At 39.6% G+C, this 144,179-nt stretch overlaps 2 protein-coding genes across 3 annotated transcripts in view; both read right to left on the bottom strand.

Moving 5' to 3' along the window:
* Nucleotides 1-30,381, bottom strand: part of ccbe1 (collagen and calcium binding EGF domains 1) — a 42,859-nt gene extending 12,478 nt beyond the window's left edge. Inside the window, exons 1-4 of one of the 2 annotated variants that reach the window (XM_080476407.1) lie at nt 29,968-30,381; nt 29,811-29,891; nt 1,273-1,325; nt 924-1,058 (exon numbers count right to left, since the gene is read on the bottom strand). In XM_080476407.1, the coding sequence (XP_080332533.1) occupies nt 924-1,058; nt 1,273-1,325; nt 29,811-29,891; nt 29,968-30,071 (373 nt within the window). In that variant the 5' untranslated portion in view covers nt 30,072-30,381. The remainder of the gene's footprint in view (nt 1-923; nt 1,059-1,272; nt 1,326-29,810; nt 29,892-29,967) is intronic. The other variant, XM_080476408.1, reaches the window with a different exon arrangement.
* A 39,346-nt stretch (nt 30,382-69,727) lies between these two features.
* Nucleotides 69,728-139,817, bottom strand: hcn1 (hyperpolarization activated cyclic nucleotide-gated potassium channel 1; the record flags this gene model as incomplete). Its single annotated transcript, XM_080477423.1, has 8 exons — nt 139,189-139,817; nt 133,152-133,575; nt 109,404-109,565; nt 97,017-97,235; nt 90,152-90,298; nt 86,225-86,465; nt 79,551-79,715; nt 69,728-70,842 (listed from the first exon to the last, which is right to left on the bottom strand). Exons 1-8 carry the CDS (start codon nt 139,542-139,544, stop codon nt 69,728-69,730), a joined length of 2,829 nt encoding a protein of 942 aa, XP_080333549.1. The 5' UTR covers nt 139,545-139,817.
* Nucleotides 139,818-144,179: the final 4,362 nt, after the last annotated feature.

Raw genomic sequence — 144,179 nt, 5'->3', positions numbered from 1 at the left:
ATTAATTTCACTTTTATATCTAGAGTAATTTATCAAAACTTTGATTTTTTTCAAATACAGAAATGCTTCAAAAGCTAAAATTCAACTCTCTATCCATAGATTCATTGTTTGAGCCCATTTTGACAAGAGCTTACCAGCTCACCACTGTTTAATTATTATGTTCATGTTCATGCACATGTTTTTCAGTATTTTTTCTTTGTTGTTGCCAACAAATTGAGATCAGATTCTCTCATTTTTTCCTACTGTCAAATGGCCGATGACTTAACCTCCACTCGTGGCCATCCACTGACTCTTCATATCAGTCGTATCTTGAATAAGTCCCCTCTAATTCTGAGTGTTTTAAGTACACATACTTTTATACGCGCACACACACTTACGCACACACGCAGGCTCACCGGTTTAACTAAGCATGAGTACCAGGCACAGGAAATGCAGGCAAACTCAGCTCAGATTCCAACCAGGTATTTTCTCGCTGCAAGACAACAGTGATTGTATATCTGCACCACCTTGCTTCCCATTATATTTGTAATCACTCAAATTTAGTCTTGATACTACTGAACTCCTATGGCATTATGAACAAATAAACAAAAGGAAGTTGAGTTTTGCATTTCTCTACATTCCTCTGCAGATTATTTTGAACCCAGCAGTATTTTGAAAGGCGTTTTGCCAGACTCTGTTTTGGAGACGGACCAAGCCAATCTGGGGATTGTGTAAAACATTTTGACATTCTGTACTGAAGAGGTGCTGAAAGATGCTGGAAGATTTATTTTTTTTCTTGATGACAAAAAAAGGTTTTGATTATGTAACTACACGTGTGAGTCTCACTAAGACGGTAAAGGTTTGAATTACAAATCCAGGAATATTCAAGCACGTAGTCATTTTAAAATGTTAATCATATGGATGTGGTGTTGCACAAGTCTTACCCAGACAGTACGGCTGCTCTCGATTTCTATGGCGCTCTCGGTCATAACGGTAACCGGGGTAACAGGTGCACACCACTCGGCCAAAATGGTCAGTACACTGCTGCTCACAGGGGGCGCCAGTGCACACATCATAGTCTTCAGAGAGAAATCAAAAACTTGCATGAATGTAATCAAAACAAAACAAATAAGAATAATCTCCATATTTAACTGCACTCCAATTCAAAACAGGCATAAGCAGAAAGTAAAGTTTTATTTTCTATAATAGGACTAAAGATCCAGTAGGACAATAAACACCAGATTCCCAAAACAATCACAGAAATACAAAGGGGCTTCCAAACAGTTGTCCTACCTTCAGGAATGCACTGGCCCAACACAAACTTGAAGCCCTTGCAACATTTCTTTCTGTTAAATATCAAGCAGACAAGACAGAGCCAAAATATTTTAACATTCACATAACAAGTCACATGATTCAATATAATGGACACGACGTTCGATCCCGAACATCAACAAGTGTGTCAGGTTTTTACTATAGGGTCAAAGAGAAATAAATGGCTCCACCACACACATACATGCACAGACACAGAGTTCTGTTACCATGCCTTCTGAGGACATTACATTGGCTTACATTTAATTCATGCAGACATTCTCTCCCTTCACTTCTGAGGGTGTACCCCGCCTTCGCCCATAGTCAGATGTGATCGACTTGAGTACCCCGTGACCCTGAACTCTAAATTTCTGCAAACCCTTGTGTGCAAATTGCAATGACTTTCCTGTGGCGACCCTTGTAAAATGGAGCAGCCAGACACTTACTACAATTTTCATAAAGTACATAAAGAGTGCATAAAGTGACAATAAACAGACAATGATTAAGTAACTGCTACTTGCTTGACTCTAACTTTGACTTTACCCTAATATTAGTCTAAAGTCAAATCGTTCAGTTACATTTTTGTGGCTCTCCCTTGAAGTCCGCACAGTGATCTGAATGCCCACGAGTCAATCACATTCTTGTCCCACTAGAAGAACAAGACTACACATGGTCACAGCAGATCAAACTGCTGTGTCTAGTTTGTCCTTGTTCATTTTTGAAGTTCCAGTTGAAATTCTTGCCTGAGCAGAAACTGCTGACGATGCTGCACTTTTCCATTTCCATTCAAATTGGTCTCTCCAAGTCTCTCATTTCAAACTAATATCCCGGGTCATCTTCTATTTTGCAGTCATAACCTTTCCTCTTCACTTGTGTGGTTTCATTTCAGCTTCAACTTGGATAAAATAAATGAAAAACACCTTGCATGTCTCGGTGTATGTAGGTGAAAGGTACCAACTGCACAAGACAAAAAGAAGCAGCAAGGTTTTCCAGTTGCACATTCTCCGTTTTATCATCCCCACCCTCATCTATGTTGAGTTTTAATAACACCATCGCCATGATAACATGCAGTGTAATATTTTATCACCATGAGTCATGTCATTATGAGGTATTATTCATTCCTTTCACGTACTCAACTCCAAGGAAAAGTGGTACCAGGTGTTACGTTCAAACAGCTAAATGATTAAAAAAAAAAGAAAAAGAAAAAAAAATCCAATTACACCATGAAGTCATGGTAATACAGGGCTGTCACACTCTCTTTGATAAGAGACATCCAAACACGATTACACTGTAATGCTTTACAGATTTTATTCAGAAGCAGTTATGATGGTTATAATATTCCAAGGCACTCCAAGCTCTCGCAACCAACCAATGGTGGTTTATATCACATTAATAACTCAACCAGGGTTATAACTCATTTTGACACACGACTAAGAGCAAAGATGCTTTAAATGTTAACATTTCCCCAAAGTCTAATTCCTACCATGTTTACAACCAACTAAATTATTTGCCAAATACAAAAATCCAGGTTTGTAGGTTTGTATTTCAGCTGCTACCACTCTCTTCTTTAATTAACTTATTTGCTTTAAACATTTTGAAAATGTTAGTTATAGTAAAGCACAGCACCAATATATGTTTTGTATACTTTTACAATGGAAATGTCATTTAGCCATTTTGAAGGAAAGTTGATTCTAATCGCTGAATCATTGGAAATCCCTAAATGTTAACCATCTGGTTGTCTAAAGAAAGAGCTGTCAGGGTGTGAAGTGAAACTGAGGCAATAGTAGAAAATTATTTGCCAATAATCGAGTGAGTTGAATTAATGACGTGGAAAAGTAAGAAAGTTAAAATATGTCATGTGTAGATACTTAAACTGAGACGCCGCAGACTGATTTCTGAGCTCTCTCACTTTAATGGTCCATCAGAGATTTGGAGCACAATATGTAGACAGTACTGCTGAAACGAAGGATGCCTACATTTCAAGCAGGATTTTCCAATTGTTCGCTCCAATCTTATTCATAAATCGAATGAGCCATTGAAAAGGGTCAGAAGCTTTTGCATGGCAGAAATAGGATCCCAGTAAAACAAAGTAAATCATCAACTGTGTGTCCATGCAATCCCATCGGGTCTACCATTTACAGTCGACCGCTTTCACAGTCATTTTAATGTGGACGGGATTTACAGAAACCAAGTGCTTATTCACTCACATGACTGAATATTTACTGCCTAAAGAGGCTCCATAAGGACTTTCCACTGAGCTCTTGAGGCTCCCTCCTGAAGGATATTAACCCTCAACAACCACGATCGAAGGCTTTGCTGACACTCAACACCGCTGCTCCTGCAGGTGTGGTTATTAGAGGAACAATCACCCCTTGGGAGTCCCCTCAGTGAGCTGAGAGCTGGCCACTTGTGGTGCATGTAAATACACTGTGTGCGCGCCTTGTATTGTATGGTTTTCTTTGAGTGTGTGCTTTGCAACTGTACAACTGTACACATAAAGACGGGTCTAACACAAAGGCACCTCATTTAAAAGCTATTCAGATATTACAATTGCTGAAGTTTGCCAGCAGCCATTGCGTCACATAATAAGCAAAATACTGGGCAAGGTACAGAAAAATAGATGCAATCTGGATTTAGTAGTTTTTAGGCTACATAATGTGTCTGCTGGTGTTTTATGCAAGTCTTTAAATATCCTTGAAATACTGCAAAGTAAATAAATGCTTTGACGACGGGCGTCAAACATGCTGCCACATATCAAAACCGGCCTGCAAGGAAGTTATATTTGTCCCATGGGATGCAAAGTGTAAAAAAAACAAAGGCGGCATTAACTGCAGCTTTTCAATAGAAGCAACTGCTATTCCTAGTTTGTCCACTCAGGATCAGACATAACCCAATACTGAGATCGAAAACTGAACAAAAGATGGCTGCAATGCTTGCAGGCAAAACGTCAGTCGCTGCAGGTACATGGACCAGAAGTAATCTGATTGAATGCTGATCTGATTAAAATTGCATCATGTAAACATTTTAACCTGATTACATTGCCCCTATCTGATTGAAATTATGATGTGATCAAATAAGGGGTGTGTGACTTTGTTTATTAACCTACCAAAGTCTATTTACATTTCATATTGGATTCCTTCCCACTGGCTTCGTGCACATGCTTGTTACATAATGTCACCACTTGATGCTTTAACATGCGGTGTCCTAGAAGACAACACTGCTCTTCAACCTATTATCTTCTCTCCGTGATCATATTCTGATCAATATTAATGATTTGTGAGTAAAATAAACAACATGCTTGATTAGTCCAGCTAAAAAAAAAATCCATCTTCAATATTGGATGTGGGATCATGTGTGCACGTTACAAACAGCCAACATCGCAGTGCAAAGCATTATGGGATTGAGCCACTAAATCGGTAAGAATTCAATCAGACTGACCAACAAGAGTCCATGTAAACACAGCCAGTGATTGAGCACTGAACGCTGAAAGTATCTCGTCTTCTGAGAAGTGGTAGGCTTTCGTCCACATTAGCCTAAAGACAAACGCTGTGGCAGATCGGATTTCACCGTTTGTGTGAAAAAAGATTTCCAAGAAATGTGGACTTTTAAATTTGGAAAAATTCTGACAAATTGGTATTCAGTTTATTTTTCCATAGTTTTTAGGATCTGGGCCAAATGACGTTTACGTTTGGCTGTATGAAGACGATTCACTAAGAATGGAGGCATGTGTATGTTGTTTTTCTACAGAAATGTTTTTGACAAACAATGTCTCATCGAATATTTTAGTATTCTGCATTTTGTGCTGGTTGTGGATGGGATAGACTACAAGTAATTTGGACACCCTGAGAGAATTCATTTCAGGATGGCTTCCTGTGTGAACCAATGTCTCTTGTCTCAATAACATCCTCATGAGGACATAAGGCACTTATAGCAAATAACCAGCTTGAAAAAATAACCAGGGATGGTTGAACAATCACGAGAAAACAAACATCTTTGTCAGTCTCCAAAAGATCATGAAAGAGGCAGCAGCATCCCATGGAAAGTGGAACCAAGCCTGCGTTTACATTCAATTTTTTTTGCTGGACTGTATCTTGATTGAATTAACATTCAGGAAAATGCTCATTAACTTTGTAATATTCAACCTTGTTATACAATCTGTCTTCATATCATTACATAAACAACTTCAAAATGTGATGGGATTTGGTTACTTTGCAGGTTAAAGCACTTTCAAAAATGCAACAACAGTAAAATCTTGTATTTTCCTTTTTTGGTATATTCACTTAATTTTAAATAGGGGACGATTTATGTTGTCCTTTTCTTAACCTCCCATATTTTGACACATATGGACATGAAATCGGTCACACTGAGTGAGAAATTGAATTGTAAGTGTATGACCTACGTACACATTAAAACAACAAGCACAGTAAGGACACAGAGTGATGGTTACTTGAGTGAAGGTCAGTGCTCTAAGGCAATAAAATCACCTCAAACTACTTATGTGATTTATTTCCAGGAGGAAAACCTATCAGGGCTATTACAGATGAACCACTGACACATGAAAATAACATCTCATCACATCATTAATGTAAAGTACAGTATGACATATGGAGCTTTGAGGATATCACAGCACTGATAGATGAAACAATTAATCAAAGCTTATATGCTGTTGCACAGTTAAAGAAACATTTAAACTACCATGCTGCACTTATAACATTGTGGAGATAGTTAAAACTGCAGTTGCAGTCTACACATACCTGTGGAGAACTGAAACTGTTAAAACTCACTTAGGATGATATAGTGGCTAAGTTCCAATGTGCACGCTGTGCTAATATGTAGTAATAGTAGTATAGAGTATGCAAACAACAGTGAAATCTACAGTTTGTCAAATATTCTTGCAAAGCGCTGCAGCAAGCCTTTTGCATTTTCATTCATTCATTCTTCTTTTTTGAAATTTCCCTTGCATGTAGATGTGTGGAGCCTGGGTTTGTATCCAGGCTGCAGCACAAAGGGCCTCTTGTACACATCGTTGACTTGTATGGACTATAGATTAAGTTTTGCTCCTCTATTATTCATCTGCTGCACCCTCTTTATCCAACAGAAGTCTCATTTATGTTCTATGTACAAGCAACAACATGCATCAACTTCATACGTTGTGTACATCACTGCCTTTATGTTTCCATGCTTCCAATGCATTGGAATGAGCATATAGCATTCAATCCACCAGAGGGTGCCACCCTAAATGAAAATACTGGCCAAAGACCAAGTAGAAAAGTAGGATTCTTAGTAAAAAAATACATAGAAAGAAGTCACTAATAACTACTTTGGGGACAGCAGGAGGTAGAACTGATGTTAATATTGAGAAGGAGGCACTGTGAGAAATATCTCAAGGCGTCACGCAGCCGCTCTTCAAACACTTCAGCCATTTGTCATTCTCTTCTAATTTCAGCACTGCCCCCATGTTGCTGGTGGTATTGCTTTGTTGGTCTGCATTCTTACAGAGAGAAATGGAAAAACAGACGAAATGAACGCACCAGTATGGATGAAGACTTTGTGGGAAAACAAAGACAACAGAAAATCACCTACACTCACATTCACAACTACAATGTAATACTCAACGTAACAATGGATTGTGGCAGTTAGGTGGAGGTAACGCAGGAAAAACGCATATCCCAAATGCAAAAACGTATTCCCAAATGATACGATCAAAAGCCGTGCATACGTGCTATGTTTTGAGTCTTAGAGACTGCAGAAGCAGTGAAAACCAGCTATTTATTTACCGCATGTGTTTGGTTGTAATGTGTTCTACCATTATGAGGTCCAAGCAGCTCCTTTGACGAAAGCGTTGAATGCAAGACATATGAAAGATCTACAGCTTCTGTGTACAACCAATACAAGACAGTTGTCCACCTTTAAACAGCAGTCCACATCAATAACATTGACTCTCCAAAGGCTATTTACCAATCTATCTCAACTCCTCACACTATCTGAACTGCAGAGTGCTTAGATCCACAGTGAGACACACGGAGACGGTAAAAGATCCCGATATGTTTCATTAAGAATAACTACACAGAAAGATCACACTTGGACAATTAGAGATGAAACACTCCAAGCATACAAAACAAGGTCATACTGTGTGATGACGCACGCAGCTTGTGGCACCGTTCATAACAACAGCTAAGAATACAATCTTCTACAAGCTTGTTGTTTGCTCATGCACTTCATGCAAATCAGCAAACAAATTCAAAACACATGTGGATTTCATTCATATTCATGACCCAGAGAACAAGGCGGACAGATTTCCCAAATGCCTTCATGACACTTTTGTGAAAGAATAATAATGAGCAGAGTCACACGCGCACAAATGCACGCACACAAACAGACACACACATACACACACACACACACACACAACACCGCCATGTTGTGACTGACATTTGATTTCAGAAACACCGGTCTGCGGGCGCTGCACTTGCTTAGAGTGATCAGGACATCACTCGGTCTGTTTTGCCACCTGCCACCTCCATCACCTAAAGGTTATTTCATTTAGCCAGTGATGCATATCAGTTTACAGGGGCCCCTTGAAATCTAGACATAGACTAGTCTGACCTCAGTTATCCACGGTGAGCCACAAGCTCACTCTAATTACCTTATAAACAGAGGCCCACCCCTGAATCACCGTGGCAAGGCAGCTTTTTCTTGTAATGAAACATGCTCATTTACACTGGCACACACGTATAACAGGAAGGTAAAAACACTGAAGACGACACTGATGCCCCTTCACAACAGCTCATTACTGTGAGGAAAAACTTATTGGTATATCTCAAACACAGAAACACACAAAGCTGTGAGACAACACTTCTAGTCAGCTCCGTGGAGGCTTATTTGTCTTGCTTTGCAGCCAGTGATATACAATAACATGTCTGGCATTCCACACAGGAGGAAATGCTTGTTGAGAGGAAACATCTTCATCCGTCAGATACCCCAATCAAAAGACACCATATTCAAATATTCTTTTGAATTAAATCGAATTTTATTTTCATTATATTAGAGGGAAATAAGGCTTTCTCTATATGAAAACAAAAATTCCACAATGAAAATACAAAAACCTAAACATTGTACCATCAGAGCAGCAGTTATGTGAATTATAAATAAACAAAAAATAAAAAAAACAAAAAACAAATAATGAAAGATTTAAAGTGTGGAGTTAACGATCAAACACAGAATATGCATCAAAGCACAACAATCATTATGATCATCTACCCGATAGTACTGGTGTGATGTTTTGTGATACATTGTTCTTGAGTTTTTGTGATTGCCAAATGTTTGGTTGTTTTCTTTAATTGGTGCCATAATAAGTTAATACTTTTCTACAAGTTCATCATGAGAAAACAAAAAGAAATGTTGATGATGATCTCATTCAAAGTTAGTTACAGTTATTGCTTGTGTCATTGCAGCTATAAATAGAATGGATGAGGTTATATAGCAAACTGCAACATCTAAAGATTTAACTGAAGATGCAAACTAAGAGTATCTGCATGTATGCACAAAACAAATAAAGTTGTATGTCTCATTGTCTATTAAGACTTTCGTCCGTCATTTATACCCACCCATCGTGAAAGAGGTGAAAGCCACAGAGTCATACGATCGCACACATCATCTGTGCCATACAACCGATTTGTAATCACCAATTAACTCAGCAAGCTAGATTTGGCACACAACATGTCGATTCTGACATCTTTCTCTCTCTTGTCTGTATACGTATATCTAAAAATAGATCTCACAGTAAGTAACCCCGATCTTGGGCTTCCTTTCAGTCGTTGTTCAAACATAACAGGATAATGTGCAGTTCTACAAATGCTGAGCTGATGCTTTGTTGCTGATAGACCAGCCAGTGTGGTGAGCCAGCTTCCCATGTGTGGTGTGTTTTTGACTTGGACCTTTCGAATGCCAAAACGTAATGAAATCACTTCATCTTTGAATATGAAGGACACACGTAAATTAAATTTAGCTAAAATGTATTTTGCAGTGAGGAGATAATGAGAATGATGGACAACCTGGAAACAACATGCGGACAAAGCAAAGGGAAACCAACGTGGAAATGAACTGCTTTATAAAGAGTGACTGCTCATTGTTGTGGCTACAAAGATCTGACTCCATATAAGTAATCAGCCTCCGATTTGCTGTACACGTTGAACCACACTCTCCATGGAAAACATGCTGATCCTTTTTTGTTGTCATTTAACATTGCTGTTTGGCCTTGGTGCCACAGTGACATTGAACTTTTCTTTTTCTTTCCGCTTTGTTTTATTGCCCATCATTGTTCTGTTTATCCAACAGCCACCTCACAATCAGCATGAGCAGGCTTTTCCATGAATAACCTCCAACAGATCCCACAGTAGTAAATATGACAGTGGTTCCAGCTTACTTTGCCAAGAATCTGGTAAGAGTGTTCAAGTAAACTGATTTGTTGTACAAAACTTGCAATGCACAACCTATCCACAATGTTTGCACAAAACCATCTGTTAAATCAGACGTTTCCTCATCAACAGTATCCCTGCCCAAATCGGGTTTTTTTGAAAGCTCTTGTCTGGCCTGCTGCAGCTCCCTGCTCACCAGCCTCTTGATACAGTCTCCCCTCTGTATTCGCTCTGTTAGTTTAATTTAAAATGCTGATATTAACGTCCAGTGCTTTTATTTTTGCACAATAAAACTGTTCTACAACTGTCGCTGCAGCTCATGCATCACATTACAGTGCTACAAAACCAGCAACCCTCTCCAACTTAATAAAAAGTCAAAGCCAAGAATAATTTCAGTTATTAATTATCTTAATTCAGTGATGAAGTCCTAAAAGTGATTCACAGACCGTCATAATGACAAACGTGTGCAACTGGCACTGATATGACGTTCACACGTTTATTTATCCTGAAGAAAACTAGAGTTGAGACTGAGCGCTTCTTGAGCTATAAAGAGAGAAATAATTCTGGCAGATTATGCAAAGTACTGAGAATATTGATGCTGACAGTTACTAAAGAGTCATGACCTCACCAGAATTGCCTCGTGTGCCTTTGTGTTCAGATTGATGGCACCGCTTGCAACGGTCTCTAATCGACTAAAATAGATAATCACTTTGCAGCCGTCAGCAAATTCCTCAACGTTAATGGTTGTTCGGTTCAGCTCAGGGAAGTGAGCGGAAGATGAAAATCTGACACTTGACAGTGCTGTGGAAAATAGATTTATCTTCTTCTCTTCCAACTATAAACATTCACGGTGTACTTTAAAGTTTACTTTTGGGCTTCAATTCCGAGGCAAAGTCACCGTTTCAGGGCATCAGGGCAGGAGTGGAACTTGAAAGGAGGTAATGTGAAGAGGCGGCCACGTATGGAGCTTCTCTGACTCACACAAGAGTTTATGTGGAAACAGAAGCGCCTACAGCACAATATTGTCAAGTAACGTCCATTTTCAGGCACAAATTAAACTGTACAACAGCACTGCAGATAGTTAAGGGTTGAACAAAGTTTGGAATTAAAAAGGCTGCTCTGTGGTGTGGCCCTCCTTGGAATGATAATAGCAAAATGTTTCACATCACTTTATGTAAACAGATGAGATAACCCCACCCACTGAAAAGTCTTTATCATTACACAAATGGAATGAAACTCGAAGAACTCAAGTGAAAAAGTGCCTCCGTTCTGTGGTAGTGGTTAACTTAACATGCAAACAATTAGCTGTTTGGGCTTTATAATATAGAGCTCCAACAAAGCAGTGCATTTCAGGGTATATGAGCGCATACATCTGTAAAGTCCAGGTATCAGAGTGCTGCTCAGACAAAAGCACAGCATGTACCAGCAGAGTAGCATTTAAGCTGGCTGTCACTTTCAAACGTAACATTTGTGTGACCAGTTTGAATTTGGTGCAGGAGAACAGGAGCACGTTTGTTTTCTGAGTTTGTTACACCACATATTGGAGTGCTTCAAAAACTTACAATTGCAAAAAATAAACTAGGCTCAAAATCATGAAAAAATAACAAGTAGATTCAGTAGATTACTGAACACACTACTTACTTTTAGATATTATTTAGTATTTCATCTGATTCCATTGACCATTTCATTTTCCCATTCCTTTTTACAAAATTTCTTGGATTTATTTCATATCTTATATTTGTGTTTTAAATACCGCTGAACAGGTTTTTACAACCTGTTTGACACTGCCAGTGTGTGTGTGTGTGTGTCTGTGTGTGTGTTTTAAAAAATCTGATGTGTAACATTAAATACGTTTTTAATTTTAACACTTTTTTATTGGCATTCCCCCTCTCTAGAAACTAAGATGTCCAAAATAATAACTATTAAATAACTGAAGATATTAACCGAAGCTATTACTCCAGTTTCTTGGAGCGCCTTCAGAGGATGACAAAATGAATACATATCAGTCTCATGAAAACTAATCATTTTAAACACTGATCAGTACTTAGCAAAATTATGAGATCAGCAGTATTTAAAGGTTAAAGATTTGAAGTCCTTCATGAAAAAAATAATGTGTAGAGTGCACTTCATCGCTACACTGCTCTTTTTATTTACTGTTCTGCCTTATTATTTCGTCTGATCACTATTGTAATTGAATTCCTCTTCATTAAAAAGCCTAAAAGTATAGTTTCATTGATTTGTTTTTTTTAAAGTTTTTAGAAATAAAAAATTGCATAATTCATCTTATTCATTTTTTAATCAATTGTTCTTTAGTTTCCAGAGATATGAGATACATTGGAGTTCATATGAGTAATTCAATAATCCTAGTTTGCCCACTTTGTGAGGCTGTGACATACTTTGTTGTGCTTTGTTATGTCTAGTGTTTGGGATTGTTGTGTGTCCTCAGTAAGTAAAACAGACAAGTGAAACCTGCTCATATCAAACATACCCCCTACGGCAGATTGAAACTGTCATAGCAACTAAATCAGTCCAAATCCAAACCATTTGCTTTGACAATGGGGAAGTAAAACTTCAGATTAAACAAAGAGCGTTGCCTCCCATTCGTATTGTCATGGTCGTTTCTTTCCCCTGTTTGAGTGCTGCACTCAAGAACAAATGCAGACAACCTCAGCCACGCTAACGCAGACACAGATAAAAACCTCAGACTCCCTGCGCAGCCTCAAGGTCACCGTGGTGTAATATAAACAAATGGACTATGGTCGACTGCGGTTTGAAAAGACCCCTGGTTTGGACATTTCTTCTGGTGATTCACATTATGTCATTTGGAAATGATAAAGTCCAGCTTGTCAAAATGTGGCCTACGTCTGTAAAGCACACATAAAAAGTATAATAAGGAATACATTAGCTAGACACAACTATGGAATATTAAGAGGGACAGGTACTCCTGCTGTGGCCGTATCCACAAAGCAATCCCCGAGGAAAATGATTTTATAGGAACACATTTAAAAAAAAAAAGCACAGAGTTCATCCTCTGAACACCAGAATACCCAAAAATTCAGGCGGGGGATAAAACACAAACAGACAAAGTCCTCTTGGAAAGGTCATTTCTTGGACTAAAAATAGTGTGCAGAGAAAATGAAGGAATCACAGTGTTGCAGATTTGATTTTCTCTATTGTTGCAGACTCCCAGTCACAGTTATTGATACACTAAAATCCCTCTGTCACTTCTGATGCTGTTGTTTCAGTCTGCTGCAATACGTCCCATTAAAACCAGTGATTATTATGTAATTACAGATAATGGTGTGGCGATGCCATACAATTTTAATGTGGTTGTAAAATGCTTTTCCCTGAGCTGATGTGAGCTGCATGGTGGAAGCACGCCATTACAGTTTGTAGCAATAGAATTAAATAAATCAGTGAGGAGAGTAAAAGGACATTTTAGAGTGTCCAACAACAACTCAGTTGTTCAAGAGCTTCATATTTGACTACACACACAAAAAATGGACATATCTGATGCTGAGATGATTGGTAAGCAGTAGCTTTGATTATTTTCAACCACAGTCAAAGTTATTTTTATTTCAGGGGCTACATACAGCTCAGTTTGATCACGAGCAGGCCACGCCATCAAAGTGACAGCAAGATCCTCTACAAACAGCCTCAACTCCAAATGGTTCTCGTTTGGTTTAGTGTAACCCAGTTTTTAATTATTCTTTCTAAAAAAACATTAAAATGTGTTGAGGATGATTCCTTTTGCGAATGCTGAGGGAGAAAATAAGCATTTACTTGCAAATGAAAATGCAACAGAAGACTGGTCCTCTCTTTAACTGTCAAAATGCCACTTGTCAAGTCACATGATTTCTGCAGCTTTAAACATGCTTGTGTTTTACAAATCTGCCCCATTATGCCAATGTTACTTAATCTGGCAATAAGAGAGCTGGCTTCAGTGACTGCTACTCTTACCAGGTCAATAAAAGTTTTATTGGCATTTTTTAGACTTTGCAAATTCATCCTGCAGGCCAGTATGAACCCTTAGATGGCCCAGTTTTGCTCTGTGGGCCACATGTTTGACACCCCTGCTCGACACCGTACTTTACTTGCACCTCAGGGCTCCGTCAATAATTTGTCTGTGAGGATTCCCCTAGAAAAGCACAAATTTTAACGTTGTAATCATTCATTTTTGAGGCACTGAGGGAGAAAACAGCTCCAAAACAGAGTACCAGACACACAACTTTGCGTCACATTAGGAAACTGTTCTAGACAGGATGTTGGAAAAAAAAATCTATAACCCCCTATCCAGCAGTCACGCAACACAGGGGAATCCATAAAGCCAAAACTGTGAGCTTGATAAGGTTAAAAGGCTCAATAGAGCTGCACATGCAATACTATTCAGCAGACTTTCTACTGCAAGCAACAGTATTTATGTCACAGGTTAAATTTTGCTAAACACAGACTTGTCAGAGCTTAAAGCGAGAGTTGAATATTCCACTTAATGGATGGCCCAATTCTGCCAAGTGGTTGAGCATCCGAAGGGACAGCATTAAAAACGAAAGAACTTTCAACACCCAGAAATGCTGCTTTTGTACTTTCCATAGACGGCCTAAGAAATAAATCCTACTGGGAATGGTCGTGTTGTAAAAGAAAATACAAAAAGGAAGCCGGAAAATAAGAGGAAATGTCATTTCAGGGTATAACATCACTTCCCCCTCAAAATAAATCTTTTTAGTAGAATTATCAACAAACTCCTGCAATCAAAAACGGACTCGTCCCTGTGAGCTGCATGCTTGTCTGGTCAGATAAATAATGGGACCCCATTTGATGACTAACATGGAACATTAACATAGGCTATTGGTTAATGACTGTTTGAACTCAGTGCTCACGGCCTGTGACAGTCACACTGCAGTGCCCAGCGCTCAGGCCCTCCTTTAAAACAAACAGTCTGCTTAGAGTTGATGCCATTCCACCGCTCAATTTAATGCCTCTAATTTAGCACGCAGCTTTTTATTCCAACCCTTTTATTTTATGTCTCTCTCTTGTGACATAATGGCAATAGAATAGCTTGATTAGTGTGAAAAAAGTAGGAAAGTGTGCTCCCAACTCAAAATGTTACCGATATGTGTATGAACGTATTAGAGAGCATTAGATGAAAAGTGAATCCCAATAGGAGTTACATTTGTTTGCTTCCTGCTTGAGAGTTCAGTGGGAGACATTGATACCAGCTTCATCTGTGAAGATTATATTCATCTTAAGTCTCAGGAAAAAAGCAATAATGGCTTCATGATCTATCACAAATGTCCACGCAACGTGCATTCATGTTTGTCATTTCATCATGACAAATCACAGGAATTAAGAAAAGAAATGACAAAAAGAACCAAGTAAACAAACTGCTGCGTTTTTTTAAATCCTGCCCATGAGAACTACGAATGCATATGTGACATGTAATTAAAAACACTAAAACGAAACCAAACAAACAAACTTGCCATAACTCAACTACATTATCATATATCAAATGGTGAACTAATATTGTGCAGCTCATAAAGTGATCATCTATATGTCTATAGCTCCTGCAGGAAAAAGCAAACTGAAAAAAAACCCCCACCAAATCTAAAATACTGAGCAAGAGCTCTGTGTGTCTTAAAAAATTAGGACGTTTGTTGTGGAGAGGCAACTTTTGCCCCAAGTCTCGGGTTCGAGTCCGATAAGCCTTTCTATGTGGAGTTGCAATGTTGTTCCCGTGCATGTTTTCTCACAGTACTCCAGTTTTCTCGCACAGTCCTGAAACATCCATTTGAGAGAAAGTGGTAATGATAACATTTCTTGGAAGTGCGAATCTGAGTGTGTGTGATTCCTCCTCTTTCTGTGTGCTGTGATGTCCAGAGTGTATCCTGCCTTCATCCATGGCCAGCTGGGATTGGCTTGAGAGCACTGTGACACTGAGTTGGGTAAAGCATTACAAAAGATGGAGGGATGTAGTGGAAAAACCTGCTGCGCTGAAGAGAAGAACACTAGGAAAATCAGATGTTTTACTAATTTATTGGAGGCAACATGAGCTGAGAGAAGTAGTGTGACATGCACAACCTATGAAGGCGCGCCAACTGTAAGGCAGTATTTTGCAAATGCTCTATTGATCAGTTAGTTGTGACTGTTTCTTACCTAAATGTGGCCTATTATCTACAGTTGTTGGGTCTGCCTCACCTCCCTGCAGCCAGAAAGGGCAATAATGTTCTTGGTCAACGGAGAGAAAGAGAGCGAGAGAGAGAGAGAGAGAGAGAGAGAGAGAGAGAGAGAGAGAGAGAGCCCAGTGACCCTGTCAGTGAGGGACACATATCAGTCTGTTTTCAGGCCTCTAATCGGAGAGTAGGAGAATAAAAGTATTTAAACTTGGAATATGCCTTGACAGATTATATATTGCAGTGGAAATAAAATGGCAACTGAACAATGGCTCCTTCTTTCATGACTAAAAATAAAGGCTTCTCTCCATATTTGCTCTGCAGTCTATCTGCTGTCAGTAGCAATACTACTTATGAGGAGCTCTCCTGCTGTGCTGGCATCTGCAACATAATCCAACAAAACTGTTTTTTCAATAGGATTTATGGCAGCAAAGCTCTGAGCTTCACTCGGTAACTAGTAGGCAACAGCAGAAGAAGTGAAAGCCTCTGATGGTCTCCATCTCAAGCAAATCAGAACTGACTGTGATCGCATCTTAGAAAGTATTAAATAAAATATACCTCACTATAATGAAACAAATCGAAGAGGCTCATGTTTTCGTTCATATAGACTCTTGTGGTTGTAAAGCTGAGGACAAGTGCACACTGTGGGAGAAATTTCCAATTCTGACACCTCAGGAAATTGTACAGAGCACAGCTGTCCGTGGCCTGTTACAGTAAACCATCATCTGCACGTGTTTCCAACTAAAGCCAGTCCAGCGGACACAGCCCACATATTACCAATCCCCCTTTCGAACACTGTGGCTCACTGTGAAAACACGCACCTCCATTTAAGAGAAACGCTCAAAGGATCTTCAAGGGATTATTAGTAGTTTCAATCCTTTTGTCATTACTCAGAGATTTAACAGCTCATTACATTAACAGTGTGGAAATATCTGCTGAAAATAAACACTGCCATTCAAATAGCCACACTATGTAAATTATGCAAAAAAAAGGAGAAAGAATAGGATGGAAAATGTGTTTTAAGAAAACTGGTCTCAGAAGAACAGTTGTCCTGAAAGGTGAACTAAAACCAACAGTAGTTTATGACAGATTATTTGCTGTTAAAAGGGAATATCTTTCATCCCGCGGTAGAAAAGTGAGGCTGAGAATACCCAAAAATACCCTGATGTGAAAAGCAGATGTTCCTCACTGCTAAGCAGTGAAAGGCAGCCCACTGAGTCACTAACTCGTCCCGAAGATTTAACAAGAAATATATAGAAATAGGTTGGAAAAATGACTCTAAATTGAAAGAAGAGCTCTCAATCATTCCTTTCATTCATTCAGGCGATACAATGGGGCTTCACGTCGGGGCATGAGGGAGAAATCAATACAGTTCATTTACTGAGGAGCTGCCTTATCAGGAGTCTCACTTGGGAGAAATAAATGAAGTGCTGGAAAGGTGTAGGAGCGGGGACTGATGCTTCGAGGATGAAGAATGGAACTGTGACATTTATGCTTCGGATCCTTTTTGTCACGTGAGTTTAGATTATAAATCTGGACTGAATTCAAATCATCAGCTTTCAACCTTGGTTTTTTTAAACCTTCCTTTCAAGCAGTGATTAGTATTATGTCAGTGTTTGAACTGAAACGTCTTTCACTGGTGTTGCTGCATATCTTTGGACAAATAGAAATTCTGAATCCAACATTTTACCCAAACTTATCCAAAAACGTCTACAGTCCGATTTGTTTCAGATTTCTGGTGTCACATGTTGAACACGACGTCTGCTAAAATCACGATTAAATACAGTGAATATGCTCGTATGTGGCGTTAACCTTTAAGCTGAAAATATACAGAATTGCAGCTTTTCCATTATTTGCTTGTACCTACTCTTACGTTTTATCTTTTCTTTTGTCGTTAGTTCCTCATCTCACCAGGAAATACAAAACCAGTGAGGACGTAAAAAAGTCTTATTAGGTTTAGGGAAAAAGTACAGAAATGTGTGTAGATTGCATATCTCCTTGACACAGGTATTTAGGTTAACCGGTGACTTGAAATTGCCAGTAGGCGTGATGGACTGTGACCTCTCCAGAACGAACCTCGCCTTCACTCATAGTCTGTTGAGATTGGCTGCGGCGCCACGCGATCATTAGCTGGGGAAAGCTCTATCGAAGACTGATGAACTATCACTGTTTCTTGTTCACTCTCAGCCTTGTTGCTCCTGATGCTTTGTGCCACAATTTCCATGTTTAAAAAGTCCCTTTTCACCAGGGTCGAGTCTCACGCTGTCCTCATTTCACAAAATACACACGCATGCAGCATGAAGTCAGTCTTGACTTTGGAAAAGTATTCGATCACGTAAACACATTTATCACGTAAGCAGCTAAATATGTTGCAATGGAAAAAAAGCTGAATCTTAAAGCTAGAAAAGTGAAAAGTCTAGACAAGTAAGGAACAGATGTTCAAAAACTGCAAGTTCTGTACAATCGGTGCAATTTGAGTTATTAGGAGTTATACTTCCCTCTCTGCTCTGTGTATCCCCTCTTCTACTGAACTATTTTTACCTCAGGAGAGCATGAAATTTATCTCCCATTCATAGCTACTTGACTTGGAGACTGCATTTTTTTTTTTTTTAACTCTCACACATTGAGAGTGAAACTAACCCTAGTAACACTAAACTCACTTTGTCTCAGATCATGTTTGGCTGAAAGCTGGACTTCCTGGATATTTATGAAGAAACATATGGTGTTCAAGCCTGCAGGGATAGGTTAAAGAGGATTTCTTGTCCAAAAAAATAAAAATGACAAAGAATAAAGCATGCTGGGAAAACATTAAACCTCTGCAAAGTAATGAATAAATGTATGCAAATGAGGTATATAATAGTCATCATGTAGAAATGTAATGGTGAAGTAAACAGTCTCTTACACTGGTTTCAGCTGTTTCATACATTCTGGTGACATGCAGTGCGGAAGGTAGCTGAGATGTGTGGTATTTGACGTGTGTTACTTCATTGGAGGCTTTGGGGTTTGTTGTGTTATTTTAATGTTGTAGTGAAATTTTATATTCCACCCAGGGACTCTACCGGGGATTAGTCAAAACTGGCGAGTGCACATTCTAATTTGACGCAGCGCTTGTTAATGTGCAAGTTTCCTAACAAATAAAACATACCTTCCTGAATTCAGGGGAGAGGGTGAGGTCAAGAGCAAGACTGGCACCATGTGACAGGAGAACCACGGTAAAATGTGGAAATAACAGGTGGACTCACACACTGACGGTGGTACTGGTGGTGAAATATTGTTAAACTGAATTATAACTGACTCCCGAATATTGAAATTCAGTGGCCAAATTCTCGATGGAAGGAGAAACATCTGTGCAACTGAAAACCACCGAACACAAACCCCCTCATGCTACATGTGTTACCGACATCGAATGCTACAGCTGTTTACAATTTAAAATGGCTGGTGTGGGAATGCGTGTTCGCTGGTGCAGCCGAACACCTCGTCTGGCTCGCTGTTGTCCTTCAGGACTGATAAATTAGAAGCTTATTATTTCCACTAATGGGAGAATAAATTAAAGCTTCAAGTGGCCCAGTGAAGAATAACAATTACCTCTGAATAAAAAAGGACACCCAGTTGAAACACTCACACAATCGCTTTCAATTAGCTGATTAACTTGTCAAGGAGTCCTTGTTTTACTCTAAACGGGTGGACAAATATTGTCTTTATGCAAAGGTCTGTTATCGTAAAAGTATGTTATTCTTGCCGGGTAAATGTAAAATAACATGCTAAATGGATGAGTCCTGGATACACCAAGCAGAGGCACGGAGGCAGAAAAACCACAGCCTGCAGTGCACTTATCACCACATCCCTTAACTATTGCAAAAACCACAGCATGACCGACGCGCGGCCACACCACAGCTCTCCACGGAAAGAAGCAGATGGGTGGATGAGCCTCAGCCAAAAGAAGCAAGAGTGGGCTTTTTAAAACAACCCACTCTCCACCAAAAAGAAGAAAAAAAAAACTTGTTGATGTGTCTTAAAGGAGGAAAAAGAGATTCTCTACAAATCGTTGCTTGGAGTTATTACCATTTAGAGAGTAATTACAGAAATCTGCAACTGGTGGAAAACGGTGCCACTTCTTTTATCCCTGTTATACGTATTGATAAAACAAGGTTATAATCGGGTGTAATCAAGTAGATACCCAGCATGACTTCAGATAGCACATGACTTTAACCCTTTGTCTGGCAAGCCACCATAAAGGATTACCTATACGTCGCTCCACAATAACAACCTGATGACAGCGACAGCATGCCTGACTAAAAACTTTAATAACATTTTTTTATCTGTGTTGGACGTCCATGATTACTTTAATTTGTGATAATTGTGACATTTGTTTTGCAAATGACTGACTGTAACTTACAACAAAAATCCAGTCAAATATTTATACGTTTACAATCATTTTAAAGCTGTCACTGAAAAATGTCTGATTGAACAACATCCAAGTGGTAGAAACATTCCAAGTATTTCATTGAGTGCTGTATGAAGGATTAACAACGTGACAGATGGATGGCGTCTACTTGAAATTGCAGCACATCCTTCATATGCTTTATTTTACTGCCTGACAACCAAGTGTATGTTGTTGACGTGCTTGTACTCTTAGGTGAAGGTCAAAATCATCCAAACAACAGTAAACAACTTAGTCAGGCCATATTTTTAAGCTTTTGAACTCTTAATGTGTTGTTCAATCCAATAAAGACATGACGCCCCCCACTCTTGTTTTTCAGACTTATTTAAATGGGAACAGATGGAAAATATATGAGATGAATCCAATCGAATGCCTCCGTGTGCAATGAGCCCGAATTATTTTATGTAAGTCTGATTGAACATTTGGAAAACAAAAAAGTTTCTAATTATTCAAAGAAAGATGAGAGGCAACTTCAGTGTTTACATGTTTCATATCATGCACAGTTATATTTCCAGTGAAGGACAGTCATTATAAAACAGTATGCACCATCACGAAAAGGGAGAAGCGATGTTTGCTGGTGTCTGTCAGTGAAGAATGTTCCTTAACACAAACACGTCCTCCCCGGTTCTTGACATGAGAACTCTGACTGTATCCACCTCAATGCTGAGCAAGGAGATCGGGACGCACCATTCACACTGAAAGGCAAAACCAGTTGACGTGTTGTCATAAAGAAAAACAACTATTAACATTTTATCAGGAACATGTTGTTTTGTGTTAATAATGCATTTCTTCCTGTTTTGTACTTTGACCTTTAGCTTTGACATATCATCGTTTATTCCCTTCAGTTTGTCTGATGAATGATGAATTTGACTTGTATAAATGATGTGAAAAGACGGCAGATCTTCTTTAATCTCCTGCCTTCTTGATTCTTACACCAACCATCTGAATGTCTCTACATCACATCCTACTATGTCACCGTTCTTTCATTAATATTGACTTTTCAACCCAAAGCCCTGGGTAAATCACATGAAATCTACTGTGGAAAGATCTAAAAACAAGAATAAAATGTCCGGTTGTTTTGTGGTTCAAAAAGGCAAGCTACACCGAGGCTACATAAACTACAGGTTTGATAGGCTATAAAGATAAACGACACGTAACATTATGAACTGTATTATGTTTATCTCAAATGCTGAACATGTTTTGCTGCTCCAGACACATTTTCCTCAGTCAAGGGAGCAAAAATGGGTGTTTTGGTCATGAAGGTTGCAGACCTGTGGTACAGAAATCCAGCAAGAAATATACCTTATTTAAAGGTTTTTGTTAAAGGTACACTTTATAAAAAATGTGTGATTTTGGTCTTTTTTTCCCCCCCCTTAATACAAATACTATTAAATATTAGTGCAACAAAGTGCAGTTTATTTACACACCCTTTAAAGTTTTGAGGTCTTCAATTATCCTCAACACAACAACTGTGGGCCCGAAAACTCAAATTTCACAGAATGGTAATGAGTGTCATCCACCAATCCATCTTCAATACTGTTTTGTTCAATTTAGTGTCACAGTTATGGACTGTGGGTGAAGGGACGAAAGACAGTATGTTTTTGGCTGGCGGTAGAAATCCAGTTAAAACCCACAAATGCACATGGAGAACGTGCAAGTGGATCATAAAAAGGCCTGAAGCCGACAACTCAAACTGAGGACATTCTTGTTATGAGGCGAGTGTGCTACCCACTACACCGCAGTCTAATGATAATTGTACAACAGGTGAAAAAACAAATCAAGCATAATAACATGGTAAGATTTTTGATGCCATCATACGGTTATAACCCAAACATTGTAATAAATGCTGAAACTTAAAAAAAACAGCTTCTTCTTTCCAGAAACATGGAGAACTTCCACCTGTACACTTAAAATGTTAATAATAGACAGGACAAGCCCCGGAGAGATTACTGAAGGCTGTTTGGCTCATCCTCAATGACAATATTATTCAAAAATACAGTGCAAAGTGTGACACCATAAATGTGACACACATTCATGTGCAATGATTTGTAAGCATCAGCATAATAATAACATCTCTTTGAAACAGGAATATAAATTAAAGTGCTAACTGATTGTACGGTCAAAAAAAAGAAGAAGAAGAGAGTTATAAATCAAATTATTCACAAAAATTATACTTCCTCTGTAAACTACCTCAAGGAAGAAACACAGATGTTCTGAAGCTTTATGTGCTTGTTTCTACAGTAAAATTCCTCCGGAGCTACTTCACAACATTTTTTTGTCAGTAAAACATCAGATATTTTCAAGCCAAGATGCATAACTGCCTGTCATCTTTTGATTTCCGCAACTTTGTACATCAACTTCTTGTTTCATTAGTGTATTTATATAGGTTTACTAACAATCACTGAGGTACAGCAAAGCAGCAACAATATAAAAAATTTTTTTCTGGTAAGCATTTTCTGAATCAGGATATATTCAGAGGTCCAGAAGCTTAGAGGTGCACATGCAGGTGCAAACTCAGTCCCACCTGCACTTGAGTGGTTCCTGAAGTGGGACAAGCCCAGGAGCACATGAACAAAAGTTACTGTACGATCAAATGGAACAAAAACACCCTGATTGTTACGATCTTTCCTCACTGGGTTTCAGAGTGTGGGTCGAGCATATTTGGCATTGGAGTTGGTAAAGGCACAATTTAATTATTTCCAAAGGAGAGTTTAAATATTATTGTCAATTAAAACTCTTTAAGGAAAATTATGTTTATACCTTCATGAGGAAATACAGCAATGATTGGGGACAAAGCGGATGCAACTGGCCGACGTGTTATGGTATAGATGGGCACTAAAATACAGCAAATATTGCTTTGAGGTGAACCGACAGCAAAAGGATGGAGCTTTCTTCTTCAATCAGGACCTGGAGGATAGTCATTACTGCTGCTAAGAGTCAACAGAAGAGGCCATTTCATACGAAATGAAACGGCTATTTTCTTGACGTCAGAGTGCCAGATGTATTTGATTGTCCTGGATGAAACTACAGCCGAGAAATTGAACTCGGTGGCGATGTGGTGGGTTTTTATAGGGCTTTCACACATCCTATAATACACAGTGATGATTTCATGAGCCATGAAATTAACAAACCTCAAACGGCCATTTATTTATGTTGTTATCTGCCCAGCTGAAGGGAAAAAAACCCCAAAAAAACAGGTTAGAAAAAAGAAACCATACTTGTTGTTTTAGAGTCTAACTGAATGTAGTTTTTGGCAGGAAGAACACAAATCATAGATAAAATAACCTTAATATGCCAGATCTATCATGTTGGAAAATAATTTTTTAAAAATGTTTCTTTGTTTGAATGAAATGATTAATCATTTTCTTCAGCTGAGGTATTTTCTTTTCTTCTGTTTCTTCACATTGATCTGTTTGCCTGAATTGTCCCCTCAGAGAGTGATAACATTAGAAGGACTCTGCTCCTGGTCAATATCAGCAGTAAAATTGACAACAGGCATGAAACCAACTGCAAAAATGGTGAATAAATTGAACAAAGAAACAAATATTTATTGTTACTATTTCACCAGACAGCTCTATGTCTACTACAACCTGACCCACGGCGGGATTGGGATCAGACAGACGAGGATCATTAGCTTAACATGGCAGCTGACCTCCTCTGGGCCTTCACATCCTTTTAATGTTGGGCTGTGTGGGAGCTGTCACTGAGGAGCAAAACCAAATGTTCATGTCAGCTCCCCCAGTCCTTGAGTTCTCTGTATTACTGCAATCACTTAACAGGCTCCATATCCGCTTTCTAAGTATTGAGAGAAAGCAGATGCTGATGTCCTTTTTTGACAGGACACCGTGCATCATTTCAGGGCCTTTGGTTTATGATTATGGGATATATTTGACCACAGCCATACGCTCATGCTTTTTGCAAAGCAGTTGATTTAAGAGTGGGGCTAATATTAAAACAAATTCACCCCCTTTTTAACCTTTCCTTCTTTTTTTTTTTGGCACCGCGATGCCTGAAAACGGTGCCAGGTACAGAAAATCTTTGCAGCCGTTTTTGATCGGCCTGATTTTCAGCAGCTTTATTTGTCTCACCGTGTGTCTACTGGGGTTAATTCCAGTAAACGCTGTCTCACCTAACGGTCTATTGAGAAACAGCTTGAAGTCATTTTAGTCTCTCCTTACAAAACATATCCCATATGCCATGACTTTGTTTCAGGTATTTTCAAACTTTTTTCAGTTCACGACTAAAATCAAGAAATCCAAATTAAATATACGTTTTACTACTTATGAGTCAAGTTAGAGAAGGGTGCAATTAAGTGTTTAATCCTGTGGCTACAAAAGGAAAACAAACACTGGTTTTACAGTTGCATTGCTCAACGTCTCACACATCACACTGAGGCCGTTTTTCGCTACTGTTTTCTTTAATTATGTTTCAGTTTGGAAAAGAAATTGACTAAAGTCAGATAAATTTTTCTCAACCATCTGTTGACCTAAAGAAAATCAATTCATGGCCTATTTTAGACTCGAACACATAGTTTGGTAACCACTGCGTCATACTGGCACCATTCCTGAAATTCATTTACAATTTTTTAAACAAATATTATTTTTGTGGTTTGTCAATATGCCCATGGGGCAGGTGATAAAACATACGACACCAGCCAGTGTTTCAGTATTACCCTCCACATTTTTTTGGCAAGAGTTGTGGTGGCTTGTTTTTTTCCTTTTAAAGAAGCAGACAAGAGCTGACAAGTATATTGATCAGCCTATTGACTTGTGCTCTGTTGCACATCCAGTCGCAAACACCAGGTATTTGTTAAATGGGTTTGTAAGTAATAAAAAAGATAAAGAGAGCATGTCTGAGCCTGACAGCAATCAGTTCACATAGCCTAATATTATTCTTTGCCCTTTTCAGTTTTTCAATTGGTTTCTTGTTTCAGTTATTCATCAGAAGCGTTTAATGTCTTCACGCTGAATATTGTGCACTTTGACCTGCAACCTGACAAGAAGTGAAAATCAAATAAAATGTAAGTATGCCATCTGTTTAACTGAATCTGACCTATTACATAAGAGGTTTGCTGGAGTGGATGCATGCCCATGCCTGGTCTACTTCCAGCTTGTTGTGTTATATGAGGCTTTCCAAAAAAGATGTTTTACATGTGTAGTCCATAAATCCTGGATCATACAATTATTCAATTCAGGACATTTACAGCAGCATCAGTTAACACAGTCACCCAAAAAAGCACAACATCATCAAAAGGCTGAAGTCTTTATGATGTGCCACAGCATTTTTTTTATGGAGCTACGGAGAGACGACAACATGGCAACAAAAGAAGCCCCGTGTGTGTTTCTTGTGTTGAAAGCTGTTTGAATCTGGATGTGGCACAAGAGTCCAACTGAGAGGATTATTCCAAAGTGCAGAATACATTTAAATGTGATGTGAAAAACAGGTTTGAAAGAAGAGGAAACAAGAGAGACTTCAGGTCCTGTCGCCAAGCTGAATATTAAGAGTGAATTGATCACTTCCCTGGAACCGAGCGGTGCCCCTGCTGCGTTCGAGTCTGACTGGAAATCACAATATAAATCAATTACGAGTTTGCACTCAATGGAAAAATCCAACTGATTCTTTGTGACAAATTTCCTCCCCGACTTGATTCATTAAACATATATGAAAGAGGTAAAATGATACTTAAGGGAAATACTTCGAAGATAAAAAATCTAGAACATACCTGTAGAAATGAAGTGATGGGGATATTGACAAAATGCAAGTAGTTCAGCCAACTGTGTGGGTCATGGCCATCACATCTTTTAAGGACGGTTAGGGAAATAGAATCCTCAGAGTTGGTGTGGCGTAGACCACATTTTCCCCTAAATTCCAGTGTGGTGGAGTCCAACGCAGACAGGAGGGGTGAGGGGGCACAACAAAATGCTTAGTACCACTAGTATAATTTGGGAAAAAAATAACAAAGCAACAATTACACATGCCACACATCAATTATGTGCGGCTGTTTCTGCACAGCGGAAAGACTCCCTCTGCCTGAGCTCTGCTTCTTGTCCAGGACAGCTTTTGCTCTGCCGTGTAGGTAAAGCCAACATCGAGCACATAATAAATCAAGCCAATGTAATCACTGTTATATATACCTTCTTGTCACCTAAGAAAAGTTAGAAACACACATTATTCATCGATGATGGGTTGGACCTGGCTGCGCTCCTGGATTGTCTCTAATCTCAGAAATGCCTACAAAATGTGTCCAGTAAAAATCATATTAACATCAATAAATATAAAGAAAAAGTTGTTTTTTTTTTAAAATACGTTAAAAAAGAATTAGTTGTGGATTCTAGATTTGTACACAAAAGCTCAGAGATTCAGCTATACTCTCGGGTATATTTTCCCCAGGGGGCCTGTGTCACAAAGCGGGATTATCAAGTTAGCTGTAGAAGTGCTTAGTAAGACCTGTGAATGCTCCAAAATCTGCAACAGTGACTCAAATAGGAAGCTCTTCTGGGTTACATTCAGTGCGCTCGTCCAGCAAACTCAGTAATCCTGCTTTTGTGACACGAGCCACAAGAGAGAGAAATGTCTCGGTGCAGAAGGTGATGGGTTTATGTTTTCAGCAGCAGGAGCTGAGGTTTTGGAAAAATACACTACAAGGAAAAAAAAAAAAAGCAAGGCCAGCAAAGCTCAGCATGCAAACTAAAAAAACAGGAAAAGATATCCAACTGAAACAAGAACAAAAATCTTTATAAAGATAAGCCGTAGACTGCAGTACTCATTATAAAATGATCTGGAAAAAAAAATTAAAAAATCCCGACAGAACCAGAACAACCATGACCACTGAGGATCTTGCCAAATTGGGACAAAGTGCTCGCAGCTTATCTTCTCAATCAAACCCTTTTCTTGCCTTTAGCAAAGCATTTATGTTGCAATTGCAGGCATTTATGATTTAAGTTTTTTTTTTCCCATCTAATAAGAGCCAAGCATATGAAAACATAACATGTGCAAAGCAGCAAACATAAGTCAACATTTAGAAAGTGCACAATCCTGCTGCTACATGAGGTCTTTAATGAAAAATTGAGAGGCGATTGTCTGCGCTGACATTGAGACAGATGTAAGCTGTATCGGCTGAGGCCCCGGTGCCTCTCCTGGAGGGTGACATATGCTCTCAGGGTCTCTGGTGTCGACTCTGCCGCTGTTTTCTCAACATGATAAACGCTCCCAGGACAAGTGTTACTCTCAACACAGTAGCATGCCATAGCCGCGAGTGTGCCGTGCACACGGGAAATAACCGCATATTAAAACCTGACAAATGAAGAAACAATTGCATTGATTGCATCAATGTAAAGCGAAGGAATAATTTAGACATACAGTATTTGCTAAGAGCTAATTATTAGCACTACCAGACCTCGCTGGTATGTAGACTGATGCCCATCTAACAACTTTGACGCAAATAGTCGTTAGAAAAGTGTTTGAAAAGTATTTATTGCCACTTTGAAATGTTTGGATAATCCACGGAGTGCTTAATGAATGCCATACGTCTATATTTTATTTGGCTGATCTGAATCCTGCCACTTCAAATCATGCTCGGTTCCTCTTGAACAACATCTCCGTCATGCCAAGACTTAATAGCGCCAGTATGAACGCTGCATATTGGGATAAACGTGCAGCGCGAAAACTTCCTCTCATCAAATATGGCTTCATAATTTTGATATTTTGGAATAAGGATAAAACTTCTTCACTATTTATTCGGGGCTGACGGGGCGTCGTCGGCTCACACTGTGCAGGTGAACTGAGATGCACCCGGGACACATTATCCAGGCTCTTAGCAGAAACAGTTATTCTTCTTTAAATAAACACTGAGGGAAACAACTGTGGCTCCAGCCGATAACCATAAACCAACATCATTATGTTAAGAGTGTGTTTGAGATTTGAACATCAAACAGGATGTCACTGTGTTTGAACCTGGGCCAGCAGTTTGTCAAGTGATGTAAAACCCAAACCTCTCAGCATGTCCATTTGGAAGACTTCTCAGGAGATGTCCCACTATGTTTCCTTTCTTTCCATTCTCAACATTTTTTTCCTACAAGGACTCACGGAAATAGATTGGCTTTAAATCAAGATCTCTGACAAACTGTTTGAAATCAATTCCATAAATATGTTGCCTGGTTTTGTTTCTACAGCTACGGGACATCCACACCATTTACTGAAATCCCAATGTCTCTTGAAATCTGAATATAGAACACACCATAGTTTGGCATCAGGGGGTTTCAGTATTTTTCAGATGTGTGGATCACAATGTAAAAATTTTGAACGTATAACTACAGACTACATGCATTGTCGTCCAGAATGAGCTTGGATGGGACAGCCATTGTGACTGTAACATGTTAATGCAAGTATAGAAAATTGTAGAGTCCTGATGAAGACATATCTTCTAAACTACTAATTCCTACACACTCCAAAATTACCATGCATTCATTTTATGTGGTTGTCAATACATTTCATACACAACAGACACAGAAATACAAAATGTAAAAGATGCAACAACAAGACACAATCTTATGAGATCTGAAGAGGAAAATGTATAATTTAAATGTGATGTCCATAAAGAGTGGCCAGTGAAAGATGGAGCACATTCAGAAATGCATTCCTCATTCATGTGCTTATATACACCAAAGAGAAATGGATATAAAGTTCACCCAACTGTTGTTTGAAGGCTCTTTAGATAAGCGCTCTGCTTCATACACATGTACACCCTCACAAGTCTTAGAGAACAACTATCTGTTCTTCTACGTGTTGAAGTTTGTCTGTAAACAACCAGTCATTTTCATAATCACTTATTAGCAAGATTGACAAAAATACAGTCTGCAGTCTTACACTTGATTCACTAATATGCCAGTAAAGCTGCTCTATAATGAAGACAGATTAGGTGCTAACAACTTAATCTGTAGCCTCTGACAGGAGTTTTTGCTGTGAGGTGGACACACACAGTCCAGTGTCTGTGAACTGTCATAATTAAAGCCAGTATCAGCATGGAGCTGGGAAATATGTGGGCTTGTGGCCATTCAGATTCGCTATGATCCATTTAATTGACAATGAATGATGAAGAAGAAAATCCACTTTGGACTGTTTCCGGACATTTCTCAGTCTCAGACAGACAATTTGTTTTATTAAGTAGAAAGTTGGAATGACTTCCAGTATTTCCAAAAATCAAGAAGTTATTAATCTGAATCCCTATATAGTTGCAAGTACAACTATATTTGATGGCTCTTTGAGTTTTGTTATACTTATTACTACCTGTGGTTAATTTTAGATTTATATGTGCCCTGCCTCCACCATTCAAAATTACTTTCTCATCTCACTGAAAGTTATATTAAAGCTGAAGTTTTGCTGTGAATAATCCATGTGGAGCCCCCCCTTCAGGCACAGACTATACAAATGCCTGTCATTTTCAATCTCAGGACGCTACTAACATTATAACAGCATCTGTGAAGGATGAATCAGGTTTACCTGTAACACGTGGCCACCTCTCCCGTCGACTTCACGCAGGGATACTTCGTGGTGGAAACATTATTTTCGGAGCACTTCTCACTGCAAGAAACCAGTTTTAAAGTGGAGTAAGCACTTTTGTCTCACGTCTGCGCCCAGCTGCCAATGTTAGAATTACCCGTCAGTGGCATCCTCTTCTTGATAGGACCACAGCAAACCCCCCGAGAAGTACATGCAGGTGACGGTGAGCAGAAGAGGACTCCTGGAGTGTTTTAGTCGCATCTCATCACCTGGCTCCTGTCGATATATACTCCACGTTGTAATGATTATCCTCTCACAGCCACAGCTCCAGTGAAGTGGAGGCTCTCACACACACACACACACACACACACAGACCCTCCCACTCATCCGGAGCCTGTGTGACTCTCAGACACGCAGTTTACCTCCAACCTCGTCTGGACTCCTGGCGAGTCGCGTTAATAAACCCTCGGTATTAAATATTCATCTTAACTTTTTTCTCCAAGTCATTAAAATGAAAGTTATTATAGGAGGGGAAACATTTTACCAAACACACACATACACAAAAGAAGTCAGCGTTTCGTGTGAGTGAAATGTTAAATATTAACTGAAGTGAACAAAGTTTACACATTACTTTGGACTCCTAAATGCGCGCGCGTGCGCATTTCTGCGCGACGCGCAAATAGCGTCTCAATCTTTGCTCCCCCCGAGCGACCGTCCGTAAAATAACACCGATAGTCAGGAGGGTCCATTTACTATACTGCAAAGTAGATCTGAATCTCATTGGAACTTGTCCTATTACATGTGATAATATATACTAGAAATATAATCCATATTTTACAGATACATTCATGATTGCACAGGTACAGCAGTGAAATACTGCTGCAACCAACTCAGAAAGTCCATATTCTATACACAATATTATATAAAACATGTAAAGATAGATAGATAGATAGATAGATAGATAGATAGATAGATAGATAGATAGATAGATAGATAGATAGATAGATAGATAGATAGATAGATAGATAGATAGATAGATAGATAGATAGATAGATCATACGTCTGTTTTTGGATTCTTTATCTTAAAATATAAATACCTGTAGTTACTATTCTTAGAAAGGACACACACAAGGTCATGAATTTTGCATGTTCTCCATGTCCATGTTTTCCCTCACAACATGCAAGTGAGATTAACTGATGAGCCCAAAACTGCCCTCAGGAGTGAATGTGAGTGTTTGTGGTTGGATGTCTCTGTCTCTGTCTCTGTGCCCTTTGATGGCCTAACAACCAGTATACCATGCCCTCACATGCAGTCAGCTTGGAGCAACCTGCAACCCTGACCTGGATAAAGCAACATAAGTAAATAATTAGATGGACAGACTATTCTTATCCAATTATAATGTAATTCATCATTATACTTCCTGCTGAGTGGCATACTTCTTCCATGTGTGATTAGTGATGCTAAAACTACTAAATGTTTTCTACACATGCGGGTGCTTAAGTTTGACATTTTAAGGACTGAGAAACAAAGAATACTGTATCAATTCCTTTAAGGAAATTCTCTGTACTTAACCCATCTTATTCATAGTTAACTTTAAACACATACCAGGAGCAGTGGGCTGCTGTATTTCCACACTCAGGGACCTGCTGGGGGTCAAAGGCTTTGCACGGGAAATGGAGTAAATCTGTTAGTTGTGGGATTTGAACCTTTGAACTTTAGCTTGCTTCTCTCTTGGCCGCCAGTGCCCGTTCAAAAACTCAGATCCTACTGAGATCTGAAGTGGGATCATTGAGTCCAGAGTGCCAACAATTGCACCATGACTCTGATGGCTGACCACTAACAGAGTCTGTGTTTGTTGCAGAGATAATTTAAAAAAAAAGAAGAAGGAAGGAATACAACATTTTTACCAGCTATATATAAACGACACACAGACCTTTGTTGACTAAGGTCTTTTTTCGTATTGGATGGGAAAAAGAGATTTGTGGTATCAAATATCACGACCAAAACTGATGGAAATCAACCTTGTGCTATCTCTGATGGGTAAATAACTCTGCTTTTGGTTCAGTTTGTGTGCCTATTTCTTCTTGTTGGCGAATCTGAAGAGCTTCAGGCTGAGTTAGAAAAACCTGCAGTGCAGCTTTCAGCATGTAAAACAAGGCCAAGTAGGAAACCAAGCAGGACTCCAAGGAGGTCACCATGCACGACAGTAAATAAAAGCACATGAAGACCAAACTAATGTTTGAATAAACAGTTACATACATAAGCCACAGTCTTTCTGGGAAAATGTCCTATGGACAGATTATATCCAAAGTAAAGCTCTGGGATTGCAGTGCATTAGTTTGTTCATAAACAACAAAATGATGCCCATACAGCTTACTCACTGTAAAACATGGAGCCTCTGTCATGCTGTGGAGCTGCTTTGCTGCCTTTGCCATTGAAGTAGAAAGTAGAAAGAAACTATAAAATAATATATGAAATTTGAGGATTTTCTTTCCAGCGGAGTACGTTACCTAGTGTCAGAAAGCAGGTTTAAGGCGAAGGTTTTGTTTGTTTCAGCAAGATAACGAACCCCCCCCCCGCCAAAAAACAAAACAAAACACACACAGCATCACAAACAACTGAGGAGGAAAAAGTTGGCTGTTTTAACATTGTTCTTAATGAGGGCTGACCCAATTGAAAACTTCTGAGAGCTGAAAGCTACCACTGCAGAAACTACACACAGAAAAAAGTCTCAATGAGTTTCCAGAGGAAATGTTTCAGACACCAGCAGCAGACCAGCATAGATCAGGTGATCCATGAAAGGTTCAGAGGCCGTCACTGCTACATGACCAGTTCATAATGTACTTTTTTCATTTTAATTCCCCCAAATCATTATAGTGATCACTTGAAGGACTTACTTAATCAGAGTTTATTCATTTACATGCTTTCCCTTAAGATGTTCTAACTTTTGAACAAAAAAAAGAAAAAGAAATGAAGGGTACCAGAAACCCTTTAAATATCAGTTCAGTGCAAAATGCACAACAGGGATTTAAATCAACTAGGTCATCACAAACAGAGCTGTGCAGCATGTTGAAAGGGAAAAGCACAGTTTGTGAATTAACTGAGCATCTCGGAAAAAAGAAGTTATTAAGCATTGCTGGGAACGCATGTTGTATTTATAGCTTGAATCTTAACGGCAAAACAAACGTCCAGACTTAACTAATTACGTGGCCAACTTATGAATAAAAAAACACAGCTCATTAAGAAATGTGTCTCATTTGTGCCTGGCAGAGCAGGCTCACTCATTCTGAGTGCTCATGAATGAATAATCAAAACAACAGTTTTATTTTCACTGACATCCTTAAAGACAATTCATCCCCCTTTACTCAGCTTCCGGCCAGCAGTCCCACAGAACGTTAATTACCTGTGAAAATACACAGCATCCACGAGCAGATCTTGAAGACAGGAGCTCTCATTTATCCCACATGTTCTTATACTGTCCCACAATTAATGTATAAATGCTTTTATAGATCTTTGGCTGTGTGGAAAATCCTTTTCAGCTTTAGTATCTTATGAACTGAATGTGCTATTTTGCCTTTCAACAATATGGAACGATCGTTCTATACTTTACTTAAACGTCAGTGTAAAGATTCATCATTACATGTTGTATATAATTAAATCCTTTACAAAATGCTGTAAAATGGACATTAATAACACATTTCACCATTTTTTATCAGAATGTTTCACAGTCATTCTTATGCCCTTAAAGATGGCCTTACCTTATTTATTACTCTGTCCTACAAAACAATGTGACACTGATTATTACTTCGAACTTTTATAATGTATATCTAGAAATACTCACTGCCACTTCCAGTGGATGTCTCTGTATAGTGCTGATACTGAAGCATCGTTTCTGTTTCATATATTTAAGATAAATTCATAATGCAAATACAGCAAAACTACAATGTTAATACTATTATTGGAGAAGCAATCAACAGACAAATAAAAGCAGCCTGGTCACATCCAACTACAGCTGGACACTATGCAGTATTGCTGCTTTGCTTTTAATTGACTCGGAGACCAATAAAGTTCTATCACTTCTAATAAATAGCTCAGCAATGTCCCCTATATTTCCATTTATTTTCGCAAAAAAGTTTCAGTTATCAGAGATGGTATTTCGCCATTAAAGGGTTAAGCACATTGTCCGAAGGTGTGACAATGATGCTCTGCTAACTCAACCTGACGTCACTTTCTTGCTGTTTTTTGGGGTCAGGTTATTGTAGAGGGCAGAAGAGAAACCATACGCTGCTGACTTCAGCTGTGAATGACCTTGACCTGAGGGTGACCTCTGGCGGAGGGCCGACCCGAGCACAAACAGTTGTTTAATTGCACCTGCGGAGCAGAAAAGGTCTTCAGTTTCTCCGGAATGCAGTGTGGCATTACAAGGAGCTGGATGGCAGAGCCACCGAGGAGTCTGTAAAGGATATCCCAGTGAAACAGGAGCACCGCAGTGTCGCTTACAGCCACTATCAGTGAGGTCAGCCAGGTATGATTTAACTTCATTCAAGCCCTCAGTGACACAACATTAGTCTGCGTTTCTATTCAAGACCAACCTAATAAGAGATACTTCAAGAAAGTCTTTTTTTTCCATTAATAGGAGACTGGGAATTGTACCTCTTTTAGTATCATTTAGCAGAAAACGACACCTTGAACCTACTTGAAAGCGGCTGCTCATGCATGACCATTTCAGCTGAAGGGAAAGCAGTGTTTCACTGGTCTGCTGGCTTCATTACTGAGCCTTTCCTCAATCCACAGTTGCAGTTCACACTCCAACCACTTGATGGCCCTTTCTGCCCAGAGATCTCACCCCCACCCCCCCTCTTTCGCTACTATCGTCATCATTGCCCACAAAATGGATGACAGCTTTTAGAAATACCAGGGTGCGTCACGACTCTGAGGTGCACATGCTGTGCCATTTATGTCCCACCTGTTTTGATGCCTCAGCAGCCCGAGAGGCAGAGAAAGATCATGCCTGCCACAGCACAAGTAGGCAATTAATGTTGCAGGCAGATACTGAATCAAAGCTACAGGGCTAATAACCTCACATCATCTTCCTTAGAGATATGAAATGATTATCTGTGACTCCGAGGCTATGTCATCAATTTCTAGAAAACAGCATAGAACAACAGAGGAAGCATTTTTTTCTTACCTTTTTGCACTGTTCTACATAGTAGTTTCTTTACTCGGAAGTAGTACTTCATTGTTACTCTGAGAGGAAAAAAAAACAACAACTATTTACCATGTGTTAATTCACTGGTAAGAAGTTTCTTTGCATATTCTGTTCGCATAATTGAATGAAGCCCCTCACTGACCCCCTCTCTCTTCTTTGATTTTAGTTGATCCGAGCTGGGTGTTCCCTGATTTGTATCGACTGCTCGATGCTAACAAAACTCCTATCCTATCTTTATTGCCTGGACACAGAAAGAATCTGCAAAATCAAAAGAAGAAATAGCCTCCAAATTAAATCAAGTAGGAAAACAAGCACAAGGAGAAAGGCTGCAGTTGGCAGAGGCTTTTTGTTTGTTTGTTTGTTTGTTTGTTTGTTTGCTTTGGCTGAACAAACAAAAGGCCAATAGAGGAACTGAAGTGTCTGTGAGGGGACTTGGTTGCTTCTCTTGATTAAGGAGCTGTCCTTGAGATCTCTGCGAGACAGCTTGTTTTTACCAAAAAGGAGGGGAAAAGGAGCAGTGATGTGTTGATTTTGTGTTTGGACAAAATGCTCAGGTTGTTTGAAAAGAGGAAACCTAAAAAGAAACATATTCTAACACAGCGACCATGTGGGCATTGAGTTTGTTGACATTAACCCCTTTTCACACCTATTGAATACTTTATTACAAGTTATACACAGATATAGGCTTTTATCCTCTAAATGCTCTCTGACACATGGAACAGAAAGAAGCGTGTTGCAGGGAGCGAGCACCCCACTGTCAAAACTCCTCTCTCTCCGTCTTTCTCTCGCTTCAGAGTGCAGCACTGCAGTGCTTCTCTGCACATGCCCAGACAGACTGGGAGAGAGCCACAGCAAGTTTGAGCACACTAGAAATATTAACAGCCTGCATCACAGACACACTCATGTACTCCTGCGAGCTGGCTTTGCATCAGGGACCAAAATCTTACTTAGGTTGACCGAATGGGCTTTTTCTTCCCCCTCGTCTCTCACAGGGGCTGAAATGCTGATGACGTGGACCTTTCATGGTTGCAAGAATCAAACCTATGACTCGCTCTCTTCAGAGGGCTGTCTGTAGCCTCAAGGTCACTCCGCCTCCCACAAGCTTTTTACACAAACTGCTCAGCACAGAATAAAAAAAAAAAAAAGACACCTTGTCAGTAAAACGTCAATACACATTATCACAGTGCTTCAGTTTGTATTGCAGGCATTACTGCAGTACTTTGGATTTTTCCTGAATCTAACTCTTTCTACATTGTGCCAGAGTATATAAATTATAATTATTCCGACAGAGAGATCTCAGAATGGTTAATTTCTATATGTGTTTTATAGAATAACCAATAATAACAGTAATAGTAGAGTGGAGTTTAAAATTGCAGTTTCCATTTTGAATGTATTTTGAGATATGTTAAGACAGTCGTTAAATTTTCAAACAGTCCTTGCAGCCTATTTACTCTGATGGCCAGGTTCCATTCGGGGAAAGCTTGATGGGATGTAGCTGTTGTGCGTTTCGATTTAACCATGCTGCCCCGACAAAATACCATCATTTGTTTTTCTGTTTTATTTCTACAGACGCTGAAGCAAAAAATAGAGCGGTGATACAATCAAAGAGCACGCAGAGTGTGATTCATAGCTCACCAAAAGACAAAATAATAATGGATGAAAGGGTAAAAATAAAGGGAACACGCTGTTGTGTTGACTGGAAAATCAAAGGCAAGAATAGGCCAGTAGTGTGGTGAAATCATTTATTGGGGAACATGTTCGGATGCTTCGGCTTTATGAGACCGGATGGTGGGTAGGCCAAGAGGAGGATGCTCTTATGTGCATTTCTGTTCTAATGAAGCACTTAGAAAACAGTTGCAAAGTGCTTCACATGCTGAGGAAGGAACTGCAATGAATAGTCGCTGTGAGAGTGTCTGTCTTCAGATAGTGGCAGTGGAGATGTATCTCTTCTGAATGTGTAGTTCAGTGGAAGAAACAGATGGAAAAAAAAGAACAATCAACATTTCAGGCATGTGTGCCAGTGTTATTATCAGTTGTACGCATTAACTGTAAGAAAACAACATTCACTGTCCATATGCATCAACTAAGGTTCATCGTTTGAACCTATTTTAAGGTAAAGGGGATTGAACAAGGCTTTTGTGCAAGTTAATGAAACTTAATTAAACTAAAAACAGCAAATTGAAGGTGACCATTCACTTGAGGTGAATTACACAGTGGTGTAGTTGTTAGCATTACAGAACAAAAATATCTCCAGATTTGGTTATGGGGTGGGTGGGGTGGCATGGGTTTTCTTCAGGCACTGTTTTGTCCAACAACATGCATTTGAGGTTGACTGGTGACTCGTAGAGGTCAGCGTCTCTCTGTAATCACCTTGTGATTGACTGGCCAACTGTGCAGGGTCTACTCTGCCTTCACCCACTCAGCTCCTATAAGCTTGTGCATATATCAAGATGTTGATTCACTTCAGTAAAATATTAATAACTGTTAAGTTGAACTGAAGTTAATCAGTTAGTTGGAGGACGATGCTCTATTATTGGGATGTTCTTGGAAAAACTAAATTGATTGGGCTATGGACACCAGAGATAGTAAAGTGATGAAGAACAAGTCCACTGAAACTTTACTGACTGCAACTGGTTTAATACTTTTATAATAGTATTTAGTTAATAATTCACTACAGGCAAAAGTACTGATCTAATAACTCATAACTGAATAACACATCATTTCCATAATAAAAGAAAATCTTGAGAACTTTGTATAATTAATAGATTTCTGCTTTTGGAACCCGTCATTTGATTTTTATAAAGAGGATCCTATAATAATTATATTGTTATCATCATATGCAGTTACCCAATCCAACACGCACTGTGGAGATGGTGCTACCTTCACTGTTGTACTATTCCCTGTGCTGGCAGCAGGTTAATGTTGAGTTTCCTTCCTGTCATCTCAGTCAGAACAGTTTCCCCCTCCACATGTCACAATGACTCCTGCTATCCCTTTCCTTCTTGTTTCACCTGCACCAGCTGTTCACTGGTGAGTCACATAAGGTGCAACGAGAAGTGCTGCGCAAGGAAGTCTTGCCTTTCAGCTGTTAACATGCCCATCCACACTGGAACAATCTGCCCAAAAATAGAAAAAAGAAAAAAAAAAAAAAAGCATTGCAAAAGGAAAATGATCTTCATCCTTCACCAATGGTGCAGGACTTTAATAACATCTCCAGAATTACTGACCCACAATGGGGGGGGGGGGGGGGGGGGGGGGGGGGGGGTACGACAACAACAACAACATTTTATGTATTTCTATTTGTGAAAGTCTTACAAGTTCAATTTTACAGATTCACGGTGAAACAATCCAAATCTGGACTAAGCCGATTTAACGCACTTCCAAACCGTTGATTACTATACATGAAGCAACAACAGCAAGCATTACAGAGAGATTGGAATTTACCTCTAATACAGTACATGTCACTGCACATGTCCCCTAAATGTAGCTGCAATCAATAAATATAACCTCAGTGCAGTGTCCTTGAATTGGCCACATTTCACTGCCCCTCCCTACCATAATGTCCCCCACCCCCCCCCCCCCCCCCCCCCCCACTGCCCCCGCCTCCGGATCTCCTGGCTCATTTTTACAGCAGCAACAGACACACATGCACAGCCCAGTGAATCCCTCCTTCAGTTAATCCCGTATCTTTATCCTTCTATTAGATCAAGATGCTCTTTGATAAAGAAAAATATTGGTCTTCTTCCGGTGCCCTCTATTTCAAAGTAGTGTGTGTGTGTGTGTGTGTGTGTGTGTGTGTGTGTGTGTGTGTGTGTGTGTGTGTGTGTGTGTGTGTGTGTGTGTGTGTGTGTGTGTGTGTGTGTATTAAGTGTTGAGACGAGAAAGAATAAGTTGAGCGAGAAGTGGCCATTACCGATTTGCTTAACCTTCAGTGAAGTGACTGATGGGATTGTTGTCAGGTCCCAGATCAGATGGATGGTCTAATTTCTTCAGACAAGAAGAGTGTGCTGCATATTTCTTAATCTGGATGCACCGAAAAGTAGAGTCAGTGAGCAGATGGTTCAACAGCGTCAACCCATGCGAGAGCAATTGGAATAAGAATCAGGCCGTTCTTAATGATTCAACATTTAAAGCAATGCAGTTTTGCATCGATGTAAAACTACAGTATATAAAAAGTGAACATTAGATCATGTTTAAGATGAAGTGTCTTCGTGACTTTGACTATATCTCAAAAATGAGTCTCCACTTTGCTTCACTTCATGTATCGTTTGCTTACGGAGTATGAATTAGGCTATATGGCAGTACTCTTGACTGTACTCGGTATCGTCAAGTAGCTATAGGTTAGTACTTGTACTTGTGCTCATTCTTTAAAAAAAAGTGGTATCGATGTGTCCCTAAAAACTTCTCCAGAATGACGGATGTTTAAGGTCTGTGGTGTAGTGGTTAGCCCTTTTACCTCACAGCTAGATTCTCCCACGTGTGAGTCCAGGTTTCGGGGCCTTGACTTTAGTTTGCATGTTCACCCTGAGTGTGTGTGTGAGTATTCTCCTTGAACTACAAATTCCACATTTGAGGTTGATTCATGACTCAGTGTGTGTATCACTCCAATTGGATAAAGCTGTATAATGATGTGCATTAAGCCTGTTCACAATTTGGAACTAATTATTTCCTCATTAAGATAATGTCAATTAATACAGATTGATTGTTTATAACTGTGTATGATTACCTATAGTCCTAACTTTTTTCAGATACAGTAAATTGCAGGTAGAGAGAGAATTTGATCAATGGAAGTCACAAATGAAAATCTCCCAAACTTATTAATTATACAATAAATTGTTCAGGCATGATGAATAACAAATCCATTGATTCCTTAAAGAAATGGGAAAATAAAGAGGTATTAAACTATTTCATTATGTCACATAAGCAAGTGTAATTTAACATTTTGCAGCCTGAGGACTGTGGGAGTGAGACCAAGCACAGGTCGGCTAATGAGGTTCATCATCTCTTAAATTAGTTCTGAAGCATTGGGCCTGGATATCCATGGATTTATGGCCCACTTGTGGGAACATGCATCAGCACACCAAACAGTAAAGCAGCAATTATCAAAGCCATTCGTTTCTTTGTTATTGTCGAGGGATATATGAATGTTAAGTGACGGTGTTAAGGATGGACCGGGGAGCTGTTAAGTTTGTACACCGACTTCACCCACAGGCTGCTGGTATCAGCACCACATAACCACAGAGCACCACAGAGTGAGATTAATGCATAGAAGATGATTGAACATATCATTAAGACTTCTACATCAACAGTTGTGACATGACTAGTGGTACTTTCTTGTGCACACAATATGTGGATTGGTGGATAACCTTAGACTGACCTGTGTGCACAGTTTGCTGCACTGCTACAATAATCATTCTTGGCAAACTGCAAACAAAGAGGATATTGCCTCTGGATGGGTTCCTTCCCTGTCTGTCTGCCATGTCTATTTTATGCCCAGTACCAGAAATAGCCTTAACAGAGAATCATTGCCTCTCCTACTTACTGTAGACTGAGAGTGTGGCTCTTTGTATGTTATATATAGTATTTACATTCAATCATTTACATTTTCACCAGTCGTGAGCGTATACCCCATCTTGTGTGCATTGTTTTTTCTCTGCTAAATTCTCCATGTTTATGTGTGAAAGTGCCCTTTATTGACAACATGATCCATCTCTATTAAAACATAAGCAATGTCCCTGCCAACTAAGACAGTGTGTAGGGTTTTAATTAGCAGTTAGCATTAGCTGGCCTTCTAATCTGTGTAGCGTTTCAGGTGATCTGTCTCCATGTACCCTGATGTTGGAGGCAGTGTGGTATCTCTTTTTTTCCCCCCGCTGGCCCATATACTTCAAACACAAGCTAATGGCTGTATGGATGCGAGCCAACAAATTTGCTGGCTCCAAGTACGAATATAAGAGCTGCTTCACATTACTCTTCTTATTCTAAGTGCTAAACTCAATCTGCATTTAAAATGGTGTGCAGCTTTTTAGGCTCTTCGATGAGGTACCTCGGAAAATAAATAAATAAAACATCCTTCAAAATACGTGTACGTGAAATGTTTTCCCTGTGTGTCATCTTTTTGTTGCAGCATTTCAAAGACGTGTCTATGAAAAGAAATAACCTGGTATGTAAGGGGCTGTAGCTGGTAGAAAACTCAACAACACTTACACACCTCACGTAATATACAAAAATTACTGGCAAAGCTTTTTGACAGTTGGCTCTCTACCACATTGACTGAATCACAACTTTCCTCATCGGGTGTTTTTTTTTTTAAGTTCTTACACGTCTGCAGTCTTCCTCATCTGACTTATACTTCAGCTCATAGAGATTACTGACCGGCTGCCTGACCAATCTGACAGTGGTCATCTGCCCATTGTGCCAGCTAATTGTTTATCATGTGAGATGGCCCACGTTGTCAATCATAGGAGCACAGCCAGCCAAAGCCCCACGCACTTTTTTCTGTTTTGATTGGTTTACGCTCGGGAAATGTCACTGATTGGTTAGTCATGAATTTGAAATGTCAGGACGATGGCAACATTTGGTAGCGAACAGAAAGTCATGCTGACTGTGTAGGTGGTGGACACAACTCTAAAATTGCTTTGGGTCTGAAAATGTGTCCGTCTCTGTCCAGCTGTGCCATCATCTTGAAGGACGAAAGTGCTCTTTGGATTCAGGTGGGGAGCATCGTGAAGTGTTCAACAACCATTTCCAATCAAATACAACAGTATACATGAAATATCAAGTATGTATGTAACTAATTGCCAGCGTTACTGGAAAACGAGTACTTACATACAGGTACTAGTTACTTACTGAGTAGTGGCTTAAAAAATAAAGAAGTTATGTGCAACAGCAAATTGTGTAATGCTGTCTGTTATTCAGGATGTGTTAATAATGGGCACGAAGGTGTATTACTGGAGTGTTGCTGTGACACATGAGCTGAGCTGTCTGCAATGTGTGGGTCAATCTCCTGACTGATCCACTTAACAAGTTCAGCTGAAGTCACATCTAGCGAGCTGAAAATCAAATCAAATAGTGACACACATGTTATTTTCCTCTGTAAACAGTTTTTGATTTTTCTTTTTTTTTAAAGTGCAATAGAAGAAGCAGCAACAAAATAATTGAGTGAAACTACAAACATGCAGAGCGCAGCAGCAAAAATAAAGTGTTGTATTACAAAATAACTTTAACCAAAACAGACTCAGGCTTTGGTTAGTTTACATGCTTAACAAGATTCTTTTATATATATATATATATATATTTAAATATATAAACAATGAAAGTCAACCCTCAAAGATAGTAGTTAAACAAAAACAAAAAAAATTTCTATATTTAAGTCATTGATCAGGGATTTTGTTTTGTTCAGTTTCTCTGCTTTTTCAGAAGTAACACGTCCAAACAAACATAATAATCTTGGAAAGTCAAACTCTGTTAACTGTTTTGGTAGTATTGTCAGTTCCTCTGGAAGGCTGCCAGGAGACAAGCAGTTTTACCTTGAGGAAAATGAGTCGTGCCCTCGACAGCGATGTGCACGGTGAAATCAAAAATAAGAGAAACCAAGAGAAACAGCGTACCGGAGTATCGAAGGTCATTGGCTGCCTTCCCTCTTGCAATGTCAAAGAGGTTCCCTGACTCAGAGCTTCATGCTGTCTTTATAAGTTCAAATCATTTTGTGTAAAACTGTTCTGGAAATTGTTGCAGGAAAAAAGAAAACAACTCCCACCAGCTTTTTCTCTGCCTCTGAAAAAAAAAAAAAGATTATTCAGCAGACTGACCATAGTCATTAAGATATATCACTCGGGAATTATGTATGTTGCTCTAAAATATAACATCCATCAAGTGGATGTTGAGATAGTTCACTGGATGAGTTTAAAAATGACCTTATGGTCATGGGATCAGCAAAGCCATTAGATGGCATTATATATGTATTATGAAAATGTATACGGGGCGGGGGGGGGCAAACAAACATATTTTCCAATCATTTGATTGGACTCTCATTACTCATAAAGCACTCTTGAGGCTTACTTTCATCAGAACAACCTGACTTCAGATTACAAAACAGATTGCACCTGATTATATTTAATTTGTGGACTGAACTTTATGTGCAGAAAAAAACTAAACATCACATGTAAGATGCATTTAAAAAAAAAAAAAAAACGTCACCAGATTCCAACGCACATGAGCAAATGCCATTTATTTAAAAGTCATCTTAAATGCTTATTGTTAAGGCAACTTCTGGTCAGTGAATAGACTCTTTGTACAGATGAATCATTATAACTAAAGGCACTCCTAATGGAGTTAGACCAGAGATAGCCGGATGCAGATTGACCTGAATCCACTGTACGCTGCCAGTGCAGAAGCCCTCTGGTTTGCATACAATTACTGTCCATCCCTCTTTTGCTGTGATGCGCTAAAACTGACATCTCATGCAACACATTTCTATAGTGGTTGTACTCACTCACTGTTCTGCACAAGCCACAGAAGTAATTGTTACCCAGAAGGCAAATTCAAGTTGATTTCAACCATTTGCATTTTCAGTTAATGTGCATCGGAATATTGTTGGATGGCATCGCCTTTCCCAAGAACCCCACAAAGGCTAAGCTAATGTTATCATGAGACTCAGACCATGGAAACAGTACACCCATTCTATACAAACCAAACTAGAAAACATTCTCTGCATGATACATAGTTAACAAACAGACTGCCAGTGTAAGCAATAACATATAGTACTGTAATACCACTACTTGAAACATGGTAGTATCCAATTTCTACTGTAATAGAATTATTGAAGTCCCCATGTAGTCATTACTTGTTACTTTCTTCATACCTGAAAACAGGTGTAGAGCTGCTGTTGTCTCAATGTTTACTATTACACTGAACTTATTTTAATTTGGAAAATGGCCACATTAACCCTTTAAAAACTCAGTCTACTCTACAACAAGAAAGATATTCATTCGTATTTAACAATGGCGTTAGCCTGTCTCTACCACACTGTTCTATAATTAACATTATTTTATGTTGTCTGTATGTTGCTGTTTCGTCTGGTTTTAATCTGTTTCTTTCAGGAATGGGTGTTATACCGAAGTCTGCATAACAACAGAAAAGTGCACCTCTTGCAGGATTGGCTGCGGCTAAAAATACAAACAAAAACCAACTGACTTAAACGTGGCAAAAAACTGTGTTGCACAATTGTTTTTTGAATTGCAACTAATTGATGCGATCATTCGCTGAAACACATCAACACCTACAAATACAGACAAAAAAAAACAGTCGCTATTCCTCCTCTCCACTGATTGCCTAGTCTTAAATGTTAACAAGGCAGTGGATAGTTTGTATTTCCTGAATGCTGCTGAAGCATGAAATATCTTCTCATTGTCTCCTTACTGTTCAGAGCACTTGAAGCCCACAAGCCTTTTTAATAATGCATTAAACAGTAACTTTCAGGTCAATGCTGGGAGGCGGTGACGGTAAATACAGCATCAATATGGATAAGTCTCATGCATCCTGGTCACTGGAGTCTTGGCCGCTTTGCTCTCTCTCTCTTACACTTTGACCAGTCATTCCGCCGCCTTTCTATCCCAAGTTTATCATTTATTAAAGTTTATTTCAGAAGAATGATTTGCTTTTTCTCTGAAAAGGGCAGAAATAATTCAGGTGATGATAAAAAAATAAATAAAAGAAAAAATTGAAATAGGACAAAGTAAACACCAGAGTGGCATTGTATTCCTCCCCTATAGCCCCACTCTCTCTCTTCCTCTCTCCTGCCAAAAAGTCACTGGAGACACAGAATGTGAGAAAACACGTGAATTATGTGGAAAATGTTTCACAAGGTTTGCCTGGACTTTGTGTGCATTGCTTTGAGATACACAACAATTTCCAGGTACAACATCAGATGTTTGACATTTGCCATGTAGAATTCTCGTCCAGAAATGACGTAAACCAGAGCTCATAAAAGATGTGCAGAAGTTGCTGGTTGAGGATTCGAGAAAGGATGACTGATATGACATGTTTTCAAATGGTTCACATCCTATCGCAAGTGAAAAACATTTACAGTGAGTGTGGCCCCATGCTCTTCAGAGGCGCAACAGGGCTCGATCTTGGGCGGCTTTTTAATTTCTAGAAAGTCCGAAAGAGAAAGTCTCATAAAAGTTACACAAATATAATAACTTATGCAGATGATACACAGACGTATATTGTCACTTCTCCCAGTAGTCATCTGTGGCAAGGCACGTTATGGAAATGTTGAGGGATAAATATTGTCGGTCAACTAGAGGACTATTAACTTTTTAAATATATGAATTGATTTGAGTACTTGCACATGTCATCCTGCTAATTTAATCACCAGAGAGGGAGGCTCAAAGACAGAGGACGCTGGTGACAAGCTTGGAATTCAGAACATGACAGAAAGAGGCAAGGAGGGGAGGAACAGAGGGGAGGGGCTTATGCAAAGACAAAGACAAGATGAGAAATCTGTTCCTCTAAATCTCTCACAGCATTTTAAAAATCGCTGGACAAATATTACAGCAAACAAAATTGAACAAGTCCAACAAAAACTAAATTGAGTCATGATTTGCTTCCACACAGCATCTCAGCTGCAGTCTCGCTGCGGCATACTGCACAGAGAGAGAGCGAGAGAGAGAGAAAGAGAGAGAGAGAGAGAGAGGGAGAGATGCAGTAAATCATCTGTTAAAAGAAGAATGCATTGCATGAATGACTTTCATCCAGTCAGCAAAAACATTAGAAACTGACTGATGGCAGGGAGGGCTCGGGATGCAGGACTTTCCTTCACTTTGTTCTGACCTACAGCGCAATGGAAAATGTTCTCACCGTCTGATTTTTATTCTATTTTAAACATTATTCCATGAGATTAATAATCTTGCCATCATTGCTGAACAAAACCATGAAATATTTACATTTTTAAACATGCTTGCAATTTTCCTATGTTAAATGGTTTTCTATGAGAAGCTCCTCGTTTGAGCGACCTTGTGAGAAACATCATGCATCTTTATATTACAGTGACTCGTGACGGCAAGTCAAAGATACATGCAAACTGCCATCAACCTGCGTCAGCTGTGAATCCTGAATGGGATAAGGCGGGACAGAAGATGGAAGGGCCGACAAACTTAAAGAGGAGAACTGAAATGTTTGCAGAATTTAGTTTTGTACTATAAAAGCAAATTATCCCAAATGATGTTTCATTTTTAGGAAATAGTAAAGTAGAAAACTACAAGTTTCTTTTTTAACACCATATTTCACAATTACTTAAAAGTTTTGTATATTTGGTTCAGCAATCGGAGGAAAATATGTTTTCATCAAATATTAGAGGATCTTCACATTTTTCAAGCTCAGCAGATGTTTAAAGTTTCAAGAAAAATGTAGAGGCACACATATTTGCCTATCTAAAAACATTGTCCCCAGCATTATTTTTCTTGGGGCATATAATCAAAAATTTTTTAAAATTTTTTTGGTTCAAACCAACAACAAATATTGTTCACCATGACAGCTTTAGTTTCCATAGACATCTGTCCTTCCTTTGTTAAAGAAAAATGACAAGCATGAGGCGGCTATTGCTCTGCACGCAACGCAAAGGAAGATAATTTGCTGAGTAAGCCAATGTTGCAGATAGAACAGGCGCTGAGTTACGATACATTTCAGTGAAAAATGTAACACAAACAACCTGCTAACCTCAGCATTATAGGAAAGAAAGGATTCAGAAAACTCTCAGGAGTTTCACCTACGATAGAAGTGTTTTTTTTTTCATCCAGGTCACAACATTGCCAATAAACAAAAGAAAATCTAAATACAATCAAAAGACAACCTTTGAATAAGTAGCATATGATATTAGTGATTGTCTCAACTGCCAAAAGATGTTTCACAAAAGTCTTAAGATATTGCAGCTTATGTGTAAGAATCTAACTATGTAGATGATTTAATGTTTTCATTGTATTCATTTTGTTGGAACTGCACTTTTCTTCCCCACCATCTTTCCCCCCAGCAGATCAGAATGACTTAAACAGATTGACATTTCATAACTTGACTTTGATATTTTCTCAGTGCAAGTTGGACTCAGGTCATGTGAGGTTTGGCTGGTGGTGTATGTCAAGTAGCCCGACTGCCCGCCCCCGTCAATAAACCTCCGGGATGCTACATCAGAGGCAGGAGCAAACACCGATCCAGAAATAGCTTCCCTCCTCCAATGTCAGGACGACAAAGAAACTTTCCAAAGCAACATCTGAGCACCGACAGCATGCGGGCACACAACACGCACCTAAAACTGGAGAGAGAAAGAGGTGGGGATGGAAGCTCACCTGGCCTCATTATTATGGAAATTGACTGATTCAATGTGACAAATGTACTGTAAAGGGGAGGGGGGGGGGGGGATACAATGCTTTTTCATCCCCACCCACATTCACCCACAACCACTGGTCTTATCATCCCCAGCAGCTATGAGCAAATACGTGATTAATGGTGTCACGTGCCAGCTACGTAAATCATCAGGGCACGCTTGGTTGCATATGAATGGGCAGGGTGCGAATTATATGGCAACACGCAGAAGTGAGCGCTCACTAAATTTCTATTAAATCAGCTTCAATCTGAAAGAGTGTGGTTACGATTGTGAGGACAAAGGAGGACCATAGCACTGTGTTTCCCGCTTTCTACCTATCTGGAGGTGTGCTTCGTATTGTGGACCAAGTCAAATACCTCGGTCATGTAATCAGGAATGATCTTTGTGGTGATGATGACAGACAAAGACAATATTGCAAGTTATATGCACAAGCTAACATGCTGGCACATAAGTTTAGCACATGCACTGCTAAGGTAAAAATCGCTTTATTTAAAGGCTACTGCATGCCACTTGTGATGTAGTTACAGCAGAGCCAAAGTTCACGAGCTTCAGGTTGCATACCAAGATGCACTGGGTTTATTATTGAAGGTCCCACGGTGGACCAGTGCCAATCAGTTGTTTGTGATAAATAATGTGTCCACTCCTAATGTTGTCAGAAAGTTGATATTTAAATTTATGACAATGAAATTATCAAGGCTTTTGATCAGACCAAAGGAAAGTAGTGTCAGGTACACATCTGCGCTTTGGAGGCACAGCAGATAGTGTTTATATGGGTTTTAATATTCTATTTTATTGTTGTTATCTCCTTGCTGTTTTTTTAATATAGTGTTCACTGTTTTATATGTGTTTCTTTATGTTTTTATAAGGAGTCTGCGATAAAGATTGATTGATTAATTGATTGATTGAAAGAATGACAATTATTGTCAGAAATGTACAACATTTTAAAATCCATTTCAAATATTTTTGAAACATAAACAAAATTGAGTACATGTCTTGTGTGACAGAACAAGTTCTAAATGAAACAGGTTTGATAACCGATCCCGTGGGGAGCAGCAGTGTCTCTAACCAACCACCCAGAAGGTGTTGAGGGGTTTCACTTAAACCACAACGGTAAAACCTCATGGTGGTGTTAGTGTTAAAGTCAGGACATCGCAAACCTCCTTTGGATTCAATATTGGCGCCATGACTCCACAACAATCACGTCATCCAAAGAACAGCTTATCATTTGATAATAGAGGACCCCAAATGAGAGTTTAAAATGGCTGTGCACAGATTGTAAAACTCTGGGACAGTCTAGCCTCTGTATGTGAAGTTTCAATTTAGGCCCTGTGCATGAACAAATATTACAAAAGCTTGTGTTTTCTCTGGTCAGATGGAGATGGGGGCATTTTGAAAACGTTTCCTGGAAGCTGTTTTCAGGGACTCAAAACACAGTCGTGATGTAAATGCAGAGCCAAATCTTAACTCGTAATTAGAACTTTATTGCACATAATGTTATCAGTCCTGCCAAATTCAGAAGATTTTCTGTTCTTACAATCCATTACAGGTACTTTGATATATAAAATATTTGTCTGCTCAAACACATTTACATTTGGTTAGACAAAGCAATTTATTCACACTTGCCACACACTAAAAGATAACGACTGCACACTTGTTCCTATCCACAAACTCGCTCCAAATATTGGCCAGTTCACTTTTGGGTTCACCCCTGTTGTTCCAAACTCCATTAATGACGCAACTTTATTGATGCGGTTTGGACGACTGCATAACAGCCACATGGCCACTCAGTGTGCTCATGGTATTATTACTTTGGGCAGATGATACGTGTCTGGTTGGCTACTTTCACACCACATCTGTACATGTCCATTCATTCTGTGATGTAATACTCACCCTTGAAAAGCCATTTGATTATCACAAAGTCACAGCAGGAAGGGCAGTCCCTGAAACATGAATGTAGATGAAATGGCTCATTTTTTGATGCCTATGTTTTGTCAGTCAAAAGGGTTTTCTTGCTCCACTGAGGTTCTGGCTTCACTTTAAAGTAATTCCACAGATATACAGGCCTTTAAAAATACTTATTTCCCTTGTTGCCCTGAACGGTGTGCCTAATGCTTGCGTGAGAGTTCATCGAGGGTTTTCGCCAGAAAGGAGACAAATCTGCACATCACTACAAAAACACTGAGAATCTGGGGCTTGCATATAAACTAGGCCAAGAGGCTGAGTAAACGGCACAATATGTGAGAGTCACGGAGGAGAAAATGAATCTGGTGACCTAAGAAGTAGAGGAAAGCAGTTTAAGATGCACATGTTATGAAAAAAGAAGAAGACTCGGAGTCACTAAAGGTGACGCATGCTAAATAAAATGTGGTTGATTTCAAAGGTGGCGGACTGATTTCGACATGTCCTGTATTTCTCAGACACTGCAAATGAACAAATAGCTTAGTGACACTGAACTCCGCAGACCACACATCAAGATGCAATGTGTCTGCATGGAGCACCTTTCCCTGTGCATTAGTGCTGCTCTGTACTTCAACCTGGAGTCTGACTTCAGGAAAAAGATTGAACCAGGAGGACTTTTCTTCAATGTTTAACGAAATATTAAATCATTGTGTTGCATACATGTTTAATTCTCCAAAGATCCTGTCATCTTTTTAGCATTTGTGATCAGTTTTCCTCACTAGTAGTCATTGCATCCTTAAAATGTGTCTCTCCACGTTGCACAAATTCTTCGGGACAAGTTGCGATATAACCACACACACATTAGGTATGGTACATCACATTAGAAGTCGCCGATACACAAGTTTCAGAGCAGAAGACCCAGCAGCAGTTGTAGGGGGGCATTATAGAATTACATTAGATCCTGTTCGTATTAGTTTTTCCTTTTTTGCTGAAGGGAAAAAAAATAAAATAAAATGAAAGCTTATGTCGTGTAACAGACGGTTCGGGATTCCACAGCTTAGACTTAACAGGCTGCAGAGGTCATTCAGTTCCCAATCCACAAAATTACAAATACATATTTTGTACATCTGAGCATACTGTATCAGTCAATTTGAGCCTCAGCCTCAGACAGTTTTTTGAAGGATCAATGGGTGAATGCCCCAACTATTGTCTGTGCATAACAGCTGAAACAGTTCTGCAGTCTGCTCTCATTCTTGTTCTGATGAAACATGGAGGAGAAAACGAGGGGGGAATCATAATATTATCATTAATATGGTTATGGAAACTACAACAAAAAGTCAATTCATAAGGGATTTGCTTTAATCTGGTTGGCTTTAACGATGGCAGGATTATTTACTGTTATGCAGGAGGCTTTCGGTGTCACATGTCCATGGAGTCTAGGATTGGGATGGGACTCTACATCGGGGGAAACCTCTGACATCCATTTGCCCTCCAACTGACCAGATTACAGTTTACTTTAGTGATGAATAACTGATACTGAATGACCAGGATTTGAGTCCATCTCCACACAAACAACAAACTCTATAAACTCAATGTCCCTGCAGACCCCGGCGGTTGAGGCACGGCAGCCATGACCAGACCATACATATAGAAGCCTTTACAAAAAGCCTGTCACATCATGCCTCCAAGCAGCACCTTTCATGGCACCACTTTCTGCATGAAAATATGGATCCCTGCATATTTCTGAGGGAGAAAATATTCTTTGTAGATTGATCTTAGAAACAGTAATTTAGAAGACAAATTTTTCTTTTTTTTGCCACTTCGAGGTCAGCAAACAACAGACAAAGGAATATATTACCCAAACAACAAAGAAGGAGGGGAAAAAAGGCCTACATGACAACTCCAGTGGCGAGTAAATCTGACTATTCAACAAAAACACAACCTGGCATTGTCTGAAAAAGAAAACCCATGAATGAACATAATGTATAAACATCCATTAATGCTATACTGTATTAGTGCATTGCGTTGAAATAGGATGCCCTCACATGGAACAGATTGTCAGCTCAGATTCAACTCATTCATGCTCAAACACAATGCAGACGTCATTTTCTCAGATCAAATCTAATCCTACCACATTGTACTGTGGTTATTAATATGTATGCAGGGGTCTCTGATTGAAAAGACTCATTCACAAAGGGCTAAACAACTGGCTGCTCTTCCCTTTGTGAACAGACAACAGTGGCCAAACAATGTCATGATATATGGTGCAATTATGTAATGATGTGGAATTTCCTATCGGTGCAGTAGAGTTCAGTATTCAAGCAATTCTTTTTTTTTTTTTAAATCAGGAAAACACCCTCTGAGCTTGGTATTAGAAGGATATACTGGCATATCTTCCAGGATGTATACACAGATTTAGCATTTATATTTTGCTCTAGTTAAAAGTTCAACAAATGTGCTACTTTTCTGAAGGTGAAGACAAGAAGGCAACCAACATAATATATAATGCATGTACAAACCAGGACATAATTTCACTAGTCAATATTAAGGCATAGAGTTAAATCAATGGCACGATTTATATAAATTAATCATGATTATTGTAAATTTTTATGTTCATGTATTTTAGATTTCACTTTACTTCAAAATACTTTTCTTTGGTGTCCATGTGAACGATATATCTATTTGTATGTTTCAGTTCAGTCTGCAAAGTAATTGTAAAGTAGTAGTAGTCATAGTAGTAGTAGTAGTAGAAAATGCTCCAACAGCTGCAAAATTAAAAGAGTTTAATCAACTTCATTTGAGAAGAAATGTGTTGAAGTCTGCCACACTCTTTGACAACTAACAAACTTCATTTCAACAGCCAACAATGTGTCGCGTGAGATTGAAAACAGCTTTAGAAGCCTGTGTGTCCCTCCATGCCTGTCAGTGGTGAGTGTCTGTATGGGTATGGGTACTTCAGAGGGGCAGAAAGGCCACTCTTCTATGGATGACGCAGAAGCAACTCTGTTTGGTTCACATTTCAACTGAAACACACAGTTGAAATTAATGTTAACACATTAAGTTAATTTGTGATGGACTGCCGATCTGTCCAGGGTGTACCTAGAAAAAAAAGAAAAAAAAAAAAAGAAAGAAAGGAAGGCTCTAATCTGTGCCAAAATAAATACTGAGTTACAACTTTCCACTGTAGAGCATGGCATGAAATACAAGCTATACAGCATTTTAGTTGAGCTACATTCAAATGAATATGTTGGTACCTGTGACAGGATAATACTGAAAGTTGTCTTAAACTTTACCACACTGAACTCCACGTAATATAATCTGTAGTGATAGTCTGATCACTCAAAAATCAATTAATGTACTTTAGCAAAATCACATAATTCCATTGAGCATGTCACCGTGTGTATGATGTTCCTTTAGGGCATTTATACCTCTCCCCTTTGCTTCCTGAATATGACATTTAGTATTGAATTACTCTAATCCAGGCATGCTTTTCAGGAGCTTTGTATTTCAGAATATGTCAGATTACCCCGTAAAATACCATTGCATGCATCCTTTTTTGCATACTTATATCATTATTATTACTGTAAGGTGTTTTTATGCATTCATTAACTGCTTTGTACCACTGCGTGATGTGTAAAGATTTGTTTTATTAGTATTCATATTATTATTACTACTGTAATGTGTTTTAATGCACTTTTTAATGTCTGGTGCAATGTTGTTTTATTTATCATTGGACCCCAGGAAGACGAGCAACCAGTTTGTGGGAGCTACTGGGGATCCTAATAAACAATAAACAATAAACAATACGCATCTTTGTGTATTCAATAATGGATACAAACAGAAAGTCAATGAGCAAAATAATTTCCCTGAATTAAAAAGTGAAGATAATAAACCCATCCGTACGTTTCTGTGCAGGTTTGCATTCACCAGGCAAACACCAGGGAACTCCCGGTTCACCACAGTCACAAAATGCACACAGCCTAAATTGATTAACACTTTGTCCATTTAATCACAATGACCATTCATCTTTTGAATTTGTCAGCAACCTTCTATGTTCGCAACGCTCCATCCTTCTCATGTGAAGTAATTAATTATTACACACACACACTCTCTACAGTTAAGTGGAATCTCATTACACTACAAAATTACAAACTATTGAGAAAATCCTGATGGGGAAAGAAGAGAGTGTTCTGTGTCACATCAGGCAGTATTGAGGACTCAAAGTTAATTGAGGCACATGTCATAATTGGTAGGTTTGCGCATTATGAGAATTGCAATGGGAAATGTGATTCATTACATAATATTTAATAGTCAATCTGTCTGTACAACATATTAATCCTTACAACCACACTTCCGTAACATTTTGAAATATAAATTCATTTTAAAAGGTAAAGTAAGTCAGAAATTTATAATTCCTATTTCATGTGTTTCATAACGCTGGTGAGTCTCTGTAGCCTCGACTCTTCAGCGTTATGGCAGTTCAATTTTAGTTAGTAGTTTAAAACAGGTTCACCCATTTTTATATCTGCAATCCCAATCCAAAAACTATTGGTTGCACTTAATTAAAACACATCTCCTTATTAGATACAAGAAGCAACATTCTATATTAAAGCAATATTTTTTTGTAAACAATAAACTGAAATTTATGCATGAGAGTTATCCAAGTCAACCAAGAAGATGCTTTTCTCATATTATTGAATTTGTTGTACATCAATAACTAAACCAACCAAATCAAATCAGCACACATGTGGGCACTACTTACATTAGCATACATATACAATTCATTTCATTTGATTTCTTTTTTTTTTATTTAAGATTTTTTTTTTTTAACAAAGTAAGTAACACAATATAACTATATAGAGTGGGTCATCTGCCTCCATCTCACCCTATCCACTGCCTCCACTACCAACCCTTTCAGTTTTCGCCTTGATTGCATTGATGAATCTTCTGTGAGGATTTCCTCTTCTAATCCAGCCTGGCAGCTTCATCTCCATCATCCTTGGTCCAATATATCCACTCTCGACCTGGCCTCTCCAGCTTCACTGCTGAACCGTACAACCTCACCTGTCCCTCTGATCTGGTCATTTATAACCCTTTCTATCCAGGCATCTTCATCCCTGCCACCGAGCTTTACAATAAATATTGTTATGGGGTCTGCAATTGACACCAAAGCGAGGGGAAAAACACCACCTGGTCAACTCTCATCTTAGATGTTTTTCTTAGAAGCACTTTTTTGACAACTAAATCGATTTTATTTTCTTTTCTGCCAGATGTGATAAATCCACTTGGTTTAGTGGGGAAAACATGAAGGTGTACCCTGACTTTGAAGAATACCATTTACATCTACTGTGCTTTTGTTCACACTCAAGGTAGAATAACATTTGAGGGCCGTGATAAACAATAAGACATAAGTGGGAAGTTTTTCTGACTCCATGCAACAGTTGTTCGTGCTCAGAGCATGTTTGTCAGCCATATCCGTTGCATACGAGACCTCGACCTTCGCTTTATCAGCTGATCAGGTTTCCCTTTGACTCTGTACTTGTTCCTATTGTATGCTGGCATTTCTGGGAGGGCATTAATCCTGCCTTGTTCAGGCAGATTAATGTTGGAGTGGTAGAGTGGATGTGGTGAAGGGATATTGTACACTGCCCTTGATGCACTGATAAGATAATCTGCTGATCAGGTCCCCTGAAGAAACCTCCTGCTGCATATGTGGGGGATCAAAGGCATGAGCCATGTAGTGTATGAGGGATTCAGATGAGAGACTAAAGATATAAAACTTCTCATGGGATGATGTACTCAACTGCACTTTGGGTATGGTATGCATTTAATATTGTTCTGAGAGGAGCAAAGAAAAGAGATAAAAAGGCATATATTTATGTTGCCCATCCATTTCTTACCAATCAATACCAGTCATCTCGATATTATGAACTTTACCATCTGTAAAAACGTAGTTGTATTAAAACAAACAAGTTGTGCTCACTGATTTTCTGATCATTTCTGTCTTCCAATGGCAAGATAGTGATCTTCATGTGGTGGGGAAATTTAATATTGTTGTAGAATAAACTTAATACAGTTATGTTTTTTAACTCTATTTTATGTTAGTATGTCTGCACTAAAGCCCTATGAAAGTGTTTTTAACAGTACTGCTAACAATACACTATATCTTAATTGTAAAGGCCTCTATGCAAGCGTTCCTTTTACTGGGTATTTGAAGTGTATGTATTTCACCTATTGTACTTATACGACATAATACCTTGTTTGAATGAAAACAGATGATGGTCTGCTTTTGGGGCATTTATGTAAAAACTGCTCATGTGTCATATGTGTGACTTGTGTTACTGCACAACTTCGGCCTAGCATGTGTGACTTGCATATTAATGGAACATTGAGGTTTTTCAAAGTAAAAGCATTCTATGTCCATATAATGACTTAACTAATGATCTCAAATACTTTTTTTTTTCACAAATGTAGGTCTCTTTTAGTGAGGATGAAGTCAGTGATATTTAAAGTGTGGGACAGGCTGTACCTGATGGGTGGCACCACAGATCATTCTCAGAACTGATTTTATTGTAACTGTCACAGATGAATTAAAAGTAATAAATTAGGCTTTAGTATTGAACTATGAACGTAACAGTTATGACAGTTGCAGACTTATGTAAAGACCTACTGTAAAATCGAACTGATGCAAGAAATATTGAGCATTTAGCCATGTATTTGCTATTATAATTAAAACATGATTAAACCAGTTTAATTATGTATTGACACAATCATTTATATCTTTAGTTTTCAGTTTTGCATCCATCCGTCCGTCCATCCATCCATCCATCCATCCATCCATCCATCCATCCATCCATCCATCCATCCATCCATCCATCCATCTTCAGAATATGTCACTATCTGTCTTACATAACACAATTAAAGATGAGCACTTGTAACTTCCAAAACAGTTTTTAAACTAAACTAAAATACTAGAAAAATATGTTTTTCAAGTGAAGTATTTGTGCTGGAGTGTGGAGACAGACAGTCTAGTAGAATGACCTTGTCTGCTGTTGGCAGCAGATTTTGAGGCTAAGAGGAGAAAAAAGATGCAGGAATGGGCTTCGGAGTGGAAGAATTCTGCAGGTGTAATTGCATGAAGGAGATGACAAACACCATCCGCTGACAGTTCATCAATAGGCCATTGAGTGGTGAAGGGAAGTCCGCATCAGCAACATGAAGGGCCGGTAGATAAAGAGCCAAGGTGGCTAATACAATAACGTCACCTTTAATTTTACCTCATATCTGCTTCATGCTGTCCAATTTAGCTTTGATTCCTTTGTTTGAGAAGCGAGTCCCTTTACAAACGGCTTTGGCTGATAATCCCGTCTTTGCTCATGCTGCAGATATGAAGGCATTTGTTCAGGGAGACCGACTCTGTGTGTGTGTGTGTGTGTGTGTGTGTGTGTGTGTGTGTGTGTGTGTGTGTGTGTGTGTGTGTGTGTGTGTGTGTGTGTGTGTGTGTGTGTGTGTGTGTGTGTGTGTGTGTGTGTGTCACATGAGGCCTCTAACCTCTGCCATGAGGTTGATGTAGACGCCCGGCAGTCATATGTGAGGTTAAACGCTACGTGAAAGCAGGGTTCTCGGGAAAGGTCAAAGTGACTCATAGCACATCTGGGTACCACACAGAGGGAAAACAATAAGGAGAAAGAAATGTCTTGTGTCTTCAGTGTTATTTCTGTGTGGGAGGAGTGAGGAAGCTGCATGCACTCTGATTTCTGTAAAGGTTCACATGAAAATGCTGATAATAAAATGTATCGTTCTTTCAAGTGAAATCAAAGCATTCAAGAATAAACTAGTTAAAACTACTTTTTATTGAAAGATTAGTTTTTTTGGTTGTTGTTTTGTTAACCCTGATTTGCTAAAGGAAATGCAAATTAGTTTCAATAACCATCATCACATGTCGAAAACATCATAACTCATTCTGGTTTTAACAGTTTAAAAGCACCTTTAAGGGTCAAACACTTCACTTTAGTATTAAACAAGTGCATATATGAGTTTAAACTTACCTCTGAGTATTTCCGTTGGTCTGAACTTCCTGAAACATTTTCCATTTTCATGTTTAAAGGCTGTTGCTAACCAAAGTAAGAGGTGCATTATGCCTCCTACTGAACTGGAGTATGGAGCAGGAGAACAGCAGAAAAAAACTATTCAGGTTTAGTCCTTTGCATTTGCACAGTAAGCTTCCCCAGTCATGGAGCATGCACATGGCTGAGGATGACCTCTTGAACTCTGCCCACAGGAAGTGCTGGAGCCCAATGCAGCAATGGAAAATAGAGTGTGTATTGAAATATCAATTACCGTAATTTAATGTTGTTTCTATTAGTTCTTCATAGTATATTATTCTTTATCTGACATTGATTTGTTTGTTGTTTGTGTTTCTATTTTGGTTAAATGTTTTTTTGTTACTGTAGGTTCCCCTGAACTAGTCCTTTGTCTACACATATTTTCTCTCTGTTTGGTAAGACATTGTATGTTTTCCACACTCTATTGACCTTCGGTCAAGTTTGCATTTACTTTGGTGTTGTTTTTCATGTTTTTACTTTTTGATTAAAAATAATCAGATTTTCCGCACTTTGTTGGACTGATTAATTCTTTACAATAATAGATGACACAATATTATCAACAATTTTGTATTGTTACACGCACAGATTTATTTTGTGGTTTGTTGTATAGTTGTTTTTTGGGGGGAAAAAGTAACCACTGACCAATCATTTTCCTTTTGTTGGAGATTTATGCTATAAAAGCTCTTCTCAGTAGGTCATGCACACACTGACAGCTCTGCAGCAGTCCCACCTATCTGCAGGTGATGCATTATATGTTCACCACACTGCATCCAGACTGCAAATTAAAGGCATAAATCTGCTGCAGCCTGGACTCACCAGTGTTTTTCCTCAGTTTTTGTCTCTCCAGTGATCGTGTTCCTCTCTCCTACTCCATACATTACAATAGAATGTACATGTACATTATGCGACAATGTTATTTAGCAACCTTCATTAAGAGCCAATGAAATAGCCGTTGGACGATGAGGCTGCACTAGTGAGTGCAAAATGTATGCTGGATTGGGTTATTTGGTGCTTTTTCATTTGGATTTGACTTAATAATGAAATCAGGTCATCTCTTTTAGTCATTTGCCCCCCCCCCCCCCATCCTGTTTTACTTGATTTTGTTAGAACCCACATTTAATCATCCCCTATAATAGGTGTTTACACTCCAACTTCAAGTGCAATTCTTTGATTTAATTCAGCTTGATTTAAATGGCCCCAAATCACTACTGAAGTTATCTCAGGACATGTTGCATTGTGAGCTCAAAGGCTCACAAATGAATAGAAAGAACTTTTCAGAATGATGTGAGCTCGTATCTTGATCATTTTAGGTGAGAATTGACTTTTCATATGCTGAGCTGGAAGTGAGACTTTGACCAGTGCCTGTAGATAGCGCCCTTTAATGGAAAAGTAATTGCTTTTTGTAAGTAGGGGAAAGGGGGCAATGAGCTTACCTTCAGCTTCCAGGTCAGATCATAGGTTACTTTTAGTTTTTTACATGTTTAGTCTAATTATGCAAAACATATTTCACATGTGTTATCCTGTGTTCCTCTCACTGAGGGTCACACCAGAGAGCAAAATTAAATCAAATCAAAATGAAGAAACTGGCTTGTGATTCGTGTAGCCAAATATGGTGGGCAGATGCAGACAGAGACAAAGCGGTGCAGGAGGAGGCCAAACAGCAGCGAGGGCAGCTCCTGAATCCTAATCAGTGTTCCCTGTTGTGGCTCCCAGGAAGCTGTCACCCAGCAGGCCACGGCACTGTGCATCTCATCAGAGTGTGCACGCACGCACGCACGAAGAGAGGTGATTATAAGACAAACTTTTTTTTTCTTTTTCTTTTCTTAGCCAAAACCAAAATTTATATCTTTTCAGAGCCATCCCCCCTTTAACATGTGGTGGTTTGATCTTAAAACGGCACTTGAGGATACTTTTCAATAATTCAATTATCACGGGGTAATGTGGGGAAGAGTGAGAATATAAACAAATGGTGCCAAATGCAACCGACAAGTGTTAATGTACATGCAGTGACAAATCACAGTTTCAAACAAGATCTGAAAGACAGCAACAATATTTGAGCCATTGTTAGTGTCAGTGCCAACCTAACAGGTAAGCCTGCTCACATGAGAACGATCAGCTGTAAACAATATTGTTTTCCTTTTTTTAAAAGAAGTCACAAGTGCAGAGAACATTGTTTTGATGATTTTTGTTTTTTGCAGTCCACAAGACTCATTGAAAATACGATAGTTTCCATCCCAGGCCAGTTGTTGGCAGTGTGTTTTTTTCTGTAATGCGACAACATGTGCACAGACACTTTTGATCAAAGCAACAGAGGAGTGAACGTTCACTCCTAAACTCCCTCAAACGCCTGTTCATGGAATTTGGGAAGAAACCAGATGACCTGAAGAAACTTCACACAGAGATGAACCCAACTTGAAATTCCCCAAATAAAGGGAATATCTAAACTAATAAAATGTATATCTTCCCACTATGAGATGAAAGTGCTAACCACAACACCAATGAGCAGCCCCTGGTATTATTCAGTAAATATTGTCATGATGCTCTTGTCCATGTATCAATTAGGAAGCTTACAACAGAAACATTGTACACTCGTAGGAGGGATTTCTTACATACAGCAATGACCAGCACTTCTAAACTTTTACTCAAGGATATTAATGCTGGTTTATCACCTCAAGTCACTGCTCAGCAATGACTAGAGAAGAAGACTTTGTCCTGACAGCAACTACAAGCTGTATCTCCAGTGCAACACTATAATATGATTCACTGTTTGGCTCTGCGAGAAAACATTTATTTCAGTAAGTTTTTTTTAATGGAAATAATCACTATTCTTAAATTTGGACTCAACTTAATTGCTTAATTTTTTTTTTTTTTGGTGTACGCACAGTAGGTCATTGTCTTCATGAGAAAATGTAAACTGTGGCCAAATAAATCCTTATTTTCAGCCACATGTGGTGCAGATTCATTAATATACTGTACGTCTACAAAGGAAACTGATAAAGAGTAAATGCATTCCTATTTCCAGAGGAACCCTCTGGTGTAGTTATTAACGTAACCTGGAAGGCTCTTGGTTACCAGTGAAACTCTGCTGTGTCTGTTGTGTATTGTACTTTACTGCCCTTGGTATAATTTAACCTAGATGTCAGTTGACCCCAATGCTGCGGGTTAAATAAAACATTTTGATACACAGTCGTAAATAAATTGAATCTGCGGGATAACATCAGTCTGAAGGACAAGTATATTTAGTAATAGGTCTCAAGTCACTTCATGGCCACATCAAGGTTAAGGCACATGTTCTCTCAATGTTATATTGAATCTACAAGACCACACAATTGCAGCACAGATAGTTATTGATGCAAATATATAAAAATATGTCTGAGTAAATTTTACTACAGTGAATATCATACTCAGAAATGCATGTTTTAAATAATATGGTGAATTTATAATTAACTATGCAAATAAGCATGTACCTGTAATGCATGATACCCAGCTGAGAACTACTTCATATAATTTGAATTATATAAGCTAATGCCTTGGTTAACCTTGAGATATTGCTGGATCATGGAGGGTCAAGCCTAAGCCTGTAACCTTATTCTAGTCTTATTTCAAAGAAGATAACGCCCACTAATCCAGTCAACATGCATGCCTGACAGAGAAGGGAAGGGAAGGGAATGACAATGGACGGCTGGATTGACGGGAGGTCGACCTACAAATGTACTCAAAATGACCTGGATTGACATTACAACTCCCTTGTGAGCAAAGCAAGTCATTGATTGGCTACAGAGCCAGCGGAATTGTTACAAATTAATCAAGTGGAAGGACTACAAGAAATGAATAGACTCATAACATATTTCCATACCAAAGAACAGTTAGGAAGGTAGATTTCAAAGAAATGGCCTATGTCATAGTCCCTATGATCTATTTGAGTCTATTCAGTCAGGATTCAGAGCTCATCATAACACAGAGACAGCTCTGGTCAAATGATCTTCCCGTGGCCTCAGACAAAGGAGTCGTCTCTGTTCTTGTCCTGTTAGATTTTTGTGCTGCGTTTGAGACTATTGATCTTGACATCCTATTACAGAGGCTGGAACATACTATCGGGATTAAAGGTACAACACAAAACTGGTTTCAATCATATTTATTTGACAGATTTAACTGAGTTCATGTTACTGATGACTCTAGCTCAGACTAAAGTCAAACATGGAGTTCCACAGGGTCCTGTGTTAGGACACATACTTTTCACATTATACATGCTTCCTTTACGGAATAATATCAGGAAAAACTCCATTGTTATGAAAATGATGCACCAATTTATTTATATATGAAACCAGATGATACTGATCAACCTGTCAAACTAAAAGCTTGTATCAAAGACATAAAAGTCTGGATGAGATAAAACAAAAAGTTTGCCCAAAACACCCAAGGGAGAAATGATCTAAACATATGATGACACTTTGACCTCCAGTAACAATATCTGTACTTTGGTCTGAGCCTACTGACCCATCATGTTTGTAGTGAGTGGATTTATGACAATATGTTTGTTGCTTGTTCCTCTCTATGCCTGTCCTATACATTTGTTTTTCTATTTATTTCCCCTAACCTCTAACAGCAGAAAGCTGCCACCTCTGAGCCTGATTCTGTAAAGGTTTTTTCCAATAAAAGCGGGAGTTTTTCCTTTTCCCCGGCGCCTATGCTTGCTTATCTGGTATACCTGTAGTTTTTCTCTGGAAAATTGCCTTGAGATGACTGTGTTGTTTTTGGAGCAACATAAATACAATTGGATTGAATTGATTTAATGACACACTTTAACAACTCTGTAACCGGAGTGTCTTATTCACTCTGGTTTGCTTGATACACTTCCTCTTTCCTTCCTCTCAGGGAAATTAGACCACTTTATGTTCATCATGTGACATTGAGGGAACCCTCGGAAACCATCATTATGTTAATGTCAGAATCACCAGATGTTATCATATACTTTGACATATAGCTGAGTAACAGTTTTGTGAATATTACAGTATCATCACTTTTTTTGACAGAAACCATTGGGAACCAATTGAGTTTATTTCAGAACAACAGGGATATCAAACTGCCTGCCTCTATAAAATGAAAAATTAACATTAACTGCAAATATTTTAGCACTCTGGTGTCAAAGTGAGAAGGCCGTGGGTTCAAAAACTATAAGGCCAAGATGTGTATTTTACTGGTCCAGTTAAATTGAAATTAAACTGGGCTGGATGAGTTTTTTCAGCAGTTTTTGTTGTTTTTGCTGTTTTTTCATGTTGTCATTTGCTCATTATTTAATCCCTTTCAAGAACAGGTGTCATAACAACATCTTTGCAACTGTGGAAAAATGAATATCTATCTTGGGAGCTTGTGTAGTTGGAGGTAGTGGACTTTAATGTTGACTCAGACATAACTCAAAAAATAACATGTATACATCTGCTTGATCAAATCTTCTCTAAGAGCAAAAATAACCTATTATCCTCAATGTCACTCACCTTTATTGTTTCCAAAGTTTGTTTTCCTTTTAAGAAAAGCTAATTTTATGGCCTTTTTTGGACCTTTTCTATACCCTTTGTGAAACAGTCCTCCCCGGGAGATCAAACCAGTGAGCTTGTCTTAGATCACTTTCTATCCATCTCAGCGTGGTTGTGAAGCAGATCTCATCCGAGAATGGCAGAGTCACTGATTAAACTGCAGTAGCTACTGAAGTAGGAGCACTTTGTAAAAACACATTTTTACATGTGTGCTGTGACACTTTGGTGCTTATCTTCGTTTCCGAGGGATCGAGGTTTTTCATCAATTTAATCTTATAGATCGTAGTGGGATTGATGCTTAAAATATATGTGCATGTGTATAAATGTATGCAAAGTCAATTTGCATGCATTTATTGAAGTCTCCAATATTTTTTTAGAAAGGGAATTAAAATGCATGGTTTGATTAATGATCGCCTGTCAGTCCATAAATTTCAAATTCTTTTTCAAAGGCATGACAATGAGCTTGTAGCAATCTCCGATCTTGTGCTCTTGCATATTGACACACTCACCGGTAAAAAGAGGGCAAGAATCTCTGGGAGGAATTCACTGTGAAGACTGTGGACTTTTTTAGGGGCTAATAATGTTGGCTATGGTTCCATTACCAGTGTTTAAGCATGCTAATCAGGCTATTCATTCATCCCATTAAGCCTGGGTATCTCTATAATTAAAACGAAGTTGAACAGTTTCACCAGTTGAATGGAAGATGAATGGTTCAGTAACACAGTTTAAAAAAAAAAAAAAACCTGCCAGGTTTTATCCTGCAATCCGGTCTGTGTGGAGACCTGCAGCTATCGCTCCAATGCTTATCTAAGAAGACATTAAAGTTTAGGATTACACATGCCTTTTTATTGGACCTTAATGTAGTTTTATAGTGCTTTTTCTTTTACTTGAATCACTAAAACGAATGTAGCCCTGCACAAGAAAACAACAGAGCATGCTCTTCTAATAGATTTATATACAAACTTCAATTACTATTATATGAGGCCACGTACACTGATGCCACCTTATAAAAAGCACATTTTAAGTTTATCCACAATTCTAATTTCTTGATATGAAAACAGATTATATTTGTTCCATAAATATATGTATTTTTGATGCAATCATCTTTAATACTGGTCAGTGTGAAATTTTTATGCATTAAAACTAAGAGGTACAATTTTTAATAGCTTTAAAAAAAAAAAAAAAGCATTTTTAAAGCTATTAAATTGTCTGAGCCAAGGTTTAGATTTCCTTTTTTATTGTCTCTCAAAAATGACATTGACTTTCTGTCGTCGTCCATGTCTTGCAAACACATGCTGAAAATTGATTTCCACTCAATACAGTAACTCACATTGATGTCAAATTTATAATTTAAGGTGGTGTGCCTGTTGTAAATGAGTTGCCGTTCATCTGGAGCAAACGTCACCTTCCTGTAACCCCCGAGAGCTGCCTGTCAGAAAGGTAACCGCATACCAGCTCTGCAATTTGAGCCGTGCTCTGCTTGTATTATATACTATGAGCATGATGACAGAATTTACAGTGTAAATGGGGATATTTTTTTTAAGATATCATCAAATCTTCTGGAAATTTGTATACAGATTCATAAAAAAAAAGAAGAAGCAATTTTTCAAAATATTGCGAGATTGAAGTTTCAGTGAAAACAAAGATAACTTAAACTTTCAAGACAGGCGTGTCAAACTTATGACATCTGTGTAAAAACTGGCCCACGGGATGACCTTGCAAATTCAAAATTTTACAAACATCAACTTCAATTATTTTTAAAAACGATTATAACCTGTGTTATTCAGTGGATATCATACTATTTTAGTAAGAGTACCGGAGCTCATAAATCAGTGATGCAGCAGTGAAAGCTTCTTCAGTAATGTAGCATTAGCATCAAGTTCTACAGAGGTCCTCCATGCTGTGAAAGACGTCCTGCATCCTTCCTGTACTGAAGACGCCACATCTCTGTGGATCTAGTCTATAGACCGGCGGTGCTGACATCCTGCATCATTGAGACCCTGGAGAAACTCGGAGCAGCTCTGACCCTCACCTGCTCCCCCATCATTTCGCCTACCAGCCTGACTCGGGATGGAGGATACTAACATCTTCCTGCACAACCGCGTCTACGTCCACCTGGACAGACCGGGCAGCACCGTGCGAGTCATGATCTTTGACTTCTCCAGTGCTTTCAACACCTGCCGGCTCTGCTGGGTGAGAAGCTGACGTTGATGCACCCCTCGTGTCCTGGATTGATGACTACCTGACTGACAGGCCGCAGAACGTGTCAGGAAGAATGGTAATCAACAGCATAATATATTCTTCTTTATTTTATACTTTAATATCCTATTCTAATAATATTCTATCCTGCGTGATTAACAAAGTATTTTCTATTCTATTCTATTCTATTCTATTCTATTCTATTCTATTCTATTCTTAAGCTGTACTGTGAGGTTAAAATTTAGGTCAGTGGGTTTTTGTACCTTTCACTGTATTGGGAACGATACACCGTAATTAGAAATGGCTTTACCTTGAGACTGAATTTAATTTTCCCTGAACTTTTCAATTTTTTGTGAATTTGCAGTATTTCAAAATGCACCCCCGGCACATAGTGTCAAGGAAAGGAGTTAGTTATTCGTTTATCATCCCTGCTCTAACATTTGTTTTCTCATTCATTTTAATGTACATCTATTTGTTCTTAAACCTATAGAAGAATATTCCATTAAATGTGAATTTACAAATACCCATACTCCCAAATCTGTCTTTTGTATGATTTCTTTATGTGGATTTGGAGATAACAAAAAGAAATCCCTGCTGGCCACAAAGGCCTTTGTATTTTTCCCTCCCTGTCTGTTAATGCTGACAGACATTATTCCTGAATACTCTGTGACCTCCGGCTTTACCGGGACATTGTAGCCCTCAATCTGCAAATGAGTGAAACACACCGACACGCACACGTTTTAAATGACAATATGTCGTTTATTTTCTATATTTTCAAGGTTTATTATTTACAAACAAAATAAACAAAAAAAAAATCAAAAAGATTTTTTGACAAACACTGTTTGTCTGCATATTGTTGTAAGAAAGTTTACATTTATCTTTCTTTCATCCGTATTAAGTTACCAACTGACAGTTCATTTTCTCTAAGCCTTGGATTACATGAATGAGCTGAACAATGACCTTGTGAGTGGACTTAAAGAGGACCGAGCAGCTCATCATCGCTTCTGCCCCTCTTTCCACTTCGCATGTCATCGGTAAACATATGAAACCTGTAGTCTCCAAAACCAAATAAGCATTTGGCTCGTCTTCTCTGGGCATTATCAGTTCTTTTTGCATCTCTTTTTTTTTCCCCCCAAACCAACAAATACAATAAAGAAAAAAAAAAAGAAATATACAAATATATGTGCTGGTTTGTTGAGAGTCTCTATACTGCTAATATGTAAGCTCATTAGTTTGTGTTATACATCATCATTAATGCCCATTCCAGTATGTTAGTTGCGATTGGTATAGTGAAAAAAGCACATAGTTGGGAAGCTCTCCCTCCAAAGGCAAGTATCAAAAACAGCACAAACCAACAGTGCTGCTATCCATCTCGACTGTGTACTAGTTCCTATACACTATGGCATATTCACGATTAAGCGCTCCTTGTTGTAAATAGAACATCTCCCCCCACCTCATTTACAACCTCAAACAGGATCAGGGCAGCGCCGAGTCTTGGAGATATTGCTCCCTTACTAGTTCCTTCAACTTCTAACCTAGCTGAAAGAATCTATACCTTTTTCTTTATTATTAGTAAATCAGAAAGTGCAATTTAAAACAAAGACAATGACTTAGAATGTTTTGCTTTGGCCAGTTTCCTTCCACACATCAATATTCAACCCAAGCATCAGTGGCTAGCTACAAAGAAAGGTATAAAGGTGCTCCAGATTTGTACAATGTCTCACTGAGCGATATATTTTTGCAAGTCTAAAGATTGCACTTTTTTTTTTTTTTTTTTTTTAAACTGTACACAACCTCATTAAATATTCTATATAGCTTGACTGAGAGTGTTAGAAAATAAAAACCTGCCTCTAGAAGTTCACGTTTGCAAAGTTACCAATTGGATAAACTTGAGACATTTGGCCGTCACCATTGCTTTACTCCTTTCTTGTCTAAAAACACTGAGACATAGAACACATAGAGTATAGTAAGAATGAATGCGCAGTTGTGTGCAGAAGTGGCTCCCTCCCCCCCCACCCACCCAACCCTCTCGCCGTACGCACCAAGCTCACACTCATAACAAAGGATGGAACATGGCTATAGTTTAGGCACAAATACTTCTGAATGTCCATGTGAAGAGTCAATGCTTCTGTTCACACACAGATAACATCTAGGCAGACAGACAATGAACAAAACATAATCTAACATTACATTAAACGTCAACATTTTTGAGATAGTATCTTTTTTTTTTTTTTTTTTCTTTTTTCTTTTTTAAGTATTTGTGACAGCGCATGCTTCCATGACATTGGTGGGTTGACTGTATTGGTACACCATCGACACAATCTGCAGCGAAGGACTCGTCGTCTTTAAAGAAAATGGTACCTTTAAGGGCTCAGACACTTTGAACTCACTGATATTTGGTGCCGTGAAAACTGTGACTCCACATAAATGTTCTGCATGAGCACAATAGTTGGTCACATCTGTTTCAGTAGACAGCAGGAAGGCCTTGAGCACAATGTGCAGTCTACTGTATATGCCGGGGAAATGACCAATTCACCAGAAAGGCTGGCTTATTTTAGTTATCAAATCTTTCTTTTAGTTCGTAAATATAAAATTACATAAGTTTTCATTAATTAATTTATTTCAAATAGAATCACAGTATTCTGCCTTGACCTTACCTCTCTGTCTCAATGTCAGTTTAGAGTATCTAAGCCCACATGGTGGATTTACATGAGACAGAAACCTTAATGCAAACCAGCAGTTTTCTTGTCTTGCTTGCAGCAGCAGCAGCAGCAGCAACTCAAAAACACCTCTGAGTGAAAATCTTCTGCTGCACACGAGTGACAGGATACCTGGAATTTAAAGAGTGAGTATTGGAACTGTTGTGCCAGGCTCTTCAGCTACAGTAATTGTGATATGACAGCATACAGAACAGCTGAAGGGCGTTGATTTTAAAATGTGTTTAGTTAGAAAAACAAAAAGGCATAATGAATTAATGTGATAAATGCCTGATTTCATAGGCAATATATTTTGTGGAAATCATTCGGCAAGTGAAAGTACTTTTGAGGAATGAAGTGATAGAAAAATGTATTAGGATTTCAACAAGATGACACTGAAATCAAAGTATTTGTTGAAGGTAAATATTATATACTGTGTGTTTGTATACTGTCAGTGGAAAGAAAGAAAGAAAGAAAGACAGAACGAAAGAAAGAAAGAAAAAAGAAAGAAAAGACAGGACTATGAATGTCCTTCGATCAAACATTTCTCTGCGTTGCATTAAGGTTTGTTTATCTCTTATGAAACATATGTATTTGTCACTAAACCTTTGTCGCATATAGATGATATCCAGGTTCCTGATAGAAGTAAGACATTGTTATGATAGAGAATGCACCACACAGTATCTGTAAATACTAGATCTACAAAACTATTTACAGCACACATATAGGTAATCTTTATGTCACAGTCTATTGCATAATGGTGATAATCTTTAGTTTATAAATATTATAAATATACACAGAATTTTTAAGCAACATTACGCAACATCTCAGCCATCTGAAATCAGAAGTAGAAAAAAAAAAAAATAGCATCCATCCATATCTGTCTCCACACTCTCTTTTCCTTAAATAAACAAAGAAAGCAGCATTTGTATTATTTATTCCCTTTGGACCCATAACACTGTCATGGTTTGTATGTGAGCCTCTGTGGGGACATAGTGGCTCAGCGGATTGTGTTTTCATTGCAGAGAGCAACATAATACTTACTTACAGTATATTGTTTTGATTTCTGAAATGAGGTTTCAGTAAATTGAGACAGTAAATTGTGAGATTGTTTTTATGAGTGTGTGCTTTTTGAGATTATTGGTCAGAGTTGCTTGCATTTGTTGTTCCACAGTGGTGCCTAAAGCTGCTTAATAGGAGAAAATAATGTTTCTCTTCCACAGGTACGAAAAAAGAAAAAAGAAATAAACAAAAAACAACAAAAAAAAACCAGTCATTATCAGAATCAACAAAGCATCCCAGTTTTAAAAAAAACAAACAAAGAAAACAAAACTTAATATTAAAAGAACAAAACAAAACAAAAAAAACATCATACATTATATATAATTCTTTATATTTCTCAGAAAGGAAGACTCGTTTATACTACAGCTTTAAATTGCCATTGCCAATATTGTAGTTGGATTTTTACACACGTGGTCACATGCGCACGCGCGCGCCACACACACACACAAACACGCACGGATCATTTATTCTCATATATATATATATATATATATATATATATATACACACACACATACATATACATATATATACATATATATATATATATATATATATATATGTATATTCAAAGCAAAGAGATGTGAGATGTATCTGTATCTGTATAATCTGTATAATATACATTCTTAAGTTTAGGGAGACAAAATTGTCTAAAATATAATACAAGGGCTTATATATACAGGATTTCTATGAGGTTACTTTAGAAGATAATCAGAGAGAAACAAAATAAAAATGCTGAAGTTCCTCATTTTTACCTCTTAGTTTGAGCTCCATTTTCAAAAATGAAGTGAAACATTTGAGTTAAAAAAAAAAAAAAGATAAAAATGGGATCATAAATTTGATGCAAAACGCATTTTGTCTTGTTCAGTCTCTGTACTGCTCAGGACAGAATCTCTCCTAGATCCAGGGGATTCCCTGTGCTGAGTTGAGGATGATGATGATGATGATGCTGCTGCCACTGCTGCCGCCGCCACTGCTGCCGCTGCAGCCGAACGCACCGGGGGCAAGGCTCCCGATGACATCTGCCGGAATAAATTGACCCGCTGGGGCACTGTAGTGCGGAGGCCGCTCTGTAGACTCATTCCCTGGATCGCCGCTGCTGCTGTTGGTGGCACGATGGAGGCCAGAGAGTCTCCTGAAGTTGGATGTGCTCTGGGCCCCAGGGACGTGTCATGTGGCAGTGACGGTTGGGAGGCCGATAAGTGTCGGACATCTCTACTCAAGCTGCCCGACTGGAGAGCCTGTGTACTCTTGTGGATGTCTCCCCGCTGAGGTGAAGAGACCTGCGGCTGCTGCTGCTGAGGTGATGGCTGCTGCGCTGCAGAGGCTGCAGCGGCAGTTGCCCCAGAGGGCTGCTGACCAAGCTGTTGCTGTGTGGGTAGTGACGGTTGGGCAATGGGCTGCTGGATAAGCGACAGCTGGGAGGCTGTGGGTGAGCCGTACTGGAAGCTCCGGTTACCTAAAGGGGTTTGCACGGGCGGGCTGCACATAGCAGCCGTGAAGGAGCAAGGCGACATGATTGCTCCCTGCTGCTGCAGCGGGGTCTGTGGGTTGGTCGAGGAGGAATTGAGGTTGCCATGGGACATGCTGGCAGCCGAGTACATCCCCTGCGCCGCAGCGGCGGCGGCAGCAGCGGCCGGCAGCATGCGGGCAGCAGAGGCGTTGGCGATAGCTGAAGCACTGTAGGTCATGGGGACGGAGGACTGCTGCAGCTGATTGGTACCAAAGGCAGTGGCGAATGGTGGCTGGGCAGGCGAGTTAATGATTGAGTTTCCTGACATGGGAGTTGAGTTCATCCCGGTGACTGACTGCTTGCGGTCCACCATCATCACCATCTCCCTGTCCTGACGGATAATCTGCTTCAATATCTCGTTCTCCTGCGTGTTGAAAACGCCGGCGTTCAGGTCCTTCTGGAACTTCTGCAGCAGCAAGGAGTTCTTCTTCCCTGTTGGGACGCAGTCAGAAGAGGTGAACACATACAGCCATGGCAGACTTTGGTTACACCACAGGAAAAAGAGCAGGACTCAAAACTAGAAAGATGCAGCTTGTATGTTTTAACAAAGTTTGACCACATTTTCTCCCGCCCCGTCTTAATCACATCATCTTTAATACGTTTCTAAATACTTTCCTTTAATTTCAATGATACAAGCTGCATCCTTTCATATCCACTAATAACTGTCATACTGAATAAAAGGTGTGAAGGACATTGAATGGGAATGACTATGGGAGATATACAGTTTGAGAGGAGTGAAGGGCACATAAGGAGACAAAGATTACTGAAAGTGTGACGTGATAGCGTTGACTATGAGAGGTGCTGACATGGACGGTGAAACACAGAGGAATACTGATGAGTTGAACCCACACATCACAGTACTGGACAGTATTTTCTATTTTACATCATAAGACGAAAGGTTCTAAGCTCTACAAGATCATTTGAAGTCACCATGGAGTTAAATCAGCTAAAACACATCACAAGGATATTTAGAATAACCTGTCTCTGTTGCACCAAGTAGAATAAAAAACATACATATGACAAACTACCGTACCATCACATAACTAGATACAGGTGGTAAACATGCAAACTGTCAATATCACCAAATTTTACTACAGAATGCCCCTCATTTTTAATATACTAGCCTTTTCTGAGAATTAAAAACAAAACAAATACTTGTTAAGCATTTTTGTTTGGAATAAAATGCAAGACAGAATTCTTCCAATAGCGTAAACAAGTTGTTTCTAAAAGGACTCTTGTTTTCTGTGATAAAGGGCATTTTGAGCCCACAGGAAAACGGTCCCAGTCCGTCACAATTCATAGACCGTGATAATGAAGCCTTGACAGATGGCTTTTCAAACTCCAGCCACTGTTGTGACTTTGGGAGCTCTGGAGCAAAACTGTGGTAAAATGCTACTAAGTGCTACGAAAGGCTTGAAACATGTCTTGAAACTGGTCTCTTGTTGAAAGAATCACCACATCAGACGATGTTGGGAATAATCAAGCTCTATTTAACATGTTTACTTTGAATGACTATGTCCAATTGTCCTTAAAGGGTGTGTTTCCTGTAATTACTGTTGACCTTGTGCATCGACAGGCTGTGAAGCGTTGTCGGTAAAGAAGACAGAGTGGACTTTTAGTGTGCTGAAGGCTTTAAGCTGCAGTCAATCAATCATTAAGCTCCGTCCTTGAGGGCAGAAGATTTCTCCACCAAGTTTACCATTTAGCAGCCTTTGCTGGACGGCTTTCTGCTCTCAAGGCTGCCAGTAAGCCACGCGTTCAGCTATGTAAGACAGGACTTTTGTTGCTGGAGCAGCCGAAGATGGATTGAAGTGGTTTTTGTGCAGCATCTTGCCCTCTGTCTGATGCTGCTCGCCTTGACTGTAACACTCACTACAGGGTCGGGTAGTTAAGAGCTAAAACAAGCACCACGTACCGACTATGAGACTACTAAAAACTTACAAGTCTGCTCTCATTGCATTTATAAAGGTGGCAGGGTTAAACTCTGTAGATTGGAAGGACAACAGACGCTGATTATGTTTTCAAACTGGGCCAATCAAAATCAGAGTGTCTGGTGGATTTAAGGCAACATCCAAATATTCCAACACAGTAGTTAGACAAGATTTCAGGGCAACAGTCATTAAGCATTGCATGAGAAATTGTCAATTCTAAAAGGAAACGGCCGGAGCAGGAAGCACTGCGCTGCCTGTGGCGTGTACATCACTGTGTGTTTGAACGCAGAACACTTACTTATGTATGCGCACTTACCAAAGAATATATTAGTCTTTGTGAGCTATGCATTTACATCTAAGTTATTTTGAGACATGCGTTACTTCACACCAGCTTGCAGAGAATTTTGATTTTTTTTCCACGCTGTGTTCTGATTACCAGTACAAATAGTCACTGAAGGGGCTGCGGAGCTCTGTGGTGCGCATATAAAATTTTGAGGTACACGTTCAAAACAAGAAACTTTACAGCAGGCCAATCACGATAAAGAGAGGTTAGGAGCTGAGCTGTTTAAATTGGAGAGGTGGTACAGTGTTGTGCGCGTGTAGGAACCATAAGACCACCGCTATTGGTAATGTTACATGAATAAAAGTTGATTGAATTTTCTCTGAATTGTCAACCTAAATCACAGTAATAATCAGTTCCTCTTTTAATATAAGTGTGTCAAGGCAGTGTCACTGCACTGCTCTGCTTTCCAGCTGCCAGTTGGATCTTGAACCGGTTCATATCCTGAAGGGAAGCTCAGCACGGCTTTGAGGAGTCCGATTTTAGTGTTCAAGACGGCGACATGCTTTGCAGCGTGAGCTTAAACCAGTGGCTCCCAATCTTTGCTCTGCAAATTATTTAGCGCATGGCAAGATTTGAAATGTTATTTCCTGAACATGATGATTTGTCTTGTTTTAAAAGTTCTTTTCTCGTTTCTCGTCCATAATTTTACAGTATAATCTTAATTCTAGTATTAAAAATGTTCTTTCAAGATTTATCACCAAGTAAATTCACTAGATAATTTCACTAGTTTTAGGTAATTTTCTTTTATATATTATATTACGGCTAGCCCTTTTTGCAGTGTGTCAACTGCCCCCCCCCCCCCCCTCACCCCAGAAATACCAGTATTTCCAAGGCACCCTCATTTATACATTCAAACTCCACTCCACTTCTTACTAACTGCTTGATCAAAACTTCAAATTTAAAATGAAACAGATCAGATATAGTTAATTAATAAAAGTGTGTCATTCACGACTAACAGTCTTCGCATCGTGATATTTAAATTTTCAACATTCATTACTTTCGGAGTTTGTTTTTAAAATTGGCCTCTCTGTGCAAAAATACCTTTAAAAACACAAGCAAAAAAAACCTGAATGTTTGTTTTGCAAAATCAAACAGGACTCAGTGTGAGATGCAACAGCTGTGTGGCCAGAGTCCATCTCACACAGCCAGAAAACAGGTTTTTAAGGAATTTTACTGAAGCGATCATGTTGTTTGTAGCATTGTTTACATGCGCCCGGCTGCGATGGCTCTGAGCCACTTCTAGGATTTGCTCCCTCACTTTGAGAACCACTGGCATAAACAAAGTCCTAAGGTTGTTTTGACAACACTCAGAGAAGTGAGCAACGCAGAAACAGCTTCACTGGAAGCGTGTATATTGTCTGAACTTGCAAAGCAACAAGAAGGACACAGCTTTGCTTTTTCCAAGGAAGTGACGTTATCCAAAGTTGGGATTCCTGATCTCGGAGGCAACTGGAAAGCAGCATGACTTTGCGATTTTTTAACACAGCAAATCTCTACGGTCATGACATAGACTGAGAGAAACAGTATCAATAAACTGTGTAAATAATAATTACGATTCCAATAATCAACAAGGTAATCATTCATGTGTTTTTTTTTTCTTCCACTGCACTCTAAGAGTTTTGAATATTTTACTCTTATTAAGTCTAAATTAAAAGTTGAATACAAAATCTGTAAAAAAAAAAAAAAAAGTATTTAAAACAAAATAACAACAAAAACATGATAAAAAAAACTGTAAGAAACATTCAATTTGACCACCAAAATATGTGAATTTACAAATAAAATGATTTTTTTTTTTAAAATACTAAATATATGATGAATCTTCATTCCTTATCCAGATCTAAACACAAGCACTATAAAACTGTCTGAAAGCAAATCAACATGGACAGCAACATAAACAAAACTAAGATATAACATTATAACAAACATCATATATAAAATGAAGACTACATTTAGAAAAAGAACAAAACACACAACTTTTGAGACACAAGTTCAGATGCATTCATGGCTTCACAGAGACGTTACATGTCCTTCAGTCTGACTTCACCCATAACTTGAATAATAACAAATTCTTAACTATTTTACACAGGTGTTCATTTTGAATTGTGATTAGCACATTATTACAGAAGGTAAAATGTGTGATAAAATAACTACAGTGGGATTCTTTTTTTCCTTGTGTCTTAAAACAGGCAAATCAAATAGTCTTAGTCAAAGTTTAAGCCAAATGTCAAGACTGACGATTGTATGAATAATCATGTATACAACACTTTCTTTTTTACAAATAAGATAGAATTGTTGTTCAGAATAAGACAATCAGAAACAAACCCTCTCTTGGTGAAAACATGAATAAATAATGAAATGAAACCTTGGCATGGTACAAAAACGGTATGTGGCATTGCATTAGTAAAGGCTTTTACTAATCTGCAGACATGATTTCATTTGTGGATACACTTTGAACAGAGGATTCAAAGATTAAAGAAAAATGTCACATTGATAAGACTTGAGTATGTGTTCATAATCCAGTTGATTATTCGGAGAAAAGAAATCTGTTAAAAAATAAAGATGGCATGTAACACTGAATGAGATCTCTTTGTTTCCTTGATTGTCTCCATTTTTGTTTTTGTTTTGTTTTTTTTACATTTTGAGTCCACCAAAATATCTGCAGGACTAGTGTGGGTGACTTGAGGTATGTGTCACTGATGCAGGATTTAAACAGTTAATGTAACCTTCTGCATGAGGTCAAACTCTTGGAGGATGAATTTGAGACCGGATCCACTTAGCAAGCCTCACTTTGCCCCTGTTCGAATACTGGAATTGGAATAAAGTGTTTACCTGATGCCTACTCGTCGGCCAGGACACTCTTGAAAACGAGATGAGCTCGTCTCAAGACGGACTCCTGGTCAAATAATTTTTAGATAGATAAAAGATAATGTCAAATGTGCAACACGTTATTGATTTCAAAGCATGGTTACTTTTTTTTTTTTCTTTCCTTTTTTTTTTTAGCAAGACAAGCATGTAACCAAATGCAGTTCAAATATATATATATATATAGAAAATGATACAACCAGCACGGATCATGACAAAGTATCTTCCCTCGTATGAGACAAAACCCCCTTCATGGTTAGCCTGAAAGGACGGATCAAATGTGAATCACTCAATCAGAGTGGGAAGCTTTTGTTTTACAAGACTTATTTACAGTGAAAAGCCAACTTGGCTGGTAGTTCTCATAAAAAGGGCCAATGCAGATCAGGACTGTTGAGGTTAAAGGGCATATAGCATGTTGTGAAGGGCACAGTGAAACAAAAAGATTAAATGGTATATAAAGTTTTTTTGGATTGTTTTAATTTACTAGCCCGCCCGTTATTATATAAACACAATTACGTTCATATGCAACTGAATTCCAGATACTTCATGGTTTTACAATACACCAGCGGTCTCCGCCCCTGATCCTGGAGAGCTCCTCTCCAGCAGGTTTAAAGTCTTTCCCTGCTGCAACACGCCTGAATGCAATGAGGAACTTTCTCCTTTGTCTTTCCCAGGATCTGGGTGGAGAAAATAATCGCTAGATTCTGGTGTGTTGAAGCAGGAAGAGTCTAAAACATGCGGGACAGGGGCTCTCCAGGACCAGAGTTAGAGACTCCTGCAGTACACAATGTAGGAAGACATAAAGGTGAGAGATGAGGGTTTGTGTCTTGTTTCAAAAGAGTATTTCCAAATTTAATTGTGGCCAAACTTTTTTTCCAAAAATTTACAAGGTACTATTTCCTTCAAGACCCCATGAAACAATGTCTCAGTCATAATATCCCACATTTCCGTCTTTTCAAGACGATTCTCTGAAGCCAGTGCTGCTGCCGGTGCAGTGGAAACACATTGCAGACCTGCAGGATGTGTTTCTGTGCAGTGCAGAATTAGTAAAGCTGCTGTGTCACTGTGCTGCGACAACTGGCAACAATTTGGAGGCATAAGAATTCAGGAAAATACAAGAGTTAGAGGCTGTTTTTCCTTATAATCACAGTGAATTGGTACTTCAGGTACATTGCACAAATGTTGCAAGTATGTCACACAAAGTCCTGGAACGTATTGGGAAGAACTTTTGCCAGTTTGTGAGACATTCTTGTAACGTTTGTGTTCACATGCATGTGGCACGACACACGCTCGACATTCGCAGGATCAAATTGTGGTTGCAGTTGAAACTGTCAAGCAGACACACAAATGTCGTGCAACAGTCGTGCGAGACAACTGAGAATTTTTGACCAAACAACTCCGAGATCTGTTCCCGGTCCAGCAGGCGTTTCATCACCGCATGTTGAGCAGGATGACAAAGAAGTACAGAAGCTGCTGGAACAGGACCCCAACATCAATGAAGATCAGACTGGCATGCTGAATGCAAATTTTTTCATACTTGATGGGGCACGGAAACTATATTGAGAGTGATTTGGGATTTGAGTTATAGACATTGTTGATGACCATGACACTATTACGCCAGGAAGAAAAGTTGTTTTAGTTTTTTGAGCAGCTTGAAAATTGAAATCACGTAATTTTAATTAGCAGTTTGTCGTAGCAAAGTGAGATTGAGGCTCGGAAGCTTCTGAGTGCAGGTAAAATGATCACTTACATTAAGATCAATAGAGGAATTTCATGATCTTTTACGACATGAAAATGTTTTGACAATTAATTTTCACTTATTGCTTCTAAATAAACCCATAGAAAGTCGGGTAATTGTAGTTTTCATTTCATGGGGTCTATTATATCAACTGCACTTTCCCTAACTTGCATTTGCCCCGAAATAAACAGAGGCAGATTGGTTTTGCAGAGGTGATTAATATGAAGAAGATGTAAACATTTTGATCTAATTCAATCTCTTCCAAGCAACAATGGTCCTACACCTCCACACGAGATAAAGCTGCATACGAACGTAATTGTGAGGAGAAAATGTCTCAGCGGTAACACATACTTGTTGGATCCTGATTGATTTGGACACTACAGCGTTTCAGCGTTGAGTCAACATTTGGGTTACAAAGCAATTTGCAAATATTGACGCGCCTGTCTCAGGCAAACTAATACACAAATACAAAGCCACGACAAAAAAGAAAAAAAGAAAAACCCAAAAACACAATAACTGACAGGAATGTAGCTACAGACTGCAAGCTGAGCCACTGATATGACACAAAACTGGCTCATTGTTATTATGCAAATTCAACATTAGCTTGATATGCTTATCTTGATTTCTTATTAACATAATATGGAAACAATTGAGCAAAATGTCATGGCCTCTTTCATAAATCTAACCACTGACAAGCTTAAATAGTAAGTAGACAGGAAGCTGCATTCATATTTATGGGGTGAGATTAGTTTGAAGGAGCTGCTTGAGTTGTCAGTGTAACAGTCATATTGGAAAATAATATGACTAAAATATATAATTGTATATAAAACCAGATGAGTTCTCCTTCTTCCTGTGAAAGAACATTTTCATGATAAACGTCATTGTCGCCTTTTCTGTTTCTGTGTTATAGACCATGGAAGGAAGGCATGTTGTCTCAAACAGATCGAAAAGCCAATCGCCAATCAGGTAATAGATGTAATAGATTTGGAGAGCTTCCACCCAGGACACAAATGAATAAGAAAATATATAAAAAGGCTACACTTGATCAAATAAAAATCTATGTAAGCTTTGTGCTTGTGGAAAATTATCTTAATGAATGATGCATCTTTAAAAAAACAAAACAACATTGCATTATTTCAAGCCAAGCTCAAATAATCCTATAATGTTACATAAGAAATTGTAACAGATCTAATGAGCTTTACAAAGTTGCCCTTGAGAGGTTTTGAATTAATTTGGTTGGATAGACATAGATTAAAGATGTCACTGTAATATTCAAAATACTCCTGGAGACTAATAATGTTACCCAACTCTGGGCTGGGTCGCACTGTGATACCACATCCTCTGCACAGACGGCACTCTTAACTTTTACTCTACATTTATCAAGTAAAAAAGGTTGTTAGTTAACAAAGATCGCAGAAAGCTATTAAAACAGAAGATGTGTCCAAAGAGAAGTGAGAGAATGTGTAAGAATAGGGTCAGAGGAGCCAATTGGTGCCCTTTGGTTTGTGTTACATACATGTGCCCCTTTTTAATCAGTGACAAGTCCATGTGTATCAGATTGGCTTTATTAATCAACAACAAACTGTTACATTCATGTAACAAACATTTCCTTATCAAAACAGTAAACATAGCAGTTTTTGATGACATGGGAAAAGCTGAATGAAACTACGCAGACTCTTAGCCAAAAAAGCTGCATCTTGTGCATGAGAGGATTTTAAAGCTTTCCTGTCACCTGGCCCTGTCACTTAGTGCTTGTTTATTTATAATGTTTTTTTTTGTTTTTTTTTAAGGGGTTTGTGCCTGGATGATTTTGAGAACTCTGATACGTTGCGGGGTGCTGCTCATACCCAGGAGTGCAGATGAGTGGAAAGAGGGCCAGACACACATGCATGTGAGGTTAGCTTCCATCCACTCGCTGACATCCAGTGGGGGGGTCAACACCAAACCAACGAGGGGGCGACCTGACTCCCTCCCGGACAGCGACATGCACTGCCTTCCAGTTAATCCAACCACAAAACGCTACTTTGGTTCTTTAGAAGGATTAATGCTGGTTACAACACAAACTTCTATAGGACTTTTTAAGACAAAGAGACAAACGTTGAAGAAAAAAAAAAGGAAGATAGCATACAGGTCATGCAGCACAAGATGGCAGACACAATGCTTTTATGAAGAAAGGAGGCAAACAAATACTGATAAAGACAAGGCACGATGACAGGCAAGAGAGTCGACCAGTCAGACAGGACAGACAGATGTTGGAAGGCCTTACCGATGCGGTCCAATCGGTCGATGGCGACGGTTTCGAAAGCACGTCGCATCATGGGGTACTCCTCTAGCACCTCATTAAAGTGATCAACGGAGAGGGAGAAAAGTCGACAGTAGGTGTCTGCGCGCACGCTCGCCGTCCGTCTGCCCTTGGTGAGCAGACAGATCTCTGTGTGGACGAAAAGAGAGAGACACAAAGGAAAAAAGAGTTTTAAAAGATGGACACATGAATAAACAGCAACAGTAGAGAAGTGGGTGGGTGGGGGGTTGGGGGTCATAGGGGAAATCATCCCAGTAATTACAGCACATATTATCATATAGATGAACCTTGAGCACAGGAGGCTAATGTGAATGTAAATAAAAGGAGAAGCCCATCAGCGGGCCTGTCACTTGCATTATACCGAGATAATTCATCATCCTGTAAAGAGCTAATAAGCCCATAACACAACACAGGAGCCAGTTGTGCTTTAAAGAAAAAAAGCTGTCAGGCATCGCGGCATCAACGCACTTCTCTAATATAACGTATAACTAAACAGGGAAGAGATTTCACAGCATCGCTACATGATTCTGACATGACAGGAAGGGAAGCGAACAATAGCATAAAGCATGCATCACAATTAACCCTGCAGGCCCCTTTAAATCCGATAATCACACGGAACGCAAAATCTTTCTCGTTAGTAATCAATCTGTGTAATTAAAAGTGTGTGAAACTGAAAAGAAATACTCATTCTAACGCTAACGTGGGAAACAGAGAACTTTAAAATTTAAGCATCAAATCGTCAAACATTAAAGCCTCTTTGACATAGTTGCTATTAAAGATAAGGAGAACACACACAGTTAAAAATCCAGAATAATCCAAACAAAACTCCTTCAAAATTAAAACGCTATTAGGTTTGCACTTATTACCATCAGTGTAGGAGTACTCTTGGCGTCAATGATGCCGCTAAAGTAAAAGAGACATCTGTGTCATCTGTAAACGTTTGGCTCTGTGGTTCTGAAACAGTTCCATATAAGCAGTAATAAAAACAATACAGACACCAACTGAGGTTCCCTGCATCTTATTCAGCTGGCAGCAACAAGCTGGAAATGTTTGGCTTGGAGGTGATATGTGAGAACATTTAACATTCACGGCATCTGATCCCATGCAGGCGGAAAAAGTACAATTCTCTGCAAACATCCCCCCCGTTCATTGATTGTTTGATCCCTCCTCCGTTTCTTCTTGTTTTCATCTCCTGAAGCAGCTCAACCTCCACCCACATTTGCACTTCTGTCCAGTCTGCAGCACCACTTCCTCCTTCATTAAATCGTTAAATGTTAACTTGTTATGGTGTGATCTTTCTTGGCTCTGCCATGAGCTGTCATGAAAATAGAGCGCAGAGCGCGCGAGATGCGCGAGCAACACTCTCAAACTGTGGGTGTGAATAAGGTGTTAGTGTATAATGGAAACGCTCCCTTCAAGTTGTACCTCTGTCAACACAGAGAAAAACACACATGAAGTGGAAAAGGAAGTGACAGAAAAACCCATGTCGTGTTACATATAATTTCACAAACAAGGGGGGGGGTAAGAGTGATGGTAAGCCAATGCAATGTTGATCCGAGTTAATAAAAACCCGCTGCGCTACCAATGCATGACAGGCGGTGTTGAAGAGGTAAACGTGTTACTTGAGACAGAACAGCAAGTGGCCCGGGTCTAGGAAGGTTGAGTGGGCGCATTGAAAATAACTGATCCTCCTTAATGCCTCCCTGCCATGGCACTAAATTTGGATTGATGGTGTACAGTTGAAACAAGGTGTAAGATTTTCTTTATTTTATCATTCTGAGGTATTATGAGCACTTCAAGCAGTTAAACATGAAAACTCTTTGCACGAGTTCACTGAGCTTGACCTTTTTCATTTCCTTGTTTGATATAGAATTTAGTCCTGACTGTCTTTTGGGATTGGTTTTATACTGCGGTTGTGTTCATGTTAGAATGGAGGACTTTTACAGAAAACCCCCCATGACTATTAATGTATTCAGTTCACCTGGATTTATTTTGGTTTTGTAGCTGCAGAACTGTTGAAAAATGCGCAATGAGTGCGTACTTCTTTGTCCCAGATAATTCAAACTTAAAATTATTTGCAGTTGCTTTAATGATTAGTGTTTGGGTCAAAATCTCTCTACTTTTTTTACTTAAGTTTTTCTTCATAGTCTTTCCCATTACTAACTGAATTACCAATGGGAGCATTTCAAGAAAACTTGTTAAACAAATGAATTCTCAATAACACCTCAAATATGGGCTAATCTAAGATGATTGTAATGTTCCTTAACAACTCTCCTATGTCATGTTTTCTGCCTTGTTTGCAACTGCTTCTTTCCAAACCTGTAAAAGCTTAAAAAAAAAGAAAAAGCATGCAGTATTTACTCAGCTACTGAATAAAGCATGAATATTCATTGAATCCGCGCTCACTGCAGACTTTCATTCAGGCATGTAGCCAAAAACCCTATTCAGATATACCCATTGAATTGAGTTTTTATGGAGTATCACATATTCATTAATGCTGCACCCTATTCAATCCATCAGGCTGCACTGAATGCTATTTATCACTGTTTGAGTACATGAAAACACCACATAGGAGAAAAGAAAAATATATAATTGTAGATGGGATTTACATCAACCGTTCTATATGTACGGTACATCCATCAAGTATGAAAATGTTCATCTCTACTCTTCTTTCAATTTACTTGAAAGAAATTGCAGGCCTAAATGTTGGCGAGGAGCCTTTTCTGTGGTTGCTGCAGTCAAAGGACATGGACTTTATTCCATCCATCCACTTTCTATACAAATAGAATCACAAAAGCTGCCGACAATCTCCAGTGCAAAAACCCACAATCAGTATATGAGCAATTTGGAGCCACTAAAGATCCTGACAGAAATCCTTTCAAACTGTGTAGGAAGCTGGAGTACTTGGAGAAAGCCAATGTGTGTACCAAAGGAACATGCAAACTCCACAGAAAGGACAAGATGAGCACAGACCTTATTTTCCCTTGAGGAGACAGTGCTATAGCCTCGAGATCGTTATCAATGACACCATTTCCTAGTGTTTATTTGTTAAAATTCTGACAAATTGTATGACTGTGACAACAATATATACGGTAAGTTAAATGCCATTATTAATACGATCTTTCACAACAGAACAGTTGGTAGTATTTCAAGATGAACTTGGTAAAACCATTAAGCCTATCTTACCAGAAGTATTAAATGTGTGGAATGGGCCTCCTCTGGGGGGCACCAGAGAGCTTCGGAGGGTGGGAGGATCAGCGGGAAGCCTTTTCGCAACACGGTTTTACCCACACTTATATGTATAATGATAAATCGTGATAAAAAGGATTAAGCGTAGGGTAGAAATATCATTTTATTAATCCTCACTGGATCAATTTCGATAACAAAATGAGCTTCAGTGTAAAACCAGGACGGTTAAAGGCCACATACTTCATATCAAAAACATCAAACTAGTCAAACAAGAGTTGTGCTTCCTTTTGCCTATGAATCCTGATTCCTTTTGAAGACCCTGCTAAAATTACAATATTCAATATTCTTTGTACTTGTATGATGCAAGAGCTTGAACCAGACATATATTTTAAACTCTCTGGAAATATGGTCCCTGTCACCTGGAGAGTCTTGGTGTCCACATGTTGTGTGTAAGTCAAAGGCCTGTTAACACCTCCTGTGATGCTTTTTGACAAGTGTCTGTTGCCTTGTCACAAAGCATCACTGTTGACCCCCGGGGCATTGTGGATAATTTGCCATCACCTCATGTGTCACGTACTCTCATGGCAACCATCTCCCCCAGCCTCCCCCCTCATACACTCTGTAGGAAACTGGGACTGAGGAGAGGGAGTCCACATGACTAAGACACTGAAGCCCAATAGGGATTGTCATTGTCCTCCCGCAATAAACTCTGTAAGACCCTCAGCCTCACCATGTCTTCACTGCAGAACTGTGACATACTGATGTGTAATCTTTTCCACTCAGGTCCAGGGTTGATTGCTATGATTCCTTCTTAGTATGCAGGTGTGCCATTGACCATGGCTGGAGGTGCTTTGTGACCTACTGTCCTCCTGGATGTCCTGTTCATTACTATGCTAATAGTTTCCCGTGGCACTGTTTGGTATTGTTCCCCTCTCCCCTGCTCTGTGTTTCTGTCTCAGTCTCCCTCACTGATTCTTTATTCGAGCCACGGGTCGGCCTGGTTGTGAGGCGAGCGTGAATCATATGAGAGAAAAGGGGAAGAGTGAGGAGCCTGGCATAGCCAGCTGCTCCCGACTCAGGGCTCATCTACTAATGCCGGACAAATTGGTTAAAATACCAGCAGGGCAGAAGGCAACAGCAGGTGGCAGGCAGCAACAAAACAAAACAAAACAAGCAGGGCACTCTTTATTTTATTGGGACAAATACAGCACCAACACACGTCACGTAATTAAGAGATACTTTAAGAGATGGAGATGACCATCTAAAATTCCTTAACACATTAGGAAACTTTTTATAGCTTCATAAATATTCCCTCCAGGGGTCCGTTTTTAGGGTAACAGGTAGTTAAACATTGAGAATTTTACTCAAGTAATTTACCCATTTTTATTTATGATTCCATTATACTCCTGAGTTATGCTGTTATAAGTTGAGGCTGCTGGTGGAGCTTCTTAATGCATTAAGCACATACCCACTGCTCACCTCTCTTTCACTCCTCATGTATGTGTATGCATACTTTTTCTAACCTTTCTACAGGGGATCTTTTTGCTAATTAATGATGTGCAGTAAATGGCCTTACCTGTCAGTACTATATTTTTAGGATCTGCCTATTGTTGTTTGGCTTTTTTTTCTTTGACATTCATAAATATTGAAGCAGGCGACACCTCACACTGAGAACATCCCTGCTGTCAAATCAGCTGACCACTGACTTCCAAGTCTGTTCGTCAAATAGAATTGTCCCTTTTAAAAGCATTTATGATTTTGATGCTTTGTAATTACTGTGTTGATTCTTACAGGATGCCATAATCAACTTCCACAATTGGGTTGTCTCATCTTGTACACAATATGGTACCAATGTCCTGCAAATTTTTTTTTCAACATTTTCAGAAATTGTTATTAAAACACAAGACCCCCCCCAAAAAATGCATGTGACCATAAACAATTTAATAACAGACTGAATCTCTTTTTAAACAATATCAAATATTTGTTGCCTGTTTCTTTCTTTTTAAAACTACATCTATGACAAATGTGTTTCTTTTGGAGAAATCTTGACCTTTCTTGTTGTTAAAACTACAAAATGTAGCTAGATGATGAACATTATTTTTACCATGTTAAGATATTTCCCCTGAAGAAACACAGAATTTATTGAATGAAAAATATAGTATGCAGGTTTATTAACTAATGGAAATGAAGCATTTTTGACTAATATTGTTTCTCAATACTTTAGTTATATATCCTTAATATACTTAGTGATGATCTTGAACAGCTGATATGAAAAAGAAATAGGCCTACCAAATTGTAGTCTCATCAACTGTTCCTTTGTGTATTTTGACCTGTCAGGCATAACTTCTTATCCTTCATGTGGACGTAATAATCCCTTCAAACTCAAAGCTTTTGGCTTATTTGGTTGACATTTCAACCTGCTCTCTGCCACAGTACCCCGGAGGATGTCTCAATAAACATCCCGTGTAAAACTCTGCACTGAATTTAGGATGCCTTCCTCCTGTGGATATTTAAGGCAGATAGCTTTGCAAATGGAGTGGCATGATGAGACGATGTACGACAGCGATCCTGAACAGGCAGGAAAAGAGACGACTCATTTCTTTTTGGATTCTCTGGCTTCCTCAGCTCGCCTGTGAGACATGAGCTGCATGCAACCGACACATCAAAGTAAAGGTATTCTTAGACTCCTCAGCCTCCTTCCATAGTGGGGATGAACTCAGGAGATAAAATATGCAAGAACCTCTAAAATAGGAAACTTTGCTTTGCTTTCACACAGACACGACAATGTCTGCCTGCAGATTTTGTCGGAGTAAACAACGTGCAATGAAATTACATTTGACATTTTAAAAATTAATAATATCTGTAATGTTTCTGAAAGAGAATGGGACCTGTGCCGAGAACAAGAGAGGAAGACAGAGAGCAAACGCACAGCAGAGAACCGAATGAGAGAATCGCTTCTGATATGACTCAAAAGAAACATCCATAGTGGCTGGGTTCAGTCTGTGCCAAGCACAGCAGGAACGTACGGAGGGAGAGAAAAGTTCATGCATGTGCATTTGTGTGTGATGAGGGTGAGGGTGGGGGAGGGACTTCTGTTTGTCCTAAGGGATGCCTGATCCACGCCTTGGCCCACTCCAGCAACCAGATGAGTGGTTATGTAACCACGGAAGCTGACTAACATCCAACACTGGTTAATGAGAATCTACATTTACAATAACTTAACTTCAAACAGCTTCAAACACAAAGCCTTGGGCTAGTCTCATGTCTTACTTTATAAATGTATGATCATGGGGGACGTTCATATGACTGAGAGGAGCCTTTTTGTGGTAGCATGCTAGATAGTAACATACATAATTCATCTTTTAAATTTTAATGTTGAAACAATAAATTGATGTAAATCTACATTAAAACTAAAATAGAATTTCCAATCTCTATATTGTTGTTCTTACCCCCAAAGTAGGATCCATCAGTCAGCTTCATCTCCTTGTTGAACTTGGTGATCACACTTGCAACGCCATGCTGAATAAAGTACATCTTCTTCCCGACTGTGCCCTCTCTGATGATGTAGTCATTGGGTTGAAAAACCTCAAACTTCAACTTGCTCAGCATCCCCGTCACAAAGTTGGGGTCCGCGTTGGCAAACAGGGGCATGGTGGCCACAAGCTTACGGCAGTTGAAGTTCACGATTTCCTGTTGTAGGGAAAAGAAACAGTTTTAAGATTGTTCCGAAATAATTCACCGACTTCCACCTGAAAACTGAAAAATGGGCATCAGTGAGGTTGGAGAAAACGTCACCATAAACCTTCCATTTCTGCTGCTGCAAACTTAAATGAATTGGATGCATATAGCTTCTTTATCCCTAATACTTCTAAAGCACTTCCCATCTCTCCCGAGAAAAAAACTTTTTGGCAGACATGTCAGATCCTGATGAGTTTGCCCTCTGGTGCCGGCTGCAGGCCATTTCTCCGGTCTCATCCTGTCCCCTCGGACCCAGCAGGAGATTAGGAGCTTGTTGTCTGTTTACCCATACATCTCTGTTGCTGTGCAGATGGAGAGCGGGGGCACTTGGCATTTGCAGTGGTGTGTTTCTGACCCCACATGAGGGATAGCTCTCCTCCAGTGACAACAGGACATTAAAAAAAAGACAACCAATCTCTGTGACGCGTGCAAGCCTGCAACGAAGGCAATGCAAGGAGCTCAACCTCAGATGCCGGTGTCAGCTAATGCCACGGGGGGCTCTGACCTTAATCATGCACCAGAACTAATGAATTAGGTAGTAAGCAGTTTTCATGCCCAGCCAGGATTCCTCTTGGGGAAACAATCTTTGGCTATGCCTATTTAAAGATTTGTTGGCAGAGAATAAGAGGCTGGGAGACAGAGGTAAGGAAAGGGGAGGGAAGGGAGAGACAGAACGGAACAACTGTCTGGCTCCTCGGTCATAAAGAGGCTGCTGTTTGCATATTTTACCTCATTCACTGCCAACAACATGTATTTTACCATATTGTCCTCAGTTACTGCAGCCTGGAAGTCAGTTTAGAGCAGGGGTGTCAAACATGCAGCACACGGGCCAAAAGTGGCCATTAGGATCATCAATCCGGCATGGGGATGACCTTGCAAAGTGTAAAAATAACACAGAAGACATTAACTGTACAAGTAAATGCTGTTTGTAATTTGGCCACCAGGGGCAGCACTGTTTGAGTAAATGCAGAGGGCCTGTTTATCATAAGATTCTGGTAATAAATTTGGCTCCTTTTCACTCCAGAAGAAGCTCTTTGTCAGCTTTCAGCTGCTGCACATTATGTTTGTCTTTTAGTTCCACTCATGTTGTTACTGTGTCACTTCTGTTTTCTGCACTTTAGCTTTTCATAGATGTGAATAAACTAAATTAATTTGATAAATGTGTATACATGTATGAAGATATTGGCGTATTGAAGTGTGGTAATTTCATTTGTGATCTGATAAACAAGCCATGATATAAACCAAAAAATATATATTTCCAGTGAAATAGCACTGGCATGAAGACACCCTGGTAATGGGTGGGAACTGAAGTGCATTTGATACCCCTGACTTACAAAAATGTTAAACTTGCTCAAAAAAAAGCAATCCATAAAAAGCATTAAAAGTGTATGCATGGTTTGCAGTATTTTTCCCTGCTGCTATAAGGAACAACCACAACTCCCCTTTCAAGGTGTTCATGTTTCCTTGTGTTCTTTGTACCACAAAGCAATCCATTGCAAAAGCTGATTAATGAAATGCTTTTCACCAGCTACAAATCAATTGCTTGACATTGCCGAGTCCTTGAATGCAACAACAAAGGTTAAGTTTTTTTAAGCACTCCCTCCAAACAGCTGCATAACAACACCGAACGGTTCATTGTGATGGATCACCTGTCCTAAACAAGTTCAAATTCACTGCAAGGCTGCAAGGTGATTTCTATGTATCAAAAGGAACAGAGGGGGGCTCCTGGGAAGATTCTTTTTAGGTGTATACAAGGATCTGAATTGTGCGATTTCAAAAATAAAAAAAAAGGAAATTTTGCCATTGGACACAAGCTGGTAACTTGACTTTGTTGTTAGTAAGATTTCCTTTCACCGTCCCACACCAAAGCCCATGTTGTTCTATCGACTAAAGCCACATTCTGGCATCTCCGTTTGATAAACTTATGCAAGACTCATAATAAATGACAGGCCAGAATCAGTTTTAAGAGTACTTTACCTGATTTTGGATTCTTAGCTTGTCTGAGAGCTGCAGAGTGGAGCTGATTCTGATCCCAAATTGACCTGTGAGCTTGTTCTGTTTTAGAAGGAGCCGGCACTCAGGGGCAATCAGCCTGACTCAGGTATCTTACTTTGAGTCTGTCTGCCCGAAATACATCTGGCCTCTACTGACGTTAGTCAGCTTTACAGCTGCATTAACTGATTCCTGACGGAAGGAAAAAGAAAGCTCTCAATCCCCTGCCTTTATCTCTAAAAACAAAACTTATGACCACTTTACAACAGAAGCAGAGCGGGCTCGCAGAGCAATAATCACAGTGGATAAAATATACCCCTCTGTGACAATAAAGGAAGCACCATTATTTTTAGCTGTGTCTAGTTGATTAGGCTCAAATTTATTATTATTATTTTTTTTAATAGCGTACCGTTGCTTTTAGTCTCGTGTTAGTCGAATTGAGGTTGGAGTGAGCAGGTTCCTTCGTAGTGCTGTTGTTTTTGTAAAGGATCGATTTCAGAAGAGCAGAACACCTGAGAAATTGTAACTTAAGAATGAAAGCAGGACAGCGAGCAAATGATTTTATGCTATTCGTCATATAAACAATACATTTATCAAACAGCTCCATTCTTTATGGTCCTGTTATTCTATATTCTGTGATTTAACCTGCTTATTGTTTTGGAACAAGAGACGGATGAAACACGGCTGAAACACCTTCAAGACATTTATCAAAAATGACCAAGTAAGCTTTTTGAAGTGTCTTTTTTTTGTGTTTGTTTCTACCTGACACTCTCACGGGGATAGGCTTTGTCGTGCGACACTGGCTGCAGATTCCAGATTTTGCTCACTATACACACACACACACACACACACACACACAGAAGTAAGCCTGTAGGATTTTCTGTCTTATAAGTTTAGTAGATTCAAATCCCTGTACCTTCTTTCGTGTGGGTGTGGGAGCGTGCAGCAACTCCACGCACCGCAGCACTCCACTGTGCAAGGTGACTTAATGGGGCTACATGAGAGATGGTCGTGATTTCTACGCTTGCTTTGCTTTTTATTCCTCCGCACTCTCAATATCCCTGTGCATAATTATCCGTGTAATGCGCTGATACCAGGAGGTCAGCCAAGAACTCAGAACTTGGTCTCTTACTTCACACTAAACTTCCGCACTCCGTGTGAAAGGTACACTTGCCGTGTTGCTTTGTACCTTTTAGACGTGTGAACATTGCAGATGACATCCTTAACTGTTCCACATCTGTGGGGGCTTTTAATATTTATCAAAAGTCAAAAGTGAGGCGATGCTTTTACACTGAATATTTTCACATCTTGTTGCACGCTGTCTCCGGTTCACCCCGGACGGTGAGGAGAATCCATTTGCTCGACCTTGAAGGACGTGTTGGCAGGTGCTGGTGTTTCAGTTTCAGCTACTACGCTTTCAGCATTGCCAAACGAAGAAACGCTGCTCGCTTTCAAGGAATAAATACTTCAGAAACTAAAACTATGTGGCAAGTACCTGTCAGGCACTTTTTTAATGTTATTTCTCTTTTGTTCTAAAAATAAAATCAAAGCCCTCAACTGGGGAGCCTGAATATGTTTAAGTTACTTACTAGCTTCTGAAAGATGCTGGTATTAAGCTGTGGGTCCGAAGGAAGATGGTGTCTCACCTCTTTTAGCGGGTCATTGAGTTCACTCAGGATGTTGTCCTCATCGAAGATCTTGCCTTGGTAGCGGTGTTCATAGTAGTCGTGGATTTTCTGCCGCATGTCTGCTGGAAGCTTGTGGAAGGACATGTATTGCTCCACTTGCTTGTACTAGAGGGGGAGGAAGAGAAAGCAGATGGATCAGTTCAAACCAGGACGTGTCCGTTTTTTTTTTGTTTTGTTTTGGGTTTTTTAAGCAATCCCACAATAAAGTGTAGGGGGAAAAAAAAAGGATTTGTTTTCAAGTACGCCTTTGATAAACAGCAAAACATGCACAAAACTGTGCAGAGTGCGTATTTGCGTCTGTATTGAGGACAAGCCTTGCTCTCACACAGTCACAGGGCCATGTCCTGGTTCTGTGCGAGGGAGAGGAAGAGCGAGGGAGGCAGGTGGCGAAGGAAAGTAGGAACAAGTACAGGCCCGGGGGTATGTCAGGCCAAGGTAGCAGTTCTGATTATCTCACCCATGCACGAAACCAAGCCCTAATGGGCAACTGAGCTATGATCTAACAGGAACTAACAAGTTATACCTGATAACCTGAAGAGATAGACGATGAACACAAACAGATTGCATAAGTGAGGTGGTAATTATTTTCATAATGTCTATGTAAGATTTTGTTGTGCTCATATTATTTCAAGGATTTAAGTAATATGAATACATAATTGATTCATTCATCTTGCGTCCTTGCTTTATATAACTTAGGGTCGTGTCGGGATGGAGCTGATTCGCAAAGCAGATTCGCTTGTACAGCAGCACAGTCATTTTAAAGCATTTTACAAAAGATCAAGAACTTTATCCCTTCTCCTAGCACTTTATCAAATTCAGGGTTATGGAGGGCTAGAGCTGATCCCGGCTGACGGCTGGGTACAGGTCACCAGTCCATCACAGGTCAAACACAGAGACAGATAGTCAGACACACTCACATTCACTTTTACGAAAGATTAGAGTCACAAAGTAACCTGAAATGCTCGTTTTTGGACCGTTGGAGGAAACTGGAGTAGAGTATTCACAATACATGGGCACTTTTGACTTCCTCGACATACCACAGATGAAACATAAAACATTTGACGAAGCAGCATTTTGTATTTTAATGCTTGGGTCTTTCAGTACAAGCAAGAGAAGAATAGCATTTTTAAGAACGGTTTAACATTTATTTTCTTGCCATTGGTTTTAGCATTAAAGCCACTGGTTTTAATGCTCTCTTAATCTTAATTCACAGATTTGCATTCCATAGGTATTTTAATGTTGGGTCTTGAATAAGCTTTTTAATGGTTTTCTTTCACATTTTACGTAAAAGCACTTTGAGTTGCCATTTGCACATTAGAGAGCCGCTACATAAATAAGGATTATCATTATTATTTTTAACCTCACAAAGTGGAGTAGCGGTTAGCATCGGACACAGTTTGAGCCTGGGCTTGGGGACCTTTGTGTGCAGTTTGTATGTTGTCTCTGTGGTTTTCTCCCACAATCAAAAAAAATATGGGTTTGTTATTTGGTGATTTTTAAATGCCTAAGTGTGAATGTGATATATTCTCTCTCTCTCTCTCTCTCTCTCTCTCTCTCTCTCTCTCTCTCTCTCTCTCTCTCTCTCTCTCTCTCTCTCTCTCTCTCTCTCTCTCTCTCTCTCTCTCTCATTGTTGAGTTCAAATGGATTGTCTGACTTCAATTGTCTTTTCCACCTTTAATTGCCTGGCTCTTGAAATCAAAATAAAGTTAAAAACCTCTGCCTCAATGTAATATAACATCTATTTCCTGATGATATAACGATAACAATAATTATGATGATAATACATTTCCTTGGGAGAATCAAGGGCATTTAGAGAACTTTAAGATATTTCTAAAGAACCTTGCATGAATGTGGCAGCACTAACAGTGATGAATAAATTCACTGGTTGTCGCCAAAATCTATGACGACATCCTTACATTTTTTTAAACAGATAATAGTTTTCTGCTTTAAAAAACGAATACTCATATTGTGGTGTTAAGCTTATTGGAGCAGTTAATATGTAAATGCTGCAAGTTTTATATGTGATACGTGATAACAATGAGAATCATTTCATTTCCTCATCAGCAAACTATGCAGGTGGTGAATAGTTTTACTGAACAGGCATTGCTTTATGGAAGATTTTCATGCAATGCAGCCGGTGCCCAATAAAGATGAGCACACTGAACTACCGAAACAGAGAAATGTTTGCTTCACTTTGATCCGTTTCTTTTTTTCTCACAGTGTTTCCACAAACAGGGTGGCGAAAAAAACAATCTTCCCATTCAGATCTCTGTTCTGACACCTGAAAACAAGCCGAGTCTCTCGCCGCCTCTGGTAATCATAGTAGAGCGAGTGGGTGAGAGCCAGCAGCAGCTGTGAGGTGGGCAGGCCCGGTCCCAGTAGCCGGCTCTTTGACCAGCATGATGCAAGCAGACCCACAAAAAGAAAATTTGTCAGCGAGAGAAAAAGACACTGGAGTCACAATGGCTCCTTCATTGATTCCTCTCCCGGCTGCGGGAAGGTGATAAGGGACCGGGGTTTTGTTTGCAGGAAATTGATTTATTTTGAGTTCACACAGTAGAAGTTGAAGAGTGTCTGCAGCCTCTCTCGCAGGCCTTTTCAGCCCAGGTGGTAAAGGTGGGGCACCAAGTGACGCAAAGGTGGCATTTTGTGGCCTGAATTTCATGTCAAGCTTTCACAGAAACACAATGACTCAATTTCATTTTAACACAACCCCTAATTTGTACTTCTATTGGCAAATTATTGAGTTAGATTTTAATGGGGGAATTTTTAATCACTGCAACAGCATTATTTGCTTTTTTGCTTTTGGCATTTTCTTTTCTCTCTTTAAGAAAAGGCTCAGAATGGATACAAAATTAACCCAATGCTCTTCTTGTTGATGTCACATTGAGTTCATTTAGTTGATATAGTTCAGCATTGGAGTCCATCCTTGTCTGCGAAATTAAATATTCCCATAGAATTATGTGTTTACCTACTGTATACATACTCAGTGTAATCAAATAAGACTCCTACTGTATCTGAGCGTCCTGCGATAGGAAGGACGATTTAAAAAGGGATAACAATTAGAGTGGCAGGATAGAAATGTTTATGTTCTTCATATGGCCTCAAATGGATTTTGATACAGCAGAAATTGATTTGCCACACACACGTGTCATCCAAAGGACGGTGGATTCAAATGCAATCGTATTTCTATCTCATAAATGTTTTTGCATGGCATAAATTTTCCTAGGAAAATTAAATCAGGAGAAAATTATCATAAATCTCAGTGGCACATCAGGGGAGTTAGGTTTGTGAGCCATTTTAGAAATGGAGAGTTCAAACAGTCAAGCCACAGTTGCTGATTCACCCTGTTTTTCAGCACTAAACTCGCAGCTGCTGACTGTCGCCTAATCCCCTAATCTTCTGTCAAAAAAGCATATTGTGCAAAGTCTTAAACCATTCCTTCAAATTTGAAAGCCTGTGTATCGCAAATGTCGAAAATACGAAATAAGTAGCAAGTCTTCACACTTGGATGCACCCAAACCTCAATGTTTTCATGGGTTTCCCAGATTTAAACTCATGAGGAGGGCAGTCAGTGCATCCCTTTTTATTATCAATTCAACTTTTTCACTGGGGCTCTAGCAACACAGCATTTCAGTGGTTCACTCATATCTATAGTAGAGTCCAGACCTGAATATGAAAAGTGTTTAATTTTCTCTCTGTGGTAGAGAGGAAGATGCTATCATTTTTACTGGGATTACTAGGATTGACGAGGATAGACTGGATTAAATATGAAAAGATTAGAACCGTAGCTAAGGTTGAGCATTTTAAAGGTAAAGCTAGAGAGTCCAGGCTGAGATGGCTACTAAGGAGAGACTGTGACAATATTTGAACAAAGGATGTTGGAGATGGAGCAACCAGGCAGGAGGAGAAGAGGAAAACCTCAGAGAAGATTAATGGATGTATGGAGATAGTTGGTCTAACAATAGAGGAGGTGGGATAGGGTAAGAAGGAAGCAGATGTTTTATTCCCAGATGTTATACCGGCCAATTAAAGTTTGAGTTCTTTTTCAATCACATAATTCAATTTCCTTTTCCTCATCAACACCTTGTCAAAACATCCTCTGCTCAGAGATAATTGTAACCTCATATCCACAGCCCTCTCTGCCCCTCCAGCTGTGGCAGTGATAGATGTAATGACTGGAGGCCCAGCACCCTGAAGCCATCCCTGCTGCTCCTCAGCCTGAGCCACTGATATGCACAGCCATGCAGCAAATCAGCCCGGCCTGAACTTGGCTGCACACTGGGGCTCTGTTACCATGAACATGGCATTCACAGCCCTCAGAGCTGTCAGTTTAATGCCTGCAGGGATGGTGAGGGGATAGAATGGGATGTAGATTAAGCATATTTGCCGCGGAGCAGATGTACATCACACACTAGGAAAAAGGCATATCACAGTTTCAAACAGCGACTTCGAACGGCTCTCTGGTTTGCTGTGGGCGACCTGCTGTCATTAACTGTGCCCCTTTACACATCTGACTGTTTATGATCAATCATGTAATTACACTTTGAATAGAGAATACTGATGCAGATACTAGCATGATTTGGTAAGATGAGTTTTGTTTGTGTGTCTGGACCCATCCACAACAGTCACAACGAAAAGTTTTGAAGAGCTGTGCTAAACAGTTCTGCAACAGAGGCTGTTTTCTCGACATGGGATTGACAATGAAAGCAGCCGGCAAGGTCAGGCCGTCATGCATAAATTGAAAACAGCTAAATGCTTCCATAAACAAGGTGTAAATTAATGAACTGGTAGTTTAGCATGTCCCGTTATAGCCAAGGTGACTCTGCTCCGATAAGAATTACAACAACAACCTCCCCCATGCAGGATAAATAATTTGAACTTCGTGTATCAGACTAGTGTTGCTTTTTTTGTGCACGTATGTGTGTGTATATGCCTCAATAAACCCAGTGGTTTTGCAATTCACTTTCCTTTTTTTGCTCTTGCCAGATTTTATTTGCTGTTGAGATCAAACAATTTATCCGTTGACTGAATAATCACAGAATTATCATTTCAATCATCTTTCTGACAAACAAGCTCAACATTCACTGGTTCCACTTTGTCAACTGTGAGGATTTGTTTTTACTTGTTTTACATGAGGGTTCAAGAAATATTGCTTTCTGGTGATTAAACCAGAAAAAAACCCAGTTATATGCTTCTCTGTGCTCATCTTTCCAAATACCAAAAATATCTGGATCCCAAATACCCAGTGGTTTTAAAAATGTTTTTACCACATGTTTCAACCCTCCTCACCAAACATGAACCACATTCACTTTCTATATGTTGTCTGCAACTTTCATAAACTGTTAAAAAATACACAGGCTTGTGTTGTGTAAACACGTCTATTTGTTGTTTAATTATTCCCTCAAAATCCGATTGAATTTAAATTAGGTTTTTTCATACCAAATACTGAGATTTGATTTAATACATTGACTTAATTACATAATTAATCATTAAAGTTATTTTTAAATTGAATTCCACCATTAATGGTACTACACTGACATAATGTACTTTGTGATATATTTCAGTTTTTGTTTAAAATACAGTTTTACAGTGTGAACAAAATAATAAACTTTCCAAGTATACTTATACTAACCCTAACCCACTACATTTAGGTGTGTCTGTATTGCATGAGCCAGGAAAAAACCCCAGCAATAATAGTATTGTCTTGACCCTGTCCTACAATACTGAATAATACTGATACTATTGCACATGTTTGCATTGTGGCAGCTTAGTATGTTACACAATAAATGAAAGCCTTCCTCAAAATTGTAAACAATGTTACATAATTTCCACATGTTTAATCTTTATCTAAGTATGGCAAAATCTGGCAAATGTTTAAGCTGCAACTAAGGTTGTGGATGTAAACAAGAGGAGACGGTCATCAATAATTCCCAGTAATCGGCCTAGACTCATTGTCCTGGCATAATGTGAAATACTATTTATTTGACCAACCATTTATATCGGAATATTCTATATGTGTTCTTTTTAAATCGGTGTCTTACATCATTGTTGTTACCACATAAGTTAAAGGTCAGTTCCTCATTTTAATCACAAACATGTTCTGTGGTGCATCAAGATATATCACAGAGGACTCTAATCTCCTGCTTTATAATGTGTATGTACGTCAAATTCTGCTGCATGATCACGGGCAAAGTTTGGGAGTTAAACTCGGCTTCTTGCGTGCCAACACAAAGCTCATCAGTCATCAGCCGGGTGTTCTGGGAATTGCCCAGGCCCCTCAGCGGCATTACAGATGGTGGCTCGTTTGAAATGCTGGATAAACATCCTTCATTTGAAAAAAAAAAAAAAAAAAACATGTAATGATGTAAGAGTGACTGAAATGAAAGGAAAGAATAAAACATGTTTACTGGCAGCATGCAGACAATAAGGTGGCTGGTCGTGACATCGACCTCTTCAACCTTTGGAGATCTTCGTCGGGGGAGGGGGGTGGGGATACTCTTTCCTAGTCATTGCTCCGGATACTCTGATCTGTGAGAGCTCAACCCACAGCTCCACAGAGCCGCTGCGAGAGGACCTAATTTATTTAAGGCTAGCTTCAATGAGCAGGACTTTGTACAGTGAGAAAGAATGGACCCTTGAAATTAATACCGTCCCACTGCTTAATAGCATTTCTCACTTTGAAACAACAATCCATTAATAATTTGTACTTCGTACCTTGGATTTTTCTTTTGCGAAGGGGTTACTAAATATATCACAAAAATATCAACAGCTCAAGTTCATTGTTAAGTATTTTTACTTGTCCCACTTTGAGATTCTTACCTTTTCTTGGTACTGCCTGCGCGAGGAGTCCAGCGACTGGATTAGAGCTGTAGCGTGGCCCACAAACATAGCGTAGCACGTGGCGCCTACGATCATGCTCAGCATAGTGATCCACAGGTCAGACATGCTGACGGGTGCCCTGGCGCCGTACCCGATGCACAGCATGTGGCTCATGGCTTTGAAGAGGGCGTACGAGTACTGCTTACCCCAGGAAACGTTCTGTAGAGGCGGAACAGGAGAAAGGAAAGGGAGAGACAGAGAGGGGTTGGGGGGGAGTTACTGCAAGGCAAGGTGTGGAGGAAAGGCTCTCCAGCACGCAGGATGGAAAGACAGGCTTTCCTTTGATGGATCACTGAACCTCAACCAAACATTCAGCCGGCGTCCTCTTCATGCCTCAGAGCTTAATGCTCTCACTGAGTGTCTGAACCTTCTACCTTTTTACCTTCCCTCTCTGCTCTCCATCTGCCTGGACCTGCTCCATTCATTTCTATGGTAACCAAAGCAGTTCACATTTGCTCAAATGGACGAAAAGAAACAACAGCAGACACTTGCATTATTTACAGAAGTCATCATTTCCCATTAAGCCCAGAGCCTCTTTTATCAGTGAGAAGAGCAGGGCGCTCTCTGTGGTACACTGTCGCTCTCTAAGTGACTGATTTCAGGGGGTCAGAGCCGTGCCTTTAATCGTGCATAGTTTGTTAACAGAGTAAGGTTATCCTGTTTGATTTCATATACCCAGTAATAACTCAAGTTTGGAGGCTCAGTTATGCGTCCAGCAGGGTTTATGAGCAGACATTTTGATGTTGACTCATCATTATTCAAGCGCAGTTGTTTGAAGAGAATCTGATCGGTCGATGCCGACTGGGAAATAAGAAGACAGAGCCAAACAACAGCGAACCTGAGTTCCCCTCTGAACAGGATCACATTCAACATGACTTTTTTCCAAAACTGATGTATTATGCAACATAAATAGATTATGACAAGACAAGCCCGGGGGCATTCATACATTAAAGGACTTTTTTTCACTATCCCTGGTGGTCAAGTCAGATTTATGAATTCTTTCTGCAGATTTACAGGGTTCATCCTGCTTGTGGTCGATATTGGATCTTAAGAAAACATCCTACACAAAACCTCAGGGGATGAACCGGCGCTATATCTTTCTTAGACTGACCTCAGGATGCTTGTCTTATTGTGGTACAGCATCTGAAACTCTGAAATAGTCACAGCAAGGCAAGCAAGTTTGAAATTTGAGCATTTGAACAGTTCTTTCTCTTACTTGTAATTTAAGATATGTGCCAAACGTTTTGAGTCACACAGCCCAAAGGATTGAGTGAGTATCACTAGTATATGAAGGGCTTCACAAGTTGAAACTCCTAATTAATTAATTTCATATCTTGGCTTCAAGGCATTTTATTCACATTTTATTGAAGGCATGTCCATTAGAAACGTCATTAAGAATCATATCCCACAGATTTTTTTCAAGTCCTTCATTTATCCAAAGTAGAAAAAAGCTAACGCCTCACACAAATGAAATAGCTGTAAAATTTGTTACAGACAAATTTACAAAAAAGGTTTTTCTCAAACTATATGGTTGGTTTGAGTAAATTAAACACATCAGACTTTTCATGATGCCACTAAAACTGGAATATAAACCAACAACACAGTGCTTTTGCTTTAATCAGGTAGCATCTCAACACAAAAGGCTTTTCCTTTTGCTTTTCAGATTTTCTACATTTTCAAGCAACTTATATTGCTCTCATCTCGAGTCATGTCTGAGAGTCAGAGCCGCAGGATTTAGGCTCCTCATTAATACAGTACATGTCAAATATGAAAGTGTGTCTTTTCCCAGGGGATGTGCAAAAACTGTAGTCGGAAACGGAGAGAGCCCATTGAGGCTCTATCTGTGAAACCCGGTAAGCTCCTATGTGGAGACAAATGCGACAGCGCCGCAGTACGAGTCCCGTCACCAAAGCCAAGTTGCTGACTCCTCCACTGGCTCCACCTTCTGCAAAGCAGAAGTGCTGAGGAAGTACTCCCTCCAGAAAACCTCTCACTCCCACAACAGAATAGCTAATGAAAGATACAGTATATGAAACCTCGAGAAAACACAGTTAATCTCTGTCTTTTGCATCGACGGGCATAGTTCCACGTGATTACAGAGCCAATCCCGTCATGTCCGTTGTATCTCATTTTGTCATGCCATTTCCCGTTCTGCATGACTCCATGCTGTTTATCAGCTGGCATTTACTAAATGAGTAAATTTACAGCTAATCATTTGCCTTGGATGACTCATCAATTCACATCTCCATCCTGATTAGCTGTTTGTTCCAGAGACTGATTACAAGATTTGTGATGATTACACTTGCCAGTTTAATGGACAAATGAAGTCCAGTTCAAAGGAATAGCAAGTTCCGATTAAAAAGAGAAATGTAGAGAGCCAACAACCTCTATGGTAAACATTACTGTAGTTATTACCATAAACATATAAAATATCAAAACGCCAGTGTTCAATTCCCGCAGCTGTGGTATACTATCTATTCACACACAAACAATCCACTGCGTGCATCAGAAATTATGAAATACAATGTGTGAGATCCGGAGCTTTACATGTCATTTCACATGCGTGTGACTGAGGAGGTGGGCGGCTGTTTACTGAGCAACACCACACAGTGTTTGTGTTGACATTTTTCAAAGCATGAGGCAGCAGAGAAATCTAGTTTTGCCAGATGTTATCACATAAACTGGAGTGACTCCCCTCACCTTGTGCCGTTTGCCTCTGCACGTGTTTGGTGCACACAGATAAACTGTTCCAGCAGGAAATGCCTGCGGGGCATCGCGGTGTGGGTCAAAAAAGAGCTCGGGGATCTACATCGGAGTGTGTTGCAGTGTTCAGATGTCATTTCATAATCAGATGTTTGTTTATATTTACAACATGTGAGGCTGGAGCTACGTTGGGGGAAGACTTTCAGAATGAATTGTTAAAGAATATCAGAAATTGAAATGTCTGCGCAAAGTGGAACAGTTAAACTGTAAATGCATCAATACAGTTTGGATATGGTGAATGACTGATGCAGTACCATGAAAAATATCATGCTTTTATCAAACTGGACATTGATTTTGTAGTTGTAATTTAACAGAAACAAAAAACAAAAAACTAATCTAGTCAGTGGAGCTCTCAATATTTAACAGTTTTCTATCTATCTATCCATGTATTCATCCGATACTCAATGTGGGAACATTCTGCGAAAACTGCAGATATAAATCTAACATGCAGAAGTGACACTGACTGTATCACTGACTTTATCTCGCAGCTACACTTGCAGGTATAGTAATGATGGCAAACTCACACGTTGTCTCTTCTACAAGTATCAGGAAAGATTAAAAAAAAATCCTTCTGTTTAGGGAGCCATCCATATTCCCGGGTTATAGGACTACAGACTTTAGAGCAGAATTTAATTTACATCAAAGCAGATTTTGTGAAAGAATTCCAGCTGTTTTCTTAAATCTCTGTGACTCCTATAGCATAGAAGGAGAGGTTTCATATGACATATGACTACAAAGGAATGCTGGTGACACAGTCGGGGATTACATTGGGATAAGTGAGCAGGGGGCAAAATTGCAGCAGCAACAGATCCATAATTTCCCTTTGAGCAATACAATTGTTTCTGCAGTTTAACACCACTTGAAATGCAATTATTATACTTCGCAAAACTTTCAAAGGCGGCGGCTTCATGTGGCAGGGAGATAATCATTGTTTATGAATTACCATTGCTGTAATAATGTTTGGGCACATTATCAGAAGTCTGCAATAAACAAAACAAAAATGTAAAATATGGGAATAAAAAGCGGAGCTGAAGTGAGTTTGTCACACTGCCTTTCTTCACTTTACTGTTATCCTGGATTTGGATGTTAGCCGCTGCTACAGTATGTGACTCACACTACTTGGACAATGTAAAATGATTACAGCCAGCACTAATTCTGAGCACTGCCTGGACTGGGTCTGTTTATAGTAGCAATAACAGCACAGGTAGAAATGTGAATTAAAGTGTACGAAAAGTGACGAGAGCCTTAGCTCTTCCAGACTGCCTGGTTGTTTGGGTTGTTTCATGTCGTGAAAGCTTTCTGTGAGAAGACTGAGTCATTGCTTGAATGACGCATTTCTCCCAGAAAGTTCCCAGTTCCAGCATAGTTTCTCTGTTCTCTACAATCCCTTGGATTTTAATAAATGTGGCTAACGCAGCAGATGCATTCAATTCATCCAGCTCCCCCCCCCCCTCCACAAATATAATTACGCTCTGGATGCAGCAAAACAAGCCACATCAGAGGCTGAATATTCATCTTTCAGACGCTCTCCAGCAGAGCAAATCATAACTCACACAATTCATTACAATTCACATTAAAACAAGTCCCATTCCACACTAATTGTGAAAATATCAGCAATTTTAAAAGTTTGTCTGAATTGAGTGAGCCATGTGTTTGAAGAGAATGCCTGTACAGCTAACAACTCTCCATCATTTTCGAAGTGTTAGTCGAAAAGTCGTGTCTCTGACAGCTCCCTCACACAAGATGTGACTGGTTATGTGACCGAGAAGGCTATGGTGGATGATTCACCGGTGTTGAGTGTCACCCAGAGGCGGTGGTTGTTGTTGGTACTGATGAACTATGAGACGAACAGGATGCAACGCACCTCTAAAAAAAGCCCCAAAAAATAAAACACGACCTCTCAACAACACTGGTGCTCATGGAGCTAATCTCTAAAATCGGACTGATTCCTCATGTGTATTCAGATGATTCATTCGCTTTACTTGTTTCTTTGCAGCATAAATTAAATGTGAGATTTGGCATGTGTGAATTATATTTTCTTGTTGAGTCAATGCTAGATTTCATATTCAGGCCCAAGAAGCACTTTTTTTTTTTAATTGACATTTATGTTTTTCAGTGAATCCTCTCCTTGTGTGCTTATAGCCATATCTAGAAAGAAAGTAACTGAATGAGCAAAACATCCACATTAACTGATGACTTTAATTACTCAGTCATATAAATCTCTAAAACCCGACAAGCTGTCCCTGCATGGGGAAAAAAATGTGATGCACAATATTCATTTTTTCCAATTACATAATCAAACTACAAGCTGTTCTCCCTGCGAGTGCACAGAAGGCACAGCAGTGTTTGAACACAAGTGAGGAAGTTGGGGGGTTTGCAGGCATGCATGGCCACTAAACTGCAAGCTGGCAAGAGGAGGCCTTACGATGGCGTACCTCAGAGTGTGTTCCTGCTTACCACCAGCAGTCCCAAGTAGGGATACAGGTTTCTACCGTTTTCTCCTCATAAGATAAAAGCTAGCAGCATTTGAAGTACCAAGCTTTTTAATTCAATTTAGTTATTTTGTCATCAGCTGTACTAACAACAAAATTGGCGTAGCAACTCTTTGGTGTTTAAAAACAAACATAAAAAAAAGATATAAACTGAGCGTGGCTTCCTCAATCGGTCCACAAACATGCACTTGAAGCTAATTAGTGACTCTAAATGACTTTCGATTCCAGGATGTACTCCGCATTTACTCTATTGCAGGTTGGAATCTGCTGCAGTGCCTCATCCCCCTAAATTGACCAAAGTAGTGTTAATAAATAGTTTGTGAAGGATGGAATGAAATCACTGAAAATAAACCGTGTTGACAATGCAACAGACCATAACTGATAGTACTAGCCAGCACATTAAATTTCTGAAAGACATATGTAGATGTTTAGTGTTAGAGATGACGCTGTGACCTGTTTGTGTGCAAATCTAGCACCATAGCCGCATTAACAATTTTGCAATTCTCAGTGTTCTCAAAGTAGTTTCTCAGAAATGTTTTAAACATTTGAAGGACGCCACCAAATTTAGATTTAGCAAAATACAAAAATACAAAAAACAAAACAAAATTAACAACCCCCTCCATTCCCCGAGAAAATATAGATCACGTTTTGTCCAAAGAAAATCATTCCTTATTATCGTCTGTTGACTGGTTATTATGAGCTCTAGTTGTTGGTTTGGTTACCAGATGCAGGCTTGTGCCTCTGCAAAATACTATTCTGCATGTTCGTCCTTGTCATGAACATCCACAACAACTTTTCACAGAGAAAGCTAAAAGTGTTAGGTCTGTAAATGAAAGCTTGATCCCTTTGCAGTTCTCCAAATTATTAAAGCACCAAGTAGAAGCCTCAGCTTGTCTCTGAAAGGTTCTGTGGAAAATCTCTTTTTTTCAAGTGGCCTGCAACAACCTCTGAAAACTGACGATGGTGAGATTAAACCCTCCTACTATCAGACAAGACCCCGGCGGCTTAAACATAACACACAATAGTTTTAATTAACCGAAGGAAGGCTACTCTGCAGCAAACAACAAACCAAGAGAACCACAAAAGGATTACAGAGGCAGCATTACATTTTACTGACAGCAGTGCATTCTTGTTGAGGGAAGTGCCATGTGAAAAAGGACAGACAAAAAGTCTGATTAATTCATAAACTCTGGCCTGAGCCCTGCTGTTGGAAGTGACTCATTCAGGGGGGCTGGGATGAAATAAATGGTAATGTAGTGGGTGGTCCAAGGATAAAAGAAGCAAGGAAGGGCGACTGATGTTAAAGGAAGACTATGCATGGCTCGATCTGCCTTTTTTTTTTTTCCTGTAATAGAGTGTGTCTACCTACAGTATCTGTTCGCCTCTAATCATCTCTGAGACATAAATACTCGACAGGATCCTGCTCAGTTGTCTCTCTCCTAATGTGATCCTGGCTGAGAACAGCAATCACACATTCATTAAAACGCACATGCTCCTAAACGCATGTCCTCATGTGCTACATGTAGACAAATGCAGCAGCCCATCACTCGCTAACCTGAGCCAACACAGTGATAGCAGCATTATCTCGTCTAGTGATTAAGTAAATGCAGCCTCTAAAGAGTAAGAAGCTACTCTCAGGCCATTAGTCAAGAAGATAACAGCCCTACACCCTGTACTGCACCACTCAGCAGTATCTGCAGTCCTCGTTGGCCTCACTCTTCTCCTCACAGCTGGAGACACAAAGTACAGAGACAACAGCGGAACAAAAATGTGGCGCAATCCAAATTTAAAGTTGCCACTCTGGAGTGGACACAGCTCCAATGTGCACCACGCAAAAGGCAACATTCGACTGACCGTCTCTTTTCCGACGGGTCAGAGGAACACGCAATGTATTTATACATTGCAGCAAGAACTAGAAATGATATCTTATCAAGATTTCTTTTGTGTGTGTGTGTGTGTGTGTGTGTGTGTGTGTGTGTGTGTGTGTGTGTGTGTGTGTGTGTGTGTGTGTGTGTGTGTGTGTGTGTGTGTGTGTGTGTGTGTGTGTGTGCGTGTGCGTGTGCGTGTGCGTGTGCGTGTGCGTGTGTGTGTGAGAGCTTATGAATGCTAATGCATTGTGATGGTGTGAGAAGAGGGATCCCACATGTGGGTTGGGCTTATCACTTTGGATTTGCCAGACCGGAGTGAGCGCACAGGCCTCGAACACTGCAGAGATCCACAGGGAGGACTCCAAAAATTGCTCATTCTAGCACATCACAGTCAGTAACACTATGCTCGCTGGTCTGAACTGATCCTCCACAGTGCCTTATGCTTTTAGTCACTTATGCATATTTTTTTTTTCTACTTCCAATATGTCTCCTGTATAGGACTTGAAGAAACTGTATTATTTGCAGTCATTATTTAGCATTTTGTGAAAACGAGCGTCTGCATATTTCGCTTTGATGAATGCTGTGAGTCATCACGAAAACAGGGAGAAATTAGCACAGAAAACCACAGGAACATTTGCATGAAAATAATTACTGTAATAATTATGCACTTCCATTGTTCTGAATGTCTGCTCGCTTTCAGAGACGGCGCCGTTGGCTGATATCAAAAAGTAAGAACACCCCAAGGAAGATGACCTTTGTTGACATTTTTCACCCATCAAACATTTGATCCCATGCAAAACCGTGGCTTCTCATTCGTGTGACATTATAACACAAGTCCCACTTGAAATTAACATCGAGCTTGCATATGATTTACATTTATCTTCATGGTTAGATTAACTAAATAATGTTAGAAAGATATTTGTTCAATTAGATTGATACAGATGTTCATGAGATGTAATGCTGTTAGATCCCACCAAAAGTAAGAAAGCCTTAAAACACGAACCATCTTATATTTTAATAAAGTACACATGTGCACTTTGGGTGTTGATACTTCAACACATGACTGTACATACAGGTGGAAACAGCTCTACTGGACTAATGTCTGATCACCTGTATATAGTATGAAGACCGCTGAAAATAAATAATAAAAATAAAACAGTTTCTCCCTCAATATGGCCACAATCATCAATAATCACTGGATTTCAACAATCTATTTGAGTGTTTTTTTCCCCCACTCGTTTCACTAAGCAACTAAGTTCAGTTAAGAGAATTCAACTTTTTTTTCAAAAAAATGTAACAGGGATGCTGTACACAACCACCAACATTTCTGAGGTCCAAGTTCATAAATACCTTCAAGACATTTTTAAAGAGGCCTGATTGATAATACATTTTGCTTATCTAATGAAGTAATGACTCACAACATGGCACATGAAAGCAGCATCTAGAAAGAGTTTTGCCTGACTGCTTCTCTCAAACACAACCTCCATGTTCATAAGATCTCTGAGAATGCATAGGATGGTGATCCTTATTCAACAGTGAAAGAAGATGTGACAGGTGAGACTGGAAATGGTCCCTTCAGTGTCCTGTGCTAACAGTCCCTATTAGGCTGCACATACAGACAAGCAGCCGCAGTCAGGACACGTCTGTGGAAACATGACTCATCCGTGAGGAGGTCAGAGACATCTCAGTATTGTTGTTTCTATAAGGGATCTGTTTAACTGTCATTTTAGCAAGAGTTTAGATGAATCATCGTCATTGCCAGCACACATTTCAGTCTTCTTTGTTTGCAGTCTGCAGCCACTGTGGAAATGATCCTGCCACACAGGGGGCTGCAAATTAACCTTTTACACAACTTCCCTTTCACATTGATTTGCATACAAGAAAGGAAATGTTTCAGATTCACTGTGACCCAGTACAAATACAAGGAGCGGCTCATAATTTGGTTTCATTAGCTGCACGTAGATATGAATGGGTGACTGTGATGAAAGTCTGGGTTGGTCTAATTTTGTGCACAAGGTCAAACTGTTAGTAAACATGAACTATGACGGTATGTGATGAATTAAATGATGCAAATTTGTGAGGTGCAAACAGAGATGGATAATGTCTGTTTGGATGAGTAACACATGGTAGCTGGTATTGAACTCACTCGGGCAACTCATCGCCTCCAAGCAAAAATAAGAGTGGAATGCAAAGTTGTGATGATGAAGAAGGCTGACATTTGCACTTTGGGCCTGATGCCTCTGAGCAGTCAGTGTGCATGCGGAGTGCAGGGATGTTTGTTGCAGAGAGGGAGACGGGCATTCCGAAGACTTCTACAGGCAAGTATTTACTCTCCGTGTGACCCCCGAAGGCTTGCACACACTTCCACACTATCACATCACTCCGAGAGGAGCAACTGTAGTCCGCTTGACCCCGAATCAAAAAAAAAGAAAGGAAGGATTCCAAATACAGTAAAATATATCTAAGAAAACAAAAAATATATATATGACCCGAGGTAGAGGGAAGGAGCCAACGAGCAGAAGCTGTGTTCATAGGGAACGCCACAGTTTTCCTACAATACAATATAAAATACCTTCACTTATTTACTAAAATCAGATAGGAGAACTCACAAGGTCTTAAATGCTCCTTTTTCACAGCAGAATTTTTTTTTTCCCTAATCAGCAATGACATATCCTTGTTTTGCTGCTAAAACTGCTGCAAACTGTGCAAGCATACTGTACACTCCTCCAGACATCTGATGTCTTGTTATTAGTTATTGTCAAACTCAAATTCTTCCACTCGTTCATTCTTTTGTGGACGCATCTATTATTACAAAGTCCCAGTTTTATATCAGTTTCATTCAGTTAACCTGTCTCTGGTCATAATGTTATGGCTGAACCTGGATACTATTGCGAGTTATGTGCTCCCCCCTGTCAATTTGCAAACACCAACCAATGTAGCTGACTTAAACGCAAACCTAACTGGAAAACACAGAATGAACATAATGTGTGTGTGCCAATGTCGCTGCTTCTGTCTGACCTGTCCCCCAATAACAATGACAGTAAATGTCTTCCCATATTATTTTTTGTGAATACTGGGAGTTGCTGTAGAGGAAATTGTCACATGGAGCGTTTAAATGCTGTAATTAAATAAGCAGTTTAACAGCATCACTGTTTCAATAATCTACATAAATTCACAGTTTCTGCATATTTACACCACAGTGCAGCTCACTGTAGATATAGCAGCTCGCCAACAAGCTGAATCTCATCTTTTACCCAACAGACTCAGATTTTAGTGCTTTTTTTTTTTCTATCATGATCATTAATTGTGTTCTAATGATAGCTCACAGAGAAGAGCTGTCACAGCATCACAGTGAGGTTCACACTGGTGCCAGCGGACAAAACTGTTACTGTGCTTGATTTGTAGTATTTCAGCAAGTTCTGCAATTTACAAAGTGATAACCACAAAAGAATATATAAAAAACTTGCAGATATGCACCGCTATACTAACTTACACATGTAGAAAGGGAAAATAGTACTAATACTGAAAACAAAGGCACATTTGAAATAGATTTCCAAAGTATTTGTACTTTCTCTAGAATATTTTTCTTTTCATAGCATCTCTCTAGTTTCACTTTGTCATTTTAGTACAACACCTACTTTTAAGAATACCCGATCAAAATGATCAACTTACAACAATTTAATTAAATTGAATATTTTTGAATTCAAATAACATTGATAACACAAACCTTGGATGTTTTCATATCCAATAACAGGCCAGAAGGAATATTCACAAAGTGTTTAGCTATACACAAAACTCCTAGTTTTTCTGTACAAAACTTGTCACTCAAACAGATTCCTAAAATCATTTACAGTTAATATCTTTTTAAGATCATAAATTGCAAACAAGGACAGCCTCTATCAATAATACATGTGGTTTTAACCTGCATGACACTGAAAAAAAACGATAAACATTTGGCATGGACGCCCTGTAGAAACGCTTCTGCCTTGTTTACGTGTGACATCACACGATCTACCATACAGCTTCTTCCACAATAATCGTGTAACACAACAGTCGATGACTTCATAAGATTGCAACAGTCTGTATGTTAGCCTGAGACACGTTTTTGTTTTCGTCCTGCACTGCGTGTCGATCCCGATCAACATACCAAGCACCCCCGCTTTAGTTTGTCTTCCCTTTTAAGTATTCCTAAGTGTTTTCTTGTCCCATCGCATGTTTTTCCATGGTCAACAATAACACTTAGAAAACATGATCCTCTGGTGTTTTCATCAGTGTGCAGCTGATGGAAGAAGGACAAGACGGAGACTTGACCACGGATAGAAGGCATATATCGGATGTCACGTTCGTGACGGGGAGCGGCATGGCTGAAAGCGAACGGGGTGATGCCGACGACGAAGCAGGGCAGCAGCTCAGGCCCCATATGTGTCCTCAGTGAGGAATGTTTGAGGAAGAGGAGCAGCTGGAGAAAATTACTTTCACAGGGCTACTTTTTACTTTTAGAGCCTCTGGTAATGTAAACTAACTTTTTCTTGAGTGAACTAATTGAAGCAGTAGTTTAGATACTTTGACTTGGTTTGTAACTCGACTTATGTGTACTATTTCAACATCTGCATATTTATAGAGCTTTCATCTGGGTCAAATAATTTTTAAGTTTCCCTTCAGCGACTCTTCTTTTAGTGTCATCTGTGCTTTTTACACTAGTTGTCCTTCCTTGCGTCAACTAGAGTTCAAACACTGAAGGTCAAGACTGATCGAATCGGTCTGTAACATATTTACTGTTAAATGGTTTGAATGTTATGCTGCAATGTATATTTAACTACATTTTCATTAACTGCGAGCTGAAACCGGCTTTTCAAACTGCTTTATTTTGTGACTTGTTGCTTGTTAATTTAGCTTTGATTAAATCCAACAAATTAAAAATCAGCCAAACTTAACAGTTGCACGGATAGAACTAACAAACTTGTGAGATTTACCATCCATTGTTTCCAGATCTGGCCATGTCTCGTTGTGGTAAATCTGCTGCTTTAATCACTGTAAACTGCATATGGGCTCAATGGGAAGTTTGACAAGCGAGTGTTTCCTCATTTGTAGCAGCAAGCGAGGAAAATTGAGCTCAGCAAATGTTCCAACTGGAAGGCCGCATCAGATTTACAACCATGACTCCAAAAATAACAAACAAAGAAGAAAAAAAGTGCAATACTTACAACCATACCGTTTAGGGACACCCAGCAGTCAGGGGGGAAGTCTTGGAGGAGAGGCACCAGATACTGTAGACAGCCATCCCAGTGACACAGGAGCAGCATCATCCCTATCAAATTAAATATTCTTACCACAGCACTAGCCAGGTCATAGGTCATATGGAAAATCTGCCAGAGAGAAACACAGAAGGAGAAAAAGAGGGAGAGTTCAGTGGGACTTTCTCGATGTTGACTCAGACTCCGGTACTGCACCAAATTCCTGTTCAATTTTAACAAAACGAGACAGCAACACTGAAGGCGGTCCGACTTTAGATCTTTAGCGCATCTAAAATATAAAAGACGTTGGTATTTCAGAGAAACAAAAAGACAAAAAAAAAAAAGAGTAAAAAAACACTTAAAACACTCCTAAAAGTACAAAGTTGCCTTTGAAGTTGAGGGCATGGTGAGCCTGTTTGGTCACCAAAGAATTTGGTGGCTGCAGTGTGTGTGTGTGTGTGTGTGTGTGTGTGTGTGTGTGTGTGTGTGTGTGTGTGTGTGTGTGTGTGTGTGTGTGTGTGTGTGTGTGCATCTCTGCACTCACAGATGTTGAGTTGTGCATAATTCAACATGGCTGCTTTCCAAAACAAACTGACCAGTGGAGGAAGCACACACATGCAGCTCAGAGTAGGTAAAGCAGAGTGAGCGAGATGAATGGGGGGGGGGGGGGGGGGGGGGGGGCTCGAGAATAATTAGCTGGTGTGTGTGTGTGTGTGTGTGTGTGTGTGTGTGTGTGTGTGTGTGTGTGTGTGTGTGTGGGTGTGTTTCTGCTCCATGTGCTTGGACAAGTGTTACACCTGGTGAGGCTCTTTAATTCAGAGGAGGAAAGTTTCAGAATAGAAAGTCATCAGCGGGGTGAGTAAGCATATGTGCAGCGAGATGCGGTTTCATTTACATCCGATCTGGCTGGAGAGAATTGACTCACGCCTGGTTGGTTGTGGCACTAATTTAGCACTTCTCATTAGCATACGAAACCCATTTCTTATTTCCAGGTTACTTATTTCTTAATCTCTCCCACGCCGGAGCTCGATTGCTCCTCCTAAAAAAAGGTAAATGCGGGGAAACACAAATGGTGATTGGTCCGTTTTGCGTAATAAATCCGCCCCATTTCCCAGGTTGTTGAATTGAGGTATTAAAATTCTCAGGTAATTACTATCTATTTTAGGTTAACGGCTTTACATTAATCGCAAATTACCCGATATACTCATCACAAGTGTGATTGCAGTTTAATTGGTTCAACAATATAAATTATAAATTTTTTACAAAAAATGAGAAAAGTGTAAAAAAATAAGAGGCCAACTTTTGTTTCTGTAATGATAAAGACCAGGGAACTGAATGAGTAATACCTGCGACCTTTAAAAAACAAGAATTTATGTAAGACTGGAAATGGGAGAGAATATTTGCACAAATAATGAAATAATGATCTAAATATACTGATGATGGTTTATTAAAATAAACAATAGATTAATTATTCTATGTCAGACGTTATTAACCTCACTTATTGCTCAAGTTTCTTTTTATTATTGTGCTTCCTGAATTATGGGATATCCTGATAATAGTTTTTTCATAGATTTTTCAGCTTTGTTGTCACCTTTGAAGGCCAATCCAGCTGGATTTACACAGCCACAATTCTCGGGCCATTTGTATGCAATGTTAAAATCCCAACCAACCCCAGGTGTTTTAAAAGCTCTTTGAATCCTCCTCTGCCCACCCCAGTCCATTGTGACCAGCCCGTAACCTTTTTTTGCACAAAGGACAGTGTCCACGCGCAGAACAGAGGCGAGAACAAGAGCCCGAGCTCATGCTCAGATCCCTCTGGGGTTCGTCTCATCCGCAGGGAGATACAGTGCACTGCCCTCAAACACTAAAATTAGCCACTCGCTTACAGGATGGCCCCCAGTATCTTCGGCTACCGACGTCTCTACTCTTAATTTAGCATAACGCTCACTTTTTCCTTCATTGCGTGTGGGTGTATATTTACATTCATCACAGTCTGATGACATAACAGGACAGATCAACAGACAGAGGCCAAAGGCAAACAAAGACAGGAAGATACAAGGGTGAGCAAAGGTACACAATCCTGCGTGATTGCAAACAGGAAGCCCCACTTTGGCCCTACTTTGAATTGCAAATAATCTGCAGCAGACAGAAATAAAAAAGCACTTTCTCACTTCAACTTAAAGGTAACCAAACAAAAAAAAGGAGAGAGACTGAAAAATAAGGTGGCAGTTTCTTTTGGTTTTTTTGTTTTTTTCCAGGAGAAATCAGGTGACAAAGTGGTTTCAAGTAAAGGTTGCAGAAAGGTTTTACAAATTTCCAGGGACCGTCTTGCTGGAAGGTCTCTGTGACCTCTGGGTCACGCTGAGTCATGGAGGCCAAATACGAGAGATGTAGAAACTCATTAACACAACGTGGGCTTTGTTTGGGTTTAGATTTCTGGAGCACGGCTTTGAAAAGTCTACTAGTGGCAGCTCAAAGCCCCAAGGTAGTGGTTTATTAATAGTGTACTGACTAAGGTGTAGATCACCGGTCAGGTATCCGGGAAAACCACGGTGGCACAAATTATTAAACAAAAAACAAGATCTCCTTCTTTCAATTACAGAATGATGAAAGGATGAAACTGTTGATGTGTGATACAGTACCCAGTCTAATGGTTAAAACTATGGATTATAAGTTTAAATACTAAAGACTTACAGACATCACCCTCCTTTATCAACCAGAGTCTGAATCCAGCACTCTGGAGATTATGTCCTTTATAAGGACTTTCATTCTTGCAAAAGGACAAAAACTTCCGTACCAAGGGGTCACATTCTTGCGAAACTAACAGTTTTCTTCATGTTTAGAATTAAAACCCTTGCTTTATAACAAAGACTATGGCGCAACCAAATTTAAAGTGAAATAGAAACAAAACCTAAAAAAATTATAATAATACATTTATGGAAGTTATACTAGTCAATACTATTTGTATTAATGTCATATTGCTCTTTTATCTGGATTTTGCTTACTTCAAAAATCCTTATTAAATACAATTTGGCACAACAATTTTGTACATAACTGTTTTTTAGAGTTTAGGTTTGAGTATTTTTTATTCTTAGTAAGTAAAAGTATATTTTACAATCTCTTTCATGCCCTTTTATTGTTTTCTTCATCATTCACCATTTTACCACCTTTGCCTGACTTATTCTATTTTAGGCTTGTGTTTGTCTCCCTGTTTAATTTTTAATTTCACTTAATTTTATTACTTGTGTAATAAAACTTGTGCGTGCGTGCGTGTGTGTGTGTGTGTTTGAAGTAACTCTGTATATACTGTATATGGGGTAAATAGTCATTGTCTAATAGGACAAAGTACTACATCTATTTATAATGTAACATTGCGACAAATTCCCTGACAACCACGGCCATGTTACTTCATGATATCATGATATACATTTTTCACACAGTTATATCTCTAGTTAGCTGTAATAACATGAACTGCAGTGCATTTGTACAACATGACTATACAAGATCCAGTAATTAAGTGTATCTGACCTTTTGTGTGTTAATGATTAGCTAGTAAGCCTCAAACAAATATTCAAGAAAAAACACAGGAAGAGGATTAACTCTAAATGTAGGAAGATTGTACAGGGTTTTGTTAGAAGTGAAACTCCTTGACTTCATTTTATATGACGTGCAAATATGCGACTATTAAGATCATTGCCAAGCATTGATCGATGACGAATTGACAGCAGTCTGTTTGTGCACCAAACAAATATTTCTGCTGCTACCGTGTCTCCTTCAGCACGTCCTGTCAGTGGATTCAGCTCCAGATACAAAAACCCCACAACACAGAAAACACTGTTTTTTACTAAATCTGTCATCCAGTCATTGCATCTTGTCAACTCGGTCAGTTATCAAGTCAGATGGTCGTCCTGTTACAACCATCGTTTGACGAAATGTGCTCCACACTCAGGCTAAAGATTTTACCTGATTTTCCAGCTGGAGAGCTAGAAAATGCCAATAACTTTGTCAATGCTGATTTTCTGTACGTTGATTCAACTGCTGCAATGTTTCTTTGTTGGTTTTTTTACAGGCCGTGACATAACAAAACACACAGCACTTGATTAAGACATAAATGCTTTCAAGTAGGTGCAGTGTTCAGCGCGCTCGCCTCACAGCGGGAAGGTCACCAGTCTTGGTTGGAGTTTGCATGTTTTTCACAGGATACTCTGGGTAATTGGTGACTGTAAAATGGCTCACAGGTGTGAATGTGAGTTTGTGTGGTTGTCTGTCTGTGTTTCCTCTGTGACGGACTAGTGATCCGTAGATTGTGTAACCTGCCTTCAACCAGCCAGCAGGGATTAACTCTAGTCCACTGAGAACCTGAACTGCATGAATGGATGGACGGGAGCTTTCATAGATTTGATCCGTGACTCTCTTTTACTGCACTTCAGAAGTGAGTTGGAGACGTTTTCCGCATCAGATTTACAGAACAAATCTCTCACACTATGATCACATCTCTGCATGATCAAAGCTGCAGGATCCATCCAGCTTAAGCTATGTGCTGTCATCCAAGACTATATTTGCGCAGCACTGTGGTCTGAGCCGAGCTATTCTTATGTCAAAGTATTGATTTGATTCTGTGACTGTGACCCGGTGACCTTTTCTGTGACATATCAACTTCTTTTCCACCCTTTGATCACAATGCAAATGAAAAAGAAAGCGCATGACGGAGGCATTGCATCGAAGTAAGATATCATTGGGTCGATAAACCAAGTCCCTGTCCTCTTTAAAGATGCGACTTTATGCACTGCCACTATAAACTTTTCATAAACTGCGAGACCACAAGGTAGCTGGAGGTAGCTGAAAGAGAGCCAAAAGCACTGCCAATGCTCTCAGCTGGCATTGGCAAAATATAAGCTCAGAATTAAGGGCATGGAGCTTAATTTTGACTGAGGACAGGGGCACAGGTCAGCATAATCCACTAATACAGCAGAGACAAACAGCCAAGATGTGATATGATAGTGACACAAAGTCGCACGCTGGCTGCGTCCCATCAGCAAGCCGCATATTCACATCTGGCCTTTGTGCATCTGTTTAAATCTACGAGAGAGTACACAGACAAAATACCAACCTGTCAGGTATTAAATGCTTACATAAAAAAAGATATTCTGAGAAGAGAACCAGTTGTTAATAGTCAGCACCAGAAGTTGACTTAATGTTGTTTTTTTCAATGAATCAATATTTTACATAATAGAAAGCCTGCGTGCATCAATGAAAATCCCATGTGACCCAACATGCGATTCATATGAACTTCTGAAGGCTTTACGTGACTGCAATCGGTCAGGTTGATGTATACTTTAGGCTGACATTTTGAATCGGATGTGCAGAGAAAAGAGCATGCAGGAGAATTACTCATCGTCAAGCTGTGGGCCTTGAACACGCAATTACAAAGTGTTCTTTATGCATCTTCAAATTGGACATGAGTGACCTCTGTTTGAGGTTAGTGGGGATTAGCATGGGACTAATTTGAGGGGATTAAATCCACCACTGGCTATTACATTGAGGGATGACGAAACTGTTTCCAGGAAAATCTGGAATTCTCCTGCTTAACATCGTCTTGTAAATCTCCTTTTGGATCTCTGTTGCTTTTCCTTAATCACAAAATTACAGTTGAACTTGGATTTGAAAAATCATATTATCATGTAATGAGAATTCCCCGGGACAGGGCAAATCTGGGGTTTTCCTCTGATGTCTCCCTTCTACTAAACACTAAAGAAAAAGTTTTTAACTATCAAAGGCAACTGCAAAGAAGCCTAAATGTGCTATACTCCACAAAAAATTATATTTCCAAAGCTATACTCACCTTCAAAGATGAGCAGCGTGCTGGAAGTAATGCTAATTCATGTGACTATAATGCGAACTGTGTAATCATGTTGATGTAAGTATAGTTCAGCAATAAATAAACATAAATGGGGTTGGCATTATTTCAGAGCTTCAGGCAACACACTGTATGCTGTGAGAAGCTAATCAGTCTGCAGATCTGTTTATAATACAGACGAGAATAGACTAGACTGCGCAAGAAGACGAGAGCGCAAGCCTGCTACATCATGTCAAAGTCCTGTAAAAAACGGTGATAATATAGTCTGCAGTAACAACTCTGAATCTTTAGCAAAGAGACAAGTACATTTAGGTAACGAGGCCCAACAGCAATTTGTAGCCAGAGACTTAATTAAAAGGCAGGTACTGATCAATGGGATCTTTAAACGTGCAGAAAACAAGCAGTGATCTATTAATAAAATAACACTTTAAAGAAGGGGGCATTATTTCTTCAACATGTGCACCGTGTGCATGGCCAGCAAAGCATGGCTCTCCATGGAAGAGTAATCAGATCCTTGATAAGCTAATCCTGCTTTTATTAAGTAATTGTTGCAACAGCACTCCGCCACTCTGCTGCAGCTCCTGCTGCTTAAGTAAAGAACGAAAGTACTATTACTGAAATGTAAATAAAGCAAACATATTAATAAATAAAAAACATCTCCAATAAAGTAAAAAAAAAAACCCACAATGCTGCATTTATATACACTTTCCAATCACTTTGCACGACTGCACGCGGCTCATCTCTGAACTATCAGTGGGAAGACAATAGACAAAAGATTACAAAACACAATCACATCCTCAGTTATCCTTCCGGATATTGATTTAGTTGTCAGAAAAACAAAGCACTTCTAACATGCGGACTTATCCCACACAGAATCCTGCCACGCTCCCAGTCTGCAGAGTTTCTCACAGAGAATCAAATGTGTTTTGTATTCTTCCCTGACAAGTCACATAACTCATGTCCACAAACAAATGAGCTGTAAACAGCAGAATTGTCGCGCTATATATGCAGAAGGCCGACATTTGAGACTGAAACACACTGAACTGTTACCCGCCAATCCAATTTATTTATTAATCTGCTTATCCAATAATGCATCTCTGCATTTATTTTTACTCTGAAGTCGCAAATGGTTTTTTTCTCTGCTTTGACTTTGATACAAATCCTGTGGCACATTTAATTTACATGCGTTTGAATGTGTCCTCATGACCTCAGCAGATGCAAATTCTTGAGCATCAAATATGATAAGCTGAAGGTTTGAACGCATCACCTGCAGATGTGTAAAAACTCAGAATAAAATGAAACGAGCCGGGTTTGTGGTATTGACGGACACATGAGGAACTAGTGGCCCTCCTCCACTGGACTTCCACCAATCGTTGGATTCACTTAACTGGAAAACTCATCCCTCGGTAATGTGTCAATCATGAGTGAAAAATACTCTTTCTGCCCAAGCAGCTCTTTCCCACGAGAACGCTGCCGTTCATCTACTCTTTTTCCCATCGCTTCTTTGTCCGTCAGCGTTATTCTCTTGTTCTTGCACTAAGCACATCTCACTGTACCGCAAGCCTCGCTGCTTTGCCCGCTGTCTCACCCGCTCTGCGTCTATTTTGGTCTTGCGAGCGTGATAACCTCAACACTTCTGTTCTGCCTTAATCTGCGCTCTACTATTCAGAGCAGCATTGGCAGAGTCGGCATCCTTTGGGGGCAGGGGGGGGGGCTCACACAGCCACAGGGATCACATTTATGATGTTTTCTGCAAGGACTTCATTGGTGGATTGTTGGGGAATACTGTGCTCCTATTGGCTTTCAGCACAATTTCAAACGTTACATAAGAATCCTGGACTTTTTCTATTAATGCTTGGGTATATTTTACCCAAAACAGTGTGCCAAGCCTTATTTGTACTGCAATCATACAGCATTATCTTAAGGATTAATACATGCAATTATAATGTCATTCATGTATGGATATTTTTTTTTCCAGAAATTTCTTGAGAGGCTAATAAAAGCCTATCTGTGTGGGGAAGGCTGAGTGCACGTAAGTGTATTTATGGAAGAATGTTCTATTGATTTGTACCTGTAACCCGAGCAGTGGTAACAAAATAACATCAGCTCAGCCCTAATAAATCATGTACACAGAAGTCTCCCTACACGAGCAGTACTTATAGTCCAAACAGCGACACCTGTGCATGTGTAGCACAGTGCACTGAGAAAACTGCTGAGAAATAAATACAGCAGGTGTGGACCAAGCATCCAAAAGCATCAGAATATCCAATGAAAGAGCTATTTTGCCATGGAATTGCTTTATATATATATATATTGGACACTTCGCCAACATGAAGTAGGAAAACTAATCAGCACCTCAGTCAGTTGTTCTACATTGTAGGGCTGAAAAACAACGAAGACAGAAAACTAACAAACAGGCACAAATGAGTTGAGCATGTAAAAATACATCATGTAAATTATTTAAAAATGTAAAAATTGCATATGAAATTCATCAGCAGTTGGCATAAATGAGAAATTCATGTCTCTACTATATTCTTTGTAATACATGATGTATTTTTTTTTTTAATTATCTCTTAATATAACCAAGTACCTTGTGATTTAAAACAGCCTGCACTAAATGGCCTTTTTGGCCACTTGGGCCAGCAAAAACAGGTTATGAAAACAGGTTTGACCTACAAGTGACCTCTTTCATGCGTCGTAATTCACACTGTGGAAAATAGAAATTTGCTGTTTTCACCCTGTCATTATGTATTGTCTTATATCTCCACTATATATTTATGGAACATGTGCTGCTACAGAAGATTTCCCCTCGAAACATTAGATGCTCTGTGGTTTTAGCAATTGACTTAAATGAAGCTACATGAGAGAAAGAAAGAAAGAAAGATAGAAAGAAAGAAAGAAAGAAAGAAAGAAAGAAAGAAAGAAAGAAAGAAAGAAAGAAAGAAAGAAAGAAAGAAAGAAAAATTAAATCAACAAAAACAGACAACAGGCAGATGTGTTTTTTGCACATGTCATGGAGCGGTGAACACGACGAAGGAGGAGTGTTTTAGCCTGAGTCGTGGCTGCGCTAAGAAGGCAGTCGGGCTAGATTAGTGCCCATCTGAGAGAAGGAAGGGATTTGAATGGATTGCACAGGGTGACCTGCTGAGCTCAAGTAAACATCAGCAAGATGGACCCTTCCTACTACAGGGCACCGCCAAGACACACCCTCCCCATTTCAGATTCATCCCCTCACAAAGCTGATCGTTTGTTTACTGTGACCTCTGAGGCTCAAACTCAACTCCTGATGTCTCTGATAGTAGAACAAGACAACATACACACCAACAAAGGTGGCGTGATTTTATAATCAGTTGTTTGAGTCACAATGGAAATACAACATATTATCTGGCCTCACATACCTCTTCCTGTGTTAGTTGCAGCATCATGACTACAGCTGATAAGCTACATAATCCTATCAACACTGTGGTCACACATGGCCATCCATAATAATGCAGACATTGCGGTGTAATACTATGCCATACCGGCGAAATGCCTGTATTGAGATTCATGTAAACAAGCAGATTTCTGTAGATGGCTGCAGCTGTCCTCGTGACAGATGGACCAAGGGTGCTTCACTAAATTCATCCACCACAACATTAACTCCGTGGAAGTGAAAGATGAAGGAGCCTAAATGCTTCAGTAGTTACTAATTAATTAATTGGCACAACGCATCATTACAGAATGTCTGCCACAAACGGTGGCGCTCCTCTAAATAACCACAGGATCGTTAAGAGCCACGTGCAGAAGCAGTCGATCCCCGCGAGGCCTGCAGCGATCGGTCAATTATTCAATTAGATGATTGACAGACCATTAGCTGCAACAATATTAATCATCACTTAACCATTTCACGGATCTTTTTTCCAAACCCTTTATGGTCCCATCCATTCAACATCAAGACTGGACATCTTTCATTGCTGCAGTGGTTTTATAGTGTGGGATTAATGAGCGCTAAACCACTGCACCACCATGCAGCCCCTAAGGCTTTATACTAAATCTTATTTAATCTTTATTCAAAATTAATCTCCAATAAGCTCACAATATATTAAGTTTGAAATTTTTTTGGGCAGGGATCAAATAATTGTTTTGGTTTTCTTTGGTTGAACAAACTATTGCATGACTCAACATTTAACAGGAATTTCTCTCCATTTCTCTAAATGATGAATTTCAACAATGAATCTGATTCAGTGACAGAAATAAATGCAAGTTGGTGTCCTGCAAGAGGGACGCGATGTCCACCTTCCGATTGACCCCAGCACATGCCCCTGCATACCACACACACACACACACACACACACACACACACACACACACACACACACACACACACACACACACACACACACACACACACACACACACACACACACACACACACACACACACACACACACACACACACACACACACACAGTAACCACCAACAACATCCCAGCCAACAAAAATAACTGAGATTAGCCTAATCTCCACACTTATCTCTTTAGCCCCCTCCCAAGACTATATCTGTCATCTGTCTGCTTACTGTACTGTGCACCGAGCAGAGGGAAACTTGTCTACGCGGGGGGATATCCCACGGGGATGGACAGAGGATCAAAGCCACTTTTACTGACTGCTTTTATTTCCAAAAAAAAATTTACTCGGGAGGGATTATCACAATTAGAGAAATAAATGTTAAAAAATGGACAATGACATAAGTTTGAAAACAAAAATTATGTTAAAAAATAAGCAGCAGTTGTTTGGAGAAACACAGACGTAAATTTTGTTTGACTGCTGTGGAGCTGCTGAAACAGTTACACCCTGGGCTCAATAACAGGAGATGGCAGTGGTTGGAGGGCACTGCATGTATCGTTTACAGCTATGAAACGAACCTGGGGGAAAAATTCAGTCGTCTGTGCAGCATAAAATTTCCTTTCCTTTGTCTTTTACGGCAGATACATACAATTGAAACTCTTTATTTTTTTTTGCAGGGCTTTAAATTCAGTCTCCTGCCTGGATAAACCATCCTTTTCTTCAGATCCCTTCTCTCTTTCTACATGCCTTTCTGTCTTTACTGTGCAGACACATCTGCTTGTAACTTATATCAAATGAAGGGCTGAACTGTAGGACAGACTGACAGTGACAGTAATGGAGGGGAAAACAGTGAGTCGGAGAGAGACAGAGAGAGAGAGATAGAGGTACTCCCTGTGGAGGAGTATACAGCATTTGAAATGTCATACATCAGCTTGCAGTGACAGTAGGATACGGAATGACCTGTAAAGCCAGTGTTGTTAAAAGCAGACTTGCAGAAACCTAAGCTCCATGTGCATAATGATGTGAGCAAGTCACACGATAGCAGAGCGTACAACGGCAACAGCGCCAGCTATCTTGTATCACTTCAGCTCAGTACATCTCATCAATGAAAAAATGAAAGTCAAGTTTGCTTTAGAGGTGAATAATGGCTTCACAGCGAAGTGATTTTATTTTAGCATTTAAATTGCTTATGAGCTTATAGATTTGGCTAAATTTGCCAAATTAACAAAATAAGAAATCACTTTAAAAATTAATTATTTATTTTTGTTAAATGGCAAAATCCCTTTCAACATCTGACCATATTACAAATCATCCCAATCTTTTTGTAAAAGTGTGCTGATTCATCTAAAACATTTTAATTCAACTGTGACTTGGACGTGTTGTGGAAACATTTCTCGACTGGCATCCATTTATTCACTGATAAAATTGAAGACCGAAATAGATCTCAGCTCTGCCACAGTCCGTTTTAAAGCTATAAACTCGTCTCAACTTTAACATCGTGGGTCTGACAATTAACTCTCTTCTCTAAACCATATGGTCAAGCAATTAACACTCTCTATAGCAGTTAACAACACCAACTAGCAGCAGAAGGAGCACTGAGTGACTTGGCAAAGGAAAATGGGTTAAATCTGCAGGGAACGAGGAGAAAAACTTGTTCTTCCAGGCGGTGGAGTCTGGGATTTTCCACCCCATGGGCCAAGAGCGAGTTTCCCTTAGTGAGCTGAGCAAGAGCACAATTCAAGGCACATTATGTTCATCGTCAGAGAGCCGTGCCTTAAAACAGAGAGGACAAGAGCACAGGCGACATGAGAGGGAGAAAAGCATTGTCCTTCATTTTTGTTTGCTTGACAAAATTGGACTGGAGGAGTCCATTAGGGTGTTTTGTGTGACTCCACTTACTTGTTTTGTGTGGAAGCCGCGAGTGTGTGTGAGGAAGAAAGTAGGTGAATGAAGGAAGATGAACAGAGAGAGACAAGAAGGCGTGTGTTTTGCACAAGTTGAAGTGCCAGCTGCAGCACTGAAGGAAAGAGTTGCAACCCGCGATAAAGCTACTATACATTAGGCAAGAGTACAGTGCTAAATCCTAAGATCGTCTAAAACGATACCAATATTCAGACTTGGCAAAAGGAAAATACTTTTGACGGTTATGATAGTGGTCAGGAGACCCATATGGACTTATATGTGCCCATGTAAGCACATCGTACCTCTTGTTTTGTACTATTGTTCGTTAGCATAGATACATCATTATCACAGTTTTGAGTCAGAGAGTAAATGCAATAACCTACTTATATAGTATGAATTCCATTCAAAACCTGTATGTCAGAGGAACTTTTTCTATTTGAAATTGCAACACGGAGTGTTGGTATTTAACAATTGTTGATGTAACTTGCACGTTCAGAATTACTTCAATTTCTGTCATTTCAGTACAGATAAGTGTTGGCTGCTTTGATCATTTCCCTGTTTCTCTGAATCTTCGTCATAGAGGAAGAAATGAGCAACGAGTCTGTTTAAAGTACCTAAACATATTTGTGATCAGATATGGAAAGTGAAAGTACTACTTTTTTTTTTTCAACAGGAAAAAAAACCCTCTTCCTCATAAAATGTCAAACATGTAACAGGCAGACTGTTACATATAAAAGCAAGCGAGATATCTCTTTAACCTCCCTCACGCTGTGACTCCCACACACGAGACAACAAAGGCCTGTTTCACTTCCAATGATCTGCAGTGCTTTGTACATAGTGGGGCTCCGAAATCTGTTGATACCATGGACCACCAAAACAATACAAACATTGGTTAGATCCTGCAATAATAGATCCCTTATCCAAAGAGACAAATCTGATGTAGACTTAAAAATGGCTTCGCAAGCTATCTTATCAAAAAGTCGAATCTGAATAAACAATGCGAACATCGACATTGCTTATATGAAATGCTAATCTGTTGGCTGTTTTCCAAAAATAAGCTGATGCTTAAAGACTTACTGAACCAAATGCAACAGAGCATGCATGAACACCACGGTGCAGCCCGGAGACTGATGAAAAATGCAAAAGTGAAGAGGAGGGAACAGTGAATTCACGGTTCCGTAGCCAAGTGCTGAGTAAAACAGGGCAACATTTTTTTTAAATTGCTTATACACAGGCTTTAGTGACATCTGCACCATGTTTATCCAAATATGGTTATTAGTCAATATTATCAGGACAATGCTAGGATTTACACACAACATTATTTCTTGTTACATTTATTAATTTGTGTGGCGTTGGTAATGTTTCATTCAAGCTGTAAGATTCAAAATTAAACATATGTACAAAGATCACAGCAGTTTGCTTTTTTATTATATTGGAATTATGTTGTTGTTGACAGAGCTTTGTGTCCATAGGCCACTCATTATATTTCCCTTCATGAATCCTGCAGTACGACCACAGAGAATAATTGTAACATGAGTTTGGAAAAAAACAACTATATTGTTGTTTATATTACTGTTATTAGACTATTATAAATGCCAAATTTGTTAAAAGCAACCTCAGATTCCAATTTTTTTTGACAATCCAGAAAAGAAAATAATTTATATAAATAACTACAAGCAGCAAAAATATGATTCCATTCATAAGAGGATGTACAATTTACTCCAAAAAAGTAATAAATCAATGACTCTGCAGTCACAGAGTTGTAACTAAATTACCTACAACACAGACTCCATAACTCTAAAGTCCATGGTTCCCGGATAACTCATGAATGCATTAAAATACAGGTTTAGAAACATAATACTAGAATCCAACAGAATTCAGGACACTTTGTTCAATGACTAAGACAGCGAGACACTGTGAAAGTAACTTTCTGAAAGCCTCAAAGCAGAGAGAAGTCTTCATGTGGGCTGCCAACGAGAATAGAAACAGTGTGATTGATGCCTTAGATCCTCACATGACTACATTGAAAATACTGGACAAAAAGCGGTGGTCGATCATAGGAACATCAAGTTTATCACAGCTGCAACATTTCCAGCTTCTTCTCCGGGGGGTGCAGAAACACCCATTCAGATCTTCACCTTCTTCTGACTGACTTCTGTCTCCTCTTTTTTTTGTCACTCATGATATACGAGCTGCTTCCAGGCTGCCGCCACCATTTGATAAATAACATGCGCATCTGCAGGCGTGGAATTTATCTGGAAGAGTGCAAATGTCTTGTTGTCCCTTCAGTGTCCTCAACATACCCTGAAGTGAAAGAGAACGATTGCACACTCTAAAAAAAACAAACAAAGAAACTATGTACCCTGTCCTTTTTCTTCTTGTTCTTCTTCTTTTGGATTTAACGACAGTTTGCATCCATAAAGTTGCATTACCGCCATCTGTTAGTTCTATCTATCTACTTTGTTTTCCACCGCTCTATAAGCATATGCTTCCTCTGGGACATTAAATAAACAACCCATTGTTCAGTCGTTGCAGTGGATGCTTTGTGGAACAGCAAATTGCCCTAACTCACATCTGCTAAGAAGTTCTTAAAAAAACTCGCAACTCAAGTTCTGATTCTGATTCCCAACAGTCATCTGGACATGAGAATATATTTTTGGTGATATAAATGTTCCATTGTGCTGCCAAGCTGCAACTTACCACATTTAGGCTACAGGGTAAGAACTATCTAGACGCACACACACACACACACACACACACACACACACACACACACACACACACACACACACACACACACACACACACACACACACACACACACACACACAGTCATGACACAGTCCCACAACAATCCGCAGCCTCTCACATCCCATCACATCAAACCAAATCAAATCGCATCACATAACAGGAAGCAGTTGTGTAGAGTCATCAACCAGCGGCTCTGCTCCAGCACGCCTCTTTCACAGAACAGAGTCCTGCAGCTCTTCACGTTCCCGCTACACGCTACTGTATGTGTGTCCTACAACTAAATGCCATTTGAGAGAACATGGTAATGAGGCCAGGCTCTTTTTAATTATCCTCCTATAAATGCCATTTGCTTCTCACTGTGAATTATGAATTGTATGTTTTTGCCCATAGATTTATTCATGCTTAAGGTGTTGCTGCAATCGCAGAAAAAAGTCTGTGACTGTGCAGCTGAAAAAGATCGTTTGTCAACAAGACCACAACCAATACTATTAAATTGCCTACATAATCACTACCGCTTTACAAATTTGAGGTACAGCACGAAGCTCAATTTTAAAAAAGAAAAACCATCACTCAACAACACCACTGTTGATGCACAGATGAAATGGTAAACTGAAACACCCACACTGTCTTCCTCCCTTTGTTTCCTCCCTTTCGTTCTGCTCTCTCTTTCAACCTCACACATGATTCAGCACTTCATGATTCAGCACACCTCCCGTGCGTTTGTGTCTGTGTGTGAGTGATTACGCACCTGTGTCCTTGCATGAGACCGGGGCAGTGGCCTCAAGGCACAGTGCATTGGCACAGCCTATTCTGGGACAGGTGAACCCACTCCAAAAGCCTCTGTAAACTGAGGCCCGCTAATCTCTTTTGGCACTAAAGTGTCTGTTGCTGAAGTGGCAAATTGGAGTACACATGCCGATGCCTATTTCACATCAGAATGACTTCACGTTGTGTCTACTTATTATGTTGACATGCATGAAAGCATGACTGTCAATTCTTATAAAAAGGTTTTAATACTGTGTGAGTTGTTCAAAAGTGACCAATTTGTCAATTAGAGTATGACTGGAGAATTATTCCCCTCAAAAAAGCAACTTCCATATCCCTTGATCAAAAATCAATCTGAAAAAAAAAAATCAACTTTGTGTCATTTTTAATTTAATTGTATCCATTTCCAATTTTTTGGCTTATACTTTATTTTGAAATGCTAAATTAAAATTTTTTTTGAAGTGTGTGGACCTTCCGTCGTGGGTGTCATAGAGCTTCAAGGGGTGGGGGGGGAAATGTCAGGGGAAAGCCTTTTCTCAGGCAAGGTTTTAATTTTTGAAAAGATATAATGTCAAAAAGAAACACACTGACAGCTCAGGTATTGCTTTTACGACAGATGCAGGTAATATTTAGGGAATCAGTGGATATTTCAAAATGAAAAATTCTAACCCAGTAGAAGATGAGTAATGCTTTTTGTTGTTTAATGAAATCTGCTAACAGTAATATCTGCAGGATGTCCATCATTCAACTACAAAATACTACTTTGTGTTAAGACACTCATTAAATGAATAAAACACAATACCTTAACATACATCTATAAAGTATAAATGAGCTGCTTTAATTTGGCACCCCAAAAAAACTCTAAACAAATTGATGCTTATGTTTTGTGTCTTGACACACTGAGCCTCACGACAGAAGAGATTTCATTGGTTATCCAGGGTAATGTGGTTAAAGCCACCATCTTGTCTCCTCCCGTACAGAGAACAGGATACCCGGGTCAGTGGGCTCACATGTTCCCCCTTTCGGATCATTTTACTTGACTGTGAATCATGCACCTTCTCTCAGGAGGACACATCCCTACAGGGATCCTCTAATTAAACAGATCACTTGAATCATGTTCTGCAGTCAGCTGTAGCTTGTAAAAGACAGAACAGCATGGAGCCGGCATCAGCTGTGTTTGCATATAAAGTCATTCACTAACAACATCCAGGTGACTGTAGGGGAGGAAAAAGGACGTCCCCTCTTTATAAGTGTGCATCTCCAGTCACACTTACACTGCAACTCCGTGACTCCAACACAAAGTGGAGATGCACATACAGTAACTCTCCCAAGGCCCCAATTCCTACAAGCGGCTGCTGCCTGCTGCACACAGAGCTTATCTCAGTCCTCACTGCAAGCTAGTTATAATAAAATAAATCAACATCACTGATTAAGGGATCTTCCCCCCCCACCCAATCAGGAACGTATTCTGTACACATGATTGGCAGAGGAGTCAGAGAAAGGACGCTTCGGGGCGTCTTTAAGCTGTGAGCTCAACTCTGGTGATGACATGATGACACAGTTTCATCACCAGGAGCCTCCTTTCACATGCATCAGAGGAAAGTGAAAGAGGAGGGATGAAAGAGTAAGGAAAAAAAAAAAAAATCAATGACGCACTTTACTGTATATTTTTGTCACTTCAGATGTTGAGGGCTTCTAAGTACAAAAAAAGAGGAAATAATTAGATTAAGTTAAAGAGGTTGAAACGAGAACAGGGAGGAATTGGTAATATTACCACATGTCTTGCAACTGTAGTATGTTTGTGCTAAATAATTACTGTGTTACAGCTGTATCAGAATACAGTCACCACTGAAACGTGATCTTGGGCAACATGCATTGTTACACGGTGGTATCAGTGTCGACATGCATTGTATGTATTATGAAGTACTTATTATCAAATGTCTAATTATTATGCCTTTCTAAGGTTAGAATGTGTCACAGAGCATGTTGGTGTTGTTATAGGAAACGCACAAACACATATGCATTGATTATTTCCCAAAGTATTACAAAATGTGCACCAGACAAGTCCTCCTGAGCCCTGCAAAGCTACAATCTTTATTAAAAAAAATTATAATTATCATTTCAATAAACAGAGAAAACAAAAGTTAGCTCTCCAGCGATATTGTGCTGAATTAGTTTGCAAAATGTTATACAAATGTATTCATCCAAATTTCCGGAGCAGCATCACAGCTCGGGACAGTAATTAGATCCTAACAGATGTCTTATGAGGCAAGCATCGATGATATCGCTGAAGAGAAAAAGACTGCTTAGAAATCTGGAATCATCCTACACAAATAAATCAAAATTAAATACTTAAACCTGGCTGTAATATCAATGGTGGACTATAGTGGAAAGAATCCCGTGTTTTCTTTGTCTTTAGAATAAACATAAATGTTACAAAAGCTTCTAAGATAGTCTTCTTTTCTGTGCCAAGCATGCAGGCTGTTGGTTGCCGGCCATGGGGAATATACCTTAAATGGATTGCTTGCTCATATTTACAGTGATTTGTAAAATCAAAATGCAGAATTGAATTTCATATATGACTTTAATCTATGTGATACAGATTTGACCTCTGGTGCGGTAAAAGACAGACTCTGCCTCAGGCCTCAGAAAGGGTAGCGCCTTCCCAGGGGAACTGGTGTGCTGCCACAAGCCCAACCTGAGCCCTCCTGCTCGGGCTGGGCTCTGGCGAGAGGCCTGGTGCCTGTGATGAGCCAGATGTGGCACCGGGAGCTCTGGGGATTTTATACAGCTGTTTAACAATGTTTTCCCCCTTAGTCTACATTTGCAAAAACATTTTTTTATTAAATACATTAAAGAAAACTCCTTCTTGAGGGAGGCTGTGAATGAATGTTCCAGGTTATTGTTGTGATCCACAACCTCAGCGAAAATCCCAAAGTAAAAGCACAGGTTGAGAAAAAAAGAAAAAAGAAATTGTATTGTGACTCTGAGGTCGTTGGAATAATTAAGTCTAAATCTGTGCGGGCATGGAATAATAAGAGAAACATAAGGGAAGCTGGGTTAGAAATGAATCGGAGCAAGGGGGCAAAAATGCCCTTGAAAGATCTAAAAAGGCCTCTGAAATTCAATATGAAAGGGCACAAAATGCCCCTGAAACTGTTCTCATTATTTTGGTGAATTGTTAAATACTCAGCTCTTGCCTATGTTTCACTGGGGGACCACAATAGGTGGGAGGTCAGAGCGTAAGACAAGGTTGTGCTTTTTTTGTTTTTTTTCCCATTACAGTGAAGGGATTATTGAGCTGGATAAATTAAACTACTTATGGGCAACAGGAGATCTATAAACTCAACGATGAGTCGATGACATATAATTAATTTATTCCCCCTCCTTCCAGCTTCAGTCTGGAGCTTCCACCAACACATGAAGAACACATAAATACTCCGCTGAGTCTGAAATCGCTCCTTATTTCGAAGTGTGAAGCGTCTCTTTGGTGCCTTCCAAAACTTTTCAATAAAACAACAAAAGCAAAATGCTTACTTTGTGCCAACAGATTTCACAGATCCAAAAATGGCCAACATGTTGCCAGCAGCTGGATTCATGACTCAAAAATGTCAGCCACCAACTTGGACAGGAACCAGTTTTGCAGAACGGTGAGCCAGAAAAGTTTACGACGCATACTGAGTCCAAAGCTGAAACTTTTACGTTTAGAAAAATAAAATATTACCAGTTTGCTTCTGCATCTAAATATGTTAACAGTTCTCATGTCCCTGGTTATCAACCTTTGTTCCTCGGAGTCCCCAGAGCCTGTAAGAAAGGCTGGAGATCCCTTTTTGTATCTCTGACTTGCCAGAAAACATTGCAATGAAGTCAAACGCTGGCCAAGAGCCCATGTTGGAAAACACTGCTTTATAACGAAAGTGCTGCTATCTGTGCTTGTCTGCTGTAGTGTCGGGTGTGTGCATTAGCATGACAGGGACTGGCATGCCACTTTCTGAGACTGGAATTGCCATGACTGTGAATTAAAAGAGGTAAAAAAAAAAAAATAATAAAAAAAAAAAGGTGAGAGTATATTCATTTGATTAATTGTTACATTAACTGGCGCGACGCGCATCCTTGGAAGTCGTGTGACAACACAGAGCATGAAACCCAGTGACGTGCTTTCAGATGTGTAAACCGGGCCTCGGGTTGGTCTGCGCTTATTGAAATTGTCGTGTTTGAGCACAGGCCGTGTTTACCTCTCTGCATGACCTTCACACTGTATGCTGCAATTTCCCTAAGCACTGCATATTGCTATAATTATGGGTGAACAAACACATGAATGAACAATTGAACAAACTCACAGATAACCACCCGTACAAACAGTGTCATCCTGGAGCATAAACATCAAGCTGGTGCTTCAGCGTGCACAATTCCTCAACTATACACCGTGATGCCACATATTTCGCCCGATGCCATAAATCTCTGTGTTTACTGCATAACATATCTCTGGCTAACGAGCTGGCACAGGCAAATGGAGTCATCTATTTTTCCTTTCTTATGAGTGACAATTAAGCGAGCTGCTTGAATTTGATGCGTCAGTTCCTCTGTGGGAAGTTAGACTGAAGCAATTCAGCTGTTTTACTTTGACCATAGTCAGTGCACATTTCCTGGCACCACTGCCTCAAATACATTAGCTCTCAAAATGTGAGGTGGGCTTCCCCCTGGGGGGCAGATGAGAGCTTAAGGGAGGTAGAGGAAAAGGATAAATCTGCAGTCACTGGGATGACCGTTTGTTTAATACTCATTATTGAGAAGAAATATTAAAAAGAACTAGGTACACACTATTTATTTGATTTAAACAAATATTTTTATGTCTGAATTTGTGAGTGTCAAATTAAAAAATTATGAAATGTGACAACAGTTTCAGACTACATACAAAGACTTACCAGATCTGAAATTATGCACAACTAAAACAATGAAGGGCTCATTCAGGGTGGGCAAATATTCAGCAGAAATGAAAGCAAGGAAACCGTAAAGGAAGGAGCTGTGAGCTCCACTCAATGAAATGATCTCTTATTAAAATTAGTATATTATAAATTAATGATCCTGATCTGCATTTGTCAGGTCTTTGTATTTATCTCTGACGTTTTGGAGGATAATACACATTTAAATTTGAAGTATTCAAATCTTAAAGCCACACCATGATATGCACTATGAAAATAAGGCTTCACCCTTCAAAATTAAAGCAAATCAGTTACATGTGTCATGTCGACTAATTTCCATTAGATTCCTAATTTGTCATTGACCACATGTAGCCCCGGGATGCAAAAAGCTCAGGTCCGCTCTAATGGATTCCTGTAGGGTACGAGCACCTTTTAGCAAAGGAAAGTTTTTAATAAAGAAACGTTTGCAGGAATAGGGGCAACATATTCAACCTGTATCAGGCAAATGACCATCTTCATTTTAATTTCTTCAAAATACATCTAATGCTTCTATAATGTCATATTTAATGCTAATAATTATGGCATGAGGACAATATTTTTTTAAAGAAATCTGATAAGAAATGTATGAAATGTAAAACAATTATATATGTGAGAAATTGTGAAAGATGTGTGATTGATCTCTTTTTAATCATTTTGAACAGATTTCACTATATGTAAATGTCATCAGCATGCCTAATACACTGATCTCAAAGTTGAAAAGTCTTGAAATATCATTAAATCAAATTGGGGTGGATTTTTAAAATTTATTTATTTAATTTTGATGATGGCTTTGTCAAATTTTAAGTGATGACAAAACCTCAAATCTGCCCAGTTGTCCAGCCGGCACTGATGAAATCACAGTCCCTTGTCTTCACAGATGGAGGGACGGGATGGTGAGAAAGTGAAGATGGGGGCAGTGAGCACACAACAGATGAAGGAATGACGGATGGACACACAGGCTGGAAGATGACTTATTACAGAAAGTGACTGCCTGTATAACTAACTCAGTCCATCCCAGGGCTGATGTAATGACGGTTCACCGCTCGAGACCCATTATGATGCAGGAGACTACATTTGTCCCTCCATTAAAGCTCTAATCCTGCATCCTACACCTAACATGTTACGACAGCTTGGAATTTTTCCACCGAGTGCCTTTTCTTTCCTCTCACATTTCCTGTGGATGCGTCTGATTCGCTGTTGTTTTATCATTCAGTGTGTCTATTTAACGTGGCAACACTAAAAATAACTAGATTCAATTTGTATTCTGCGCACTCTGTGTTTTTAGGCATGCTGACGTTGCACACAACAACATCTAAAGGAAGAGCGACTGCTTGAAGAAGAGTGACATAGCGAGAGTGAGAGGGCGAGAAATAAAAAGCAAGCGTGAACGAGGGGGGGGGGGGGGGGGGCAAAGAGGACAAAGATGCTGGAGTTTGATAAGCAGAGAGAAGATTGGAGGCAAAGAGGAATGACGTGAGAGAGATGAACTGAGAGTAGTTCAGGGCTGTAAGCTCTGCTGTTGCATCCAGCATTATGACACATCCCTATACTCTGCACTGCACTGCACTGCTTGTCTGCACATGGACTGCAAATTTTCATTAACCGCCTACTTGTGGGTCTAACCTGGTCCATACCATCGCATCCTCCCACGGCATAAAGCGCTGGAAACTAGAAAGTAATATAATATAGCTGCTCTATCTGAATTGCATGATCGGCCCACACATACTAGTGCGCACACACTGAGATAATAACACCGGGCAAAAACCATATATCCAGTGCTCACTTTCAGTGTGTGTGTTTGTGTGTTTGTGAATACTGAATCCAAAACTCTATTTGGCAAACCTTGAACAATGTTCAGCTGAAACGTAAATAATGCCTTTGTTTTTCATATAGCACATTATGCGGAGAGTAATATAAAACTTGTTTGAAATACACACAGCCGGTGAAAATAAATACGCTTCCATAAACACTGTGAAAGTCATTGGTACTTATGCACAAAGATGATCTTTTCCTGCTCCATAAATGTTCACTGATCCATGACGTGGGGGGCTGGGAATTGGACGAGCTGCTCAATTGTACCAAGTTCTGACTCAATACGGTTCATGACTATTGCTATTGATATGTTTACATAAGCTTATGTTTGCAACGTAACACTGAGGATACCAATTGGTTGCCCAAAGCACCTATGTGTGAGGCGTATTACCTTTTTTTTTTTTCCCTCTCCTGCTGCTGTTAATACACTGTTGTAGCATACAGGATGTACACTCTGAAGAATCTGAGCTCAGGCTGTGTCCTGACACCAACATAATTTGCTTCAGTCAGTGTAGTAAACAGCGAGGGATAACAGCAGCGATAACAGTGAGGGAGGGAAGGGGAGCTGCAGCACAAGGACATTAGGGATAAGAGTCAATGGGTTCATTAAAAATGACAGCGTTCCTTTTTAGCTTTTTACATTTACACTCAGCTGAAGTGAAGTAATGTCCACTTGTCTCCGGTGATATGTAGAATGTATCCTGCAGCTGAAACGGTTCAGTCGTGCAAAACCTTTCGATCAGATCGTGTAGCAAAGTCATTAACAGGAGAGTGAGAACACTTGAGCTTGGTTAAACAGTCTGACTCAGTCAGAGGTAATCATCTATCACTCTCAGTCGTGTCCAGTGGGGCATAACTATGGTATTTACACACAACCCACAAACGTCATCTAACATTTAGCCTCCAACTGAATTTTCTTGTTGTAAACATAAACTTTTGTCCGCATTACATGTATTATACCCTCAGTACATGAATCATCTTGATAGAAAGCCACTGAAACTTCAGTTAGTCACTTTTGATTTCCGATTTTGAATTAATTTCACCCATCATTGAGCTGAAACTGATATTACCACTTGTTATCCACAGTTAAGGTTTCTGAGCAGCGATGACTGACAGCACCTATTAGATTTATATGGACACAATTACATGTGTGCAATAACCTTTCAAGGTTGTTACCACGCTGCTGTGAAAAGCACCCAGCCAGAGTGAGCGTCAGCACACAACGCTGGAAAAAAATAAACACATTATGTGACATAACTCTTCCAGGCTGGTCTCATATCAGTACTTTTTTTTTCTTTCTTTTTTTTCTGGTGACGTATGTGGACAGACAAAACATATACACACCTCTTCCCATTGATGAATGTATCTGATGAGTCGGGACAATCTTAACAGACGCAGAAGACTGAGGATCTTGGTGAAGCGGACGATTCGCAGAGCTCGGGCTGTTTTATAAACCTCAGAGTCAAAGCCTTTCTCCACTATTAAAAAGATATAATCCACGGGAATGGAAGAGAGGAAGTCCACGACGAACCAGCTCTTCAGGTAATTCATCTTGATGACCTTGGGATCGAGGATGATCTCGGAGCTCTCCTCGTTGACAATCCCCGTTCTGAAGTTCATGACCAGGTCCACCAGGAAGATGGTGTCTGAAGCCACATTGAAGACCAGCCAGGTGGTGGTAGTCTGCTCTGAGAAGAAGGTTATTCCCACAGGAATGATGATTAGATTCCCCATCATCATGATGAGCATTATCAAGTCCCAGTAGAACCTGCAGAGCAACACACACAAGTCAGCAATGCAGGAGGTGAAAATAGGTTTAAGCTAGATGAGTTCAGTTAAACAGGTTTGCTGTTCAGCTTATATTTTTGGACATATTTGGTTGCAATAAGATAATATCACAACATAGATATACAGAAGATTGCCAGTTTTTGCACTTCACTCCAAACAGGAAAGAAACTAAAGTCATGTTTATGCATGATTTGTCTCTTATGCCCACACATTTTCAACTTTATGACAATAACACAGTCAAAAGGAGAAGAATTATCTTCTAGGTTCCATATCATGAGTCTTCCTTACTGCAACAATCTATATATTGAGAAATTTCAAATCAAATTCACCAATTAATGCGTCATAAAAAATTACTGTACGAATTCAGACCCATTTTGAAAGAGATTCTTATCTAACCTGACTATGTTAAAGTCCCTATCCACTGTTTTGTGGTGAACAGAGCCAGAGGTGATTCATCAGCACTCTTCCCCTTCTCACAAAGTGTCCTGGGCCCCAGTAAAGGCCAAGCAACCATGAATGAAAATAGATGCTTTCAGGAATCCTATCTCATTCTAAAAACTCTCCACTGACGCCATCCCTGCTGCCTGCCTGACTGCCTGCCGCTGCTGCTCCACCTTGCTGCCCGTCCGTGGTTGTTGTTGAAGGTGGAAATGGACTGGCTGGCTGGCAGGCTGCCTGTCTGGCTTGCAGACTGGCCACCCAGTAATGGATCTGTTTGAATAAATTAAGCCAAGGCCTTGGCTTTATAAATATCCACAGATCATGTGTCCGATAATTGTCCTCACCTCAACGAAACAGCGATCTTCTCGGCTGTTTGTAATATTCACCAAAGGTATATTTACACCTGCAGGCATTGAACCGGGGCCTGTGAAGTGGACGCTTAAGCACAGCGTATGATGCACTTGGGAGTTTCGTGATGCTTTCATCCCTTTCAAGTCCGCATAATGGCAGCATACTTACACAACAATGATAATGAGCACGAGCACCAAACAGCAGCATTTTTAGTTCACCTCAGCTAATACAATGAACCTCCAAAATCCTAACAACTTGGCTTGAAAAGCACTTTCCTCAGCTGCATTACTGTCTGGAGATGACATTTCCACATGCTATAAGGTGCATACAGTCATGTGTGTGTGCCATGAACTCTCCTGTTTCCCATGTAAATGTTTAATAAGAACATGAATACATTATGATTAATCTCTAATTGCCTGAGATACACAGAAAAGACTTATTCTAATCTAAAGGGGACAAGAACCGCAACAAATTGGAATGAATAGAATAATATGAACGACATAAAAGAATAAGTTTGCAGTGAAACGCAAATAACTTCTTAAAAACTTAGTTTTATAGTTGTCATTGCAGTAATTATTAGAAAAGCAAAGAGTAATGCTTTTATTCCTTCTGAAAAATCCTTACAACATGCAAGAAACCAATGTTGTTGTTTTTCTGTTTGTTTCTTTGTTTTATTGCTCAATGTAAATCTTTTTCCAACACATTAATACAACACAAAAATCGGTTCTCGAAAGGAGCTTCCACATCTGACAGCCCACATCTCCAACATATTTCTATCAGGATTCATGTAGGTGGTTTTTATACTGTACATGACCAAAACGACACCCACTTATCTAATGAATAAAAGATTAAGTTAAGGTAGTGGGAGTTCAAAATGCACAAACACAAAATACTTATAACATAACGATGTGTTGTAACAATATGGATGTACTGACCACTTTGAGCGGCACAAGACATCTTTGTTCAAAATGTGAGAATAGCAGTTAGAATTTGAAAGCAACACAAGATTTTCTGGTTTAGCTTCAATCCTACACTGGTAATCTTACACTAATGCATCACTGCATATAGTGTTTGCTCCAATGCCCGTTTTTATCGAGTCTTACCTATGCCAGTGACGGAGTGAAGAGCATGCAATGCAGCTCCAATACTTGCATTGTATTTGGCCACAAGGTAAACTTCAGTTTTTGCATCAACAGCTCCATCAATAGTGTCTCTATAATCAGTTCCACTGGCATAAAGTTCACTCCCATGTACACTCCCTGGTTCTGCCCCAGTTGTGTATTCAAATTCAGATGAGCTGTGATCTAGGCCATCATTTTTCATACTGTGTTAAGCTTTAGTTAACAAAAAGCAGCTGTTATCATTGATTAAAGATCGGTGGATTCTCCACCAACAGTGCCTTGGCCAAAGTGCACGTTCCCGCGCAGTAACTAAAAGCTATAAAAGCTAATAAAAGACAAGTTGCAGACCTCCAGTGGAGTTTGGGGAATCGCTGTGGGAATGTTCTTGCTTCAAATCAAGCCAACAGATTTTGCCTTGTAGGTTTTCTCCCTACAACAAGTGATCCATCATAATCAATGCCAGAACACTCCTGCCAAGCAACAGAGGGAACCCCACACAATCTTACTCAGCACAACTCGGCCGTGTCCAATGAGCACTGTAACAGGTATACCAGGCGACAAGAGGGGACATGTCGGTGTACATAAAGTGAAAACAAACACTCCAGGTCAAATAAAGAGGTGGCGATATCATCAGCGACAGGTAAATATGATCACTGAGAGTAAACCAAATGGTTATTCATATTTGTTAAAATGGGGTGAATTGTGAATCTTGAAGTAAGAAAGTTCCCATTAAAAAAACAAACAAACTGTGGAATATAACATCTTTCAACTTCCACTGAGGAAACAATATATTAGAATACTGAGCAGCTGAATGTTGAAAGTGGGAAATTGAATATTGTAATGGTGAAAATAAAAAGTGATTATTATCAAAGATCAAGAGAGACTATTAGAAACTTAAATGCCCATAATTGTCTGCATCAGTGACATGTTCAAATGGCAATAAAGTTTCATGGTGTGCAAAAACAGCAACATGGCCTTTTTAACTATGATGAGATGTTGCTTTGAAATGACTAAGAAGGCAACCCTCTGTCTGCGAAGACAACCTCTTCAAAACAGACCCTGACAGAAAGCATCACTGATAGCCTTTTAGACCATGACAAAGGCCTCTTCTTTGTATAACCAGAGGTGTATGAGGCTATGGATGAGGCCTCTCTAAAAATCTATGAATAATGAATATTACTAACCTGCCATCAATCCTTAAGCAGCCACTGTGTACAAAGAATATGTTGGATATTGAGTTTCAAACACTCCCACAAAGCAATATAAAGCCCGTGTGAATAGTGGTGTCATTCACAGACTGTACTTACGTAAGCCTTTTCATTAAAAAGACTATGTAATGTGTTGGTGCCTTTCTCTTTTCGATCACAAAAGATCCTGCCAGGGTATGCCAAAGTTATTGTTAAAGCAAATGTTTATTAAAACAATTACATCTTCACTGATGAAGACATTCAGAGCAACAAGTACATGGCACAGACAATACAAGCAGGACAGGAAGAAGCTTTACTTTTAAACCACAGTGGGACGCATAAAAAGAGTAGCATTGCATCCTCCATCATTTATGCACTGGCATGACAGTTACCTTACGACCCACGATATATGACCTCACAGCTGCACATTCAAGCCAGTAGGCAATCACGATGGCATAGGAGGGTCATGTCTTAACACCAGCTAGAGGACAATAACTTTTTTTTATGGGGGGGGGGATAAAATGCCCTTTGCAAAATGTCAGGAGAATTAAACCTGAAGGGGAATACACTAGCCTGTACAGTGAAATATGTTTGCAATAATCCCAAAAACAAAAGGCCCCGTACTACTTGAGCAAGCACACATGTTGTGTATTCCCTGTCTGGAGCTTCCTTAATGTATTTACAGAGCACACACAGAGCATCTCTGTGTCTCTTTGGTTACAAAACATATCAAATATGCTAAATATGCCCCATGCAGGTATTAAAACTAATTATTTCCAGATTATCTAATAACCAGGAGAAAAAAAAGGGATGCATTTCACTGAATTGTTCAGGTCCTCCCCTTTGGCCATCTTTTAGAAGGGGTCAATCTTCTTACATAATTGTTTTCAGACTCTGCTAAGCTCATTGACTGTTGTGTTGTGCTAATCCTTGCCCACCATCATTGTACATCTGTGTGCACACATGATCATGCAGATATGTCTCTGTCTTTGTGTGTGAGTGAGACTAGGGTCGCTGCACGCAGATGGACATAATATACATAATAGCCTCGCACAGCGTTATGACATGAAGTCAAGATAAGCAGAGCAGAGCGTCACAGGTTAACACTTGTGCCTTGCAGGGAACCAGTTTTCTGGCTGAGAAATCAGCTTGCAGGCTCCCGCAGCTGTGAAATCAGCAGCAGGAGGAAGCCTGGAGAAATAAGAGTGCTGCAACCTGGGCCTTCACTGGGTTCAGCACCATGGACAGCTCCGGTGATGGAGGCAGCGGGAGCAACGTGCCCTGGCACGTTACATGAAGCTACGATGGAAAACATGGATGATTGTCACCATCAAGCTGTGCCAGGGGACACTGGTGCAGAGACAAGGCCAGATGAGATGCCTAATTGGTGAGGTGGTGAACTGTAAACATGCTGCTGGTTGAGCAACCAGTCCTGCCAGCACCTGAACTCATTTGTTTACCATTGTGTCAGACCAAATTAGAAGCAGCCAATCCAGAGTCAAGACTGCCTTATTGTCTCTACAACTCCTGCCAATATTATAGGGGTCTCTTTGCAAGGCAGCATCACTCTGCAGCTTATAAGATTTACAAGCAAAACGAAAAATGAAAAACAATAATCATGTAATTTTATCATTTGGTCATTACCAGGAAAGGAAGGGTGGCATGCACTTTCGCCAGCTCACGTGAAACAAACGCATTCCTTCACATTTCCTCATCAGGACTGCCTAAAAAAAACCAGTGCATCCCTCACATATCTGCCCCATCAAAGTGCCTATAACTCTGTGATCATATTATGAGATCATTTTACATTAATCCATTGAAAAACACGGCCATTTTCTCCTTTATCGTTTCCCTGCATGATTTTACCGCATTCTGTGCATTTTTTTTTTTTTGTACGCAGGCCCGTCTCCTCCCCGCCGCCTACAATGAAATGTTTACAACCGTGATGGTGCAATGGCATTGTCACGTTGTGTCCAGGTACCGTCGCCCCCCTGCACCGGCGTAATATGTCGCAATGAGGAGCGGATACTGTGCTGCTGGGCAGAACGCCTCAGGCTGGTGTGTATGTGTGTGTGCGTGCGTGTGTGTCTCTAAATCATGACATTCACCATCCTTTTTCCAAGGACATCTCTCTCATACACCTTTAGCCTGAATGCGTGCCTCTCGAACATGATAACAGAAATGCCGCAATGAGACGCACGCTGGATGACCACATTACGAGAGAGAGAAGACTCCTTCAGCCGGCGTAAGCTTGATTGTCTAAAGACAGAGGTAGATTAAATGCGCTTTGGGGCAGGTTGTCTGTGCGTGTGTGAGTGTGTGAGTGTGTGAGTGTTTGTGTGTTTGTGTGTGTGCGTGTGTGCGTGTGTGTGCCGATGACAGAGCGTTCTGTGTGAAAGTGTAGGGTATATCTTGCAGACCCCAGGGTGACGGGAGGGGTGGATGAAAAGGGAGGAGGAGGGTGTTGGAGCAGGTGTCTATTTCAGCCCTTACCTAAAATCGCTATATGGGTGAATGATCCAGTATCCGGCCGTTTGAACCCTCTCTTGCTCTTTCTCCACGGCTTTCTGACTGCCGAACATACGCAAGGAGAACTTATTGACTCCGGGCTGCATCATGGCCCCAAATTGCCTCTGCATAAAACCATGTTGCCTGGCCGCCCCATCCAGATCGTCAAAACCGACCATGGCCTCTTCCCGCTCCCCCTTGAAGCCCACTGAGTTGCCATGGTCCTTCATGTTCTGGCTCCCCGTGTTATTTTTCTGTATCGAGTCTTGCCTCTGAAAAACATTATTCCCATCCGCCTTCTCCTCCTTGTTGCTGGAGAACGAATTAGATTTGTCTTCCATGGTGTTCTTAGTCTTCCCGTCTTCCTCTAAGAGAAAGCGTTGCGTCTCCTGCTCGGGAGGGCTGCGCGCAAAAACGAGAGGACCCGCCGTGTGCGCTCCGTGCTTCTTTTGATGTCCTTCAAACTGTTCAGCTCCTCTGCCTTCAACGCGAGTGCTGCAAACTGAGACAGAGTGCCCGAGAGCCCGGTGGATCAGGTTTCTTGGGTTACCGCCATCTACCGACGGCCCCGGCTTCTGCCGTCCAGAGCCTGCGCCTCGTCTCACTCCGCACGGCACTGCGGTTTAACTGGCACATGCTCCTGCACCTTATTTACATAATGTGGCTCATGATATCAACCCCCCCTCTCTCTCCCCGCACACACCTCCCCGGTCTCCTCTCTCCCACTCTGTCATCAGTTTCACACATGGCAGGAGAAAGCCAATATTATCGTAGCGGATCGAATGGATGTTAATCAAGACGTTTCTTTTGTTGCTGCTCTTTCTTTCAATTGATACAGCATGTGCGCTTCCTGCGGCTCGGCTGGCAGCGGCTCGCCTTCCTGCTGGGGAGTTAGAATGAAAAAGGCAACACGGTGAAACAGATTGTAAACTCGGTGCGATCATATTTTTTATTTTTTTTTGTGCCACTGGTCATATGAGAAAACTAGTTGAACATCTTGTGGAAATCACACCTTTAAAGGTGTCGCAGATTATGATCCAACATTTAGTGGGATTGTGCTTCACTGTGCTCCACTTTAGTTTCATGCCACTTGTTAGCAGAGCATCCCGGGCATTGACATGCATCGCATGAGGTTGTATTCTCCAAATATAATTATCTGCCCGGAGCTGCTTAAACCAGATTTAATGAGGGAATGTCTGCAGACTGCTTTCTGACATGTAGAAAGTAGGAAACGACCAACTGCTCCTCTATGTAGCTCCAATCAACTGAATAGAAAATAAAAAACAACTAATCAGGAATCATGTTAAACTATACTTTTACAATTAGAATCCGCTGCTCATTGCTGCGTGAATAAATCTTCCACTTTATATGTTTAAATGAAACACAAATGCATAGAAGAAAGTGGAAATGAAGTGGCAGGGAGGGGTTATTTATATTGTACATTTATTAAAGTATGAAAAACAAATGAATAGTGGTGTTTCTGAGCAGAAACTCCACCATGACCCTCATAAAAGGCTACAGACCTCTTCTTCAATCTCTGATTTCTCAAACCATTACAGTCAAAGCCAGTTTGTTTTATATAGATGCAGACTGGAAATGAAAAGACCATTCAAGTAGCAATGTATATATCAAGGTAATTATTATTCTGGTCACACACAGTTTCTTTTAGAAAATGCCAATAGGACTGTGAAAACATTTTGAAGAGATGCAATGACAATTATAATTTATCTAAGTTTGGGGTTGGATGTTTTTTTTTTTATTCATCTATATGTTATGTAATATTATCACTTCTTCACATACTTTTTCGTGGCATATATAAATAGGAGCCACCCTTAGAAGTCACAAATGTGAAAAAACAAAAACAAAATAAAGAAATATTGTTGAACAACACCATAGTGTTAAAATTCACAATTTCTAATCATTTCAATGCGTTCCATCTCAACAGGTTAATCTGTTGACTAATTGAAATCAAATTGAAATAGATGGCATAAACAAAAAAAAGAAAGCTGAATACATTAGAATGTGGAACTACAGTATGCTTTTGAATTTATTTATTTTTTTATTTTTTTATTTCAGGAAAAATCAGCCATGCAAATGTGTTTCATCAAAGGGTAAAAAAAAAAGAAAAAAAGAAGTAGTATTGAAGCAACAGCTAATGAAACCTCATCAGAAACATACATAGTGTCTCTGACGGGAGGAGCTTCTTTCCCCATGATGGCATCATCCGAGTACAGCGTGTCACACAAACCCATCTGCTGTGGACGAGCGGCACGGACAAACCCGCTGAGATCCCCAGGAGTTTCTTTAGCATTGAGTCATCAGATATTTCCAGTATAAAAAGCTTGACTTCAGATGATGGATTAAGACTGATTGATGTAGTTATACACTTCTTTAAGTTTAACTTATGTCGCTTCACTACTGGCAAAGCATGAGGAGAGTATAGACAGGCACTTCTAACACAATCTCATCATCTCCCGGTTTCACTGGTGCACTGCCACTTTTGATGTCATTATCTTTCTTTGAGCTTTTGAATCATTAGGGTCCTCTTCTATGCCAGAGCTCCTTTCATTGTAGTCTGAATGACATTCAGCATTTTGTTCCGTTCCAGACACTTCCCCCTTTATGGCACGTTCACCCGGCGCTCTCTGCTCTTCATCATGAGGGAGTCTATATAATCAGGACGTTTCTGAGTTGTGACTCTTCAACTCATGTTGGCAACTGCAGACACTGCTTGATAATGAGATGTGGGTTAGATTTCAGACAGGTTTTACAGAGGAGAGAGTGAGAGAGGGAGTGAGAGGGGAAGCGAGAGAGTGAGGGATCTCTTCAAAACAATGCACACAGAGATATCAGTAGATGTTTGGCTCACTGTTGGTTGTTTTGTTATACTTCATCTTATTCACAGTGGAACGGCACAATTTACCGTCACATAAATAACTAACAATTACAAAATAATTTGGTCTAGCGGACCATATATCTTATAGAAATATCTGAGTAAAACAACAACAACAACAAAAATCTATTAATGTTTTCAAGGGTTCAGTAAGTCATCACTGATTCGCTTTTGTTGGGATCAGAAAAATAATGAAACTTTTATGTTTTACCCTAAAAACAAGTAACATTTGGGAGTGGGAGTCCAAGGTGTATTTTCTTCTGTGATATTGTTATTTTATTTCAAGTGTTATGTTAAACATCTGACAAAATGTCACTTTTTAAGTTCAAATGGAGCACTACACTCTTCTTCACTTGATGTTTTCTGTATGTATAACTGCAGTGGACCATTGAGAATGGCCTTCCATAAAATTAGTTTGAAAGAAATTTATTTATTAAAAAAGTATGTCTTCAAACATTTCTTCACATTCAAAAAGCACCATTGAGCAAAGCTTGCCGCTTCCTCCACAATGTGGCATTACATACCCACGGTGAACCCACTGCAGTGAGTCCTTTCATGGCTCCACAAAACTGCAGCTGGCTGTGTACACCACTGGAGAGGACATTAGCTCAGATATTTTGCATGTTTGCTTGTGGATTATTATGTAAAGATCCAAATGTTATCGTAATTGAAACAGACATCCCTTAATTTTTTTTTTTTTGTGCTTTCTCTCTCTCAGCTGGGTTTGTGTTGGGTTGGATTAGTTGGCATGCCAACTGTTTCCCCTACACAACGCTTGTGTAACTTCAGTTTCTCTGTTAATAGGGCAGGGAGGGGTACTGGGAAGCGGGGGGAGAAAATATTGCATAAGATTTATGGCTTAAAGTAATACTGATATTGAACAAGAGCAAGACCCAGATGGCCCATTCACGTGTCAGAGTATACATGAAACACAAATAACTTTACCCGACAGACAACGTGCGTCACAGAAGAACACATTCATATGGGGTAAATCGGCTTGGCCAAATCTCATCGTTAATTCATCGCATCTAAATCTGTGCCGTAATTCCGCCAATGTAGCAATAGTGAGTTAACAAAGGAGCCAGACGTGGAAAAGGTCAAAAAAAGACTTTGCTTGGTCATTGTTTGAAGCTTTCTTTACACATTTGCAACAGAAAAAAATTAATAAATACTCCCATTAATAGATCACCATTTTCACTTATTTGTTTTAGATAAGCGCTTTAATGTTCTGTATGTTGTGCTATAAGCTACATATTTAGGAGAATTTCTGGAGGATTTGATCCTGCTTTATGATATAATACAAAATATCCAGAAAACGCTGCACTGTCAGCTAATATCCTGTTTCCTGTGAGGTAAAATATGTCCCCAATTCTTCTGATGGTCTCATTGGCCTTTCTGAAATTGCATTGTGTGTCTAAGATTACACCCAGTCATCTCTGCTTACGGTCAATACCTCATCTGGACATGAGGCATTACATACCCCTGCACTGCCAGCTATTGCTTATGCCACAAATAGCATCAGCCTGCTCCAGGATGGCTGCATTGTGTTACAATGCCCCCTTGGACCCTTTTCATTTTCTGCAAGTCATTCAATGTAAAGCCACTTTCTCCTGCATTTTTACGGCTCCCAACCATTTCTGGAGAGATTTAGAAAGACCGTAACAACATGTTTAGGCATTGATGAATAGGTGATGTTCTAGCTGTTGTATTTGATCTTGTATTCTTTGTCAATTTTAGTCAGAGAGCTGGTAAATCACAGAAACATTTAAGAGACTGAGCTCAATAACTGATGTAAATAAAAATAAATAAATTTAAAAAAAAATTAAAAATATCTTCCACCTCCTGTGCCGGGCGTGAGGACTAATTCACTTGTCCTCTTTGGACTCATATGTCCCAGGACTGACTACTTTAATTAAACCATGATTGGGGCTGGGAAGATGGTACTGTTGTAATAGGATTGCAAGCTTTGGTCTGTGTCCAGCTGAGTCTATCAGGGTATCATGGACCTCGGGGATGAGGCTGAGGCCTTGGACAAGAACCAGCAGAGGCCAAGGTTGATTTAATCAGCAAACTGACTTGTACA

The sequence above is a fragment of the Lipophrys pholis genome (assembly GCF_963383615.2).
Source record: "Lipophrys pholis genome assembly, chromosome: 12".
Classification (NCBI taxonomy): Eukaryota; Metazoa; Chordata; class Actinopteri; order Blenniiformes; family Blenniidae; genus Lipophrys; species Lipophrys pholis.
The sequence above is the reverse complement of the archived record's forward strand: the minus strand, read 5'-3'. Positions and strand labels throughout refer to the sequence as shown.